Source organism: Brachyistius frenatus, unplaced genomic scaffold, assembly GCF_029030835.1.
Source record: "Brachyistius frenatus isolate BFR_SWC_R1_liver_20210118 unplaced genomic scaffold, ASM2903083v1 Contig_28, whole genome shotgun sequence".
NCBI classification, from domain to species: domain Eukaryota; kingdom Metazoa; phylum Chordata; class Actinopteri; family Embiotocidae; genus Brachyistius; species Brachyistius frenatus.
This window is the reverse complement of record NW_027210627.1, coordinates 1,639,312-1,742,589: the sequence shown is the minus strand read 5'-3', so window position 1 is coordinate 1,742,589 and position 103,278 is coordinate 1,639,312. Positions and strand designations below refer to the sequence as shown.

Genomic DNA, 103,278 nt, shown 5'->3' with positions numbered 1-103,278 from the left:
GCTGCAATTCCCCTTGAACGTGAGCGAAGTACCTCTTATCTAAGACGTAACTCGATAATGCTGATACTATAGGGCAGTGATGCAGAAATGTACTTAGAAACACATGCTGCCTCTGCTTTCTCAAAGCTAACTGAATTAGACATAAACAGAAGTTCAAATATGGATTCCATTGGGATATAAACAAGCATGAACCAACGATCAGCTTAACGACCGCATGAGTTAACAGGAAACTCCCTAAAACATCTTCAAACCACACGAGGAAGATAAACTGAAGACTGATTCAGCACATTCATTATTATCTAGTGTTATTATCGTATCAGTATTTAAGTGATCACTTAGCTGCAGTTGCCGGGCACCAATTCTTTTTTTTTTTTTTTGTATAGTATCCAGACTAATTAATACACAAATAAGTCACAAATTAATATACAGAGATTCAGCATCCCGCTAATTAAATCCCAAGAAATTGTAACGCGCACCAGGGCAACAAAGCTTACCGGCATTGCCAAGTAAACACGACATGTGCTGAGCGAACGCGTGCAATGTGAGCAGCGGAGAGCAGAAGCGGCAGAGTCGGTGACACTTTACTGCGTAAACGGCTGCCGCTGCGGAGAGCAGGCAGCGGAAGAACCGCGGCGTACTGCTGTGATCGTCTACTTTTTTAATGAAGTTGTCCAAAATAACACGATGGCCAACTGCGCTAGTGCGAGCGTGTCAGGTGCACGACGTCTGCATGCGCACCTGAGTGAATGTTATTGGATGCTACACGGCTGCAAACAAGCCGATCATTGTGATGCAAACTAAAAAAAAGAAAAATTTAAAAAAAATGGCTGATGCCAGTCCACCAATACAAGCAGGACTCGGCCAAAGGAAGAGTTTAAAACGAGGAGGACAGGACGGATGCGCAATATTAAGCATCGATGACGGCGGCACGCGGGTCGAAACAAAATGATTAGAATTAGCACGGACCGCGTGGATCGGTGAATTTGGGACTCAAGGGACCTGCGGAGGTCTGGGACTTTAACCTTTTATGTAAATCTTATCAACATACTTAATCTGAGACATGTGGCAATAATATCACTTGTCTCGAGCCTCAACAACAAAAGCTGCTGGCGATGAATTCATTTCCTTATTAAAACTTCATTTAGGCTTCATCCCTCTTTCTTTTTTTTATGATAATAATATGCGTAAATAATAATGAATGGATCGTTTAATAATACGTGCCTTTATTTATGAGTTCGTTTTTTTTTTCTTCAATGTATAGAAAATAGTCAAATATAATAGTCACATATTTTTTTATGTAATCATCCTGCTTTTTTTGTTGTGTGTGTGTGTGTGTGTGTGTGTGCGTGCGTGCGTGGACTACACCAATAAAAGGATAGGGCCAGTGTTAATAGCACATTAGTGTGTTTTTGAGTACGAGTTGTGCGGTCCGAGTTAGAGGATGTCGGTTGTCGCTTCAAGCCTTTTTTACCTGAGAAAACACGAACCTCCTCTCACGGCCTGTTATTGAAGTCGCACCCGTCAGTGACTTTCAGATGGGCAGGTTGTTCTCCACGGTCACGTGGTCGTGCCGAGCATCCTCGGCAGATCCAGCGCGCTGCGTGGCGCGTCTTCACTGGGTTACAAGGATGGATCATATCGACCGCTGCCTCGTGTAGTCGCAGCATCTCTTGCTCCTAGGTTTGTTTGTTGTTTTTGTTCTCCCCCCCCCCTCCTCCCCCCACCACCACTCCCACCCACACTCCCACCCTGCCGCTGGACTGCTCTCTGAAATCGCAGGTAGGTTCGTTGAACGCGGTGGTTAGGGAAACGCAAACGGTATGTAGCGTTGAGTTGTGAGTGGGCAAACTACGCACAGGCATTAAAAAAAAAAAAAAAAAAAAAAAAATGATGCCGAGTCTCCGCCTGCTGTGCAACAAAAGACGTGCATGTGCTTTCCGCAAAGTAAAACGTCTGTCTAACGTGGCAGATTTGAGGCGTTTTTTTGTTGTTGTTGTTGTTGTTGCTCCGACTGAGACGTGCAAACCTCGTAAACGGGAGCGCAGACCGAGCGAGTCCTTTGCGGGCACGGCGCTGCGTTCGGGTGCGGGAGAGACGTCTTCATTGTGTGCAAGGTGGAAGAGCAGCGCTGCTCCAGATCGGAGGCGGTGGCTTTTACTGAGTGTAGTACGTTGGCAGTCGTTGTTGTTGTTGTGCTGCAGTGTGTGTGTTTTTTTTAAAAAAATTTTTTATTTATTTATTTATTTTTTATCGTTGTTTTTATTTATTTATTATTTATTTTTTTTGCAGTAGAAAGTGCATTTTTTTTATCCTCTGGTCGCACAAGGCTGCGGGGGTAAACCGCGTGAAATAGCCCCCCGAGCTTCAAGTTCAAACAGAGGCTGGAGGTGGATAAGGTCACATAGTAAATGACTCAGCAACCATCGCGCTGAGCAGCACGTACGAACTGATGGTGCTACGGAGGATCGCACGGGGTTAAAAGAAGCTGGCTCTTTTTTCTTTTCTTTTTTTTTTTTTCTCGGCTCGTGGAAAACCAGATGGAGTTGAGGTAACCCGACACCTTTTCAGCATCTTATGTTTTTTATAAATAAGGAATCTCAGAATTGAGTGCAAATATTGATCGTTTCGACCACTTTGTGTGTGTGTGAGCCAGAGGCAGCAGAGTGGGATTTCAAAAAAAAAAAAGACAGAAAAGCTGTGCAAATGACAGCGTGTCCTCGAGAAGAGCTGTCGTTATAAATAAACTGAAGACTCCCCGTCTTTTCTTTTTTTTTTTTTTAGCTTAAAAGTGTCTCTTCAGAGATTTTGATCATCCCGTCTCTCTTCTGCATTTTAGGCTGTGTCAGTAAACATGAGTCATTTTACATGACAGGAACCAGCGATGAAAGGCTCAGTTCACCCTGATTACATAATACATTTGTTGAGATTTGTATTGAGAGTACACGTACATTTCAGTGATGGAAGTGCATTTAATATTCAAATGTAATATTCAAATTTTGTGAAGAACAGAGCTAAATGCTAATATCAGCATGCTGACATGCGCGCATGCTCTGTTCAAATGGGGTCGTATTACACAAAAAAGAGTCCATTTGAACCCCCCCCCACACACACACACACACACACATATACATCCATGCACATGTATTATTCACTATGTTGGAACCAAGCGGCAACCGGCAGTGACGTCACCCCGTTAGTTTTGTGAACTGAACTGTGTTTCTGAAGCCTTGAGTTCAGCGTTTCGTCCATCGCCATCTTAGGAGAAGTTGCAATATTTGGACGAGCTGGGGAGGATCTGAGGATCGATCGGATTTGGAACTTGAGGGCACCCATAGTGGAAACCTGACTGCACCCCGGGCTTGTCAATCAAATGGACACACCTCCTTAACATAACGCCTTTTGAGGCTTAGTTTTTAATTAACGATAGAAATATTTTCAAATGGACCACCACAAAACTAATAAGAAGCAGTGACTCAAGCGAATAACACCATTTTGACTGGCGGAAAAAAATGATTGACTTTGTTTTTCATGAGAGAAGTTGAATGGCGGTCTGTGTAGCCAAAGCCTTTTTGAAGCCAACCCCTAGTGGCCCTTGGTGGTATCGCAATTCATGACATTTCCACATTGGCCTTGTCAGACCCGGAAGCTACGTCCACTTTTATATATACAGTCTGTGAATGGAACTTGAAATTTTCTCTAATCCCCGAGTTCACGAGTTGTGACGTGTTTGCTGAACCCCCATGCATGTTCATTTTTAATGTGGTGTTAAGCTAATATTTTGTAATTGTAGTCATGTAGAACTTTTCTTCATAACTTAAATAATGCGTCTGAGGAAAGCGTTGATGTTCCCGACGGCCTCGTCTTTTCCCTCTGTTCTTATTATTCCTTTCCATTTCCTGCATCACGTAACCTGCCTGTTGGCAGCTTCAGTGTCTTAGATCCTGTCCACGTTGCCATTGCCAACGGTGTTCTCACGACTTTTACCACTTGAACGCCAAGGACACCGTGCACATGACTTCCCATGTCGTAAACACGAGCTGATGACAGCTAGCTTATGACTACACACAGCACTCCTCACTATAAAGTTGTGCGAAGAATTACGGCACTATATGGAAAGTTTCAATTCGACATTTAGAAGGTCCGAAAATGTTATTCTTCTGTGCTGCCAATGAACTTGCGCTCAGTTTTATTGTTTGGTATTGAAGCACAAATTTTACAGACCGCAATCCCAAAACCTTGGAAAACTATTGCATGGCCACAAATACCAGAGTTAATAGTTCTATTAACCTTTTCTATATGTGGTTTAAATGACATTGTGATTGTAGTACACAAGTATGACTGACTTTAGTTGATGAATAGCCTAAAAATAGATGTTCGAATTCCATCAATCATGCTAAATATTATATCACCTCTATTACAATCTCACCATGTGAATGTGCACTGTTGTTTAGTTTAGTTTATTTCATATTATTTTTTTATGTTATTGTGTAAAATGTGCATTTAAAAAAAAAAAATTATATTCCATATTTTTGCCCTGTACATGCTGCTGTAACATACAAATTTCCCTCTGAGGGATTAATAAAGTATCTATCTATCTATAACTGATTAATATAGTAGTACAAATACATTTGTTTACTACCCGTATTTGTCCTTGAAGCCATTTTTAATCATTGCACTCTCAGCGCCGAGCAAAGTGTTGAAGTTTGAGGCCTTTGTAGAACTATGAGCCACCGTGCCTCTGAGTTTGCTGCCCACTTGTCTCTAAATATAGATCTATACATCATGAAATAGCACGCTTGTGTGTCTGAAGTGGCTCGATCCGGCCTGGAAGTGGGGGCACCGGTTGTTACCGGGCAAAAACCTGTGAATGACGCCTCCGCTAGGGGGTTGCTGGTCCGACTTCCTGGAGGCTTCCTGACCAACTGGGAGAGCGTTTGTAGTGAGTTTCCCAGAGGACAGCAACGCTCTGCAGAGATGATATTTTGGAAGTGCTGCCTTAAGCACTGAGTAATCTTAGCAGGACTAAAGACTGATAAGTGCGATTTAACAGGTTAACACTGGTTGGCAGTAACTCGTGATCTCACACTCTCTGTCTGCACTGTATGTGAAGTCCTGTCCATGTTTGTCAGTGTGTACTGTGAAACTCTGCAAGATGTCCCTGTGCTGATGCCAAAATTAATAATTGCTCAGTGTTTGGTCAACGTTTATTTCTCTCTCTGTGGTTTCATTGTTTCCGTAACAATTCCCAGATAATGTGATTAGCGATTACAAACACAAGAAGCTGTCAGGCTGATTATCTGTTCCAAATTCAGGGGTGTTGGTGAAATATTGCATGTTTTAAGGGGTGTCTTCACTACCTGAGATATTTTTTTCCCCCTGACAGATTTTTGATGACATTAAGCACCAAAAAAAACCTGGTTGGGTGCAGCAAAAGATCATGGTTTTGGTTAAAATGAGTAAACAGTTTTACGTTGGTAACGTTGCGTGTGTCAAGTATATACGTTACGTGAGTGAAATATGTTACGTTTGTATGTAACTTACTTTAAAAAAGTCCACAATGACTTTTGCTTTATTGCGGACTTAAACACCAGACTCCTGGGTGAAATTTCTGTGTTTGTTCCATTTGGCCACCCCTGATGTCCTCCCTCGGCAGACTTTATCACACCTTCTTCCGTCATATGACCTCCTTCTTTGACCCTGCACATGTCTGTTCTTTTCATGTCTAGGCGAGGTAAAACGTGACTTTTGCTGCTCTTCTGCACTTTTGCGTTTGAATGGGGTCGTATTTACCGCGTACATGAGAAGAGTCCGTATGAACGCCTCCCTCTTGAGCTATTCACGACGACGGAGGTTGACATTTTCACGAGTTGTGACATGTTTGCTGACTTTGACGGAAATGGCAGAGGCCATGGAAGTTCATTGTTCCTTGGATGTTAAGCTAATACATTAAAAAAAAAAATTCAACTTTTTTCTTCATAACATTAATAGCTTACATCTGAGGAAAATGTTAATCTTTCCAACGGTGTCATCTTTTCCCTCTGTGCCTTTGCATTTCCTGCATTACGTTGTCCCCCTGTTAATTTTCTAAATTGTTAGCTTCTGTGGCTTCTAGACGCCATCCATGTTTCTGTTGCCTAGCAGCGGTGTTTTTACGACTTAACCATTGAAATGCCAAGCATACGGTGCACACGGCATCGCGTGTAACCACAAGCTCATGCGTTCCATTTCAACGCAGCAAGTGACACTCTAGTGGACTGATGGGTGGTTTACAATTTTTTTTTGCATGTAAACAGTAAAACCTAATTTAAATTTATAACATTTTAGTCATTTGTAAAAGAGAAAAACAATGTTGATGTGTTTGGTTTTAGTTTCAACTGAGTTTTACAGTAATAGTGCATCAGATAATTTGCTGTTTAACCATGAAAGTAAATCTTGCTTGTCAACCAGCAGATGCATCAGGATCAAAATGATAAATGCATGTTTTCAGAAAAGCAGTCAACAGAGGTGAATTCAACAGTCATACTGAGCATGATATTCTTTGTGATTCCCAGCTTCTTTCAGACTGCATTGTATGTGAGTTGATTGAATCCCTGCAGCCATCTGGAGGCCACACGGCACCAATCTGAGTTTGGCATCTGCAGCCTAATTGTTAAAGTGCTGGACCAAAGCATCTCATAGTGGCCACGAGACACAATGATCCACTGAATCATAACCTTGATTAAATCATTTGCAATAGACACCAGGCTGCTAAAAAATGACTACATAAACATTTGTGCATCTCTTCTTCCGTGCGCATTTTACTGTTAGTTATAATTATATATCTTTGGATAGGCATGTTAACATTATAATTTTGGATTATTGTTGTTAATTTGTGCAGTTGTATAGTCTAACTGGCTTGAAGAAATCATAGGGAGCTCTGTCAAATTTATTTTTTTATTTCTGTTTTTATCAAACGAAACATCCCTATTAGCAGATAAATTCTTCACTGGCTTTTTAAACCCCAATATATTGATGTCAGTATTATCTCGGTAAACATCAAGAAATAATTCAGTGACTAATCCTCAAATCACTTATTGTGGTGAATCATTCTGCTCCATTGCGGTTTTCGTCTACAACAGTTTGGAGAGGTTCCATCATTACTGTTGGCCATAACATTCTTAATGCAAAGCTCTTGAAATACATTTCTATCATTGTTGACATGTTCGCGGCAGCTCGTACGGCATTCTTCATGCAGAATGAGCCCTGACTGAGCGTTTGTTACAAAGTCAAGTACGAGGTGAAGTGCTCCGCTTTACACAGTGATCTAATCCAATGAAATGCCTTCCTATAAATGTACATCTTATCTACCAAACTGGTCAGTCACTAATTTTCTAATTTTCACCTAATCTAATATCTTAAGGGTTTCTTGGTTGTTGAAATTAATGATTGGGTGTTGTGTCCAATGGCCAAACATCCGGGCCATTGTTTCTTTTCTGCAGTGAAATACGTGGTTGAAATCTGGCCCGAGTCACCCCATCATTTCTATTGTAGACTGGTCATTCACCAGCGGTTTTGTTGTTCTTTTTTTGTTTTTAGCCTCTGTTGGCATTCCTCAGCTGCTCCCCCCACCCTCTTCCTTCACCCCATCACCACCACCACAACACCATCAGCATCTGTCACTTATGTCAGTCAGCGTTCCCTTCACACATTCAAAGCACTGGGCTATTCAGGGCTCTCTGATTACACGGGCGGTATGAAGGGGGGTGGGTCATTTGATATTAATTACTCCGGCAGTGAGTTGGGTGGTGGTGAGCGGCCTGGCAAGAGCTGGGTCAGCTTTGGCCGAGGTGACCACACACTCGAATGACACTCAGACACCATGCAAGGTAGGAAGGTGCTCGAGTTAGGAAGGTGCAGTCAGGTGCTCAAACATAGGGAATGCATATTTTTCCATGGCACATTTAAACATCACTGTTTACTGAGAGGTATGAGACACTGGGAGTTACTCAGCATGGATTAGTCTATTGTTATGCAGGGAGAGCTGCAGGTAGAAGATGTTTACTAAGCTGTCAATGCAATGCTCTGCAATCATAGACTGTATATAAAAGTGGACGCAGCTTCAGGGTCTGAAAAATGAGGCCAATGCGGACGTTTCTTAAGCTGCAATACCACCGAGTTTCGCTAGGGGATGGCTCCAAAAAGCCTCCGGCTCCACGGACTCCAATTCAACTTTTCTTATGAAATTCAAAGTCAATAACAATTTTTCCACACGTTTTTCAGTTGAAACTAAAATCCCTCCTTCTTATTAGTTTTCTGGCGGTCCATCTGTAAATAATCCCATCAATTAGAAACTAATCCTCATAAATCCGTGTCTGTTTGATTGGTAGGTAGGTAGGTAGGTATATACTTTATTAATCCCCGAGGGGAAATTTTTTCGCCACAGCAGCATGCATACAGGAGCAATAATAGAAACAATAGAATAAAATAATAATAGAATAGAATAATATAATAGAAAAGCAATAAAATAAAAAATATAAATATAAAATATAAAATGCACAGTACATACAGTATATATACAGTACATTAAATATCTATATATATTATATACAACAAACCAATAAACACAGTATATATATATATATATATATACATACGGTACAGTATATATCTATATATATAATATACATATAATATACAAGCAACCAAGAATTGACAGGCCTGTGGTGCAGTCTGTTTACGGCTATCAGTGGGCGGGACGTATTATCAATACTAATTTATATAATGTATCAATATCAATACATAGAAATACAAAGAAAGAACAATAAGGGTCAAAAAACATCTTTTTGTAAAGCTTTTTGACTGAACAGGTTTTGGTTTTGTGATGACGAAGAAAGGTCTGCTTGTATTTTGTCTTTGGAGATGGAGCGCAGCGTAATAACACCGTAGCGTGCACAATAATTACCAAGGTGTTACAGAGATAACCCAAAACTGTTCTGCATCTCAACGGCATACTTTTATTTGTGCAGTGCCTTGTGCATAATGTGAGCTTTGAGCCAAATGTAAATGTCTCAGAGGGAACGAATGAGTCAGCTGAATAAAAACTGAGGACAGATGTAGAGCCTCTAATTGTGACGGTGGGAAAAACAGCAGTGACAGAATGGGTCACCTGGGATTTATCAGCTCAATTGCATCATTTCCCATGACTTCTTTATGTCTGCAGAACCTACTCGGATATTATCGGCTCAATTCAGTCCAACATTTTCTCTTTTTTATTTACCCCTTTGCACGTATTGCTGCTAAACCTTTACAAAACATTTAGACACATGCCATTTTACCACAAGTAATAACTGAACAATTGAAAAATATGAATTGTACAAAGACAAAGTATTGCCTGCACATCGGAGAGGGATTCGTGGAATAGCAGTGGGGGCTGAACAGAGACTCATAAAGAGACAATCTTTGTTGGCGTTGGTGCATTTTAAATTGTTTCTGTTGGCCTGTCCCCTCCTGCACCGCCTAGAATAATTACAGACCAACAATCCTTGGCATGTTCGCGTTGATGAGAGGCATCTGTTTTCCCTTCACGTACCAATATAATCAGCAGCATCTATTTTGGCGTTGTCAGGATAATTAAGCAGTCAAAAGGTACCTTCTCCTGTTTGTTTACGTGCATGTGGGCTAGTGGTGTTCAAATTAGACTGATAAGTGATAAGTAATGCAAATGCAGCGTGTTACTGGAAACTATCTGAAGTAAAGACGTAGAATTTTACAATTAAATCATTTCCTGCCTGAAGCGCTTAGTTTAGGTCTGTTAAAACATATTAATAATTAGTCCATCTGAAGCTGGTAAGTTGCTATTGCTGTGTTCAAATGGAACTCGCGGGCTCGTGGTCGCAACATGGGAAGTTGTGCGCACCGTACGCTTGGCGTTCAAGAGGTTAAGTCCAAAAACACCGCTGCTAAGCAAGCTAAGAGGCGAATAATTCATTTTCCAAGACCTCTTCCATTTCCATGAACGTCAGCAAACACGTCACAACTCGTGAACTCTGGGTTTACATTAAATGTCGAGTCCTGGCGAAACTCTAGATTTCCCCAAAAATACAAGAGCATCTCTTACGTTATGTTTGTTCAATTTGTCATAGAACACGATCATCCCTGAGCGTTAGAGGTGCTGATAGGTTTGAACAGAGCCAAGTTATCTGTTCCTGCATTATTTGTGCTAAGTTAACTTCCTCCTGACTTAAATTACCATACAGATGTGAGAGTGGTATCTTCTTATCTCACTCTTGACAAAAGGCATGAAAGTGCATTTACGAACGTGTCACACCGTTGCCTTCAGATGCACAAGAGTACACCGAGGAGCCGCACAGCACGTGTCCTGATTGTTCTTGTTGTGTATAGATTCTACCAGGCACTGAATTCCAACAGTGGGTGTTGGTGTTGCACTGCATATTGGTGGACAGTGTTTGCGGTACATTATGTGTGCTTAGTTACTGGCCACGTATCTGCCTGGTGACATTGCCTGTCCTGTCCTTTCTGCTGCAGGTTATGCCACCCCAAAGGCTTCCTGGATCCCCAGCCGTGAAAGAGAAGGGCTGATCCCTGTCCTCCTCCAGGTTCCTGCTGCTTTGCACCCCGTCTCTCCCACCTTCCCTCTCCTGCTTATTCCCGTCTCCCAACAGCACTAACCCTACCCCGACACCTGACCCCTGGATCAACCCCACCTGCAAAATCCTCCCCCCGTAGCACCTCTCCTCCTACTTTTAGTCCAGCCGCACTAGCCGACATTCCCGCAGGCCGCTGCCCTCTTCAGACGGTCTACTCTTCACCCTCTGACTACTCCCTAGGCCCCATGGCTACAGGAGGTCATGCCCCTGACGTAGATGTGTTGATCAACCTGCAACAGGTAAGGATTATTCCGAGGTGTGTCTTCAATTTCTTAAACGCATTTTTGCACATTTATGGCTTCATCCCATTTGGAACAACCAGTTTGCAAAGAAGTCTCGTGCAGCCCAAATGTCACAATTTCACAAGTCTTTCATTTAATAAAGAGCTAATCACTCCCTCACTGAGGGAGAGTCTGATGCCTCAACCTCTCAGGAGCTTAACTGTACACGCCGGGCCTTTGCATAACATAACCTTGTATTAAAGCCAATAGCTTTGAGTTTGATTTAAATTACCCTAATCACACATGAGAGCTCCCCCAAGCAACTGTTTGATGAAGAACAGGGGCAGACTGCCGGAGGGGAAAGAAGGTAACGCGTGTTCTGAGTGTTGTACTCTTTGGGTTTTTATTCCATTCACAGATCTGCTGTAGACGCCCACTGCAATTTATTTTCCCATTAAATCTGCGAAATTGTTCTGCAGACATTTTTGGAAATATTTTTCTTGCCGTGTCTTTCCGAGAGTGGGATGAGATGTTTGGTTCCAGCCTTGTTTTTGTTCATTAAGTATACATCTACAGCCAGGAGGTGTTTAGCTTTGCTTAAAGACTGGAAACAGGGGTAAACAGCAAAACCGGCCCTCTTCAAAGGTAAAAAAAAATAAATAAAAATGGATCTGCAAGCACCACTAAAGCTCACTAATGAACACATTATATCTTGCTTGTTTAATCCCCTACAAAAGCACAAGAATTAAAGACATCAATTTGCCATTTTATAAGAGCAGGGCTTACTGGCTTTGAAATACCTACTAGCATCTCTGAACTGGGCTAATTAACACTGTAAGTCTAATGTGCTTATTAAACACAAAAACGGTACAAATGTACTTTTCCTAGTAAACTGTACTTAGTGCAGTGACTTTCCAGTATCTGTTGTTTACCAAAAATATAGATATAGCATGTGAAAGCCCCGTAAAAACAAGTTTTACATTTGCTCATTGTGCAATGTGTTTCTGCAAAAGCCAGGATACCTGTTCCCCCCTGCTGATACATATATTTTACAAAATGACCAACAATTCCTTGAAGAGAGAAATGCAAAAAGAATAGCAAAATCAACTTTATTGGTATTGAGAGCAATTAAAACTTTTGTAAGGACTGGATTCATTAAGCAAACATTTTTGCAGTGTGAACAATTGTTAGAAAAAATAAGATTTGCCCTTTTTAGACGTAAAGGAAGTCAACGAGGGGTGAGATTTAATTTCGCAAAGCACCGTGACTGCTGTCTTTAATGCAAATGTGGACTGCAGGGAGACTTGGGAAAACTACTGGAATCTTTGAAGTGAGAGAAGAAAGCTGGACATTGAGCGTGCAGCAGATGCTGCTATGGGAGCTTGTGCATTGGAGTCATGCTCAGCGAGCCGGTAAAAAAAAAAAGTCTTCTGGAGCTACAGCGGGTGGCCTTTTTTTTTTAAAAGAGACTTTAGCTACTGCCAGCCAGCGTGGCTGGAAGCTTGAGATGGAAAAGTGAAGTGAGAAAACAAGTTGTCCAATTTGTCAGATAGCTATGAATTAATTCTTTGATTTGGTGTTAACTCAGCTCTCAGCTGCAAAATCTGGAACAGTCATCTCACATTTTCACAGCTACCAGCTGCCAAATAGCAGGTTGATTACAGGCCAGAGAGCAGTGCCTGCAGATACTGTCTGTAAAATTTTGCTTTATGCATTAGTGTCAGCTGAAAAAAAAAAAATCACGATTGGTGTTGGTGGTGTGTTTTTGGTTTTATTTTTCCAGCAGGATGTGGAATGCATTGGCTGTAACTGTTGTGTAGCCCTACGGCAAAAACTGCCCTTTGCAAACACTGTGTGTGTGTGTCATGAATGTCAAAAACAAAGAGCCTGTTTCCCATCTTTCAAAAGGCATTTCTGATAGTGCTACAGTATGACGATAAAACAAATAAACAGTTTGAAGTTGAAGCAAGCTCTGCCTACTGATCTCAAAGGTTTTGTTGACCGCAGGCAATTCAGTTATTTCAGATTTTACTAAACTGTTTGATAAATGGAGAAGTTAAAAATCATTTCCATCATTTAGTAGTCATTCAATATTCTAGTTGCCAAAGCAAAATAAACCCTCGCATGTGCGTAAATGTGGAGACGTGGTTGCACCAACTCATTGGCTTACAATGGTCTACAAACTGAATTATTTGAGATGCAGGTCGTAGTTTGGATTTAGGTTTTGGATTGTGCAACACTGCTAATGAGCTAAAGAAGCGTTCACCTTCCCAGACTCCCGAGGTCTCTGTTGCCGTCAACGTCAACACTGAACGATGATTAAAGCAAATTTTGACCTCAGAGTTCATCAAAGTTGAGCAATTTGCATTCGTTCTTTGATTATTATTTTTTTTGCCATAAATTCTGCTGATTTAAACTCTACTGTGAACGTTTTTTTTTTTTTTTAATTCTTTTTTTTTTAATCCCCGCTACTAATTAGAGCAACAGGATTTCCTCACACAACAGCATGATGATTATCTAGAATGAAAAGAGCACTGAATTATCATCTGGACTGAATTGTTCCCTCCGGAGAGTCGACACACGTGTGTGAGTCACAGCCCGTCTGTGGGAAAACGCTCCTGTCCTTAGCAGAATGCTCTCTAGCTGCTCTTCAAGTGAGACAGATTAGCCGAAGTAGGTGATGTGTCATTATGCACAATGGGGACCGTGTCACTACCAGGTGGGCATAGCTTGTTGTGACACTGGTCTGAAGAAAGTAACCGACCGAATGCATGGCTATATAATTAGACCCTTCAATTTTCTCCCCTCACTTATTTTTGAACATACACAACATCCATAGTGAGAGACTTCCTGATTGATTTTTTTTTTTTTTTTGTGGTTTGGTATGAAATTTCAGATGTGAAAGAAAACTCCTCCAGTCCAGCTGAGCTGAAGAAATCAGCGGCTGCTGCTGTCACCTGCAATTTTTAAAGAGATCCGCTTGTGGGTGTTGGTGGTTTTGGTCATTACGCGTGTCTCGTAAGATTAGGATGTGTTTTTTTTTTTTGATTGATAGAATACAGAGTAGGTCCTGGGTTCAGACTGTAAACTGTGATGGTCAATGGAGCTCAGTGGAGTCCGATCTAAAGATACAGCGTGAAGGTTTTACCAGTCATCGCACCATGATGATGCACATGCATGTGGATGACTTTACACACATTGTGGCGCTAGTTTATCTTAACTTTATGATCTAAACGTGCTGGTATTGTACCAAGAAACATAGCACTTGAATTTGACTGTTTAAAAAAAACAAAAAACAAAAAAACATTTATGCTACACACTTGTTGTCAAATTGGCAATTTTGTTTCTTAGTTTTCTTCGGTTTTACTTATTTGCAGGATTTTTTTTTCCAAATGCTGCCTTTGTGTTGTCAAAGTGGTGAAAAGCTTTTCTTCAGTTGCGTGTGTCAGTTAGCAGTCGCAGTGCTTTGACTTCTGTCAGCTGCAGTAGTAAACCCTTTATGAAGGTTTCACAATAAAACGACCAAAGTAGCCCTTAAACCTTGAACTGATACGGTGGGCCCCGTTACAAACTGACTGTTCTGTCAAAAACCCACAAAACGTTTTATTAATGTGATGTTTAGGAGGCACAGGATACCTAGAATATTTGTGTTTATATTCCAGCTATAAAATGTATACCTTAGAATATTTCACGCAGCGACATAAATAACATGATGAACAACATAATAGAGCAGGGGTGGGGCAAACGTTTTGGCTCAGGGGCCACATTGACTTTTAAAATTTGACAGACGGGCCGGGCCAGCACCAGATGCATACGTACCAAACATAAACATAAAAAAGGCATTACAGTGTTAATACGTACATTCACTTTTAGTGGGAACAGTGTTGTTGATCACGCTTCTTTGCCAGTGCATCGAAGTCTGGTGTTAGTTTTGTTGTGTGTTCTCAGAACAGATCTGAGGTGTTCATCACTCAACTGGGATCTGTGAGGTGCTTTGTTGGTGTTCATCACACTAAAAGTCTGTTCACACACGTACGTAGAGATAAACAACACCAGCATCTTCTGTGCCATCTTCTGGATGTTTGGAAATTTGGCTGCGCTTAATGAAGCATAAAACTCATCCAGTTTGAGAGAGTTGAACTTCTCCTTGAAGACGGTGTCACATTGGAGATCAATCGGTTCCACCTGCAGCTCCTGTGGCGCCGTTTCAGGGTCTCCTGTGAAGGGACTTGTCAATTTTTCCAAAATCAGAGAACCGATGGCAGAATTCTCCGTGCAGGTTGTCCAGTGATTTCCTGTATTTTTTCCACATGTCCAGGGGCGTCTTTCAGCGTAGCCAGCGTGGGGAAATGAGCAAATGACTTGTTTGACATTTGCTTTGAGAATAAAGCAAGCTTGGTTTTTGAAGGCTCTGACGTTTGTGTACATTTCACGCACAAACTGGTCTTTCCCTCGTAGCTTCACGTTCAGCTCATTCATGTGTGTCAGTACGTCCACAGTAAAAGATAAATCACAAAGACGATCTGTGTCACTCAGCTCAGGAAAATCGTCAGCTTTCTCAAGTAGCTCCAAAAATGAGATAATCTCCCGTTTGAGCTCCAACACTCGTTGACGTACTTTCCCCAAACTTAACCAGCGGACGTTGGAGTGGTGAAGCAAGTCCTGGTGATCAGCGTCATTTTCTTCAAGAAACTTAATAAACCTGACGACGGTGAAGTCCCCTCGCTCCAATAAAGTTAACCACTTCTACAACTGGCTTCACTACGTGGTCGAGCTGCAGGACGGATTTACACAGTGTAAGAAAATGACCTCCTGCTCAGGGTTGTCCTCTTTCACCCTCTCCTGGATCCTTTTGAGCAACCCGACGTTTTTTCCAGTCAGATTTGGCGATCCGTCCGCGGTAACGTTGGGCGAGCGTACTCCGAGGTAGCCGGAGCCTCTCGATGACCCCCGACACGCCGTCATACGAGTCCTCTCCCCGCGTTTTTCCCTTCAGGGGTTCCGCGGCCAAAAACTCCTCCGTTATCTCAAAATTGTCATTAATCCCTCTGATAAAAACTAAAAGCTGAGCGGTGTCCTTTATACTTTCGTCCAGTGCCGAGGAATATAATGTAAATGACTCCGCTTTTTTTGTTTAGCTTGCCAGCCAAGTCTTCGTCAATCATCTCAACACGGCGAGTCACCGTCCTGCGTGATGAGCTCATTTTTTCTAATTTGTTCTTGCTCTCAGGACACAAGATACCTGCTGTCTCTACCACGCACTCTTTGAGAAACTCCCCTTCGGAGAAAGGCTCGCTGGTCTTTGCTAATTTGAATGCCAGCAAATAACTTGCCTTCGTGCTTGATTCTTGGACGACAGCTTGTTCAGATAAAGGTGTTTTGCTGAGCCTGCAAACTATCTGCCGACCTCCGAGCGGTCGCCGTCCGTTCCCGCGTTGACTGGTTGTTAGCGCAATGAGCATGGTTGGTGGAAAAGTGACGGCTGATGTTGTATTCCTTTAAAACCGCAACGGTTTCTTACCAAATAAGACACACGGCCTTCGACCGGACTTCAGTGAAAAAGTATTTAGTCGTCCGTTCCTTATTGAACACTCGGCGCTCGCTGTCGACTTTTCTTTTCTTTGGCCCGTTCATTGTTGCAGATGTGTTCGGAGCAGCAGCAGAGTAACAACAGAGAGCAGCCTGGCCTCCGCAAAATCAAGTCAATGTATCACTGCGCCTAGTGCGCCACCTGGTGGACCGCCAGGCATTACAGGACAAGGTCAAATGAATGCAGTCATAATTATGATATGATTTGATTTGGGCAATTCTGTACCAATCTTCGGCGGGCCGGATTAAAAAGACCAACGGGCCGGATGTGGCCCGCGGGCCGTAGTTTGCCCACCCCTGTAATAGAGAGTGGCATAGTGGAATAAGGTATTTTTTTAGACACCTGAAATGAAAACTAAATTCTATTTTCAGCATTTTTTATTGTTTCTACTGAAAGTCTGTTCATATAGATGACCTGGCACATTCACCTTTGTCTCCGGATTGCTTAGCATCCCTCGCCTGATCCACTTTTGGCAGCAAGCGGCAACACGCGGCGGAATGCGGCGCCCTCCATCGCTGCCACCGGGGCTTCGATGTAGATCGTTCTTGAATGTGAGGTTTTAAACGACTTTTACCGGTGGAAAGGGAAAAGAAATTCACACATTGTATATCTAATTGTTCCAGCATCCCATGGACGATATAATTTTTTTTTTTGTACGTAAATGTAAATATTTTTGACATCATGTGCGTGATTTCATAAACAATTTCCGCATAAATATTTGATAAAATAAGAATGTGATTTTGAATATTAAATTAGGGTTTTCTAGATACTTGTTCAGCATGTTCAGCATGTTGTACAGCATCATCAGAGGTGAGATGCACTGCAGGTTTACAGTCTAATATGTTATATTTGTGTTCAGCTACCAAGATTCAAAACATAACCAGAGACAAAGCTCTTAAAACTAAAACTATATTCTGACGTAAACCAAATCATTTTGCTGTAGTGGGTCTAAATTTGGGTTGATTAAACCTAAACTGTCCTAATTGTAGACCCTGTAGTAATCCTAACCCACCTTGTCACATTAGACATAAAGTGAAGGCACAAATGGCCCTCAGTTAGGAAGTGTTTCCTGATCACGAATGTGAGAGCACTTGATCCTGACAAACACACAACACCACAAATGCCCGCATGAATAGTTGTTCCTGAATAGTTAGCAGCTGATAAATATTTTAATGCACCTCTCTGGCTTAAATATGAAATATTAATGTGGTATTAGAAGTTGGGCAGTTCGTGAGATAAGGTTAAACAGCATATTCTGAGCTGAAGTGCAGCTCGGCTCGGGTTGATGAGGCTGTTTTTAATTGGAGCTCCCTCTCCTCATAATTCATTATAAGTGGCCAAACCAGCCGCTGAGAAGTTAGATTTCCATGCATGAAATATTAGCGTGTTTGATGTAGATGGAAACCCACAGAGATAATACTCACAGTAAACAGGCTGGGATTAGGTGATAGTTCCTATCCAGCATTCAATATCACAATATTTAGAAATGCTCTGTGCAGTAGTGGATTTATTAAACATGTCAAAGAATCCACTTTGTTGACTGCTGATTATTTATTTCTTATTTTCCTCATGGTCTATAAATATTAGCAAATGATGAAAAATGCATATCACTTTTTCTTGGAGTCCGAGTTGAATTTTATCTTTGGCCATTAATTCTGAAAATAATGATCTCCAGCAAGAACAGGCTGTTGTGTCTTTAAGGGGCATTAATGTCATTGGCCCTCTCGTCTGATTGGCTAACCCTTTTCTGAGTGACACACGCCTAGGCCAATCACAGGTTTTCTTTGGTTTTGCGTCTCGCTAGCTCTGTGATGAAATGACCGCTTGGTGTTTTCTTCTTCAAAATTAAAGGTTGAACTGTGGGCCGTGCTGAGGACGGGCATAAGACATAAGCATCAGCTTGTGACATCACAAATTTACAGAAGTCCAAACGGCACAGTTGCCTAATATAGACTGTGTGCACATGCACATGGAAATGCCTGATACACATTCCTGTTGATGATTTTAACTTTATTCTACAAAAAAAACAAGAATAATGTCAGTTCCAACATATATAAAATCTATTTCCCACATTTACAAGCTCAAATTATGTTTATCTTAAAAAACATTATTTCTTGCTACATGCCAAAGATCATAACACATTTTTGAGTAATTTTTAGGCCTCTCTTTTTCTCTTATTCTGACTCATCTTCAACTCACGGATGTGGACTTAAATTTATGCAGTCAAATGTGACTTGAAGCGACTTGTGACCGTGAGACAGTGAATTTGTTACATTCACTTTTAAGCTGGCCAGTCAAGTTTAACTCCTTGTCATAAGTAAACCCCGTCTACTTATTCCCTTGTGCACTATTCTATCTGTGATAACTGGAGTCAAAATGTCTCCATTAAAGGAATTTACACATTTTCGATGTATTATTTTGATTCCTTTTGGAGCTTATTGTCTTTAAAATCTATTGTATTTAAAAAGAACATTGAGTCCCTCCGTTGTCTATCACCCTATTCTGGTTCAGACCACCACCACCTGGACCTCCCGTGTCCTTCCACCCCAACTGACTTCAAAGCTGACATGAAAGAGTTTCGAGACATTTGCAACAACACAGCTTCAGCAGCAACAGAAGCCAGTTTAGAAGAAGCAATAAGCTCAGCCTAGAGTCTCATTCCCTTGTTGCATTACATCAGGACCATTAAATTCTGGGTTTTACACCGATCAACGGCACAGGAACACAGAGCACCTTAAATAACGAGCGAAAAAATGGAGCCGGGCCTCCAGTGAAAAAAAAAACAAGGGAGTTACTGCTCACTCAGTTTTAACTTTTTCTTTTTTATTCTGTCTGGCTTTGTCTGCCTTTGGCCCTCGCGTAGATAGGTAGCTCGGATCATTAAATGCATCCTGTCCCTTCATCCCGCCGGTAATTAGGAGGTAATGGAGCCCTGGCACAGAGAAATCCGAGACCACTGAGCGGTAGCCCAGAGTGCTTACCGTGCCAGCACCAATCTGAGGCGGACGCAGCAGCCTTGTCCCAGTGATTTGACCTATCAGACAACACCGGGCGGCCGAGGCGGGACACTCCCGTTGGCCCCCACTGTCTCCAGGGGCTGACTAGTGCATTAGTTCTTTGCTGCTTAGCACTTTGTTGTATCGATTTGATGTCCTCCCTACGTGTAGTGGCGGACACACAGACACCATGTGCCCATTTGTAACGATACAGTATTGTATTAGAATACATTTTGGTGTCCCTGCTGCGACACAGGTAAAATAAATACAAACGTTTTGGCCTAAAAGCTTTGTCAAAATACATGAAGTAGCGTGTTGAGCCAGGTTTTCTGTAACATCCCCACATGTATTTGTTTCTTTGGTTATCCCAGGTCAACATTTCCCTATCGTTTAGCATTAATATACTCCTTGTGCGACTTCTGTTTCTGATATCAGAGCCAAGCCGCGTCATGCTGAAGGAGTGACTGATTGGATGACACACTTGGCAAATTCATACAATATAGTAATCAGAGTAGAACAATTCTGTAATCACCTAGTTTCAAATTCACGGTGATGATGGTGGCTTTCTGCATGAATAGATGCCGTGTTTCCTCATCATTGTGTGGTCCCTTATAGATTTCATAACAAACTGTTTTTTTTTTTGTAGCCGTGGCTCACTGATTGGGACCGCACCGACCGTATGTGAAGATTTAAACATTTTGTGTCCCTCCTCCTGCAAGTTCTCCTATTTAAATAGGCCGTGACTCTTTATTCCTCTTCTTGCTTTCTTTTTTACATTTTTTTTTTTTTTTTATATTGAAATTATTTCCATTCTTCTCCAGGTGAAGGTGGAGGAGGAAGATGACGAGGGATCTGCGGAGGAAGAGGAGGAAGAGGAGGAGGGGGAGGAGGAGAACTGGGAGAAAGCCCTGTCGGTGGAGCGCTTCGGAGACATCATCAGTGACTCTGCTTCCACCAGTGGAGACAGGATGGGCCGGCACTACACCGAGAAGGACTTTGAGTGTGAGCAAAGCTGAACACGGGTCTTGTGCTACCGGAACGACGCAGCATTTGTAACTAAAGCGTTAAAGAGAAAGAGAGACTTGCTCTTAAAGTAAACTCGGGCTTAACAAATGCCATCAGGCTTCTAAAACCTTCGCCTTTCACAAAGCTGATGCGAAGCACATCTTCAGCTATCATCTTTGACATAAGGGTCGCTCTTCATGTCTTGTTTCATGACCAAGCTAGCCATTGTTGTTCAGTAGATGGACAGTCCACTCGCTGCTTCGCTCTCAAATAACTGGGGGTAGCTGTGGTAGACTTACGACATGCTGGCTTTACCTGGCACAGTTTATACTGTTTTTTTGTTTATTTTATGCAATTATTTTGAAGGGGTTGCATGCAGACATTTTTGACAGCTGTAGTTGTCTTTGCATGTTTCCGCTGTTTCTACGGTAGCATCTTGTCTTACAGCGCCGCCCACGTTTAACCACAACCTGGCCCTAACGCGTTCATATTCTCTTCTTTGGTTGTTTAATTGGCAAACCGCTTTTCAGGTGCATTACCGCCACCTACTGGCAGTAGTAAGACAGTACTATCTGGTGGTTAAAAGTAGGGAAAATAAGTATATGAGAAAAGACAAAAGTCGCATTAACTATTCAGTTTTTAAAATGTAAAAGTCCTGATCCATCCCTTAAATATTCATGCGTATTCATGTTAAATATCTCAACAACTATTAGACCAAGACGCAATAGTTTCGATTTGTCCAATACTTTGATTTGTGCTTCAATGCATGTGAAACGGATACATATTTATTTATATGATTTATACATATACCTTATAGTTAGTGCTACGAAGCGAATGTTAGCACGCTATCATGCAAAACTAAGATGGTTAAAAAATTGCTCACATTAAAACAACAAACTTGGCAAACAGTGGCACGTTACTGTACCTGGGCACAGTGACCATATTAGCACGCTAAGAGTACATATCTAAAGGCTGCAGGCTGTTAGTGTTGTTCAAAAATGATTCATATTAAATGTGTGTTTACACTGTCATAAAAAGACAAATATTACCCCGGTTAAATATGCGTGTATAAGTACAAATGTATACAAAGTGATCCCGACCTTGACTACGATGGAGGTTCCATGAAGAGATCAGATTCGGAGCAGGGCACCACATTGTGTATGTTGAGTGTGAGGGTGGATTAGTGTTGGAGAGATTAGCAGATGGATGCCACATGCTCTGACAGGAGATAATACGGGCTGAGATAAGATAGAGCTGCTTTTGGTGTTTATTAAACAGAGTGTTTCTCCATTATTGAATGTTAATTAAAACCTAAAGCTTTTATTTGTGTTGTGTCTTTCAACTGTTTAATTAGGGAATTGGAAGGAGAGAGAGAGAGAGAGAGAGAGAGACTCTCATCTGAGAATTGCAGCCATTTTTTCCCCCACTAAATGTTTTATGAAATGGAATTAATGGAACAGCCTGTGCACAAGAAACCATTATTTGTTTCCTTTACGGCGGTTTAAACGGAAAACCTGAAAACGTTGGTAATCACATAAGGTGCTGTAGCTTACCACATGATTTCATGTGATTTCTAAAACTTAAATTACTGGTGTGTTATGGCCAAGCGGTTTGATTGGAAACCCGACGATACCGCGTCCCGCCCACCGATAGCTGTAACCTGACTGCGCCACAGGCCTTTCAATCAAACAGACACCGTTTTTTTGAAGCTTATTTTATTACTAATGACGGGATTATTTTCAAATTCACAGAAAACTAATAAGGAGTGAATTTAGCTAACAACACCGAAATAAGTGACTTCGAATGTTTATGAGACCCGTTGAATGGGAGCCTATGGAGCCGGAGCCATTTTGGAGCCAACCTCTAGCGTCCCTCTGTGGTATTGCAGCTACGTCCACTTTTTATAAACACTGGTGATAAGTCCAGAAGTACACCAGACAGGCGGAAATCTGTGAAGTAGCTCAGAATAATAACCTCCCTTGAGGAGAACCTGTGACTTAACATTAACAGCCACAGTGTAGTCTCATTAAAAACACAACAGAACCTTAGCGTGCCACCTGTTCGCAGAAATTTCACTTCCATACTTCCCAAATGCTTTACAACAGTTTTCTATATTGTGTGACGGCGTCTTTTCAGTCAGAAGGTATAAATAGACGATTTGACGCTTACGATGCGTTTCTGACTCGATTCGTTCTTTTCACCGCAGATCACAGACACACATTTCACCACACGCACCACCCCTTGTCCACCCACCTGCCCGCGCCCCAGCGCCTGCGCAAGAGGGTGCACGGCGCGGACAGCAGGCGGCGCAAAAAGAAACGGAAGAAAAAAAAGACCTCGCTGCCCCCCTCCGACGTCACACCCACCATACACGAGGTAGACGAGGAGGAGGAGGCGGAGTCTGAGACCGAGGCGGCGCGCCGGGCGGCTGCCACGCCCACGGACCTACCTGATGTCCAGCCACAGGTAAAATAAAAGTCTGAAGAGCCATGGCGAAATGCATTCGCGTTGTTGACGCGGACTTCAGCTTGCCCCAGATCACGTCGTTAACCGGTGCAGCTGCGTCGACGGAGGCGCTATTAAAACTATTATCTCGGGGCGAGCCGGCGGTAGTTCTGATAGGTATATCCACACGTCGGCGTATTCCTCCCCCTCTCACCGATCTTCCTCTTCCTCTCAGTTTAGTTTGGGGTACCAAGAGGACTTGGAGGAACCTCTTCCGCTCAACACCGTCCACACGGAAAATGAAGAGCATCCGCTGTCGCGGAAAGACGCGCTCACCCTGACGAAGGAGGCCACTCAGAACGGGGGAATAACTGTAGCCGGACAGAACGACGAGGTGGACAGACAAGGGTCAGCTTGCAACAGGTGGGTTATTACGTCATCTCAGGTTATTCTGCTTGGACTGCGAAACATGCGACGGCGGTACGTCATTGAAACGATTTTTGCCACGGTGGAATGTTGTGGTGCCGTTGTCTTCGGCCGGACTGCAACGGTTTGGTTTATTCTCGCTGCTCCGTTCAATTCATAGGCGTAGCCGCCGTTTTTAGCACGCAGCTCGAATAAAACGATTGCTGCCGCAATCCACGAAGCATCAAACGGCAGATAGGTAGAGTTGGCCAACAGCCGACACGGTGAACAAAGCCAGATATGATCCGAGTCTAGTAGTTAGCAGCTATAGAGCTGGCGACTTTTTTTTTTATTATTATTAATTTTTTTTTAACCAAAACACACCTGAAAAGATCATGAACATTGGATTTGTACATTCATCAGAGCACTAGAATCATTATGTGTCTGCTGGATGCTAAGAACTAGACGACAGTGCATCGATGTTATGTTCACTCCTTTATCTGTTGCTTCCATGTGGGTGTCAAAAATAGAATATTATTAGTAACTTTTTAAAAAAAAAATTATTTCTAACTACAGCGAGACAATTTGTCTGCTGTGGGAAAAAAAAAAAGGCCTGTTGTTGCAGCCCAAAAGGGCGGAAATGATATAAGATCGTCAGTCACGAAACATTTTGATATAACATTATAACAATTTGGAATTTTAAAGCTGCATTAACATATTTTCTTTCCATTTTGGTCAGCGAGACAAGTTGTAAACGCCACAGTTACTCACTCACGTTATTAAGTGTTCTACTTTGAGCTTTTTAGCTCTGTTTTGGTCTCCACCAATCTTTATAGCTGCTCTTCTATGTTTACTAACTAGCTGCTAACCGTGCCTACGAGCTGCTTGATGCCGGTCAGGTAGCATGCCGGGTGTTTATTAAAGCCTTTGTTGCTGTAAACAGCTGCCCCGCCCAAGCTGAAAACAAAGCTGATTAAAGCAAGTGAGAGAGAATGAACATTGTGGGCCATAAAACCAGAACAACATGCTAAAAAAGCACTCTGCAGCAGGAAGGGCAGAGTGATTATCATCTGTAGGTTTGTCACAGCGAGCAACTCCTTTAACGTTACACATATTCTTTTGATCGACTGTGGTCCTCTCGTAAGAGAATACAGATTTTGCAGCTTTAAAGATGATTTGTTTTCAGTTTATCCTACCAATATTGGAGGTCCTTTACCTCACAGGGTTTACTGGTAATGCAGAGAGAAACAAAGCTCACACACAGCCTTAATGACTCATTTACCAAAAGACTTTGAATCCTCCCAAGAACGATCCTTCGTTTGTTTTAACACCTGCCAAACAGTTAGAAATCGTATTGTGTCGGGCGTGATGTGCATAAGAGAGAAATGCACAGATACCAATTGATCAGAGATGATTCAATCAATATTCAAAGGTTTATTTTGCTTTCTAGATTTAAAAAACAAAAGAAACCAAAAAACAGGTGCTTTTCTGCGATACAAAGATACAAAACAGGACAGACAAGACACTACCAGAGGATTGTTCCTTCTCTCATTGCATGTATACCTAGGCTGCATTTTTAGATGTGTGAATTTGTATTTAGCAACAATTTCATTTTTTCATTAGGAATGTAAACATCAAACAAATCACCATTAATCACCTGTACTTGCACTTCTTAACCAATTAGGATCCACTAATGGCTCCATCCAAGTCCCACACATTAGAAGACCCATCTGGCTAGCCAACATGCATAACCATCACAATATGAATTATTTGGTGATGCTTTGAATTATGCATGGGGTTTGTTGCCGGGAGGTCAGGGGCTCCATGGTGATTCTGGTTGGTTCTGGCGGGATAAAAACACAGGAACAACGGTCGTGCGATGACGTGTCGCCGTGTTGAGTGAACACAGCTGAGGATGACTCAGAGGCTGGGAGGGGAGATCCAGGCCTGTGTTGTGAAGCCCTCTGTTGGTAAAGTGACGGCAGTGCAGGCAAAAGCCAAGGCCTTGTTTAACAGAGGTGCAATGATCATTTATTAACTTATAACATTACAGATAATAAAAGAGGTGAAATGCGGAGGTCATTATGGCATCACGTAATCAACTTTTCTCACCAGCATCTTTGCCCTCTGTCAGTATTTCACCAGGATCAGATCCCTCGGCCTCGACTCGCGGCTGGTTCCGCAGGAAGCCCGTCCACCATCGCGTGCCGGGCGCCCAGCGCAGCAACTATGACCTGCGGGAGCGGATCTGCATCGGCAGCATGACCGCTCTGGAGACCGCCGTCTACCAGCAGGTGCCCACCGACGAGGCCGAGGCCCAGATGTTGGCCAGCGCCGATCTGGACGACATGAAAAGTAAGGAAGTGCCGGAGTGGTTTTTAGCTCTGATTTTATTTGTAGGCATACAACATGCACTATAACACGGTTAATGGGCACATTTTTACAGATATTGTTTGTTATTTTAGGTATTAAGAAAATCATTTCATCATTTCACAACAGATAAGATTCAATGAAGATTTTTTTTTTTGTATCCGAAAAATAATTCAGTAGGGAGCCTTGTATTCGTCTGATAATCACCATTAGTGGCCATCGCAAAATTCAGACTTTTTACTATTTTATGACATTTTAAGTCAGCTTTAAACAACCACTACAGTTGGGGTCGACCTCGTCCAACTTTAAGAACATTTTTCAGCTGTAATTTTTTTTTCACACAGACAGAGCTCTGATTTTCTCGGTTGAGTCTTCAGCCGTCAATTAGCGCAACGTTTTGGAAAAGTTGGAGAAAGAAACATGTGGGCTGCAATTCAGTCGCTTTTCCCTCATTGTGTGGATGTAAACACTCCAGATTAGTTTAAATAGTTAGCCCTCTTGCTAACATGGTTAAAAAAAAAAAAAATAAATCCTTTTTGTTTTTCAGTTTATTCATAGTTTATTTATAGTTTAAACTTGAAGTACAGTTTCCATGGTCACCTGCACTATAATACACAGAATCATGTGCACTGTCACAGCCTCAGTGTTTACAGGAAATTATATTTGAGGTATCTTCCTCTGCATCTGCCAGAATATGCACATTTTAAATCCCTGGTTTTACAATTTATACGGTACATTAGTAAGAAAGGATGTAAATTGCTGCAGTGGTGCTGCAAAGAGATCCTGAAATCAATCATCAATCCAAGTTAATTGGTGTTGATTTATCATTAAAATAATTTTTCAGGGTGTTGTATTGGACTGCATTTTACGGTCTGCTGCATGTGTATAAACTGCTTTTTAATATTTTGCACTTATTGTTTATGTAAAGGAAGGGTGGTGGTGGACAAAATAATGATGATGATAATAATAATAATAATAATAATACAGTTTTATTTGTTTGTTGTACCTTTCATACAAGAAATGCAGCTCAAAGTGCTTCACAGCAAGAAAATCACATACAGTGTTTCACATAAAAACAGATATAAAGGAACTTATATAGAAAAATAGAGAAAAGAAATGAAATGCATGATAACATAAAATGCATAACATCAAACACAAATAGAGTTTAAATATAAAATAAAGCAATATGCATTTTAAAGGCGTAATAGTTTAAATGCAGGCAAGTGCTAGAGAGCTTCAAGAGTAGCTAGTTAAAGGCTAAAGTAAAGAGATGTGTTTTGAGCTTTCTTTTAAAAATAAATACCTGATATCTGCAGGTAGTTTGTTCCACAGCTTTGGAGCGTAGCTGACAAAAGCTGAATCCCCAAATTTCTCGGCTGTCGCTGAGAACCTCCAATAAACCAGCAGCAGTGTCCTTGAAGGCACATAGTTAACCAGAGAGTTAGCGATGTAAAACAGTATGTAGTTCAATGCAGTGGAGGCAATCAAATATATGTTTGTCTAAGAAGGCGGGTGAATTGTAGAGTAAATGTTTACAAGATCCCGTGTGATATGCGACGTTGTTTCCAGTGATTTACGGTTATGTTTTTCCTTATATGAAAGTGTAATCTGAGTTTTTCTGCGATTCAGTTCCTCTGATGTGGTTCCCTACCGAGTGATGAGACTTTTACAGTAAAATAGAAACACTCCCTCTGCATCTGGTCATCGGTATTAAGAAATAAAGGTTTTGCAGCGGGGGAATGGGAGATGATTCTCTCCGTCTCTAAAAGGAACCTTCTTAGATGACTCAGTTTTACTTTTTCAACCTACGACTCAACCATGTTGTGGAGCGTGTCGTTTTCTGGTCGTGGTCGTCGGTGACTGTGCTTCACCCGTTCTCCATCAGACCTCCGTGATAGCGCCTGATGTGGTTGCTAGGATATCAGTGACGTAACAGTCTCCATAGCAGTTAATGTGGTCATGTGTGAACATTTTCTTAGAGGACGAGCTTCAGTTGCAGCAGCACGTTGATCTGGACACACACGGATGTGACTGAAAACTCTCTTCCAGAACAGATAGAAATGGAGAGTGACTATCAGCATCTATTCTACCTGACAGGGAGCTGGATTTCCTTGATTGTTGTTGAGAACATAATGAAGCCTGCTCCTTTGATTATAATATAAAAGTTTAACTCTAAGCCTGTTTTACTCTCATAGTCATAACATGTTGGGCTTGAATTTAGAATATGCATTTTAAGCTGCTGAATATAGCCACAAACAAGCGACATGTTTCGGACACATAGTTTCTTCATCTGCATTTAAGTTTTAAGTCTTGAATTATCATTTGTAGTTGATATTCAGCACCCTCTACTGGCAGCAGGAAGTGTTACTACACAGTTGCCTGCTTAAACTACATATGCATATGAAAAAGAATTAATATTACAAAGAAATGATTATTAGAATGTTACAGTTCAAACATTTAATATTTTTTTAAATCTTATTGTAAGTAAATTAATCTTGGATACATTGTCATGTTTAGTTTTAGATAATTGCTCATAATCAGTTTCCTTGAATGATGATGACACAGCAGCTTCTGTAAGCCTCCAAAACAGGAAAATAGCTTTCTATTTAAAGAAATCTTAAATATCATTAAAAAAAAATCTGTTGCATTATGTGTTAGATATGACAGAATCATCAAAACATTTTCTGCACATACATATTTCATAAATATCACAAGGATTATATTGTTGTTTATGCATCATTTCCGAAAATAATTTGTTTGACATTTAAAATCACAGCTGTGACCATTTGTATTACACTGCAGTCCTCCATCTGAAGTATAATAATGTAATACAGATAAGAAGAACAGATTGTACACAAATGCACGACTCAGGAGATTCAGGAGATAAAAGTCTTTACTCAAGTGTGAGTATGAAAAGGTCGAGGCAGAGACAATACCAGAAAAAACAGGCGAGGATTGAAAACAGGCAGGAAAAAACTGGTGAAAGTACAAAACGGCCACAAGTCAAAAACTTAAGTCAGGAGACAAGGAAGGATCAACAAACAGGAAAGACTTTCTCAGAGAGCACGAGGAAACACACTGGCTAAAATAAATAGCTGGAATGGAGAGAATGAAGTAGAAAAACAAACTGGCACAGACAGACAGGAATAGGTAGACTTTGTACACAGGAGGGCGGGAAGACAAGTGGACGCAGGTAGAAACCATCAGGGCAGGTGATCTCACACGAGGACAGCGAGGTCAGGACAGCTGAAAGCAAAATAAAACAGGAAATGAAATCCTAAATATGACCAAAACAGAAAACATAACATTGTGTGTTGTGACAAATAAGACCAAATAGCGTATTTTTACGTCAACGGTATCGGGTCAGTCGTTTCTCACAAACATTGCGACACAATCTCACTATTATTCCTGCTTCTTTCGAACAACTGGCCGGCCTGGAAAGTTTGTTGCAGCGTGCATCGACTCCCCCTCGCTGCACCGAGGCTCATCATTGACAAGTTTTGGCTCACCGCTTGCCTGTGGCTCGGCTCCACCAGTGGGCATCCCACACACTCTGTCTCATGAAAACAACCCACGCAGCTCCCGGCCCCCACATCCACTGTTTAAAGTCAGCCTCCGACAAAATACAACAAAAAGGAACGAGGGACAGAGCGATCATTACTCATCGTTTCTGCGCAGGATTATCACATGTAGGTTACTTCAGTAAGAAAGAGAAAACTCCAGGATTCTAGGGATCGTTAATTTAATGCACTAAATACTTTTTTTTTTTTTTTTTTTTTTTTAGATATTGCGTAATTAGATATTATAGTAAGCCCCACTGCAGTTGGGAATGTTAATGAGGAAATTAGTAGTACAATTCATTATTATTTTATTTTGTATTATTGTTCAGACCGAATTGTTTAAAATGAACAGAAAGGACAAAATACATCGTATAAATGCCATAAAAGGAGAGAATGATTGGGAGGCGAAAGCTTGTGCAGCCACAGGAAAACTCTCTCTCGTGGTATCAAGGGGCCATTAATTAACAGGCTGCAGTCGATTCCCCTTCAGCAGCGACCCTGCCTCTGGCTTTTCCTGCTTTACCAGAGCAGAGTGATCATTGACTGTTTAGAACCCTTCTGGACACAGAAAATAGGCCATCGAGAGGCACTTAAAATGAGCTATCGGATTTGTTTCACATCGACTGGTCATGTGTATAAGCAGTGTGTGTTCCTCTCTTCCATTACGGTGATTCGTTTTAGTCATATTATGAACTATGATTCATGTTTTAATCCAAATTTCAAAATCGCAAAAACTGTAAGTTAAAAGAGGTGAAGGTCGTACCCTCTAACCATCACTTTCACCAGGTGGTATGATAACAGTTTTATCAAAATAACGCCCATCACTCTGCAAAAGTATAAAGTTCAACTTTGAAGTAACATGTCTGTCAAAGATTGTTTCTTTTTAGAGAAACAACACTGTATCGTGGTGTTTGAAAAACAGAGTGCAGGATTTGGCCGTTAAAAGTACCAAAACAGTGTTGAGTCTCTTGGTAAACAATCTACTGGTTGCACTACGAAATTTGTAGGTTTTTGGTTAATTTTGTAGTTTTTTTTGGTCATTTTTAATTTTTTGTTAATTTAAAAAAAAAAAAAAAAAAAAAATTGGTGGGGGGTGTGTTTTTTTTTGTTTTTTTGTTTAGGTTTTTGGGTAATTTGTAGTTATTTGGTTAATTTTCTCGATTTTTGTTTTGTTTTTTGGTTAATGTTTGGTTTAGTTTTTTTGGTTCACGAGCTCGGTAGGAGTGTTAGTGACAGCTATGGAAAAGTTGAGCAAAATCCTCTGGGTTCATTTGTTAGCTTTTACTGTTTACCCAATCTCATGGTCTTCATCAACAGATCCAGTGTCAGTCGTCCCCACGAGTATCGGACCTCAGTCACGTCCATATTGTTGTTTCTAAATATAAATACTTTCAGCTTAAAATGTCTGAATCTGTACTTAAATGATTCAGAGGCAACTTGATAGAAATAAGCGTTACAATCCCAAAAAGGCCCTCAACAAGGCCCTTAACAAAAGAGGTTGAATATAACCAATACCCTAACCAATTGCTGCAAAATTATTAAATTTGTATTACTAAATAATCTTAAAATTAGTCATAGCCAACACCTGCAACAAACAGAAGGCTGACTGTCTGACCAAAATTAACAAAAACAAGGGAAGTCACTCAGACCAATCCAGAACGGGTTGTAGGATCTGGTGTCTTTGCTCTCACGCTAAACCAATATCAGAGCTGAAACTAACAGAAATAAAACTGCTAAAACAAAACTATCCACCAGAAATGATAAAAAAAAAAAAAAAAAAAAACCTCTGTTAGCGTTAAACTTCCTGTCCCTTCTTTATTTGATTTCACCCAATCAGACCAAACCAGATACACCTGAGGGAAGAAGCCACGAGTTGAGGATCAAGTAGCCCTCATAAGCGTCAGCAAGGACCCATGTCGACATTATGGCACATCAACGGTCTATCTCTTAAGGATGGAAATCTATCGAGTAATATTAGAGTTTAAACAAAAAGAAAGGAGTGTGTCGTTTTTGGTTTTTGTAGTGAAGTCAATGGAACGACTCTGCAGACGGGACTAAACGGTGGCACTCAGAGACTAATCTATGACGGCTGTCTCATATGGGTGGGTCCAATAGGTATTCAGCAGACCGGCGTCAAATGCGCCCGGGGAGAGATGGTGTCAAATCCTTCGAGTTAACAAACAGCTGCATCATTTCATCAGCATCGTTTCATGTAAAAATACTATATTTTTGAAGTTATTCTTGGAAGAAATCAAATGCTTTGAAGACCATCGTTTGGTCCAGAGTGTAGTGTTTAGTTACAGAGTAAACTACACTTTCAGTTAAAGCTGGAAAAATCGGATCTATTTATAGATTTACCATAACCTTTTTAGCCCTGTAAAGAACTAAATTCTGCAATTTATTTAAGAAGCGATCTTGAAGCGGTGACCACAACTGAAACACGGTTCCAATTTAGATTGTACTCCATCTTTAATCACACTTATGTCCCATTTATAAACTGAAAAGAATCTTGTACGGCATGTGCAGGCATGCATACAGATGCAGACAGTGAGTCACAAACACAAGGCTCAGGCACGCCGAGCTCGTTTATATAGAGGGTCCTATGGGTGCACCCGATGTAGACGAGTCATACCACGACAACCTAAGGGAGCGCAAGGTTTCCATGGAGACGCAGGGACAGGAATGATGCAGCTTCCTCTGGTAATTAGCCCTGTAATATCTCCACTAAGCAGAGTGCGGCGGCTGATGGCGTTGTTCTGTTATGCTCATCAGTGAGGTTTGATTTTGAGAGTTGTAATCCTAGACTTCTCAGTATTTAGTCTTTTTGTGCTTTTTCCAGTTTATATCTATTCGGAACTTCACCTTTGCCCTCCTAAACATCACACGGTTGGGAAGGGATGGCGGCACTATGGAAACAAATGGCTTCAACTGTGCTGCTTTTGCTGCAGCCGCGGCAATCAATAGGCTGTGGAAATCATTAAAAAGGGGCAGCATCAACAAAGTAGACCATCCCTTATCAATACTTCCTTTTGGAGTAACAGCCAAAGCGATTGCTGTTACCATTTACGAATCTCGCTGACTGAGGATTCAGCAAAGGGGGCCTCCTGCCTGAGGGTGCAACGGCAACTTTGCATTTTGTTTGGATTTAAGGCAAAAAAAATTAGTTTTTTTTGACAATTTTGTGTTTGTACGTGTGATTCGTAGTTTTGGACTGGAAGGAGAATATTTTCATTGACGAATTCTCAACGAATTCTCAAAGTTTCTGTGATTTTTTGTTGTTGCATACAGTTTCTTTTCCAGAAGTTGGTCATCCCTTACCACAAGGCTTTATGTCTTTATTATCTGGATAACCCACCTAAAAGTTTGGTTACTTTGGACACCGGTGCTATAGCACAAATACGAAGAGACAGGTGGATCCAGGCTCTTCAGAACGGTGACCCAGGGAGAGCAACGGCGTTCAAGAGTTGGAAGCCCTGGATGAGCAGTGCATCCGCTTGGAGAGAGGTGGATAGGTGGAGGTGCCGACTGTGGAGATGACAGACATTGAGGGACAGGAAAACCAAGGACATGGGACCTCTGATAAGAAGCACCACACAGACCTCCATGGACCGGAACATCGGTGCAGCGCCCTGAAAGGCATCGGCACCACGAACAAGCATGAGCACCACAGCTCGTTGTCAAATGTGGAGGGCATTGGGGACTTTGAAGAGTTTGTTTTGGATTTTGATGATTACGACTTGCTCGCGTCGATCCGCACCCAGCTGGGGTCGCCAATCGAGCCTATCCGTAAGTTCGCCTCTTGCTGGTTAGCATCTCATTAGTGTCCATTGAGTGAGGAGCTATATATGAAGCACATTTTACACCAGCGGCAGTTACGTCATGCTGTGATGGAATCACAACCCATTGGGAAATTCACATGATCGAGCATTTGATTCTATTTTTACATGAATAATCAATGGACGGGTGCACACTTGTTCCCATTGATCATGTGGCCGGCTGCTGGCTTAACAGATGGGAATGTATACTCTCATTCATGGCCACACACCGAGCAAAGCTGTCCACGGTATGGAGCGAATTGACACACTGCTCGACTGCTGCTGTTTCATGCTTTTCCATTAATCCAGTGGCACCCATTTGGCTTTGGTCTCCGCCACAGCCAGAGTGGAAAGACATTTTATCAACAAACCATGTGTGGCTCTGCTTTTTTATCCCTAATTAGATGTGGAAACATGTCATTAGCCCTGTTATTAAGCAAGGTTCCAACACATGGAAAAGAAACTAAAGTGGTGTGCCTTAAATACTGTGGCACATTTTAAACGCAGATAAGTACAGTTGTAGTGGAAACACTAATTGGGTATTAATGGGTAAATCGGCGACTTCTTTTTCTTTTACTGAGAAAGAGGGAATCAGTGGGATTTAACTTTTGTACGTTATGAAAATATGCTTGGTTTTCATTTCACCTGTCCTAGCATATGAAGCATATGGCGTGAAGTGATCGCTACCTAACGTCTACCTTATCCTCAATTGGTGACAGTTTTGAGAAGTTTTGTTATTGATCAACCACCTCAGTCAATACTGAAATGTTTTTTTGGATTCATGGTCCCCACAGGGTGAATCCTAATATCTACGAAAACCGTGTTTTTTTTCCCTCAGTGAGTTTGACATCTTTGGCTTTGTATGAAATGCCACAACAATTGTTGTGGTGGCAAAGGTTTGTGTCACATTGAGTTCTCAGTAAGAATCAAAACTTTCAGATACACTGATTGAATAAATTATCTGTAGCTTCCAAAAACTTAGTTCTGGTTGTGAAATTGTGACTTCTGTCTTGTGTTGTATTTTTCCTGTAAAGACAAATGCTTTCTATTGAGATATGTAATCAATCTATGCTTACATTAGGGAAATATTCCCAAAATTCATCATGTTTGTCCGTATATTTTTCATTAGGAGGCCAGGTCCCATCTAATTTTGCAAAGAAGTCTAGACATTTTTTAAGATTTAATTTCACCAAATCACCTAAATTATGGCAGTTTAAATTCTTGTAGATCACAGTAAGAGAATACAATTGGCGAAATGCCATAAAGGTATAAAATGGTTTGGATCTCATTTGTTTTGCATTGAAATAAAGCTACATTTAAAATGATCTGATTAGAAATAGGTTTCATATCAGATTTATAACAACTGGCTTTCACTCAGCCCAAGAACACAAAGAAATACACATGGCAAGCAAATAAATTGCCTGATGATTTTTGATATCTTTGGAATTATTTTCTCTGCATTTATTGAATTTTAAATGACCACATAAATCAGTATTATCAAATGGAATGGTGGGTTTGGGGTATAAAGACAGCCAGGCTGACTCGTTTTCCTCGGAATAACTATAATTCAGACCATGTGTGTCTTATCATTGACCCAAGTGAACAAGCGAGGCTCGCATCCCCATCACAGAGAAGAGCAAAAACCTCCATCTTCCCACTGTCCTCAAAGGAAACGTTAATAAATGGTCCATGACAAGGCTTTATAGGCAATGTCCAACATCTAAGAAAAATGATGTGTAACTTCTGGGTAGGACTTTTCTCCCACATCTAGACTCTATATAGAGTATCTGTATTTACATTTATTTAGGTGTGGCTTTTCCAGCAAGTGCAAGCGTAGCCAAGAAGGCATGGAAACTCCCAAATGAAAGCATGTAACATTTTGCTAACAAGGGTCACTGATCTGAAAGATTGAAATATATTGATGCCACAGAAACCTCATCGGGAATTCAACACATATTTGTGGTATTTCTGGATCACTGCTACAGAACTAGTCATCACAGTTACTGTAGATGGTTCAAATACTCTGGTATTTTACATACGGGGCACTTTGTGTCAAGGTTAAAGGACAAAGTTCAAGAAGAGGACAAAGAGGAAAAAAAGTATTACTACTACTCACCCCGTCTTTGCCCAGCCGTGTGGTGAGAAAAATCTGCTCATCCAAATCAGCGAGAACAGTTCGTACAAGGTCAACCTTGTTGTTCCCTCTGGGAGACTTTAGAAAAATTAAATACAGCCTAACTTCGTTTGGCTTTCCATTTCTCTCCGTTTTCCTGAGGAAGGCATGACGCAGCAGAATGGAACACTTCAGGCACACACACACACACACACACACACACACACACACACACACACACACACACACACACACACACACACACACACACACACACACACACACACACACACACACACACACACACACACACACAGAACCTCCAGCTGCTTATGTCGAAATTTAAAAAGATAGTGTTTATTTAGTAAAAGATTATGTTTAGCCATCAGCAAAACTGACTGGTCGGCAGCGGTACCCCATTGGAGGCAAACTGTCTCCCACGTCTTTACCATGACCTACACCAACCACATGCTCTGACTTAACCATGTGTACCTTCAGCACATAGATAGATAGATAGATAGATAGATAGATAGATAGATAGATAGATAGATAGATAGATAGATAGATAGATAGATAGATAGATAGATAGATAGATAGATAGATAGATAGATAGATAGATAGATACTTTATTAATACCTAGGTAGGTAGGTAGGTAGGTAGGTAGGTAGGTAGGTAGGTAGGTAGGTAGGTAGGTAGATACTTTATTAATACCTCAAAGGGAAATTTTGACACATTAGCATTTAACAGATAATTTAAAGTCATGTTTGGTTGTAGAAAGGCTGACTGGAAGTTAAATAAACCTAATTTTCTGTTAAAATATGCAAAACTACTTTCCCTTAACCAGCAAGTTATACCTAAATGTCCTCAAACACTTTCATTTTACCATTGATGTATAAAAACTGGGCTTTTGAATAATACATAAAATGATATTTTGCCAAATTATACTCCAATCATGCGCCGCTCTCTAAACACATTTCGACACACGTCATTTTCCTTTTCTTTACGTTTCCCAGTTCCATTATTCAAATCAAGTGACCACCCAAGATTCCTGCTCTTTCACAACACATAAATAGACTGACTCATTATCCTAAATTCAATAAAATATGATTTGCACGTTAAGGAAATCGAAAGTGAACTCGCTTTCTTTTTAACTGACAAATGTCTCTGGGTAAAACCGCTTCCTCTGTAGCAGTTTCCCACGGCACGGAAACTCCAGAAAATCTCTCACGTGTAGTCTTTTCCTTCTGTTACTGGATGCTCTTCCGTTGATTTCCGACTTTCCAGCGTGAAGCATGTTTTCTAACGCGGGAGGGATGTTTGGTCTGTTCGCAGTCCTAAAAAGACCTGTTATAGGCCGCTGCTTACAAAATGCACCTCGTTCGGTCGGTTTGCTGAATTAACCCAAACATCCTCACTCAGCAGTGTCGACCTTTCGCTATTTGACTTGAAATTCTCGTTGCGGTTCAGGTCACAGATTTGAGGACAACCCCGGCGTGCGACGCCACCTGGTGAAGAAGTCGTCCCGATGTCAGATGAGCCGGACCAGCAACAGCTCCACGCCGCTATCCAGCCTGAAGAAGAAGAGGAGGGTAGCAGACAAGAAAACTCATGAGGTGGCACATTTTATTCTTCAAATACTTTTTAACCAGCATATTGATCACTGGGTGAATAATTCAGTTTGCATCTTTGAGGCAGTATTAATGATTTTTTTTTTTGTGGCTACTTAGGGATTCATCTAAACATAAAACTGACATATTGTTATCTTATTAATTTGGTATGCTGAACATGTTAACACTTAGTCTATGTAATACAATCAAAAGTAATATTCATTTGGCATTTTGTCTCAGGCCAACCAGTTTAATGTAGGGTCAATATAATCAACTCCTCGGGGGAAATGTCCAGTTCTTTAGCAGCGAAATCCTCCAAAATGCTAGCTCGCTAGTTGCTAACTTTGTCTGTCAGCTACTTGTTAATATGCAGTAGTTGACCGTGGGTTTATCAGTCTTTTTTTTAAATGTTTTTATTTTACTGAATTCAGCTGCCTATTTCTGCTGGAAACAAGGTCGATGAGAGAACTGACAATGAACGAAAACGTAAAGTCGCGGGCGGTCAAACCAAAACAACAAGCTTAGAGAGACTAAAACTGGAAATGTAGAGTTGGGTGATCATTATCTGTGTGTTTATCATTACACATCAGTATGTCCATCGACCCCTTTCACACTGCACACAGCACTGGCCTCTGTCGTTATTAGAAAAATACTGAGTAGTGCAGCTTTACTTAAAACTAAGAGTGTAGTCTTAAAGCAGCTCGATTACAAAGAACAAAATTGCATCTAATGTTTAAACTCAGTTTGACAGCAAAAATGTGAAAAAAATAAATAAATAAAAATCAGATCAGTGTCACATTGTATTGCTTTCAAAATAAAATGTGACAAAATGTCCCTCAAAACCACTTTATTATCCAAAGTTCGGTCAAAACCACCAAGTTTTTCTGTCAGTCGGCCGAGTGTGCTGACTGGGTCACTGGATTCACAGTCTTCGATTCAAACTATTATTTTTTTTTTTTTTATTCTATCTGAATGGCACGTTTTCGTAAAAATAATAAGAGAGGAAATGGGAAAACGAGCTCAGGTTTTTCCCCCCGACCGAGAATGCAGCCTTTAAATGTATTACCAAAAGTATTCTTGAAAAGTTGCATGTGAAACGTGAAGCTTGTGCTCACGTTTTTTTTTTTTTGTCCCGCTTCGTCTCCAGTTGTTCGTGGAGCTGAACGAGCTGATTGTGGAGAAGGACCATGAAATGCGTTGGAAGGAGCGGGCTCGCTGGATCAAGTTTGAGGAGGATGTGGAGGAGGAGACGGACCGTTGGGGCAAACCTCATGTGGCCTCACTCTCCTTCCGCAGCCTCCTGGAGCTCCGCCGCACCATCACACACGGTAAAATCCTCCTGCAGCGCATGCAGCGGTGCAGATCCTCACAGGAGCAGTGGGGTTTACCTTTTTTCATGTGCAGCTGAAATAAAAGACACGAGGATAAGCATGGCACCTTTAAAGAAGCTGCGCTAGTTTGCTAGTTTGACAACAGTGAGAAAATGAAACATGCCAACATGACACCACTGAACCAAACACCGGACTACCAAGTACTGAACTTCTATAATAATAATCCAGTCTTGGCAGCCATTTTGGCTCATTATTTTCTTCTGCCTTCCTTCTACAGGTGCCATCCTGCTGGACCTCGAGCAGAACTCTCTGCCCGGCATCGCCCACCTGGTGGTGGAGACGATGATCATCTCTGATCAGATCAGAGCAGAGGACAGACCCAGCGTTCTTCGGGCTCTGCTTCTCAAACACAGGTCGGCAGCCAGACACTTGCATCGATATCTAAGAGACATCTTATACAGATGGTTTTATGCATTGACCGGTCAAATTATGAATATTTTTGACCAAATGATTTTTTTCCTCAGAACAGGTGAAAAATGAATGCAGTTCTAAGGTTTCCCCTCTAAAGTCCCTGGTTAATAACGGTGTGATTGTTGGCAAATATCTAAACGATCTGATGCTGTCTTAGCAAGAGATTCAGCTTAATCAGGCTCTTTTTTTGACTTAAGTGTGGCTGAAGTAAACTTCACGTACATGCATACAAATGTAAAGTGTTAAAGAAAAGAAGGTGCAGCTATATATGTATTTTTTCCAATACTGCACAAATAGCACATGAGTGTGTTCACAGTCTGATCCAATTGCTGTCTGAAATTCTGGGAAAACCTGAGCACAACTTCATGACTAATTCTGACAATGAGCTCTGATATTTGTCAGAAACCCTGTTTTCTAGAAAGAGGAGATCATATTTCTTGTATTTGATTTTAAAAAGTGATTATAGAAGGCGTTGTTTGATAGATCTACCATTTATTTTCTCATTTGATTACGATGAGCTGTGGCAGTCAGGGAACACCTTCAGCCACAGCCTCCTCCCTCCTCGGTAAAGAGCAGAGGATGTCCGGCGTTCCTTTGTGCCGACGGCAGTGCAGGCAGTACCACACCTTTTTGCACTACATGTCCATCTGTTTGTTCACTTGTTTATTTGTTATTATTTCATTATTACTTATTTTGTGTATCTTACTTTCATTGTACCTTGTTTCCTTATTATTATTTTTTTTTACATTTTATTTTTCTTGTCTTATTAGCTTGATATTATGGACCAATTATTTTTTCCATGAAAATGTATAAATATATTATTAAGAAATAAATTCCATTTGCAATGATAGAAGGAGCAAACCAGTAAATAATAACATTTGAAACATTTACAAATGTCAGATAGTTTGTTAGAATTACTAATTACTAATCAATTATTTGACTAATAGGTGAAGTTTTTGGCCTTAATCAGTCGTTAACTCAGTTGATTGATGAGTATGTGCTTGCTTTATGTATTCATTTTATCTTTTGATCTTTAAGCCTGAGAAGAAAAAAAGAACCGGCTTACAGTTTAGGTCTGGGGTGTTAGTTACCATGGCAACCTCCAGATGTTTTCTGTGAGACCAAAAGCCAGGATTAATGCCAACGTTACCTTACTATCCCTCAACTTCTGCTTCGTGAGATTCGAAAAGAGTGCGATCTCAGATTTCGTTGTTTCTTTACTCATGTCTTAACCAAACTGTCAGTTTAGGATTGTGTGGATGCAGCTTTGTTTACATTTTGATCCTGGATTGTTGGCTTGGTACCGTGAAGAACCAAATCCCAAGGCTTCCCTGCTCATTAATCATTATCCTACAGCGGAGGTTGTTAAAAAAAAAATAATAATAATAAAAAAGCTCTAACTGAGCAGGGACTTTCCATTAAGTGACATTTAACAACACTTGGCTCATCAACTGCAGTACTTCCCCGGAGTTGACTAAATTGCAAATGTCAAGACATTGCTGTAGCTGAGTCTTAAAGCCCGGACTGGACTGTTGGATTGTGTGAGCCATGCTCGACCTTTTTAATCTTATTTTGTCTCTCAGATTTTGTTTTATTCTTTTTACTACACATTGAAAAGAACAGTGTAAAAAAAATATATGACCTGGCGAGCGACCAGAATTTAAAAAAAAAAATCCACTGGTTTTATGTTTAAAATATTCAGTTTGAGACGGGACTGAAAGAATTTAAGAACAAAACTATTTGTGCGTCTTCGTTTGCTAACAGAGCCAGTTGTTATTTCAGCCTCTTAGTTCATGGTGTTTTTCTGTTTCTGCGTGAGCAGCCACTGCCGCTATCAGGGTCGATGACATCTGTTGGAAATTATCGACTGTGATGTCGTTAAATCAGCGGAGTAGATGTGGGAAGGGGACACCACAACCAGGCTTTTAGGTGACAGAGTCCCAGTTCATAGAGGCATCAGTAACCCTGACTTGAGCTGCTCCGCAAAAAGGTGTCGGTACAATTGTTCACAAAACACCTGAGGAGACATTTAATTAAGATCCTGTGCACTATTAAATGTAAAGTTAAATGAATACAGGCATGTTGGTGTGACTACAGCTCTCTCCAACAGTGCCCACGTATTGATTGGTCCTTACATGGCCATTGGAATAGTGCACTACAACATAGTGATTTACAGATTTATTTATTTTTTTCAGTTACATAACCCCAAAAATAACAGAGGTAACTAAATGTCACACTGAATTACCAGTGGGAAAAACAAGCCCTGCCTGTCACAAGTACAGTATATACTGCCATCCGACTTACTAATCCTCCGGTTAATGTTTTCTGACAGGTCCGGGATTATATGACTTCTTTTTTTTTTAATGGAAATTTCTCAACAACTATTGAATTGGATGGCAGTAAAGACCAGATGAATCATAGTGACTTTGGTGAGCCCGCGTCCCTCTCTGCCTCACGCCACCAGGAGGTCAAAACAGACACTTAGACTGTGAATTATTTGAACATCTACTTAGCAGATTAACTGAGAAATTGGTTAAATTAATTGTTGCTAGACGATGAATCACAATGACTCCGGTGATCCCCCAACTTTTCCTCTGGAGGAGTGGATTGCGATTAAACTTGAATATCATGAGGTAAAAAAGTTGAACAAGGCGAGTAAGAAGTGTCTTGCATAAAGCATAAAAGTTATCATGACAAAATGTAAAAGCAAGAGTTAAATAGAAAATAAAAGAAGGAAAATAAAAGGAAAAGTTACAGTTCTGGGTCAGAAATGAGTAAAAATGTGATTCAGTGAAAGTTATAATGAAATAATGATAAAATATCAAATGTAATACAGTGAACCCTCGCTATAACGCGGTTCACCTTTCACGGTCTCGCTGCTTCACGGATTTGCATCGTGCATTGAAATCACATTACGACTATATGTAACGTAGATATATTTAATGTCCAGTTCTATCTATTTCAATTGTAAAATAAAGGTTGCTACTTCACGGATTTCGCCTATCACGGTTTCTATTTGGAACGTAACCCCCGCGAAAAACGAGGGTTCACTGTATAGCCTAAATAATACTATTCCCAGCAGCACTCTTTTTTTTGTGCTTAATGCTAATTATCAATTATATTAATTGGATGCTAATCAGAATTAGCATGTTAGCATGAATTACTAAACTTAGTGAACATTATTATGAACATATTGCTAAATTAACATGAGCATTTTAAGCATGTTGACATTAGCGTGACTATTAACATTATAGACATATTTGCAAGGTACACTTATAAATATATGAATCGCCACCTGCTCAAAGTAGCTCCATTTATCAGCCGTTTTTGAGCTGTGGCTTGAATCTCATTTTTCCTTATCAGATGGTGTTTGCCAAGTTCTCACAGAGACGGCAGTCAAACGACTTTCCTTAATGTCAGCTTAAAAGTTCTCGCCTTTTATTGTGTGTTACAGTCAAAGGTTCCAGACCGGCGACTAACGTGGGAGTGAGTTCGTTTTGTACCACGTGCTGCCGAGGTCAAGAATAATTTGTGACTCAGACCTGTTTTCGTGATGTATTCATCTTCTTTTTTTTTATTTTTTTACTGCAAACAGCTCTCCAAAGGCATCGATCCAGCATTCCCTGCATTCGCCAGCATGGCTAATCTTGCATGGACAGACGGTGTGGCGTGTTGACGCCTTAAAAGTTTGGATAAAACCGGTGGATTATAGCAAATAATTACACCTTAATTTGGGACAAAACGTGCTGCGGTTCACTAAAACCCGGTGATGGATTTTGCACATTGTACTCGTAAAGCGACACAACAGATGCACGTGAACGAAGCAGGCCAGCGGACGTCGTTGACAGCAGGCCACCGAGCCTCCGTTCCACCTCGCGCTGCCTTTCCACATAAATTCCCAGCATGTCACTGGCTGCGTCCGCGGGGACAAACATATTCTGTCATTAGAGTCATCGCTGGCCTGAGATATCAGATTTACGACGTGGAAAGAAACACAGTTGAGGTGCTGCTAAGATTTAGCTCATCGCTTACTCAGGCCACTCAAAGGATCCTTTGGAAACGTCCCGAGCACAATTCACTTCAGGGTCACACCTCGTTCCTTTGTCTCGGGGCGCTGTTGCGTCCAATTTGCGCGCAGTCTTATTGGGCCATGTGGGCCTAACGAGCTAGGTGATGTCACCATGTGGACTGAACAGTGATGTAATGAGGCTGTGTTGAAAAACTTGGCTAGTGTGACACACTAAATACTTCTCTTTAAGAGGGGGTGAAATGTGCTTACGATCTCACGCACGACAGCACAGAAGAGAAGGCTGCACCGATTAGTCTCTGGCTGTTTTATTGTTCTTCTAATTCAGATATTAAAGTTTTAAATACTTGATGTGTCAACACAGGTTTTCTTGATATGGCGTTCCGATTAGCTTGACCCGTAAAGAGATTTAGTTCAGGAGGGACTTTGCTGATGGCTTTTCTAGATTTTTGGGCGACATTGCAGCTGCATGAGGTAAAGATCTTCAGCACGCTGCATTAACGAAAGGTGAATAAAACTCACAGTTGTGCATTTCTCAAATTCAAATGATTCTGCAGCCCACCTAAAAAACTTTTTTTTTTTTTTTTGTAAATAAAAACGACTGTTATTTTATTATAATTATAATTTCATTCGTTATTTGTGCTGCATGGGAAACAGAAACACTGTGAATTTTCTGACGTTTGTGAGAAAAATATACAAGCATTAGTTATTGACCTTGGAGATCGTATCTTAATATAAATTAGATTAATAACAGCTGAACTAACTGCTTTACCTTGAGTTATAAAGATTTTTTTTTTTTAAGTATAGATATTGACTTTTGCCAACCTGATGCAGAAACACATGCTGGAATCTCAGGCCATCATTAACAACCTCCCTTTAGCCACTGTGGTTGTTGCTCTTTGTGGATGCCAACAAAGATTGGTCCACCTTTTCGGTCCAGACAGAAATATCTAAAAAAAAAAAAACTGTTCGATGGATCGTCTAAAAGTTGATGCAGATATTTTTGAACCACCAGAAAAATAATTCTAATTACAGACTTTTCATCTCGAGCTATTTAGCAGATTAATAATCCATCGTGGAGTTGGATCCAAAATTGGTTCAGATTGAGGTGTACAATTATGTATCAGCATTTTCTGGAGCGCCACCACGAGGTTGAATTAGGTTCAAAATTAAATGACCTGATAATTACTGGGTGCCAAAACTTTGAATCTTGACCATCAGTTTATTTTATTACCAACACGTCTGACGTATCTTATTTGTTTTCTTGTTGCCTTGTATCTGCATGGTTTTTGTTTACCCTCCTTCTTTGTATCATTTTAACTGCTAGGTTTGATTTGCGTCAGTTTTGAAATGTTTTAATTTTGGTTCCTCCATGTTAATCACATTGTAACTTTGTTTTGAAAAGTGCTGTAAAAATACAGTTTATTATTATTATATATTATCATGAGGCTCAGTATTTTGGATTTGTACTCATACTCATAAATTGCAGTAACACTAATTATATTCCCATCAACTTCAGATTTATTTGCTTACTGCAAATTTTCAAATTCTAGCATGCTAACACTAAACTAGCAATCCAGGTGAATATCAACATTTGTTTACATTTCCACTGTGACATGCTACATGCTAAAAAAAAAAAAAATAGCATGCAGCTGCACGCACAGCGGCAATTTTTCGAACCTGCAAGCATGGCTGTAGATGCATGTGGATACACGTTTGCTTTGTTTTGCCTTATTTTTCTGCAGCCATCCGAGTGATCTGAAACATCGCTTTCACCGCCAACAAACCTCCACCAGCCTCCACGGCGGCTTCAACCACAACCACGTCCAGGACACCAGCCTGCCTCTGGTGGCCGAGGAGCACGAGGAGCACCCGGACAACAAGGGGCCGGTCTACGACCCCAAGCAAGACGTGTTCGTCAGCCTGTTCGTACGTTTCTTCGCTTTTCTTTGCTTGGCGTTTGTTTGTCCCCGAGCTACGTTGGTCACTTAACTTCCCGCACCTCATTTGATAAAATTTGAAAAGGTTCCTGACAGAGATCTGAGAAATATGGGGCTCAGGACGATGAAAGACTCTGACGTAGTTGAAGCAGAGCAGGCGGACAGCACGTTAAATATGTTTCTCCGAAGCCAAAGTAAGTGATTAACTAGTTTTGACAAGAATCCCCCAGCGTAATTGAACTCAGCTATCTAAATGGACAGAGATAAAAGCCACGCTGAGCTGTCTTGTTCCCGTTTATGGTTTGCATTAAGTTCTAAGAAGCACCAGTAAGCGTAGATTTAAGCAAGATTACACCAAAGTCCTAATGTGAGGCCCGTGGCTCTCGCATTGTTCTTTGAAACACCACTCTGTGAGGTCAGAAGTCGCTTAGGTAGTTCTTGAAGTCGGAGAACGAAAGCCCCTCTGCGCCATATGTCTCGAATTATGTTCTTTCTCAGCCAACAGGTGCTTCTAGTTAAAGCCTCTTGATATGTTAACTGTGAAAACTTAATGTTCCCCCATGGCTTAAAATGTTGGCAAATTTAAACCAGCCTATTAAAACAATTCTCTTCGCACATAAAGTACCAGTGACGGGGTTGGAAATGGGCTACACGAGGACATCAGAATCCAACTGTCAAAGCATGCATCCCCACGAATTCCCACAATAATTTCAACGTTATTGGTCCCAAGCACAGCGATAGTGTCACATCACGTTGGTCGGGGACGGTCGTGTGGGTAATCTTTTTTACTGTTCTTCCTCCAAGAAATCTCTCCACCCTCTGCCTCCGGAGAGCCATCCAGCTGCAGCTCGATCCATGAAACTCCTCGCCAAGATTCCCAAAGATGCCGAAGCTGTCATTGTTTTAGTTGGTAAGATTACTGAGAGGAATTGTCTTTTTTTGTTGTCTCTTTTATAAATCTTCTAATTGTAAATTCTCTATCAGGCAGTAACTCCAGGAAATGTTAAGCAAAAAAAAAAATTAACTCAAAACTCTGCAAATTACATCGCAATTTTTTTGAAAATCTGCCGCAGAATCAAGCATTTTTAATCGCAACAACCACAAAAAAAAACTCTGCCAAATCCTGGGGGGACTGATTGGGGAATCCTTTAAATAGAAAATCACGTCATACTCACCCCTAATGGACCCGTGTCTGTATCTTCCGATGAACCTTTCTTGTGCAAAATCTCAAATTACCGAACATGTTGTTGTTGTTTTTTTTATTTCTTCTCAGGCTGTGTTGAATTCCTGGAGCAGCCAGCCATGGCCTTCGTCAGGCTGAACGAGGCGGTCCTCCTGGAGTCGGTGCTCGAGGTCCCCGTCCCCGTTAGATTTCTTTTCGTCCTGCTCGGCCCCAGTCAGTCCAACGTGGATTACCACGAGATCGGACGCTCCTTCTCCACTCTCATGTCTGAGAAGGTAGAAATTACACAACGACCACTGAGCCCACGTGAGCCCTGAAAACAGATTAATGATGCCTTTCAGTGGCGCTGTCGCCTCACAGCGAGGAGGTTCTGGGTTCGAACCCTGGCCTGGAGCCTTTCTGTGCGGAGTTTGCATGTTCTCCGTGTGCCTGCGTGGGTTCTCTCCGGGTACTCCGGCTCCCTCCCACCGTCCAAAGACATGCGTGTCAGGTTAATTGATCTGTCTCTGTGTGTTGGCCCTATGATAGACTGGTGACCTGTCCAGGGTGTACTCTGCCTTCGCCCAAAGTGAGCTGGGATAGGCTCCAGCCCCCCCACCCCCACCCCCCGTGACCCCGTTCAGGATAAAGCAGTTGTAGATAATGGATGGATGATGCCTTTTATAGTCTCTAGGCAATTATGCTATTTGATACAGAAGCCTTTTAAAATCTCCAAACCTCAATCGAAGACGCTTTTTTTCTTTTCACAAAAATACACTCAACCAAAAAGGAAAGCCCAGAAAATGATTCCGGTTTTATGAAGCGGCGGATAAAGTTGGTGAAATCATGCAAATAAGTTCCTAATTACCCTCGTTTTTCATCTCGAATGGCCTCTCTTTTATCATCCTCGGTGCTGAAATCCGGCTCTGTTTGGTTACAGAACTTCCATGAGGTGGCCTACTTTGCTGACGACAGGCAAGACCTCCTGAACGGTATCAATGAATTCTTGGACTGCAGCATCGTCATTCCACCCTCTGACGTGGAGGGCAAAGACCTCCTGAAGACAGTGGCCGACTTCCAGAAGCAGATGCTGCGCAAGAGGAAGGAGAGAGAACTCAAGAAGCACCACTCCGTGGCTGGAATGGAGACGGACAGCAAAGGTACCCCGAACATTTTAATTTACAAAAATAAAAATCCATTAATGAAGTTTGAACAAAACACTTTTGATCCTGTAAATTGGCATTATTCCAGCAGTTCAAACACATATTTAATCCTTAAAGCTTCTTTTAAATCCTTGCATTTGAGGTTCCTAAAAAAATATCGCAGAGAGTGCTTTTTACAGCTAAAAAAAAATCAAAAAGAAAAATACATTTGTACCTGTAGTAGATTCACAATTCACATAGTACCGTGACTGGTGTAAGAAAGAAACTATTGTTATTCCCAGATTATGTGTTAGGTAAGAGATTGTGTTTAAAATTGATTAGCCCTTACATACGGAAAGAAGCTCTGACCCGAAAAGTATTCCTCTCCCGTAATTAAATACAGCCTCTTTGAAACAGATGTGTGCTTTAAAAGTTCAATTAAACTGCTTAAATCAGCATTTTTATTTTTTTTTTTTTTGCCATATAAATGTATTTAATCAATACATTTGAGGAAATAAAGAAGCTGTTATTCTAGATTTTTCTTATTGTTTACAAATTTGAAAAGTTATCTCATGAAAAGACCACCCTAGACAATACAATGATTCATCTCTAAATACTTTCTGACTTTCCTGCTCCGTCAGTGGTACTCAGGCCCAAATTCAGTTTCCTACTGAGTCTTTGAAAAAATACCACGAATATAAAGTTTTTTTTTAGTTTAAAGAACACATTAGTAAATTGCACAAATCACTCAGCAGTGTTCTTTTTCAAAATAAGTGATGCAACAAGAGAAATTAGTGCATACACAGGGGACTATTTTTAGAAGCGTACTAATACACCTTTGGTGTTTTAGTTTTCTTTTCAGAGTAATGGTGTGTGGCAAATCTTGGTTTAGGATTTGATTGATGTATAGACTATACAGAGTTCCCTTTTATTTTTTTATTTTAATATTTATTTGTGTAGTGACAAGTATGTAGCATAATATAGAAAACCCAACAACTCATAACACATATGCGAAAGATAGTTCAAAGTCATAAATTTAAAAAAATAAGTATGTACTTTGAAAACACAAAACTTAACAAGAAATACAGATAGATTAATGAGAAAAGATCATACAAAAACGCAGCATTAAAAATTAGCCCCGGATCATTCGAGGCTACGTAACTGATCCCTCTTTAAAAACGCTTTCAGTTTGAGTTTAAAATGTTGAAATGTTGAAGGTTTACCTGCTGTTGACTTGCATAATTCTTTTGTTTTAGTATTAGTATGATCAGTAGTAATTCCTTTTTGTAATGAAGCCTGTAATAAACCCCTCAGAGGTGAGTCCAGAGGAGGAGGAGGAGGGAGACCAGGAGGTGGACCCGTTGAAGCGCTCAGGGATCCCGTTCGGAGGCCTGATCCACGACATCCGCCGGCGCTACCCGTACTACGTCAGCGACTTAAAAGACTCCCTGGACATGCAGTGCGTCGCTGCCGTCATCTTCATCTACTTCGCCGCGCTGTCGCCCACCATCACCTTCGGAGGCCTGCTGGGTAAACAAAAGCAACGCAAAGAAATGTGGATTTCAAGTCATTTCGATACTTGTGCTCTTATTTACTTTGTGGGTTTTTTCACACGCAGGAGAGAAAACAGAAGGCATGATGGGAGTGACCGAGCTCATTGTTTCAACTGCAACTCTCGGAGTTATATTCTCGCTGCTCGCCGGTCAGCCTCTTCTTATCATCGGCTTCTCGGGACCCTTGCTGGTGTTCGAAGAAGCCTACTACAAGGTGCTTTAACAGAGCACAAAAAGAAAAAAAAAAAATCACAGTAGCTCCTAATAATATATCCTAACTAATATTTATTCTCTCAGTTCTGTCAGGCCCACAACTATGAGTACCTGACGGGTCGAGTGTGGATCGGTTTCTGGCTCATCTTCATCGTCCTGGTGATGGTGGCAGCGGAGGGCAGCTTCCTCGTCCGCTACATCTCACCTTTCACCCAGGAGATTTTTGCCTTCCTCATCTCCCTCATCTTCATCTATGAGACTTTCTCAAAGCTCTTCAAGGTAACCAACTAAAAGGATTATTTTTCTATTCTTTTTGCTTAGTTCAGTTAAAAATTGTAGTTTAAGCCTTCCTGGTCGTACGAAGACAACGCAACCAGTCAACTTGAATAAAGTGAGCCTCTCCGGTTGTTTCCAGGTGTTTAGGGAACATCCACTGATGGCGATGTACCCCACTCACTCCACCACAGGGGAAGAAGACTACCAAAACCCCGTCTTCAACCAGCCCAACACGGCTCTTCTGTCTCTGGTGCTCATGATGGGCACTTTCTTCGTCGCGTTCTTCCTCAGGAAGTTCCGAAACAGTCGGTTTTTAGGTGGCAAGGTAATCCTCCCTAAACCTTTCATTTCAAACAGTTGATATCAAGCATCTCGTGGGAGTTTTAAAGGGATCTGTGTAGCTCTTTTGTTGAAAGATTAGGTTTTAATCTTAAATTTATCTCTAAAATGTGTCATTTAAACTTTGTAAACAAATTCACTACGTTTCCTTTCACTTAAAGATTTTCTACATTTGAAACCTACAAAACTTTACGTTTTTTTTTTCTCCGACCTCTGTGAAATTTGTAACACCTCTTTGCATATTACTGCCACCAACTGCTCTGCGAAAGAGTAAAAGGTTCAGCAGGGATGTGTGTCCTTTCTTAGATACAAACAGAACAAGAACAGAACATGAAACGTTGCTCTTTAGCGCTACTACTGGTTAAAAAACTCCGCAGGTCACCTTTAAATCAGGTTTCAGTGAAAACAACAAAACGACAACATTTAAAATGATTACCTTAAACACACCTTTTATACAAATGTTCCTTTAGGTGTTGAGTTTTTTTCTCTTCCTAATGTAGACAGTTTGATCATCATCTTATATGTCCAGAAAAACTACAAAGAAGCTTGGAAAAAAGATGAAGATATTTGTCTACGCAGTGACAACAGTTACAGTATGTTGTTAAATTGTTACGTTACTGCAAATACTTTTTCAAGCTAAATTCAAATTTCAGGGTCAGCAACAAGTCAGGAACTCCAGATAACAAAGGCAGTTTGACGGAAAATGGACACGTGAATAATGTAGTTTATACTTTTTCATTAGAATTTCTAAACATTGCAGTGAACACAGTTTATATCAGCGATACTGATGCATCCAGCAGGGTGGGTTTCTTTTTAATTTGACTATTTTCTGGTTCTTGTACTGCTGTAAATTTGAAGAAATCTGATGTATTTTTGTTTTACTAAATATGTGGTCTCTCTATATCTCCAGGCCAGAAGAGTTATTGGTGACTTTGGCATCCCCATCTCGATCTTAGTTTCAGTATTGTTGGATTATTCCGTTACTGACACTTACACACAGGTAACTTCCCTCTTTCTCACCTCAGTCCCAGTTCAAGTGCATTTTATAACGGTTGTAATAAAGCAGTGTTTTTTGGGGGGGTTTTTTTTAGTACTTAAACGTGACTCCTTTTCCTTTTAGAAACTCAACGTGCCGTCGGGCTTTTCAGTCACATCCCCTGACAAGCGAGGTTGGTTCATCAGTCCTTTTGGTGACAAGCAGCCCTTTCCAACCTGGATGATGGGAGCGTCTGTCGTACCGGCTCTTCTTGTCTTCATTCTCATTTTCATGGAAACTCAAATCACGTCGTGCGTAAACTATGATTATCTCCAGCTGTAATGCACCGGGTTTAGATTCTGCGTGTTCAATAATAAGGTGTGTGTGCTTTTTTTTTTTTTTTATGTGTATTCATCGTTTTCCTGTTTTATTTCTCCGATCTGTCAGCCTGATAGTCAGTAAGAAGGAGCGTCGCCTGGTCAAAGGCTCGGGCTTCCACCTGGATCTCCTGCTCATCGTCATCCTGGGAGCCATCTGCCCCCTTTTCGGCCTGCCGTGGCTCACCGCGGCAACCGTGCGCTCCGTCACTCACGTCAACGCACTCACAGTCATGAGCAAGGCCACGGCTCCCGGCGAAAAGCCCATGATCCAGGAGGTGAAAGACCAGAGGCTGACCGGGCTCCTTGTGGCTGTGCTTGTTGGTAAGAGGAAAAGCAGGGAGGGGAGTGTGGAGTGCCAAATGACTGTTCGCCAAACCCCGTTCCTCAACGGCAAATGTCAAATCATAGCTTAGCAACTGTAGCGAGACTCATGGGCCTGTTGAGGTTTGTTTTTCTGCGCAGGCCAAAAACAGGACTATTAAAGAGCGATGCTCACAATCTCAAGAAGTCAGTTGTTAAAACCAAAAACAAGAATACATTTCTTCGGAATGTAAAAATAATCTGATTACCGGCTTGAATATATCATTACCAATTCTAGCTAACCAACTTAATACCAACTGTATGATAACTTTAATATATTCATTATATTAGTATTATTTTCAAAGCTTAATTCAGAAAAATAGTAAGTAAAGCATCGGCCACTAACGCTAAAAGTGGTGTCCCTAAAGTTATGGAAGACTTTTGTGCACCTATTTGTTGGGGGTTTCGGGGGGTCTTCCCTTATTATTACCATATTTGTATAAAAACAAAATTATTTAAATCCAAAATTTTTGAAAAACTGGAAAAATCTAACCAATTTAATGTAGTTGAATTATGATGAAATTTGTATCTATAATTCTCTATCTCATTACTAAAACCAACTAGCCCTACCTTGTGTAAAAAAATAAAAAATAAATAAAAAAAATAAAAACCTGCTCTTTTATATCCGTGTCTCATACGTAGATCATCAACTACTGAGGCGGCTAACTTTTTGTCTGCGACATGTTGGCTTCATTCTTTAAACACAATATCCTAACTGGGTAGGATATGGTAGCCTTTTATAACAAATCTGCTGGAAAGAAGATTAAAGCGTCAGCTGGGGACAGAGTTATGGACCAACTCACAGAGCTTTAACATCAGCATTGGCGTCATTTGCGAGCAGCAGCTTTTGATAGCAACAGCTGCAAAACTCAGCTGGACATGAAAAGCCTGCTTGTTTTCTTTCTGCGTGAAACCAGAGACCGATTGAATGTGTCTCAATTTTAAGCGTTCAATTCTGCCGCTGTTACCACGTTAAACGGCAAACGTGCAATCTCTGCCCACAGAAAGCTTGACAGGTGAAGGTATGCAAACAAAGGGGGACACGGCTTCGAGAGCAGTCCATTGGTTGGTGTAATGCTCCTTTTCAGAACTATTATTTAATCATTATGACTTTATGTAACCACGCTGTTCTGTAGTTAATCAAGAAAAACTTAAAACCAATGAAACGTGTGCTTTAAAGGTAGTTTACTCTTTGAAATGCACAACAGATAAAGTATATTAGTGCATCTTGGAACGAAATGGAGAGAGAAAAATACTCGCCAATTCCAGGACAATTGCTCTATTTTTGGGGTTGAGGGGGTTATATATATATATATATATATATATAGATATATATATATTTTTTATACACCATTAATTACAGTGTTGGAATTTCCAGGCGTGCAGTTGTTATGAGAGGCAAACATGAGCTGGGAGGTACCGAGTGGCACTTCTTCAGCTCCTGCATGTCTAGACATTCATGGATTATGACTCAGCCCTCTGCAACAGCTTAAAACCATTTTATATTTCTGTTTACAAATTGTCTTCAAAATGAACCGAAACAGCCGTTTTTCCAAATGAAAATTTGCTCAACTCGAGATGTAGCGTCTGTCAGAGTGGCGTTGTGTTTTTTTTTTTTTTTATCCACTGACTAGCCTTTAGATTGCCAGCTGAATGTCTTGTTTCGATTAAGTTACGGTTCCCAAAGCGGTCCTAAGTACAGTTTGATCCAGTTTGGGTATACAACCATAATGAGTCATCATGATTGTTGAGCTGTTGTTTGATTGAAATGCTGTTTGGATTAGGAATGAGACTTTTTTGGATTTGCCCAAAGAGCGTTTCAAACCGAGGCATCTGAACAGGGAGTATGTTTCAAATAAACGTCACGGACAGTGTGTTTGTTTTTTAAGGGCCGTTCCCTCGTCGGATAAATCATTTTCTCCACAGTTGCGAATAGTTGCGCACGTGTGCAAAAATACCAGGCGAAAAACGTGCCCTTTAACCTCCGTCTCCGCCCATCAGGTATGTCCATAGTGATGACAGATGTGCTGCGCCACATCCCTCTGGCCGTCCTCTTCGGTATCTTCCTTTACATGGGGGTAACCTCTCTGACGGGCATCCAGCTGTACGAACGCATCACGCTTATGGTCACGCCTGCCAAGCACCACCCGGACCACATCTACGTCACCAAGGTAATACACGCAGCGACAGTGTTTACACACCCTTGTCTCTTATTATCAGTGGTAAGATGGAGAAACCAAATCCACCAGAGTCAGAAACCAAACTACGTCCGTCCTCGAGTTTGGAGTTAATTCAGAACAGAAATAACAGAGAGGCTGGGATGTTGAACGATAACAGAACGTCACAGAAACCTGAATATTGACAAACTCCTATAAAAAATAAAAAAAATAACATTTGCACTAGTATTTTGGTTTTAACTCTCTGAACTCAAAGCAGCTTTTGGGTGGTTTTTTTTGTTGTTGCTCCTGTCACACTTGTACTCCCTGTTGGCTTCTTTTTCACTGCACCAGTAAGTCCTGCACCTCAATGTAAACAGCACCATCACGGCTAAAAGGAGGGAGAACTTAAACATGTCTTTTGTGGAGTACAACACAGTTTTAATGTCATAAATAAGAAAAGAAGAAGAAAACGTAAATTTAATTTCTTTGGGAATTTATTTTACAAAAGTTGAAAGAAGACGAAATCTGCAACAACTTTTTGTCCAAGTGTTCACAAGTGTTATCGATATATGAAAAAAAAAAAAAAGGGGGAGAGGGGCTCCATGTGCTATACATTTTGAGCTATTTCCATTTTTACGAGCTCTACAAACCTCTCCTTTGTGCTCCTACCTGTAGTTCAGTTGAACATTTGCTGAATGTTTGACTGTTAATCTCAGCCGAGTCATTCACGGCCTCCTAGTTTTACAGTGGAGCGCAGGATTGATCTATTTTTCACAGAATCTGTAGAATAAAGTGATTTTGACAATCCATAACTACTTTAGATTTGGTTATTTTTCCTGACGGAAGTGTTCAGTGCACGAGTAGTTCAAGAACCAGTGAAAGTTTGAAAACCTGACGACAATTTCTATTATTACAGTTCCTGGCTGTGATGAAAAGGTGTAATTCTTTGGCAATATTTTATGGATAACATGCCTCAAACCCGCTGGCAGCTTGTGGGGCTCAGAGAGCGAGGTCTTGGTTTTTAGCTTTGTTTTGAATTAGTGATATCAGCAGTTTTTCATCTGATCGTCACAATTTAATACGGTTTATGTATCCTCTGCATTCTTGGTGTCAAAGTTTACATTGTATACGTCCTCATTTCATGGTTCATCATTGTAGTATTGTTTTACTGACTAACTGCTAATTTGAGGTGATGATGCACCTGCACTCAGTGGAGAATCATCAGAAACCTGGATGCGGTGTTTGTGTTATGAGTCTGATCTTGCATTGTGTTATGTAAAGGCACCACGGATTCCCAGTTGAGTCGGTTTATTCTGATAACGGACAGCCAGCGCGGTCTCTGGACCGTTCTTATCTTCAAACATGATAAGGCTTGTACGGACAGGTTAAACTAAGAGGAACGGACTATGCGTCATTCCCCTAAAAGGCAACCGCAGAAGTGTTCCAAAGTGACAGAACACTGCCCTAAAATGAACACATACACCTGTGATACAATGGCAAGTGGAAGAAACATTAACCATGTTACATTTACATACTATGATATGCCAGTTTGGATTGGGAGGACAGCAGCTTTCATATTGTATTTGTGGTTTTTTTTTAAACTACAATGGGGCCTTACCTGTTAAATTACCGTGATATTTAAATATATATATATATAACTGGGATGTAGTGGAACCATAATTAGACTTAGTTCAGTCAGACACCAAAAAAAAAACCATTGTGTCAGAAAAAGTGTCCTATATTATTTTGAATAAGACGGCTGTATTTTACATAGTGGGGATGCTATGTTTGACCTGGCTACATATTTCAATGAAAGTTTTTATTGATTACTATTTTTTACTTACTATTATTTTTAATGAGTATTTTTTTTATTTATTTTTACATTTCAGACATGAAACAACCAATAAAAACAATAATATAAATGGCAATAAAAACAACTTTGTAATAAGTAGTCAATAAATATATGCACTCTAGATATAAATATAAATAAGTGTAAAGTAGGCAGTCAGCCAAATTGCCTGAACGTGACCTCAACGCGTTATTAAATTGATAAAAGATAAAGTTGTTGCGAGTGTGATAACTTTCCAGAGATGTTTTACACCCTGTGTCGTAGTATGATAAACAATCATTCAGTGTTTTGGTGTCCGATAAACCTTCACACTTCAGCATCTGTTACCCAAACAGGACTATATTTCCTGTCTCACCAGGACCTGAAACAATATGTCCCCACCTACGCAGACCCTTGGATTTGATATTTTTACACTTTAGATGCCGACTTAGAACAACCTACATGTTGTGATGTAAGACATCCAAAAAGGAACCCCACAAAAGTGTGAAACTGTAACTCGAGAAAGGGTGTCTTAAATTTCTCTGGAGTTTATTCATTGATCACAAACTCTCGTCGGGTGCTTTATAAAGCCATCCGCCCTTCATGATGGCTGAAACAAAGTCACACTTATTCCTTTGTTTTAAAAGCCAGTATTATGGTCTTTATAATTTAGATTTTTCGAGAGTTTATTCCTAAAAAAAGGACAAAGAAATCCAGCCTCTCTTTCTTATTTTACACAAATGATTGGACTCAGAATCGTCCACTAGATGGAGCCAAAAACATGTGAGATTTTCTTCATGTAGGAGAAGCGTTTGGTGGTTGAGTGTGTTTAATGTGTGTCTTTACATGCATCTTTGAGTATCTGTGTGTGTGTGTTGCTTCAGGTGAAGACGTGGCGTATGAACATGTTTACCATCATCCAGCTAGCCTGCATCGTGGCCCTGTGGGTCGTGAAGTCGACCGAGGCCTCGCTGGCGTTCCCCTTCGTCCTCATCATGACGGTGCCGCTGCGCCGCCTCATCCTCTCCAGGATCTTTGAGGAACGTGAGCTCCAAGCGGTATGTTTTTGGGTAGCGGAGCCACTCCAGGAATGTTTGAAAGTATGCCGCAATCATCTGATCCCACACTGCCTCGGGATACTTATTTTAACAGCAAATTTAACATGCGATGGATGTTGGCTTGTTTTTATATCGGTCTAATACTAACAACTCTTGAGAAAATGCTACAAACGAACTTCACCTCTGACATATCTGATGGTTTTCTCTGTTATTGTTGACAGCGTTCTTAGCCAAAACATTTTAAAATGACATTCAAATATTTCTTCTTGCTCTGTGTTCTGACCAGAATAATTCTCCCTCTCCATCCTGAAACTGGGATTTTAATGATTCCTTGGTTGGAGCCCCTGAACCCCGACATGTCATCAATGTCAGATTAAAACCTACCATTTCCAAAATGTCAGCTTTTTTTAGGAGCTAGAATAAACAGCTTTGTTCCTAAACAGACCGCCGCTGCTATCGTGTTCATCCAAAGGTCTCATGAAGCCTCTGCGATGTAGAACTGCCCCCAAAACCACCTTAAAATGAAGGCTTATTAAGATTTTAAATGATGTCGAATTCAGTCTTAGACCAACCAGATAATAAATGTAACTTTTCACAATTGTCATTCTTTTCTTTCCTGCTCTCTGTAAAAGATAATTGATCGAGAAGAACAAAGAAAAACTGGTCTGTCTCATGCTTACACTGGTATCATGAAGTAATATAAACTTACAGAAAACTGATTTATTGGACCGTTTTGATGATCTATACAGAACCACATGGAGGACCCATATTGAAGTCACGGTGCACTTTAGTCTACCTGATGTCTTTAATGACTTCTCTTGTCTTCACAAAGACCCCATGAGGACATCATTTAATTGGACAGCTACAGTATATCACAATATTGTACAATATGTACAATGTAGACAGACATAAATGCCGACATTTTTACCCAATTTTCCAATAATATCAGTGACACATTATTCAAGCTGTCAAGATCAAGAGATTTTGAAAAAAATCGGTTTGAATACTAAATATGAAGCTCCGGCCCAACTTAGCTTAAACAACAACCATACATTGAAAAAAAGTGGACGCAGCTTCTAGGTCTGAAAATTGAGGCAATTGTCTTAAGAGTGCAAAACCACCGAGGACCACTAGGACTTGGCTCCATGGACAGTCGAGTAAATGTCAGTACATTTTTTTTTCCACGAGTCGTGATGGTGTCATTTGCTAAAGACAATCCTTCTCATTAGTTTTCTGGCAGTCCATCTTCAAATTAGATATCAGGCTTGAAAAAGCAGTAAGTTTGGGGGCGTGTCGGTTTGATTGACAGGCGGGTGTAATGTGCTCGCTCCTCCCCAGCTCATATAAATATGGTCACTTTTGACTCCAAAATATCAAGATGCCGAAAGCCCAAACTTGGGGCTTTCAGGACGGCAGTTCACAAAACCAGCGGGTGACGTCACAGATGGTTGCCGCTTGAGAACAACTGAAAAGTGGGCTGGAGACATCGTACTCTGGCTTGTAGTCATTTTTAATTACTTTTGGACAAAGTCATGCTAGGTGTCCCCCCCCCCATATTTCCTTTCCCAATTAGCAGATTTCACAGTATTTTAGTTGTTGAATTCACGCTAAACTCAAATCCAAATGCGTGCAGAAGAACACCTGTTCACAATGTCTTTTTCTAACAATGTGTTCGGACCGAACGCAAATTGAATTTTCGCCTCGCGTTCCTTGCGCTAGTACGGCTGCGCAAGTTAAATATATAAATTTGAACCCTTTTGCGTCAGCCGGGCGGGTGTTTGCATACATTCGCGTCTTTGCATCGACTTCGTACGTAAACTCTCCGCGTGGATGATTCGCACCGTGTTCGGTCTAAACGCACCACCATATCTTAGCTCACGCCAGAGTTTGACTGACAGCTCTCAAACCAGCAAAAAGCTCGACGGGGTTTTGTTTCAACCGCGCGTGAAAGCACCCTGAACCTCCTGCAACACAAATGACCCAAGATTATTTCTTTTCTCAGCTGGATTGCGACGAGGACTCGCCCAACTTTGACGAAGACGGACGCGACGAGTACAACGAGATCCACATGCTTGTGTAAATGTAAACTGGAACCCGGGTTCGTAGGACTCCCTCCATCCTCCGGCTCTGACCGATCAGAGCTAGCGAGCCTCTTTGGAAACCTCGGCGTCTCCGGATGGAGGTGATGAAGCAGCGAGAGGCGCTACTGTAACGGTGTTTGTAAAATAAGCAAAAGCTATATCTGGATAAGCGCCTACCTTTGTTTCATCCAGTTTTTTTTTGTTTTTGTTTTTTTTTCAAACAGCACACCTAATGTTAGATCTTTGTGGTGGTCGGTGGTGTTGTGTTAACCTCCCTGAAGATATTATTCTGTCAGAGGCCAGAAAATTGCTCCGAGCACATTACCTGAAGCGGACACTGCAAATCGAGCAAAACACATGACTCACATGAACACTTTTGATCCTATGTATCCCTTTAATTACTCTGCAGGTTCTGGGCATAAGTGCAATGATACTGGTGACCTCTAGGACTACAGCAGGTTGGAGAATTGATGCTAGGAGAATTGATAAATTTCCTTTTTTTTTAATTTTTTTTTTTATGTTCGTCATTCAGAAAAGTGGATTTTCATTAAAACCTCAGTTGTTCAGATGAACTGACCCTAAATCTCAAATGCCCTGAATGAATTTCACTGCCTCTGTAGTTTAGCTGCCTTTCCCTCCCCCCCCTTTGTACTACTGCCATTGCCTATACGTTGCAATGATGTGCAAACAAGGAGTTATAAGTAGTCCCTTTTCCTTTCTGTACAGACTTTTAGAAATGAGCACTTTGATTGGGCAAAAGTTCGCTTTTGCCGCTGTCAACCGAGCTCCCTGGCACAAAACCTGCTCTCTAAATGTAGTCCCGACATGAAGCCAGAAGCCCTACAGACTGTGCAAGCCTCGTCCAGGGGCGTTACTGTACTTCATTAGGTGTTTAATGCCCCACATACCAGTCCACTGATCCCATTATTGTGACCTTGGATGTATAAGTAAATAGGTAACTTGGTCTCAACCTTATTTTTCTACAGTTGTATCTATTTATTTTGTGAAAATTTGGACTCTTAGTGTGAGTTTAGACTCCAAAGAGCCTAAACTGTAAGAGTTAGTGTAAAAATTTAAAAAAAGAACATTGTGTAGGTTTGACACGTTCAAAACAGAGAATATGTCATTATTCATCCATTCGTTCTTTCATCTTCTCTGTGAGATCTCCATAGCCTGGTGCATTTTTTTTTTTTTTTTTTTTATCACAGATGTCATGAATAATATTATAACACACTTGACTGGAAAAGCATAGAAACTGAGCAAACACACAAGCACTGAAAACGCTGGGGAGCAGTTGAGCGTTGGCAGGATACTATGAATGATGCATTGTACAGAAAGACTGTGAGCTTGGAATTATAATGTACCATCTGTGGTCAGGGTTTCTTTTTTTTTTTCTTTTTTTGTGAAATACCGAGAGATCTAGTTTTCACCTCTTATATTTCGAGCCCTTACAGGATTTTTAATCGCCATTCAGCCACGACACTTTTCAGAAACCTTACTTCTGCCGCGCAGAGACGCCTTTTCCTCGGAGCTACTATACACAGAAATGACACAAAATTTCACAGAAGGCTGAATTATTTAGTTAGTGGTGTAAAAAATGAATGCGATTTCACTGAGGCCTGTACAGTATGTTGGAGTATGTTCAGGCCCAACACTCAAATACTTGAAATGGTTTTCAATGAATGTTGACAGATTTAAGCCTGAGCTGGAAAATCATGAAGGAAAAGCCTCCATTGAAACTTGAAAAAAAAAAAATCATAAAATTTCTCTACAAGTTATGTTTGCAAAAGTCACTGCTTCTTATTAGTTTTCTGGCGTTCCACCTGAGAATAATCCCGTCATTAATTAGAAAATCACCTTCAAAAAGCTGTGTTTTTTTTTTGTTTTTTTTGTTTTTTTTGGGGGGGGGGGATGTCTGTTTGATTGACAGGCCTGTGGTGCAGTCAGGTCACGGCTATCGGTGAGCGGGATGTAGTATCGCTGGGTTTCCAATCAGATCCAGTCAGATCCACCTCTCGCGCCTCCCCAGTTCGCCCAAATATGGTCGCTTCCTGCTCCAAACCGCTTTGAACTAGCAAGATGGCGCCGGCCAAAACTCCAAACAAGAGGCTTCATAACATCCGGGCACAAACCAATGGGGGATGTCATTGTTGGTTGCCTCTTTCCTCTAACCCTGACTCCAATTCCACATTCTGAGAAATGCCAAATAAAAAGTTAACCAATTCAAAATGGAGGAAGGCTTTTATTCTATGATATTAACTCTGCTGTTTAGTTGGCAAAAATAACATTTACAGAAGAAATTGCATCGAAAAGTCAGTGAAGAGAGGACTGTGTGGCGGCCGATGAGGTTTCTGTAAGTCATTGCCAAATATACCTTAACCCCACCTAAAAATTTACTTTTTAAGGGTCATTAATGTACTATTATGTATGTATACAGAAAAATTCTCATTTCACATGACCGTGTCCTACATAATGAGCCATGCAAGAATTCTGTCTCAGGGGAAACTGACCTTCGATTTGTAAATATTTGCTTCCCAGCCTTTAGTCTGTTGCCTCTTTAAAGCGGTCAAGGCAATCCAACACTTGCAATGTTAAAATATATGTCTTACAGTCCAGGCTTTTATGTTATTCAATGGAGAGAAAGGAGGTCAAGCGAAGAGAATTATGTGTTTACTCCAGTCAAGTGACGTCGAAGTTTAACGGTAAATTAATCTTTTTTTTTTTTTTCTTTTCTTTTCGCCCCTGTTTGTTCCCTTTAGGCCGACACTTGAAGCTTCACTTTGATGTGAAGCGTACACCTGCTGTAGTCTGCGTTTAATTTTGCAGCTCCCCGAGTTAATGAGTCACAGAATGTGCTTCACATTAGCACTCTGTAGCAGCTTCGGTTCAAATGGGCTGCGTTATTAATGGACCTTTTCAACCATGTGTTTATATTTCAGGGTTTACAGGGAGTGGAATGGCATGCAAAGAAACTGAGAGGGTTTTTATTTTTCATTATATTTGCCGCACTGTATTCATGACATTATTGAATGTATGTGTTTCACTGACCTTGTTTTTTTAGGGTCCTAATTTTGATTTATGGATGTTCACAAATGACAAACCTATTGAGGATTTCAATGAGGCATGAACAAACTGGATTGGATAAAACTGGATCAAATTGATTTTAATTGGGTTTTTTTTTTTTGTTTTGTTTTGTTTTGAGCTTTTTTGTGGTTATTTTTGCTCATCGTTTTCTGTGAGTCTTCATTGACAATAGAAATTACAATTCAGGGCCCCAGATTTCCAGACTAAAATGAAAAAAAAATGTGTCCTAGCTCTGTAAGTTAGCAGGTAGTCTTCCTCTGCTCCTGTGTCTTCAAAGTCTTACACTGTGTTTTTTTTGGCCGTTTATGTTCCTCTTATTTAAAGTGCACCTGAAAGCAGAGCACCCCATTAGAAATGACCTGCACTATCGTTGTAATTGTGGCCCTAAAAGGTAGATGTCTGCATGTATTGTTGAAGCCTGTCGCTCAAAACATTTCTGGTCTGACACTCTGAAGATGTCGAATTCTGAGAAAATAAGAACAAATTTCAAACAGGGTTTTCCTCTTAAGTTTGTTTAAAGCTCCTAAATGTGTCCCTGCTTCTTGTTTATCAGCTTGATTTAAGCTTGAATTTCTTTTGTTTTTGTCATGAATACTTCTGTCAAGATTTAACTTCTGTACATAACCAGCACAGATAGTCAATTATACTCGCAACACTTTTAAGTGCAACGCTTTGAGAAACAAACATTATGGACACCATCTGTGATTGTCTGGCCAAAAAAAAAAAAAAAATAAGGATTAGAATAAATGTGCTGGCGTTTATCTTTTAGTTAAAACTATTCCTAAATTAACCTTTGAGCCAGTGTAAGCTTTGATGATTGATTTTTTTTTTTTTTTAGCCAAAGTAGTTGTCAGAAGGCATCCGCCACCTGAATCCAGTGGAGCTATATATTCTCTGCAATGACTGACCCGCAGCGGTTAAAGGAGTCACTGGGGTTTATGTCCTTTGTTGTCTGAGAACACAAGTCTGTTAGACCGTTTAACACGTCCACGTGCTTTTGTTATGAAAAGAAACGGCGTGTCGGAGTAGCCAAGACAGAGCCGGGCGAACGTGCGCTGAGCAAAAAACATCCTTCCAGTATTTACACAAGAGAGAAAAAGTTGAATTGCGAGTATTATTTGAGATAATAAAAGGTGTGGTGCTGCCACTCAGTCCTGTCGGGGCGTTAGATGTTGAAACACGCAGGATGAAGAGGAAAATAGTCTTTTTGACCCTTTGAAAAAACCTCTGCCACGTCAATGTTCTGAGTTCACCACATTTCATCACCTTGTACCTCCATGGTAGTAAAGGCAGACCACCCACCCAAATCTAAGACTTGGCTCTGTTATTTTAGAACCAAATCTAATTCAACATCATCGGTTTGAGTAAAGACGTCTGGAGTTTTAGCATATGGAATAGTGTTTTAGCTTCCACCATTATATAACTATAAATCAGATATGTGTGAAACGAGATCATCTATTAAAGGCAAAGTTGCTCACACTGATATTTCTTCAAGAGCAGCAGAATAATAGTGGATAGTATCTTTGGGATATTGTATGAATGCCGTTCATTTGTTTTTAATTGCACTGCCTACCAAAGGATTAATTCCTTCGCAGGATCAGTGTCCTAATTTTGGTTTATCATTGATCTCCTATGTTGTAAATTCAATACAATCCTTTTACATTTTTCCTTTTTTTGTTGTTGTTGTGCATAGTCCTTTTTTTATTCAAAAGGTTTCATTTCTATGTTGTGACAGACATGTTCAGTCAAGAAAAGATATGATTTCTTTTTTTTTTTTTTAAACCGTACCACTTATTTAAAGCCATGATGTTCCATAAAACCTAAATATGTTGCTCAAAGCACTGTCAAAGTGGCATGAAGCAAGTTTTTAAACCTCCAGAACACAGAATGAAACTCTACAACAAACAGAGCAACAAGCCAAGTCAAGATCTAATGGTTGATTTGTTAGCAATTAACCGTAGTTACACATATGTGCGCAGAGAAAAACTGAGAACCATAAGCGTCCCGTTGTACAATGTATCCGCGAGTTCTCGAGAAAACTGGAGCACTTTGGATTGCTTGATACTCAACTCTCTTCAATCCCATTTTGTTCACTACAGCTCTCTGCCATGCTGAAGCAGGTATGAGTGCAGCCACAGCCGGTGATTCTCAGTGAGATCAGCAGCGCTAACTTCCTTTTCACATTACAGGGACTCATTAGAAATGTTGAAGTGTAGAAATTCAAAACATTGCTTAATGGAGCTTTACATTGCTTTGTTGACACAGAAACTTCTTCACGAGGTCTGCACAACAATCCTTTTATGTATTCTCGTCGGAATTATAAATTATGAAATGCACTATGTTGGCATTTGCAACAGACTGACAGTTAGGTTGTGTGAATACTTAAATAGCAGGTCCATCTTGCTATGGCTGTAAAGAGGTTTTCAAACAACTGTAAAACATTATTTTTTTGTCTGAAATAAATATTTATTATGTGTTTCAAATACAAACAGAGTCATTCTTTTTTTTTTTTGTCAGTGTAGAAACATTTCAATACAAAACAGATGAACTAGGCTATCACTTTTCGTACATGCCTGGAAGGTGATATTATCCAGTACAGTACAGCACTCACATAAAAGGTCAGTTTGAATGTATGACACGGTAAATGTGTGCTCATTTAGCAACTGAACCTAAAAGTGCACCCAGTCATAAAGAAACACAGCATTTGTCATTTGAGGAGAAAAAAAAAAAAATACTCACTGTCAAAATGGCCAGTAATATGAGAGTGCTGGCAAGGCCATTGAAAAAAAAAACAGCTCCCCCTGGCGGTTGGTGGAGGACCTGCATCTCAAAAAATATAAATAAAGTTAAATGAAATAGAAAATATATATAAATAAGTTTTTGTTTTTGTTTTTTGTTGATTGTGTTCATACTCAAAACATATTCCGATTTCAGTAAATGGTTAATAATAGATCTCATGTTACGAACTTTCAGTCGGACCGGAAGTGACGTATGAGGTTCAGCCCATCGCAAACCGGCGGAACAGTTCAAGATGTTGACACAGCAGCAAACGTTTGGATATTTCTAAGGAGCCATTGTAAAGAAACAACCCTGGAGTGTCTATTTAAACGCCCAATAGCTGTGAGAACGGTGTGCTTGTAACGGAGCAGGGAGCTAACGTTTAACAAGCTGAAGGAACAAGCAGTTCAGATTTAAAGCTAAATGGAGCACGATGTGTTGTACCACATTTGTTTTGCCAGCGTCTTGGAAATCAGGCGATATAACTTTACAGATTGCTTAGCTGCCTCTCAAATTACCGTTGACCATCTTTCCCTCCTTTTAAAGACCCTCCGACCTTTCATGAAAAGAGATTGAAGATAGGTCAATTGTGGGTAAGCTGTGCGTATGATGACACCGTCACAGCTTTCCTAAATGCTCATTTGTCAAATATCAACTGTTGTTTTGATGCTCTTGCTTTTCCTGTGATTAATAACTATATTTAGTGGTTGACGCCCTTCTCAACAATATAGTTTGTAAATCTGGCTTTCATAACAGCCAGTGCGTAGTTGCTTGCTATCAGATCATAGCCTGCTTTGGGAGTAAATAACAGTCGTTGGTCGCCGTTTTATCATTGTCGTCCATTGTGTAAATCTGGCTTTCCTGTGAATCAGCACCCAGTGCTGTTAAATGTGTGTGTGTGTGTGTGTGTGTGTGTGTGTGTGTGTGCGTGCGTGCGTGCGTGCGTGTGCGTGTGTGCTTTTTACATGATTATTATTATTTCTTTCATAGACATCTATTGTGTTTTCATGAAAGTATAGATCTTTTTATTCTGAGTATTTTTGAAAACATGCACAACAAATGTACATTTTACAGCACATGAGTCATACAGATATTTTTCAAATAGGTGTTTAGGGTGGTATCCCAGCCCCCCCCCCCCCCACCAAAAAAAAAAATCCATTTCCCCCCCATTTGAAAAATGTTCCCACAGCTGTAAGTGCTGTCTGAAAAGGCACTGCAGGTTTTCCCTTTGCGGTCCCGCACATTTACAGCCCCAAAGAGTTGGACATCTCTGTGTTCCAGGTGGTGAGGTGAACACACAGAAGGGGCAGGAGGAGCGTGGTAATGACAATAGGTGCTATTAACATGATGACAGTGGAGAGCGAGGGGTCGTGGAGCTGTCCACAGAGCTGAAAGTACGTCTGGTGGACCTCCAGGAAGACCTCATTCACCAGAAACCCGCAACCCTTACACCAAGACGCGTTCGCCCAGTCGTCCACGCACCACTTCAGTTTGTCGTAGATGCTGCAGAGGAAGAAGACAGGGAGGCAGGAGAGGAAGTTAAGATGAGTCGGAATCATTCCGGCAGTCCCACCGAGTGGTTAAGGGAATTGATATTAATCTGCAGGGTTTTCCCTACCAGTAGAAATCAAAAAAAATATGTATTAATATTGCTCGTATCAAAAAAGTGAAGTTTGGAAAGAAAGAAAAACACAAACTTTGGTAAATATCCGTCATTCCAGTTGAAATTTCTCCGATTTGGCTGAGATTGTCACTAAAATAAGAATAGCTGGTCTGGTAAGGTTAGTTAGGTAAAGGCATTGTTGCTGACTTTGAAGCCAAGCCCCTTTTGCTTTGATCAGGAAGTTACTGTATATACACGGGAACTTGGCCTGGGTCTTTTAGGAGTTGTTTGACTTTATTCACTGGTTTGCAGCTTAATCTGTGCGCACACAACACTGCAACATTCACACAGGTCTGCTGCTAGTAACTCTGCTCGCGTGCCCCGTGGCCGTGCGTTCTCCCTCTTTTGATCGAAAACTCTTTAAGCCTCTTGAACCTATGCAATTAGCATGTTTTTTGTTGTTGTGTTTATTCAGCTTAGGCTCTTTAGAAAAACGCTTGAGTGCTGCTCTTAAGTCTTAATATCGTAGAGAAAACCCCTTTGAATATGCAGTAATGATTATGGCATGTTATTTTAAGGAGAACACGGTATTACAACACCTGTTCCCAGGTGCAGAAGTCCGAAACGGCTTCCGTGGAATTATTTCTCAAAGTATATGGTGCATTACAAATTCTGAAAGCTTGCATCTCAGCAGTCAGCAAAGTCAGAAGTGACCGAGCTTGAAGCAGAGTAAAAGTTCTTTACCACGTCAAAAAACGAAGAAAAAAACAACAACCCAAGTCTAAAAAAGTGAGCTAAGCAAGAGCACTGTTTGGAATGTGATTATTTGAAATATATATATAAATAAAATGAAACATTTCATTAACAGCGGTCAGCATTTCTTCAACTGAGGAATAAAAGTGAGAGAAGTGATGCCTTTGGAAGTATATATACATGATATGAAGATTACTTGCTAAAAATTGGCCTTTAAAAACTCCAACTTTAATATTTAAAACCACTACATTGAGATACTGTTGAGTGACATCAGCCAAACAAAAAAAAAATTGTGCCTTAGAGACTCCTAGATTTTTATAAATGGAGAAACAACCCGCCGATGTTTAGGAGGCAGCTTACATTTCACGATTCAGTATTAAATGGTCACGTCTTCAGGATGGAGAAGTTACCGTAACCTCGGTGAACCAGCATAAATCTGGCAACCAGTTGTCACTACAAGATTTTAGTGTGGAAAACATCCACCGAGATTCAATTGAGCCTGACAGCTGGAAGCCTGATCAACAGGCCGGACTCCTCGTGATGATGGACGCCCCACCCTAACACACCATTTCAGCTCTGCGAGACCTCAGCCTCAAACCGTGTTAACAGTCAAATATGGATTATTACAGCCATAATTAAAGTCTACTGCAGCCCACTGTAGGTAGCGTGGCAAAGGCTAACGTCTCCACAAACAACTGCTGTCTGGAAATATGAGCCCAGGAGCGGCGGTCTAGCACGTTTTCATTAAAATATGACTAATTAGCTGAAACTCCGAGCAGCAGCGAATGTAGCCAGGAAACAGGAAAGTATCTGACTTTCCCATGACTAAAGGTTATATATCTTTACTGAAAAGGCAATAAAAGAGTGTGTAATGTTCCACTTTATCCAGCCTTCCTGTGTTTTCACTCAGCGGGCTCCTACAACGTTGAGCTCATGCAACACATGCATACCAGGGCTCAAACAGCAACCGTAAACACGGACTTATGGATGCATTAATGTCAAGTGTTGTAAAGCAGTTCAAATTCATTTGTGTCTCATGTATAACAACAACAACAACAAAAAAAAAAGAAGCTTCGATTTACCGTTTGACAGTCGGCCACGGGCACTTGTGCTTGTAGCCACTTGTCTCCATGCTCTTGTTAAAGTCTGACAGGCAGTTGTCAACATTACTATCAAACATGTTCTGGTCGCATGGCGGAGCAACAAATTTCCCAGCCTTTCCTGGAGAAAATGACACTGCACAGCATGAGAGAGAGTTAGCAGCTCCGACCAAAGTAAACACAAAACTATAACATCATGTCTGTTTGATATGCTGCCAATAAAACAAACTGACTCGGCTCGAAGTCACTTCCAGTAGACGCTCTACTAGTGTTTCAAGTTTATTGATACACACACCTCAGTGTTTCAGAGCTGTTCTCTAAAGCTTTTTTTTTTTTTTTTTTTTTCTGCTATAATTCTAATACACATTTGTTGTTTTTTTTGTGTTTTTTTTTTGTTTTTTTTTGCCAGACTTCAGAAACAGTGCAGCTGAGCAGAGTTTCCCAAACTGATTTAACCCCTTTTTGGACAAAAAAAAAAAAAAAGACTTCAAGTTTGGAGGCATTTTGTTTATTGCACTCTCATAGTGATAAATATTGTGCAGCACCCAGTGATTCAACATGTGCCTCCATTGGTGACAAGAAAGTTTTGCTGTGGCTGCACCCTTAGTTCAAAGAAAATAACTTTTGTTGCTGCGGTATTTGTATTTTAAAATGGTTTCCGCTGTTTCCATTGTGAGACTTTGTGTTTTCTGATTATGTGCCGTCTGTTAAATTGGATTCAGAAACCAGGATCCGTTCAAAATGCAGCTGCAGAATTGTCACTGACTGTTAAAGGGTTAATGAGAGGTCATACCAGTGGTTTTCTTAACTGTTGGGTCATTACCCCCTCCATTTTGAGTGGATGTGCGCATGGGCAAAAAGTACAACTTTTATTTTGAAGTATATTGAATTTCTGATGCTGCACTGTTGTGTTGAAGCACATACGCTTCCCATGATGCTGTAGCTGTTTTCTGCCAGCGTTGTCACGACACTAGCAACGTCACATCAGCAGTTAGCTCTCGTTTGAGCATTTGTAAGCAGGGTTAAGATTAGATAAGTCTGCCTTTAAATTTAATATTTTGTACAGTTCAGTTTAAATCCCCGCAAGCACCGTCGGTTTAAACTTGTTTGAAAAGCATATGTGCCTGAAATTTAAGATACTTTTTTTGTTATTATTATTTCATGAAGGCATTGTAAGTTAATGTGGTTTTTTTTTTTTCTGTGAAATCACTTTAAGTGGCTCAAAAATGTGTGCCTTAATGATTCAGGAAAAATGGGGATTCTGAGGCTCAACCAGTTGAGAAACACTGATCCATACTAACTGGCTAAATCTGAAAATGTAAAGCGTAAGAAATGACGTGTCCCAATTGCATTTTCAGCTGTGCAAGATCTCCATGCACATAGACCAACTAATGTATGTTCGGCAAAAGTTTTAGGACAACTCGATATGTCTTTAAACTAACCACCACGAACACATAATTACCAACTTCCCATGTCAGACTTTTTAAAATGTTGCATGACACAATTTTATCTAATTTAAGCCTTTCAATAATAGTGATGTTACATAATCAAATGGGTCCCAATTATATGAATAATGTGGAGAACTAATGCGTTTGTATTGAAACTCTGGCTTACCTGTCCAGATGAAGAAGGGTGCTAGCAAGTGGGCAGTCCACACCATCTGTTAAGACAGTCACAGTATTAATGTTAATACATTTCTATCATAACTTTTATCGGTGTCCTGCTGGACAGATTTTTATTTTCAGTATCAGTCATTTCAGACACGCTGTTAAAACAAAATGCACATCAAATAATCGACTTCTTTACATGCGTACTGCACCACGTGTGTTTCCGTTGATGAACTGGTGGCTGTGCATTCGCCAGCTTCCTCTGCATGAAACTTAATTCTGCATAACATTTGTTGCTGTCCGTTTATGATATCGGTCATGTCGAGGCTAACGACCTGACACTTTCACCGCCCGGAAAATCCATTTATTTTCTCTGATGCCTCCCCAACGCTAGAGTGATAATGTGCAAGGCAGCGCTTTGATTAAATGCAGGACCAAGTCACAAAAGCAATGCAGCATTTCTACACCCAAGAATTACTGCGATAGAGATGTTACGGAGAAGAACAATAACAATCCCCCTCACTGGTACTACGTCTACCAGTGCTCAAATATAAAACGCACCCAAACATTTGCCGAGTTTTATGTCATCCAAAGTTAAATTTTTCAACTTTCACCTCAAAATGAAGCCACATACTTTCAAAAGGGGAAAAAAAAAAAAAAACGAGATGTGTAAGAAACAGACGTGATGTCCATCTGCTTCCTGAACATTCCCACAAACTAATGAATTTATCTCGTGGGAGGCAGACTGTGAAACAGATGTTAGCAGGGAATGTAGGGAGAGGAGGCATTTTCCTTTAAATATTTTAATAAGCACGCATGTGCGTGTATGAAACAAATATACCGTCAGTGATGTCAATTCCCAAATTGTCAAGGAAGCTGCAGGACAAACTAGTTAAAAAAAAAAAAAAAAGAAGAAGCACATAATCACCCATTCATCTGACCAGTATCAGTTTAACAAAACAAATGCATCAATTTTGTATATCGGGTGTAATGTTACAAAACCCCAAGATAAAAAAGTTCTATAAGAACATACCTCAGCTCTTATGTTGCTCCTATTTTTTCCCCCCTTTAGAGATCCTTAGTCAAAGAAGAACCTGTGCTGAAGATGCATTTACCAGCCAACTATTAGATGCACACCCGGTCACACAAAGCCTCTGTGGTGATCTGGTCCAGTTTCTTATCTGTGAAACTCGGAGCTAATTGGATTGCGCAACAGCAATGGACAATCTGCTTCCTTTCCCAGACTCAGCCTGGCTGTTCCCATGCTACCCAGAGGCATGTTCCCCTCACAACCCCCCACCCCCACCCCCCACCCCCCGAGACACTCGAACTAAAGTCCCAGCGTCAACAAGGCAGTGCGGCCATATTTCACAATTATATTTAGTGCAGTGTTTATGTTTTGTGGAGAATATTATTCCTGTACGGGGTCATGAGGTTGGAGGTTATGGCGTGGACGATAACGCGAGGTCAGCAGAGGCACAGAAAGACAAAAAAAAAATTCACAATGAGACGCAATTCACTGTCTCCAACTCACCTGTCTCGCAAGAGCGGAAACCTGCACATATTCAGATGTGATGATGTATGCAAAAAAAAAAAAAAAATTATTATTTTTTTTTTTTTTTGAATACTCTATGTATTTACAGCATTTCCTCAAGGAAAATCTTTGGGTTATTAGGATAGAGACTATTTAACAATGCTGAAAACCAAAGTGGGGACACAAACTCTGACATAGACTAAGATTACATTTACACATAAACACAAACACTTGTGCTGAATGACCTTTATCCATTGTAACATTACAAACACCATATTTGCCAATCCTCTGAGATTTTGCTGGAAGTAATAGACTGTCGGGGGGATTTCCACTTTATACTGCAGTGTGTCAAAGTCACTAGGAAACCTCTTCACCTAAAAAATGATCTGACTTTATACACCCCCATACAAAAGTGCATTGCATTTAAGTTCCACTCCTTGAATTGATTAAAGCCCGAAAAACTCTTTCCTCGTAAGAATAATGTCAATATTTATATTTATTTTTCCAAGAAAAAAAGTTCCTGAATGCCTCAAAGTGGCTTCGATATAACTCGACACCTTCATTTAGAACTAACTAAATATGCAAATAGTCGTCACCTCAATTTTGAAAGAGGAATTGTTCATAGATAATTCAGCGGGCTGCTTTTTCCAAATGCAAGCAAATATAAGCCAAAAAATGGGGCATATTTCAGCCCATTGTGTAACCGACTGTATCCACGGCAACGTTATACTTCCCGTTTCTTGTAATATCAGATTATGACATTTTTCCAAATATGTTGTTGAAAGACAACGAGCTAGTCATATTGACATGCAAAGCTCATTACTATTATTATAATAAATCAGGTAGTGCCATCAGTCCTGTCCTCTTAACTATAGATGATCAATAACCACTTAAACCTTTTCTCATGCAAGATCTTCTCTTGTAATTATGAGTTCCAGATCTTGTAATCTGATTGTTTGCTGTTTGCTGTAGCTGTTCCACACTGTGACATTTTGTTTTTTCTCCTTCTTTTTGTGAATGCAGTGTGTTTTCATGCAGTTTACGCTTAACTTAAAGCAGCCTCTTTGTTTGTTTTTTCTTGGCCAGTTGGGGTCAGCGGAACAAGCTGTAACAACACCGATCTATTATCTCCTTATGACTGCCGCTTTACACATCCATCAGATGGTGCTGGGGAGGTAGCACACAGTGGATTTGTAGAGCTTTTTCACAGAAAGCAACTACTTCCTGTGTCTGGAAATGAGGTTGACGCGAGCAGTGAGGCAAAATAGTCACAGTGAAAACCAATACAATCTGCTGAAAGATGCTACAACGCTCCATTGAACTAAGAAGGTTTTCAGATGCAGGTGAGGACTCCCTGCGGGTTTTGGACACTGATCACGTTGCATAGTTACCTCATCAATTCGTCACGTAAAAATGTTGATAACTGCCGGTTAAAACTTACATTTTTATCTTTGCATTTACAACGTGCAGTTTTTTTTTGTTTTTGTTTTTTTGTTAGCTGTGTGCCGAACTTTACATGTGTAAAAGAAATTCAAGCCACGGCTGAAGTTTAACAAAAAGTCAAAGTAGAACCAGGCTGTAATTGTATCACCACAGTGGACGAAGCCAGGTATGCACAGAGATTCGGGGACTTTGGTGCCAAACCTCTTATTACATACTGGTTAAGCTGACCGCTGGATACTGGATTCCCATTCGGTCCCGGATCTCCATGTACAGGCCCTTGTTGATAAAATGAAGGTTGGACTGGGTCCTGTTTCTTGCTACGGGGCTGTTTGGTGTTCTCTCGAGTAATTACATGATAATCTGCTCCACAGATCTGCTACCGAGTTTATTTCCCCAAGCACACAAAAACACTGCCGATAGTTCTGCTTTTACATTCGATGTGTGTGGAGACTATTAATACATACGGATTTTGTTCAGTTTTAATCTTTCTTCCTTTTTTTTTTTAATGGGTCGTAACCTCTTCTTGGAATAGCATTAGCAACATAACTAAATCGCCAGGAAAGTAAATAAAGTGCCTCCGCCATCCTAGAGATTAAGTCATATTGCACCAAAAAAACAACAACAACCCGGTACTAATCTTTCTATTTCTACATTAAGTCATTCTCAGTAATTCTTACTCCGGCGATCTCATCAGTCTCTTGTGTATTGCTTTATATCAGAATCCTCCTAAATATGGGCCTCCTTTTCGCTGCCCTCCTTTAACTTATACCCACGACGGAGGAAAATGACTGTGTGTGGAAAATGTGACCACCTTTCTGTGGTATTCCATTTGTCTCGACTAAATGACTCTTTGAGAGATGGATCTTTCAGGAGCCCAGTTAAAATATCTCTCAGCGCGGCACTATCAGGTTGTTCCGCTTAAGTGTAAAATTAAACGTTCCAACAATGTTCAGCCATCGCCCATTCATTCGGGGTTGCTAAGCAGCGCGTGTACACATAATACAACCGGTAAAGCCGTCGCGAGTGGGGACGTTGTTGAGGAGCGGTCGTAAGAAAACATGTCCATTTCCCTAAACTCCAGGCATGATGGCGTCAGCGAGCGAGCAAACAAGATTACACGGCAGATACGCGTGCAGGTTTGGGAAACGCACGTCTTTGTGCTGTTTGGACAGCGTCTGTCATTCACGGCGATGCGAAACGTTTTTCGCAGGTAGAAACACGAGTAGGATGAGGGAAGGGGTTGGGGCGTTGAGAGGGTGGGGGGGGGGCAGGACTCCTTGTTTAGGCCGACAAAGTCCTCCCAAGGCAGTTTAAACACATTTTCTGTGTGCATATGTAACCGGCGCCAGACCGAGGGGTACCTGGACCGGTAACATGGCCGAGCAGCACCGCGGACCGGTGGTTCACCGCGGATCAATGAAGAAACATACGATGAGGCGACGTCTCCGTCAAGCCAGCGCCATTTTATTCTTGCTCTATATCGAAATATTTTCCCATACTACACTCGCACATCGGTATTCAGAACAATAGGAAAATACGGAAAAGTGCGAATAAAATGTCAAGTCATTAGAAAAATAAATAATATTCTTTCTGTTACCCAAATAAAATGTGTGACTGTCAAAAATACCAGATTCACGACAACTTCGTACTCCGTTGGCAAACAGCACAACACGGCGGACGGTGGCGGCAACGGCTGAACAGCAATAGAAAAGTAACTCTAAACAACATTTCATGGTGAAACTCATTTCTAAACACTGAAAGCTGTAACCTTTTAAGTAACGTGAAAATACGTACATGCGTGTAAAATCATCTCTCAATGTTACACAAAATTACATTCACAACCCAGCTTTACTAAATGTAGCGGCTGACTGGCATCTTAACCGCGGCCGTTGCTCTCGGCAAATTCGCTCGGTTTGACTACGCACTCCGACGTCACATATCTATCACAGTCGTCTCAAAACACAGCAAAGTTGTTTCATGAATTATTCACCTTCAGCGTTGACAGTAAACTTAAAGAGTCGTAAACATATTTTACAGTACCTGTGGATCAATCAAGAAACATACGATGAAGGGAAACTTCACGATGCGTTCGAGTACACTCAGTTAGCGTAGTTTCTGGTGGTATCTCCAAAAAATAAGAGGGGTGTCTGTTTTATAATAAAAAAAACTTTGCTACAGCGTTTTCAAGCTATTACACATACCCACCAGCCTTGTACACGTTGGTAAGATGTTGGCATTAACTGGTACAAGGATTCCTTGCTTTGAAAGTTGGAGATGACGTGACAATTCAAATGTTATAGACGGGATACAATCGGCCAGACATTAGGCGGAAGCAAGGCCCGTTTTGGGTAGAAATGAAGGGACCGACTCGATATCAGTCAGGCGGTTTTAATGTTGTGGCTGATCGGCTGCATGTCTAATGGGAACACCGCCTTAGCAGCCTTTTAGGAACTGAAAAAAAAAAACCAAAACGCAATGTCTCGTGATATGCCAGTTGTTCAGTGGAACAAGTGTCTTCCATCGCCGTGCAGCTGCATACGTGGGCGGGGAGGAAATTGCAAGTGCCTTAAAATGCCAGTGGTGTGGAATTCTTCCCCTCCGCATTGGACTTTAGGCCAGAAAGTTGCGGCCGATGGTTTCCGAGCAATCACATGCATTTAGTTCGCCTTTTTTAGTCTACCTGTTAGGTGCGCCAAAGTAAAACAAACAAAAAATCAACACGTGCTGTCTTTTTATTGAAAACAAAATTCCTCACGTAGTTGATATGAATCTCATAACATGCTTCGCTTTTAAGCCAGTAATGATGTGGTGACATTCAAGTTTTCTAGCCAGGCATTTAGAGACTAAGATCCTATCTCTAATATTCGAACATTAAAAAGTTGTTTTGTTAGCAGGCCAGCCCCCCCCCCCCCCCAACCACCACCACCACTACCACCACCACCACAGTGCTCCTATAGCAGACCTTGTTTTCCAGCCCAGAAACCTTCTGCAAGTGGCAGAATCGGGCAAAGTGAGGATAGATGTCCCTGACAGACGTTACTTCATAGACCCGGAGCAGGGAAGCTGCAGCACGTTTCACAGGGAGCTACACTGACATCACACTGGAGCTGCACTGCAGGGCTGGAAAGCCTAGCGTGCATCCTCGGATCAATCAAAGAAGAGGAAATATCTTCCTCATGTAATAGGCGAGACATTTCCTGTTAGTGCTCGGTGTCCAAGAGCTGCAACTTCATCGTGTGACTGTGTGTTAATCCATCATTACATCACGCGTCACTACGTCATCATCATTCATGCACTCAGATAGAGGTGCACAGTATGTGTGTCCTTATCCACAAACAGAGTGTTAGTGTAAGACATAATCTACCACAGCAAAGTTGGTCTAATGTATATTTAAGATTTTTGTTGGGGCTATATATATACATAATGAATATAATCATTCTACCACCCTGAAAACAGGTAACATCCTTTAAAGTCTTGGCTATAAACAATAATATATAGATAGATAGATAGATAGATAGATAGATAGATAGATAGATAGATAGATAGATAGATAGATAGATAGATAGATAGATAGATAGATAGATATGTGTGTGTGTATATATATATATATATATATATATATACATATATATATATATATTACTGTTTATAGCCAAGACTTTAAAGGCTGTTACCTGTTTTCAGGGTGGTAGAAAGATTATATTCAGGTCGAGGGATTGTATTCGATCAATCCTCCTCCTCCTCCTCCTCGTGGCCACTTGGTGAAGTTGTTTTCTTGAGTTTGATCAAGATTGCTGCAAGGTTGTACGGAGTTGAAAGAGCTTAGGTGTACATTTTGATTTAGTTTTGTGCGCCTTGCCTTACCAATACGGATGAAGTAAAGATGGATCGAAGCCTGTTCCTCGTGTGCTTATTGCAAGTTGCAGCTGTTTTAGCAGGAGAACTGCTTGTTTTCTGTTCAAGGCTACTGGCATGATCAGTAGCAGAGCTGCTAACATTAGCATCCTCGCACAGTTCGCCAGATTCAGGTTGGTTTTGTTGAAAAGTAACTCATTCAAACTAGTATGTGTTCAGCTTAGGCGCTACTAAGTGTTTGTATGGTAGGGGAAACCGTGTGTATCGATCTTGCGATGTTGTGCCCACTTTTAATCTGATGGTGCTTTGGATACCATTGATCCAGTTTCCACAAGGTGATTTGTAAAGTCATGCGCTGCCCCTGGAAACTTCAGTTTAGCCCCGATTTGGTGCCGAGGAAAAAAAAATCGGATCTTTTGAATAAAGGAGTTACCGTGGTGAACGACACGATTTAGTTTACATTTGATTGTGGACATAGAGATAGTGTAGAAGCTCCAGTATGTCCGAACTTTTTTGTTGTTGTTGTTGTTGTTCCGATTACATGAAAATCACCAATTGTGGTATAAACGACAAAATTAAAAAAAAATTAAAAACCACCATTCCCGATGTCACAAGGGGTTAACTCAACAGTCACTTATATAGAGGTTAAGGGACAGACGGACCGTAGGCGTTCGAAATGTGCAGGTTCATTTGCTAACACAGCACATTATGTTGACTATGACATCAAGGCCAAATGGTTGCGCTCCGTAGAATAGAGAGGGCAGCTCACCTGTAACTGAGCGCTAACTGGCGCGCAACGACTGAATGGGCCACATCACGGACTCTCCACACAAACTTTAACATTCCTCACAGGAGAGATCTGGTTCTCCACGGTTTGTTCTGGGTTGAACTTGGTTTAGTAAGAGAGTGCAGATGCTGCAACTGGATCCACTTGCATTTGTGTTTGTCATTTAGCCGACTGTGATGAATTTCCCACAAAAAGAAAAAGAAATGCAGCGCACCTTCTTTCCCTCTGGTAATCTTCTATTGATGAAGAAAATAGGAAGGGGAATCATCTGCTGGTGTAACAAATCAACTTGAGCACAAATGATAATACCTGCTAACCTTTTGGATGCTTCTTGGGATTCCACTGCCGTAAATATCTCCGATGCACTTTTTAAGCTGCCGTGTTAACAAACAGAAGTCAATAATTCCAGGATGTGGATTTTGTTGGTTTGAGGAATTGGCTCTCCTCCTCCTGAGCCAGCCGGTAATATGAGAGCAGATAGGACCCTGTCACCGGCACCAGGATGTTTACCCAAACACAGTTGACTGTCAGAGGATCATGAGGTTCGTGCTGTTACCTTCCAAGGGTCATTTGTGCTGCAGTCGGCACTTAAATACCTAGAAAGCGTTATAATGATTGAATATTTAACATACGCGTTGTTGTTTGCATATTTCGCTTGGCCTGGATTCTCGCTGGGGGATTTAGCCTTTCGATGTCCAAGCTGCACCGCGGAGCGTCAGGCTGCGTGTCCCAAAGTGACGGCATTATGCATAGAAATAGTGAGGGAGCCCGGCTGCGGCTGCTGTCCGATGTGTTCCCGGCTGGAGGGTGAGCTCTGTGGGGTGTACACGCCGAGGTGCTCCAGCGGCCTGCGGTGCTACCCGAGCGTAGATTCTGAAATACCTTTGCAGCAGCTCATCCAAGGTTTGGGGCGATGTGGACAAAAAGTGGACCTCGATGTCACAACAAGTGCGGACCACCAGGCAACGAATGGTAATTTTGTTTTTGAAGAAAGCTACTGAAGTAGTAAAAGAAGGAATTTTGTGGAGCCTTTTTGTGATTGTGGCGATGAAAAAATGTTTTGATTTTGTGTTGTGGCTTTTCTGAAAATTGCCGTGACGTTTGCTCACTTTGATTAATTCATTATTCTATTTTGTTGTGGTAAAATTGGGCGAGTTGGCAAATACTGCAAGTTGAGGAATAAATATGCCTGTTTGTTCTTAACTACTGTCTAATGAAGAACGAGTCACGAGTAATAACTTTCTATGGTAATAATCATACTGCACGTCACAGAAATGCTGCAGATATTTTAGTTCTTCTTTTTATTTCTTAATTCTGAACTTAAAGAACCACATGGGCTCAAAGTCACAAAAATATCCTGAATCGTAAAAGTGACATAACTTTACAAAACACAGTCTTTGACTGCAATTTAGGATACAGAGGTGATATGCTCTGTAAAAATGAATCCTTTAAATTTGAATACACACTTACTGCATGCACAGAATACAATTGCAAGGCTGTACAAGACTCAACCTAATTGAATGCATACCATACAAGTAGACTGATGCAGGAAAGTGCAAAGACTGGTAGCCTAACTCTCCTGATTGTTGCCGGGGTTTTTCTGGCATGTGTTGTGTTTTGATGATGAGAGGAGAGATTGAAGAGCCCAGCTGACTGTAAACGAGGAGATATTTTGGGGGATGAAGTTAGTTTAGTTTTTAAAGGCTTACTTTGTGCTGTAATGCCTTCAGCAGAGCTTCTATCGAGTGTATTTATTGAGGAGAAATCGTGGGAATTTTGAGGTTGAATTTGTTTTAATTCTTGTGATTGCTAGATTGTGATTTACCGGATGGGTGCTGACCAATCCACGTTAACAATGGATGAAATTATCACGTGTAACAACAGAAAATAATCACCTAAAGCTGCCATTTCCCTTCAGCTCTACTATTTATATGCATTTCGGCCTCTTCTGCTTTTTGCTGCCGCAACGTACAGCTTCAAGCCTGTATAGCAGAGTGCTTGTTCGAAGTCACATGCGTACTTCCATCCCATGAAAGAGACCCACTCTTTTGGTACCTTGGCTCCATCAAACTGTTCAATTTTGCTTTTGCTGTTTGTTACATGATTCACAATTAGAGTGGTTGTGCCATCCTTCTCTGGGGACTTACTTTGTTGTTTTATCAACAAAGGAATTATCTAATTCCCAATAAATATCTTCTCATATGGTGCCAGTGACAAAAATCCTCTAGCAGTTTGGATCCTAATGCAAGTACGCCATTGTGGTGTTTCAAAGGATCTTTTGCCATGATAGAAAATTGCACACAGACAATAAACCGAGATGTTGCACAGAGATAAATCCAATTACCACTCAAAGGAGGTAATGACTAGCAGGTTCTGTAAGGCCGAAATCAAAGCCTTTTTCTTGGTTTTAATAATCTTGTACGGAAAGGATGAACACCAAAGGGACACTCACAAAACATCTACACAACTTTCTGTAGCTCTGTTTGGGAGTGCAAGCTACTGATACATAGCACATACGTACAGGATCGAAGCCCTTTTCCCTTGCGTGTTATTTTGTAGCGATATTTTATTGATTGCGATACACATACATTAACTATAACACACCTTAAAACGGACAGAACTGTATGTATAGGTTCTACATGAACTGGTTTTGTGGACTGAAAGACTTCCTCTGCCAGCTACCTTCCGTACCTTCCCAGTATTCATCAGGGGACATATTAATCAATTTTTACAAGTGGAGCCAACATCACCCTGCCAACTAGTTTTGACCTGCCATCGTACCTGGGCATGAAGTTATAAAACGGAGCCAGAAAGTTACACTGAGAAGTTGTACTGAGTCAACACTATATTTTCACTGCAGGGCTCTTTTAATGTCTGAAAAACCACCATCTACATCAAACGTATTGGGTCACAGTAACTACCCAAAATAAATAACCCAGAAATCCTGCAGGGACACAGAAATGTTAAGCTTTGCTCTCCCACATTACAGTTATTAGGGACAAAGGGTCACTATTGATTCCTGAAAATGAATGTTGACATATGCAATGCGTTTGGCAGGCCGTGGCAGATCCACATCTGTGAGCGCAAACAAGCAGTATCCCTCCAATGAACCCAGAACATGTCTCTAACCCACATATTCTCAAAGCTCTCGTATTGGGAACATCTTATTTTGATGTAGGCCATTGTTTAATACACATTTAAAAATTAAAGACTTACAGGCAGATATAACTGTGGGACTTTAACATGCAGAAAATATGGAGGATGCACGATACACGCGCTCAGTTTGTTGTTGGGAAAGATCTCCATGGCAACAGGTGCAATCTAATCACTCAAACCGGTAGTTTTTATATATACTTAAACACGGAAATATTTTTAGATAAGAAAAAACAGAGCAGATGTGATTTTTCTTCTGTAATAATCTTCTTTAGTTCTTTTTTTTTTTTTTTTTTTTTTTTTTGACTTGAAGGTTTCAATTGGAAACGGTAATAAAAACAAACCCAACTCCAGTCCCTGTAACTTTAGCTAAGCATGATCGGCTTGTCTGGGCTCTCTGCTGTGATTTACCATCTTTGGTGTTCAGACCAGTTAGCACACAAAGGAGAAGCTGAAAATGAGCATCATTTGAGACTGCGGTTTGCCCCTCGGTTCACTGTTAAGGTTGACTTTTCAAGCTTGAGTAACTGCCAGCTATCAGATGTCAACATCTGTCTCCTTCAAAAATGCACATTTCAGGGTCGTTTCCTGAAGTTGGTTGAAGTTACACTCGCTTCTAAATAACCACGCTGCTGTTGCTGGCTTAAAAGTGCGCAGACTTGCATTTTTAGGTGTTCTGTTGTGGTTATTTGGTGTGATCCTGAGTTCAAATGGCCACATTCGCACTGAAATGAGGTAAACAGCATGGCAGCCTGAATAAACAGTCCAGAGTTCATGTAATCAACTCCAGCTTTATCTATTAGGGACACACATCATATCCTCTTGCAATTTTGACACAACTTTTGTTTTTTATATTGCTGATATCTTAGAATGACATCCGTGCTCCTCCACACTTTGAGCTGCAGTGCAAATGTCAACATTGTCAAAGTTACAGAAAGCCGCCCTGGTTTTTTAAATATGGTTTAATTCCTCCAATCTGAAAACCGGGTTGTAGTAGAAATGGCACATCATCTTAAGTGTTTCCACTTGAACAATTTTTTTGGAACATGAATCAACTTGGAAATGTTCTCCCAGTCAACGGTTTTAGTCTGGAAAGGAGTCCAGGCTTCAGTCTCCAAATGAAACCAAACATTTCCTTCCTTTGAATTCCGGACAAAAGACGTGAGTTCACCATCTCTCAGGAGATGCTGAAGTCCATGGCAGGTGTAGAGCATTTGTCATGGTTGAGTCATGATAAAACAGTATTTGCATTAGCCACAAACATTTCAGCATGTACTGTTTCTGTGCGGGGAAGTTCTGTTGGGCAATGCGCGCTCTTTGTTCAACACCGTCTATTTGACTTACTTAAAAAGCTGAAACTCAATCCTCACAGTGTACCCCACGGCTGCCAGCAGCTCCGGCGTTTGTGAGGATGAGAATTTCTTTGGAGGCCAATCCGGGATTGTGCTTAACTTAATTGGTGCAAAATCATATCCAGCTACCGCTTGAAAAACAAGCCAAAAAAAAAAAAAGATTTAAGTCTGTATATTACTGTTTATATACTATGGTTTGTAAGAAAGGGGAAAGTAGAATTGCTCTTGTAGCAGTTTGAATGATAGATACTGGACTCTAATTATCAGTTTTACACTTCTTCCAGATATGTCTCTCTCTTATAGCATATGAGTCTGAAATTTGACATAATTCAAATCCGGTGCCAACTTTCATTAGTGATGGTGGTAGTGCTTGTAGCGTAGCACTGCAGAATGTTAGGATGTTGTGGTCTGGCTGCTGGATGGCAGTATAGACAGTTCAATTTTCATGCCGGAGTTTTCATGCTCGTGTCCTATCGAAGACCTGCAACGTTAACATTTCTGTTGACTAACCACATTCTTTCCTTCCGCCTCAACCGTAAATGAAGCATTATTTCTAACCTTAACGATGGGTCAGCCAAGCGAGAACATTGCTACTGAACATCGGAGTCGGTTGAGTCTTTTAGTGATGGTCTTAAACCTTGCAGACCACCAATGATGTAGGGAGTCGGAATTCGCTCTGAAATATTTGATTTAAAAATACATTTTTCAGAGCCTGGTAGCAACATGTTCTTCTTCCCCTCAAGTTGTTTAATTGAGGTTGGCAGACAGCTTTTAGGTGCATTACCGCCACCTTCTAACGGGAGTAATACATTACAAACAGGCGGCAGGTAAAAACGGGAAATCATCGTCGCACAAACTAATCGATTTAAAAACAAAATTGAATGACTATTCAAATAATCGAAGATCATGTCCCATCCCTACAAACCTCTTTTTGTGTTGGCTTTTCGGAAACCCGTGCACCGTGAAGTACAGTCCTTTTTTTTTTTTTGCCCTTTCCTTGTGCGTTCTCTGTCTGTTTTGGTAGTTTAAGACTGCCCTTGTTTCTTTGGAAGTGATCCTCTGCTGAGACTTGCTCTTTCTCCTTCACTTACACTCTCAAGTCTTTAATTATTCTATGTAGATGTGTGCTGTACACAGTACGTGTGAAAAGGTGAGGCTATAAGAGATCCCTTTGGGTGGGAATTGCATGTGGGTGCCTGCAATTCTGAGAAAACTCCCCCTGAGGTGTAAATAGTCCTCCCTCTTCCTTGTGATCTTAAAACAGGTCATGTTGAAAGTACTGTCTATGTTGCATAATATTATTGCAGGAATACTGGATCAGAATTTACCATGACAACAGGTTAAGCACATTTACTCATGTATTCTACTAAGATTCAAATGAAACACACGATCACTTTAGTAAACATAAACCACTGTTTGTAGATTTAGTTATGCAACATTACAGCAGCAAACATTACTCTAAAAATAAATTTCTGCATACAAGTTCATGCATGGTAAAAATCTTCATGTAAAAATAGAATATACTTCACTTTGAATTAAGATGAAAGTTGATGTTGCCCCAGTGTTTGCTTGCAGGCACACAAAGCATTTAGCTCTGTTTTGGTCTCCACCAGTTGTGTCGAGGTGTCTTGGTAAGTTGGCATGTTATGTGGTTTCAACCTAACAATCACAACAGTTCAGAGAAAAGTATGGACAATTATTTGACACTTTTAGTTACTGTTTTCTTGATAGATCATGATTTTACGTCCAAAAGTTATTATGAGCTGACAAAATTAGACTGTGAAAACTTGCCCCAGCTTGAACCAGCTGCAGCAGTAGTGATATTAATACCTGATGTTCTGTATATAAAATATACATGGTTCTCTGTACAACAATATAATAGAGGTCAGTTTACACTTCATATACTGCGTATCAGCGCTTAGGACATTGGATAAAAAAAAGTATATTTTCAACAACAACAAAAATCACTGACCTTTTTGCCTTTTAAGTCTGACAAACGCTGTCGAATCGCCAAAAGTTTCCCTCTAACAACTACAAAGGGAACTTCATTGGTTAAGATGACACACAGGGCCACATAGAAGCAGAGCAGCATCAGGAGTTGAAAGAGCGAGCTAACCGTAAAAGGTTTGAAGGGGATCTTCATTATTCTGTTTCTTTTTGTACATTTGCCAGCTGTAAAGTGTTTGAAGTGGTCGGGCCTCAAGAGGAACCATTTACGCAGACAATAGTTTGAAGCACTGCGAGGTCACTTTCTTAGCCGTCAAAGCCCAGTCAAGTATTTGAGACACGGCTCCACTGTATATGATAACAGGGCAAATACATTAATGCTAAGCAACTCTGGAAATACATTACTCATTCTGTGCTGTGAGAGTACTGTGAAAGCATTGCTTAAAGGCAATACCCAAAGCCAACACTGCCAACAGCTCGAGACAGGTAGTTTCTATGGTGCTGAGACGGGATCAACAACACAGTATTGAGATGACAGCTGTCGGCTAAACAAATTTTTTTTTTTTTTTTTTGTTACTCTTGGAAAAATGCTGTCATTGCTTTCTATAAGTGCCTATAGAAGAGAGGTTCTCCCCAGAAAAGCTGAACAACCTGTTTTTACACTTCACTTAACTCACAATATAGCATTCCTACTTCACTCAGGGTCGCCTTTGGAAACACACATAGCAACACTATTCAACTCTTATGAGAGGAAATGAAAACAATAGCAGTTTGAAAATGTTTTGTATATCTATGATCGCAATTGTAAATTATAAATGTCCAGCTCCGTCTTGATGTTTGACGACCTTGACGCTGATTCTCGGCTTGTCGGCTCAGCTGGACGTCGGAACTCCTGACGTTTAGGCATCGCTGACACACTGCAGTGAATATCATTTGACTTCTTGAAACTTAAGGTCTTGTTTGTGGCCACTCTTCCCAATCTGATGAAGTTGAAAGTACTTTGTCGGATTGGAAAGACTTCCCATGTGTGGCAAGCATTTTTATCCTCTTCACTCAATTTGAATTGGAGCCGAAGGAATAATAATGTTGGCCAGTCAGTCTGTCCACCGTTTCTTCAGAAAGAAATAGTCTATCGCATTAAATAATGGATGGATTGCCATGAATTACCAAACCAAATAAAATACAGAACAAGCCAAAATTACACAAAAAGAAATTGACAAAAGTAATTGGCATTGACTATTCTCTGTTTCATATTTAAATTAACAGACACCTTGCTTTTGATTTTATGAAAAGTCTTTTCAATCAAAATTCGCTTTATTAACACAAAAATGCTCCTCCTCATCTCCTCACCAAAACAAACTGCACCGGAGGAAACCGGAACAAGCGGAAAAAACAGGAGTGAAAAAAGATTAGAACTCAAATATTTCTGTGACGTGCAGCATGATTATTATCACAGGAAGTGATTACGTATTTATTACTTTATCGGGTCGTGCTTAAAAAAAAAAAAAAATTATTTCTGAACTCACACTTTTTTTTAAATCCTGCAATTTTACGCCAAAAAACGGACTTAAAAACGTCGCAAATTACATTGCAATTTTTTAGAAACTCCCCTGGAAAATCAAGCATTGTGGATCGCAACAGTCACAAAAACATCCAGCGAAATCGCGGAGGGACTGATAAGCATGACAGAGGACTCTTACACTGGACTGTATTTCACTGGTAAATGACTTCATATTCATCTGATTTGTATTGAGCCCTGCACAGATTCAAGGCACCCTGTGCCAGATGCAGCACATCAGCCCCAAAGCACAACTGAGCCTCCTCCATCTTTCACAATGAGGGTGGTGTTATTCATTATTCTTCTGTGACCATAGAGCTGATGTATCTTACCAATAAACTCCCTGAAGCATAGTGCACTTTATCAATCTTCAGGTATCCTTTTTTTTTTTTAATACATGTTTTTCTTTACAAAGTGGGTTCATCTTCCATGCGACCCACTTTCTTTCAGTAAGTGGTGTTTGGTGCAACCAGACCTCGTTGTTCCTTCACCTTTGCAGGTCATGTTGCGTGTTTTGAATTTTTCCTTGGTTCTTTTTTCACCCTTCGTACTCTCCTTCTGTTCAGTCTGGTGTTAGTTTTCTCGGGAGGTTGGCTGTGGTCGAATGGGGGTGGGGGGGAAGCCTTCCTAATAATACCCTCATCAGTTAATATGATTGTGCCCGTGCTAAAGTTTCCACCTCCTGTGGCCAAAATTCTTTTGGAAACAATTAAAACCTACATTTCGAAGGAAGCAAATTTTGTCAACACATCAGCAAGCTTGACACAAAAAGACAAAAGGCTCAACGAGACGTGTAAGACGAAGGTTTGATGCGTTATTTAAGCCGCAGTCACGCACTCTTCACACCTGGCGGAGTTTGCACCGGTACATGCGTGCACAGACACACATGAGCAGCCACGGAAACATTCAGTCCGCCATGGCATGTGTCGGGATTTGTGATGGCGAGGGGTGGGGGGAGGAGGGGGAGGGGTGATTTACAACCTCAGGAGTTCTGCCTCGGCACTAATTACAGACGCACACAAACACACACTCATACTGCACACCCAATGAGCCTCTGGCAGGGAGGTTATATAGTCCAAAAAAAAACCTTAGTCAGCACAAAAAGCCTTTATCAGATGTGCATCCTCACGAGTCTGGACTCACCTCCGATGACTGGCAGTCGGGTTCAGCTCTGTAATTGGCTGCGTTTGTCTCGAGTGAAATGTGTCATGACCGTGATGACTCCTATCCTGATAAATGTCTGCGAGGGTTTTCACTCTTCCACGTACTTTTGTTTTACCATTCCAGTCCTCAGTGCCGCAGCGTATGTCTCAGTTTCAGGCTTAATTTGCCATCAGCCTTTGTGTCTGGACTGAATTACGCTGTTTGCTTGCTGTTTGTGTTTTGTTTTTTTTGGTCTCTCCTGTCTCCACCGAATGATGAACATACTTTGGTTTAAATGGCAGCAGGAAACACTCTCACCGTGAGCCCACAGATCATGGGGCGCGCCGTCGTAAGCTCTGTGTTACAAACCTAAACGGGCTGGACGCAGCACTTCACCATTTCACAAAAAAAGATCTTAGCGCAGTCTGTCCACACTGTCGCCATTGTAATTACAGCCATTGCAACGCCTGACTGTCCAGCATAGAATTAGTAACATGAGGTATGAGGGACACAGGATGCCCGGAGGACACAAAACGACTTTGTCTTCTAATTCCAGGATTAAGACGACTTGTAAAAGGGCCTGTCATTAGAAAAATGGTGATTAAAGATGTAGATCAACGTGAGTGTACGTTTTTAAAAACAATTTTTTTTTTTCATAGCAAGCAGTGAGGCAGTTTGGTGTGCCATCTGTCTATTTACTCCATATCTAAAAACAAGAGAAAAGCACTTTCATGTTCAAAGAAGTGACTCAGAGGAGGGATTTCTACGAAGCTACCAAGTATTGGATGTTACACTGCAATCAAAACCAGACAGGTCCAGTGAGCTGCATTTGGACGAATATTTTCTCGACACATGTAACGCATTAACTGCACGTCTAAGTTGGTTTGTGTGTTTATTTGCTTGCAGAGGTGCAAGGGACTCAAAGTCCACTCACCAAGAGACCTGCCAACGACGCTCGGTTCTGGCAGGAGATGGCCAGGCAACAACACCAGAATCAGCGCAAAACCAAGATGAAGCAGAATCAGGTGGAGGACCCTCGAACCCAGAAAGAGCCTCAGGTCAGGACTAAACATCTCACCCATACCCGTTTAACAATTCAAGATTCATTTCCAAACAACTTTCACAACTTTGCACCAGTGGTACCATATATTAGCTCCGTGTTTTGAGACAGTTGGATCCACAAGTTATTATAAATCATACATGCCAAAGTGTTGCAACTTTGTTTGTGCTCCAACCTCCCCCTGCTGCTTTTTTTTTTTTTTTTTTTCTAAAGCGACACAATAGGAGATAAAAAATGAACTATTTTAACTTGACAAAATCTCCACAGAGTACTTTTACTTTTTTTTTTTTTTTTTTACTTTTTCCTCAGCATCACACGTTATATCATCTGTGTTGGCACATCGAAGGCCATCAATGACACGAGGTCAATAGTGTGCCATGTGAGCAGGAACGTCTGATACAGTGGTGCCCTCCTCTGGGCACTCGGTCACTCGAACAAACACACGCACACAATGTACACACACACACACACACACACACACACAAACACACACACACACACACACACACTTTTTAAGTACTCTCATACAGTATCTATTCATTCTGCATGCCCAACCCCAAACTCCTACCTGAACTTTACCCTGAAACTTGATGGCTCCCCTGGTGAGGACACAACGTGTTTAATCCAAGAACACACGTGTACGTGCTTTCATAGAACTCTTGGCTCCAGACTCAAGGATGTTGATCAATTTCCTGCATTTCTGCATTTCCAGGAAATCTTACAAAGTATAATCAGTGAAAATATGAGACTGATAAAACTTTTAATCACCTGCCTGCAGAGTATCATGAAAACAAGGTTACACCGTGTGTTCCCACTTAAATAAATTGTAGATTGTGCGTACATTTCTTTGGCGTGTCAAATAAATCGAGGGAGCACCTGCAAGAGTCACACCTTAGCTTACGAAAAACAGAGCAATGAGTCCCACTGCTGAGAGACCTGTGAATGTGAGCATTCGGGTGTTCAAAGCCCTCGATACGATTCATGTCAACTTAATCACATGTTAACGTAATGCCAAAAACTGGTTGACGTAACATGTTCATAAATGTAATTGTAGAGAAAACCGGCTGGTTGTAATCTGTAGCACCAGGAGAGATATTCCATCGTCACCCTAAAAAGATCCTGACAGCTAATAATATGTTGTCAGTGCAATATATCGATACTATTTCGATATCAGACTAACAAAAGAAATAGTAGCCTGAAAGTAGGGTGGATCTTGGACTCTCTATGCCAATACACACACACACACACACACACACACACACACACACACACACACACACACACACACACACACACACACACACACACACACACACTTACTTTTTAAGTACTCTCATACAGTGTCTATTCATTCTGCATTCCCAACCCCAAACTCCTACCTGAACTTTACCCTGAAACTTGATGGCTCCCCTGGTGAGGACACAACGTGTTTAATACAAGAACACGTGTACGTGCTTTCATAGAACTCTTGGCTCCAGACTCAAGGATGTTGATCAATTTCCTGCATTTCTGCATTTTATTACTGTATTTTATTTCTTAAACTGCACTGCAACTTTTATTCTATTTTTTTTTTTAGCTCGTTTCGTGTTTTAATGACTGTTTTTAATGTTTCGATCAATGTTCTTAATTGTTTTTAAATGTGCTTTTCCTTTGCCTGATGTTTTGATGCTTTTAAACGGTTTCATGTGAAGCACTTTGAATTGCCTTGTTGTTGAAATGTGCTATACAAACTTGCCTTGCCTTGCCTTCAGCGCTGTAAAAACTAAAATCACAAAACAAAATGCAATGAATCTGTTGTCAAGTAATGTGGTGACATTGAAGTCAGATTCTGAAATGCTGTGGTCATCAACTCATTCGCTGTATATCAACCTTAGCAAATGCAGGCCTTGAGTTTGAAACTCTTTTTGCTGTCGATAGACTAATACGACGATGTCTTTCGACTTCAACAATATTTTTAGTACAACTCCTGCGTATTGGTTGATTCATTTTCAATTTACTGCACAAAGTTGTAGAAGCACGTCAGCTGCGTGCCGACAAGAGTTGCTTAAACAACTGCTCATAATGACCATCTTTATAACGAAAATTGATTTTGTTTTGACCCCCACGGAGGAATGCGCTCTGGCAGTTTAATGCAATCTATAGACTACAACCCCTCCTCCCCCCTTCCTCCTCCCACCTCTCTCCCGCTCCCTCTATTCTTTAGCATACATATTCTGTTGTTTATGCAAATGAGCGTGGGGCCCCGGGAGGCTGCGCATGTGGAGGCCCTTATATGTCACAGTAAGGCAACTTGTTTTGCTCATTTTTCTCCCTCACTTTGGGCCAAACAAAGTGAAATAAAAACAGAGTAATAAGTGGGGCGGTGCAACACAATTGTCAGGTTCATTAGAAACAACAAAAGAGAGAAAGCAGTAAAAGGAGTGGTGCAGCTGGGCAGGGGGAGGGACTTCAGGCGGCCGGTGTCAAGCGCGGATGCACTTCGTTGTGGGTGGTCGTGTGAGGTCATAACAAAAGGCAGGCTTTACGGTCAGAGCTGGGGGTCACGGCAGGTTTCGGCACCTTGTAGCTGACCGACCGACAACCCCCCACCCCCTCCCGCCCGCCCCCGACAGATACAGAATATGAACGTACTCACAGAACTGCAGTTGCGTACAGTAACTACTATTTATTTACTTAATTCCCGTGCACCAGTTTCATTCCAGCTCGGCGTGAAAGTCGCTCATGCGGTTTTTTTTTCCTGTCACTGAAAGACGCGCCGGTTTGCCCTTTCGCTCTGCTCTGCGGCGGACATGCAGCGCAGCAAAACAGAAGGTGGACTCGGGTGAAAGTTACTGGAGTTGATGAATACTAAACTCGTTACGTGATTGTAAAAAAAAAAAAAAAAGTACAGTAAAACCTTGAAGTTAAGCTTATGAATGGACGAACCTCAACCTTAAACTTCTGAAAACCAGACCAGGATGTCGGCATTCTTTAAACGCACACAACCTGTACGTACTAAACGTGGAACCGACGACGCTTATGGTATCAGGCTAACGGTCCGACGCCGAGCTGAACCCCCCCCCCCCCCCCCTCCCCGACAAGCAGTGGAGGATCCACAGTCCAGGCTGGTGGTGGTGTAATGTTTTCTCAGCACACTTTTTTTTTGCCCCTCAGTAACAATCAATTCACTTTATGACCATCTTCTATTGGCTTACTTCCAACATCATAATGCACCAACGTCACAAAGCAAAAGCAGTCCGGTTTCATGAACCTGGCGATAAGTTCAGCGGCCTCCTCCCTTTGACCAGATCCAAATCCAGTAAAAGGTTTTTGGGGATTTTGTAGATTTGCAGCATGACTGAGCTGCTCATAAATCTGCACAAATGATGTGATAAACCGGCCGCAGGGAAGAAAACCGAGACAAGCAAGTGACAACAAACGTTTTGATGGGAAGCTGTGTAAATCGCGTGGAAGTTTGTTTTAACCCTGCGAGGTGGCGTCGGCCTCTGCAAGTTGCGCTCGCGGCCCTCTTTAAACGTACGTATGGCACGCGAGCGAGTAAACGTTCTCTTGAAACGATCCTTCGGAGGCGGGACTGAAACCGGTGGTGGCGCGTACCGACGTACGGCCTTACGTTTGTCTTTATTATGCGAGAGAGAAGGAGTTAAAGACTCTGAGAAAGAGAGAGAGAGAGAGAGAGAGAACTTTTCATCCATATGTTCAGATGTCTGATAAGGTTCGGGGCAGACTGTGCCTCCTACTGCCGCTCTCTCTCATCCTCAGCCAACTAATCATAAGACCGGACTCCTTTGATCCCACTGGCAGACTGACACACTCTCTACTGTGCGTGTGCGTTTACAGCGCACGCTTGAATACACGGTGTGTATTGTGTACGGGGACAGCGTGCACGGTATTTACGCGTGAACATGTGTCTGCGCAATTGTGTGTGTGTGTGTGTGTGTGTGTGTGTGTGTGTGTGTGTGTGTGTGTGTGTGTGTGCGCGCGCGTGTGGCCATGACCACCAGCTGAGTTAAGCAGTCTAGCCGCTCGTATTCCACTCCACCAGACTCGCATCAATAATATTGGCTGAACTCGCTGCTTGCCTAACTGCACCTCATAAAAAAAAATGCGAGCTATAAATGGGTATATTTGTGACATTTTTACAAGACACACAGAAGTATTTTATTTCTCCATTCCTTTTCTTGGACTGAACACGTTCCTCGGCCTCCAGCTTAAGTCAAACTTAACCAAACTCCAAATATATATATATATTTTTTTTTTGTCTCTTCAAGTATTTTTTTTGTTTTTTTGTTCTGTATGTATCTGTGCTTTTGATAATTGTCAGTGTTGTTGTATTCATATTTTCCGTATTCATCCTTTCAGAGCCCCTGTCAGCAGGAGCTGGACAAGGTTTTAGAGGAGATCTCCAAAATGACCTCTGAGGATAACAGGGGCCCGCTGGAGAACCTGTACGTGCTCAAATTTCCAAACTGTGACAGACATGGACTCTACAACCTCAAACAGGTGAGCCACGGCCCGAGCGCTGCTCTCACGTCACACTGTCTGACACTATCTGGGTGAGAACGTTGTGGCGAGGACGTTTCACAGGGTGCCTCATCCGTGACACACCGATGGTGGGTAAATTCATGTAAGTTTTGGTTATCGTCCAGAGCATAATACTCCAGTGACTAGAGGGTAGTCATAAAGGCAAGAAAAAAAAATCAAAAAAATCCCGGTTACAGAACGATCTGCCCAACAAGGCCTCGGGAAAAACGTGTTTACGTCCATGTTTACCGTGAGCAGTGACAACATTTGCGTTGTCTGAATGTTGTTACCAAATTTCTACCGCTACATATATGCAGTATACACCCTGCCTTCAGACCTGTGGGAACGGTGGGCAGCTTCCCCGGGACCCCGCAAACTTCAGGGGTCCAAAAAAAAAATCTCCTGATAGAGGCCCTGTCTTGAAGAGTAGTGATTCCCTCTTGCACCACCAGGCGGAACACGAGGCTCCACCCGGTGTGTCGCGCAGGAGCGCTGCAGAAAGGCCTAACAATGGCACTCCTACCCAAGTTGGAAAAAGAAAAAAAAGAAAAGAAAGAAAAGTCAATTCACTTTTTTGTAGACGACAAGTTCTTATATATACACATCTGATTTGAACGATGTAAATGTTTAAATATTTCAAAAATAAAATTAGCCTTTGCTTTGCCACGAATTGTGACGTCTCGTCTGACATAACATAAAGCAACATTCGCTTGACGCAGTCGGAGTCGGATGGAATGATATTTTGAAATGGTTAAAAGGTCAACAACAACAACAACAACAAAAAACGCTCGGAGGCTAATTGCAAAGCCAGACCTGACAGATCAGACGAACAGTTCAGTGCTGCAGAGGACACGAAGTCGGTAGTTGAGCCTCCAGGTGGTGTATTCTTTGATTTTGAAACCGTAGCCTCATAATGTTATTTAGTATTTGAGGCTGCTGCATGGTTAAATCAATGGATTTGATGTTTGAAAAAGATTGTTGGTATTTATACTGAAGTGGTCATTTTTGTTTTGGTACGTCGTGGTAGATGTTGTCAAAAGTTGGTGAACCCCTTTTCTAAAAGATACATTTACATTTTCATGCAGTTGAAACATTAGCTCCTGTTGGCACACTGTATCTGTGGATGCAAGTAGATGTCAACAAGTACAAACTAATAAGGTTTGCTATGAGGAGGTTTGTCAGTTACAAAGTTATTTGTTTTTTTTTAGGCTACGGCATTGTTAAATCAGTGAATTTCTTTTTTTTTTTTCTTTTTTAACGTCTCTTCAGTGAGGTGGTACTTGTAAAATTTGGTTTGGTACATGGTAGTACATGGTCTGAACAGAGCAAGGGCCTTTTATTTCATTGAATGGTAATGTCAGGGGTCAAAACATTCAGTTCAATAAGGTTCAGTAGCAACAATCCAGTGTGTGGTTAGTTTTTTTGTGGGTTAGGAGTATACAAAAAGTGGGTCATACAGTGCAGCCAATATATGTAAATTATTTTTTTAAAAGTGTGTTGCCATACTTCAGTAGCCTGGTGTTTCCAGACCTACATCCACTGCATGAATATATGGGTGTGGCCGCGCTCCATCTGTGATCGCTTCCGTTGCATCCTAATGGGCGTCGACCTCAGGTTGATTTTGAAACTATTGGAGCAGCCATTAACCAATCAGCATTTAACCGTTATATATCGTAAAGTCACTGTTGGAACTACTTCAATGTCATCGAACTTAGCCACGCCCACCGGTCGCTGATTGTTCCACCTTTGAGAGTGGCTGAGCAAACCTGAATGCAAACAGGGTTTCCAGACTGTAATCGCAGATAATTGTATTTGTATTATTGTACTATAAGCTGCTATATAAATACGTTTACCTGACCTTACAGCTGATACTGAAGCTGTGAGCAGTAGTCGGGCAGAGCCAGGCGGTTATTTCAGTCTTAGATTTGCAATAAATCGTTTAACTGAAAAATCAAATCAAAATTACTGCTGGTAAAGTCCTGAAAATATAAAGGGGGAAAAAAACAACAACAACAAACAACACTGATGTCCAGGGCCAATTTAAGAAACGGAACAACTTTTGTATGCCCGTGGTCATAAATATAAAACTATATTTTCCAAAGAGATACCCGAACACAGTTTGTCAGGCACAATTTTAGGAAAATGTTTATAAAATGACGCACATCCAAAGATCTATAAACAGTGTTTCAGTAAAAGAGTGTTGTTTGACTTGAGTCTGGCACCTCCGACTGCATTTTGTGCCACTGGAAATATATCTTTCCTCGTAACACTCATTTCTTCAAATTCCAGTTTTGGGATGATGGATAATTCCTATCACGTCCACTGTAAACTCATTTGTCATGTCTGTAAAAAATAAAGCGAGCACTGAATCACAGGGCAGAGAGCGCCCCGATCCCCGCGGGTGGAAACTTTCACGAATTGTCACAATACCGGGCCGCGCCCCGATCGGCCGTGTCACAGCAGGTGTTTTCCATCCGCCGTCGAAAAAAAAAAAAAAAAGGCAAAAACACCTGCTGTGACATCACTCATCCGAGGTTTTGTCCTCGGTCGTGGCGTGGTTGAAGGGTTCAGCCGCGAGAGAGCGGGGCAGCGGCAGCTTTTCTGCTCTGTGGGAATCACTCGCTGTTTCATGGTGAACGGTAACACGGAGAGCACAGAGAGACTCAAGTGGTTGCAGATGTCATCAGGTTTTTAAACTCTGCTGGTAGTTGTTGTACAGAAGTGACCGCTGACTTTGATGATGGAAAAAAAAAAAAAAAAAAAAAAAGGCTTCTGTGGCGATCGGTATCAATGGAGATTATTGTGCCGACATGTGTAACGCATTTAAGGTCGGTGCAGCTCCATCTTTAATTTCTCCTGCTTTGCTGCTCACCTTTTCCCCCCTTTTCATTTCTCGACTTTTCTCCGGAGACAAACATATTATTTTGTGTAGTTCTTCCCTGGATTTCCCCCCCCCCCCGCTTTTCTTTCATAGTCTGACTCACACACACACACACACACACACACACACACACACACACACACACACACACACACACACACACAATTCTCTTGTACCAGCCTGGCAAAATCACCCTGGCATAAAAAAATATAACCTCCCCTTTACTCCTGCCACCTGCCACCACTCTCCACACACTCCCCCCTGTTTTTATAAACTCACACACACCCTCCTCCTCTTCCTCAGCGCTCTGCTCTTAAACACACACACACACACACACACACACACACACACACACACACACACACACACACACACACACACACACAAATGCGTGGGGAGATGTTGTCATCGTGAATGAGGCAACAAGCTTCTGAGCTGAAGGTTACAAGGCAATAAAACTGTTTGGCGTACTTCATGGGAAGACTTTTGTTAAGCCGAGGAACGAACTGCGCTTCCGACTGGGGGGAATTCGAATCCTGCTCATCCATAGAAATCAGACAGAGGAGGACAAACAAGGTCACATATCCAGTGTTTTCTTACAAGGATAGTAGAGCAGAAAAGAAGATTTGAATAGGCGCCACAGTTTCCTAAAGCAGGGCTCTCAACCACTCAGCCAATTTTCATCACTGGTCACAAACAACAGCATTGTTTCGGACCAGAGTCCTCGGTTCCCAGGGAGGAACACTGTACCTCCTCAACACTCGGCTCCCTTTTGGAGTTGTCCCTCCTTGTCGCGCGGTAATTACTGTAACTGTCACTTTTTTTGTTCTTTCTCATCGAAGGAAGAAAATGGAAAGTCTTTTCTTTCCCCCCCAGCTCTTCATTCTTTTCGCCGTCCCCTACTCAGCCGCCCCGCGTGCGCGGCGTAAACTGTGTCCACTTCAATTACGACCTCATTTCTGAGGACAGGGGGGCTCCGCGGGGGGGGGGGGGTCTACTGGCATGCCTCTGTGTGTGTGTGTGTGTGTGTGTGTGTGTGTGTGTGTGTGTGTGTGTGTGTGTGTGTGTGTGCGTGCGTGCGTGCGTGCGTGCGTTTGTGATGACATGTGTTGCTGTGGAGGGGTTGTGGGTTGTGTGTAGGGGGCATGACCTGAGGACGGGCTGTTATTGGGTGAGTTTAGTCCCACCCGAAAACCATAGCCCTCGATTTCAACCAATCGCCCCCCCCTGTCACCAGAACATACAAACACACCATCTCAAGCCACCGTACGCTATGCTTCATTAACGCATCCCCTGCTTCCCACTGTGCATCCTCAACCCCCCTCCCCTCCCCTCCCCTCCTCCCCCCACCGACACCCTCCTCCTGTGTTTCTTTTTTGTTTTGTTTTGTTTTTTTCCAATGTTTTCCAACTCGTCTCGTTTGTGTTTTTCTTCTCTCTTTCCAGTGCAACATGTCCACGCACGGCCAGCGGGGCGAGTGTTGGTGCGTTGACCCCTTAACGGGGGTGCAGATACCAGCAACCCCCAAAGTCAGAGGGGATCCCAACTGTAACCAGTTTCAGGAGGAGCTCAGGACGATGCCCACCGCAGCGTCTCGCTAGCACACTTCAGCAACCTGCATTTTTTTTTTCCAATTAATTGTGTTTTTCTTTCCAAATGTGAAAAAGTCAGTACATTTAAGGGTTTTTTCTCATTTTAAACTGACACTAGGTTTGAGGTTGTATTATGAACTATACTAAGTAATGAATACATTTGGCATTTTACTATTTTTCTAACTGTCAATAAGCGCCACGAACAACTAAAAACAAATCGTCCATCTCTTTCCAACTTCCCCGCTCCGTCTGTGAGACACAGAACCAAGTCAATTTATTTCTACAAAAGTTTTTAGATTTTTTTAAATGGAGGTAAAAACATAGTTTAATTTCTTTAAAAAAAAAAAAAATGTCCTGAAAGAACTTGGCATTGTAGCTTTTAGCAAATGTTTATTCAAACTGAAGGCGATGGTATGATGGCAATAGTTAACATGGGACTAACTAAAACTGCACATTGTAACAAAGAAACATGTCAACCGTTGCAATAATGGAAAAATAATATATATATCATTCTTCACAAACAATACATGTCAGTAGGAGAATTAATTGTTTCTTTCTGTTACTTTAAAGCTTCATTAAGGATATTTTTGCCCGTTGAGGACAGCAACTCAAACTAAACACAACATTTGACATATTATTACACAATGGTCCATTCCTGCAAACGCAGCAAAATTGGCTTTAATTTCAAGTTGGTTTTGAGCCATTGATAAAACTCCAAGGTCCATTCATCACTGTCTTTTTTTTTTTTTTTTACTTTTTTGATCTCCACCAACTTCTGAGCATAATATTCAGGGCTCTTCAGCTGATAAATGTTTCACCATGCCTTGTTGCTAACTTTGTCAGGCTGACGTTTAGTGCTGTGCGGCTAATGTACAGCAGAACTATTTACCTGAAAACAGCCGCCTGCTGTGGCTGGAATCATAGTTAATGAAGATTTCAAGAACCAAAACAGTAAAGTGGCCGGTCAGAAAATCAAAACAATGAGCTAAAAGAGACCAAAATGCTCTGTGAAGAGTTGGGAGACCTGTTGCTTCAGGTGAGCGGCCACTTTGACATTACATTTGATCTGTTGTTACCATAAACATATTGACTGGAGCATCTTTAAAGCTATATTAAGGCTTTAATCTACATTCTGAGGATGTACACAATATAACACCGAGGATTTAAGACGATTTCTAGTCTGATATCGAAATAGTATCGATATATTGCACTGACAACATATTATTAACTGTCAGGATCTTTTTAGGGTGACGATGGAATATCTCTCCTGGTGCTACAGATTACAACCAGCCGGTTTTCTCTACAATTACATTTATGAACATGTTGCGTCAACCAGTTTTTGGCATTACGTTAACATGTGATTAAGTTGACATGAATCGTATCGAGGGCTTTGAACACCCGAATGCTCACATTCACAGGTCTCTCAGCAGTGGGACTCATTGCTCTGTTTTTCGTAAGCTAAGGTGTGACTCTTGCAGGTGCTCCCTCGATTTATTTGACATGCCAAAGAAATGTACGCACAATCTACAATTTATTTAAGTGGGAACACGGTGTAACCTTGTTTTCATGATACTCTGCAGGCAGGTGATTAAAAGTTTTATCAGTCTCATACTTTCACTGATTATACCTTGTAAGATTTCCTGGAAATGTGCCAACTTTGCTTCCTACATTGATAACTGTGAAATCATTAAATCCTCTAAAAAAAAAAAAAGGATGGGAAAGGAGTTTTTTTTTTAATCATCCTTTTTTTAAATTTTATTTTTATAACAATCTACGGTACAAATGTCCTGTTGATTTTAACCTAAATTTAAAATCTGACACCATTCCGAGTTTTTCTCGGAATCAACACCAATCAGTTTGATAAACTGCAGAAAGTTATTGTTGTTGTTGTTGTTGTTGTTGTTTACCAGCAGTTTTCGATCCTAAAAACACTCCAAATAAGTGCCACTCAAGAAAAATTGCACTTTCAGTAATAATGCAGGAAACCGCTGGATGCCATCATGATTCCTATCACTGCTGCCGTGTGTGTGTGTGTGTGTGTGTGTGCGTGCGTGCGTGCGTGTGTGTGTGTGTGTGCGTGCGTGCGTGCGTGTGCCCATGTGTTGCTGGGGTTACTAATGAAGTGTTGACATGAGAAAGGATTAGGATGGGGGTGGGGATGGGGGTGGGGGGAGGGGGAGGGTCTGACATTGACAAATGTGATACTAAGTGGATGGAGGTGTCTGTGAATAAACCAACCGAATCACACAAATACACAAACACGCACACATATTTGTGCTGCAGATCGTCACCTAAAGAGAGGAAACCGACATCGGGACTTAACGGAGGAATGTATGGCTACTGTTACTGACTCCGAAGGCCTCCTGGAGAAACATGTTGGGATACGTGTGATTTATTTTGTACGGTATTGTCTCACTGTCAGTCTGTGCTGGAACGATGTTGAAGGGCTGCGAGTGGTCCGCTCTTATTGCCCCTCATAGTCAGCTCAGCAGCTTCTTGTCATCGTCAGTGATGGGTGACATCAAAGGGTTTTTTAATCATTTCTTTTACAAAAGTAAACCGTAGATTCTTATCTGTAACGCATTCCCGACGTCGTTGAAATTGTTCAGCGGATGCAGCATTATTATAAAGTCGTGTTATGCCTGTTTATTTCCTCTGCAGTTATAGAAGTGTGGAATGACTGATTCCCAAACTGTTGGTTTGTCTTGCTGAAAGGCCAAACAGCTGAACTGCAACTGACTCGAGTCCAAAAAATTCTCATTGCGCTTCACTTTATAAAAAAAAAAAAAAAGAAGGTTATTACATATATACGTCACAATATGATTTAAAATTAAAAAAAAAGAAGTTGTTAATCATTGACACCTTTTATGTGCCATGCAGCGGGAATTCAAGTGCGACATAGTAAAACACGACGTAGTCGGACTCAAAGTCGTCAGTCATGGATCTCATCAAATGGAATGAGTGGAATTTATGAGATGACTTCAAGGTAAAAAAAAAAAAAAAAAGATGCAGCTTTCTCGTGCCTACCCCAGTTGATTGTGAGGGATTTTTGTGATGAATAAATGTACTGTGATATTTGAAAGAGCAGACTTTTGTTTGGCAGTATTGAGCTTATCTCAGGCTGTTGCGTGGTTAAATGGTGGTTGATTTTATTTTTCAAAATTAAATTGTGGTTGTCTGCAGCAGCGGTGCCGGTGCCGGGGAAATTTAGTTCGGTGTTTATAGGTACATGATCTGAAAAGTTTGGAGACCTCTCACTTGCATTTGATTTAGAATAATAATTTCACCACTTTCTACCAGGTCGGTAAATCATTAAGATGATGATGTGTGGCTGGAAAATCTAAATTAGTTTAGCCTTTTCATTTGTGTATCGGGTTCCCGGAATCTCAATCACTGACTACTGTGATAATTGTTTAAATTATAATTTTCAAGGGAAAACGGTCAAACGTTTGCTGAAAGCATTACAAATTTAATATTTTGTTTTGTGGGTCGATTGGTTGGAAAACTTAAATGGACATTTTGCACAATAATCTGAAATTGTTTTGGTAAATTCCCTCTTTGTGTCCCTATGGAAGCTCTTTCCCTGCTGATCTGTTTTGGAAAGACACATCCATGCTGTCACAGGAAGGTTTGTAGCCAAAGGGCAGTATGGAGGAACAAAATGATGAAAATGACCAAGAATAAATGTATAAAATCCCCTTTGTTATGTCCGTGTCAGTGTATAAAGTATTAGTTTTCATCAATGGTGCATCAACTGTTTGAGATTTCTCACAGCTTGGTTATAGGTTATGTTTTAATATGTTCAGCAGCCCGAGTACATTTCCCATAAAGTAGAAATAGCAAACACTGGCAAATGTCCCCGACAAAAGTCACCGATGATGTGCGATCAAAATGATTCAAGACTTGGGTGTAAAGGGGGACTTCTTTGTAGTTCTGGCCAAACGTGGATCACATGAGACCACTCCTGACTGGCTTTGGCCTTGTAACCTTATACATGTGCCAGTGTGCCAGCACCGGGCCAAGGCTGCATTTAATCAGGCTGTGCAGAATATGACAGCCACGGCGTCGCAGTTTTTTTTGTCGCATGATTTATTTTTATTTTTTTTTCTAATTTTGTTTTATTAATGCTTGTTTTTTTGGCAGAGGGTTTTACAATAAATATTTGACAGCTTGGCTTGGTGTCGCACACGGGCGTCCTCGGGTTGTTCGGCACATTTGATGGTAGTTTGAGGCCGGGCCTTTTCCTGAAAACAAATCAAAACAAGTGTCTTTTGTTTTGGGTTTAATAGGCACAATGGGCTAAGGAGGGTAGTTTAGCAGAGAGTGGGGGTGAGTATCTGTGCTCGCGTGATAATGTGTGTGTGTGTGTGTGTGTGTGTGTGTGTGTGTGTGTGTGTGTGTGTGTGTGTGTGTGTGTGTGTGTGTGTGTATTGGCATAGAGAGTCCAAGATCCGCCCTACTTTCAGGCTACTATTTCTTTTGTTAGCATTCAACAACATCCCTTGATATGTTGATGGTGGTTCTGTTTCTAAGACTCCCGGAAGCTGTACTTGTTGAATGTTAACAAAATAATTGTTGTTTTATGTTTGTTGAAATGACAAGGTGCTCCGATGCTCGCAGGAAGTGGAGATAGTTATCTTTGAATATGGACAAAAAAAACAACCCAAAAAAAGCCAATTATTATGTGTCAGCTCATCGGGAAAGATTTCAACTCTCCACAGTGTGTAACAGTGCTGGTAGTCTGTGGTTATGCACTTGCATATTTGTACTCTGCAAAAAGGGGAAGAACAGCGGAATAGACTGAAGTGACAAATATAATTCAGCTAATAGACAGATCTGAAGCTAAAAACTTTCATCTAAAACAAAAAGTACAGTTTATTGCAACTTTATTTCAATCCCATTTTACTGGCCGTCAGTTAACGTGGCATTGTTCTCACCGAAATCATTGCTGGGATCCCAGAAGGGTTTAACGTCGCAGGAAATCAACGTGGCAAGAAAGACCGTCCCCTTCAGGAAATCACGACCTGGTGATCACAATAATTATCGCCAGTTCAGCCAATCTCCACAATATTTGCCGAAGCTTGCGTCTTCTCAGTCGAAGCTCAGCGGAAGGTATTGCCTCTCGATGGTAAGTCTTTACCAACAAAACTTGCTTTATCAGCACAAAATGAATCATCTTTTTCAGTCTGTTCAACCTGTCCTCTCACCATCAAAACAAACCACGTGCTGGTTGACTGGAAGAGAACTGGCAAAACCAGAAGTGGCAAGGTTTATGGGAAATGTGTTGTTTTTTTTGTGTGTGTGTGAATTAGGTTTCTGGTATATTACAAGGTTTTATGCTCCCTGCCGCAGTTTTGTTTTTGTTTAATACAGTACGTGTTGAAATAACATCAATTTGAAAACACCGTAGCCTCTGTATTGTGTTTTGTAAAGTTGCCTTACTTAAATGACTCTGAAACTTTTTTGTAACTTTGAGCCCATTGTTCTTTATATCCAGAAAATAGAAAAAAAAATTAAAAAAAATTGTAGCAGTTGAACCAGGAAGTTGGCCTCTAAACTGGAAAGGTTGTATTTTTTTTTTTTTTTTTTTTTGAAAGTTTACCTGTGTGTGAGCTGACAGAAGAACGGCAGAAACGGTTCCTGTTTTCATCACCGCCGTTGATATGGAGCGTCGGCCAGATCGCAACCTGAGGCCGGGTGCCCGGTTAAAATGATGAGAGGCTGTTAAGGACTCAGCTGTAACCCAGGAGGGGCTTGTTCGTGGGTATACATTAGTGTGGCTTTCTGTCACTGACGCGCACCGTGTCAGCGGTTCATGATATGTACTGTACATCAAACAATCTTAACAGCGAGCACACAACATAAAGGGGCACAATGGGGGTTAATGACATAACTGCTGCAGTTGACCCGCGCGTCGCCAATTAAAGGCACATGCCGGCTATAATGTGGCCATTGTTTATAACCTGCTTGCACGCTAATTTAGTAATGGGACAAAGAAACGACTTTGCTCAGCGCAAAGTTAACACGACACGCGGTTAAAACTACAGCCCGAGGTATTAATAAATGTAAGGTGACTTTGTTAAACTAACGAAATCTCTCATGACGTGTGTTTTAGTCTCTATTTTTAATTCTCTTTTTGTCTCCATACAAAACTTTATCCCCCCCCCCCCCCCCCAGACGCCTGAAATACAGGACTACCAACCGAGCCCTCGCAATGCTTGCCAGCCTGAACGGCTACAAATAACTGCACCTTTTAAAATGCCCCTTCTACGGCTAGTGGGAGGTCAAATCTTAATCTCAGAGTTAGTTTACTTAACTTGCAGTTGTGGTTCTCACAGTCACATCCGATCCGCTCTGAAGAACCCTCCATTTGGGATTCCAGGTTTAAGTCCATCTGTGATGAAAGGGCTCGGATGAACAACGAGCAGACACTTGTCTGCCGTCTTTTACCACCAGCATCGGAGGATTCCACCGCTAAGTCATGTGATTTACTCCCAACCGCCGTACATTCTTTCAAATCTCCTTTCATCTCCCGTCTCGGTGATGACAAGAGCCACCATTACCTCCTTTAAGAGATGGCATTAAACAAGAGCACAAGCGGTGATTTGCAGAGATCCCAATTATGCAGTGTAAACATCTGCATGCCATTTGTAAGCTTATGTCCCGTTGTTGTTTCTAAAAGTCACATCTAATGATATGAGCCGCGGGGCAAAGCGACGCACGAGCGACTGGAAGCGTCTCCAAAGCTGTTGCTTGTGATTTTACAGCCCTGATCATTTGTTTAATTGCATTACTGGAGCGCGGAAAGGAAGATAATCCGCCGCTGCTGCGGGACTTTGAGGTCCGTGCGGCTTGAGAAATGCTCGGCACGGCAGTTTGACAGGGTTCGGGATGGAGCGAGGTGCGTGAGTTGTTGTTAGATGTAGACGTCCAAACGATGTCGGACTAATTATATAATAAAAGGGGCATAAATGCTTTGAAGTCCTAAGTGCAGTTGTCAGTTTCTTTGAAGGCAAATAGTAATTGTCATGTTCACTGCCTCACAAATCAAATCTTCTACACATGTTTCCTCCTCCCCGAAGTCAAAGTCTGTGCTGTCGCTGCCACACGCACACGCACACGCACACGCACACACGGAAACATACCACAACAACCTTTACGGTAGCCTTGATCTGTTATACAGGAACTGCTGGGACCTCCACCCTTTCATGCCCTGCCTCAGTCACCCACATCTGGACTTAGTCAAAGTCTTGAGGTCCCCAGGGAAAGATTTCAGCGGCCCCCCCCCCCCACCCTGAAAAAGAAAAGTCCCATTCTGTCACTTCCTGGAATCCACAGAGGGGATCAAAATGACCAGACACCCATCTGCAGAGATGAATGAACATATCCCTCCATCACTTTATTCCTTTCCACAGTTTATCCTTGGGTAATAGAAAGAATAACGTTATCATTGCT

General features: G+C 41.2%; 3 protein-coding genes across 7 annotated transcripts; 2 read left to right on the top strand and 1 right to left on the bottom strand.

The window, feature by feature from the left end:
* Window positions 1-1,461: 1,461 nt before the first annotated feature.
* Window positions 1,462-63,642, top strand: slc4a3 (solute carrier family 4 member 3). Of its 4 annotated transcripts, none has more exons than XM_069698835.1 (23): window positions 1,462-1,680; window positions 10,525-10,885; window positions 20,275-20,455; window positions 22,665-22,924; window positions 23,139-23,326; window positions 25,443-25,663; window positions 36,634-36,779; window positions 37,921-38,101; window positions 38,382-38,517; window positions 44,348-44,531; window positions 45,347-45,452; window positions 45,816-46,000; window positions 46,645-46,864; window positions 48,161-48,376; window positions 48,465-48,613; window positions 48,697-48,891; window positions 49,028-49,213; window positions 50,138-50,227; window positions 50,348-50,514; window positions 50,651-50,904; window positions 52,945-53,114; window positions 55,815-55,988; window positions 57,991-63,642. In XM_069698835.1, the coding sequence occupies exons 2-23, from the start codon at window positions 10,832-10,834 to the stop codon at window positions 58,066-58,068; spliced, it is 3,741 nt and encodes a 1,246-aa protein (XP_069554936.1). In that variant the 5' UTR covers window positions 1,462-1,680; window positions 10,525-10,831; the 3' UTR covers window positions 58,069-63,642. The 4 variants fall into 4 exon arrangements, with proteins under 4 accessions (XP_069554936.1, XP_069554934.1, XP_069554935.1 ...); XM_069698833.1 differs by having other exon boundaries at window positions 1,462-1,779; XM_069698834.1 differs by lacking the exon at window positions 1,462-1,680 and adding an exon at window positions 2,307-2,548.
* A 1,460-nt stretch (window positions 63,643-65,102) lies between these two features.
* On the bottom strand, window positions 65,103-77,264 carry LOC138621067 (receptor activity-modifying protein 1-like). Of its 2 annotated transcripts, none has more exons than XM_069698831.1 (4): window positions 77,246-77,264; window positions 69,002-69,047; window positions 67,370-67,523; window positions 65,103-65,434 (listed from the first exon to the last, which is right to left on the bottom strand). In XM_069698831.1, exons 2-4 carry the CDS (start codon window positions 69,045-69,047, stop codon window positions 65,176-65,178), a joined length of 459 nt encoding a protein of 152 aa, XP_069554932.1. In that variant the 5' UTR covers window positions 77,246-77,264; the 3' UTR covers window positions 65,103-65,175. The 2 variants fall into 2 exon arrangements, with proteins under 2 accessions (XP_069554932.1, XP_069554931.1); XM_069698830.1 differs by lacking the exon at window positions 77,246-77,264 and adding an exon at window positions 70,028-70,138.
* LOC138621066 (insulin-like growth factor-binding protein 2-B) lies at window positions 77,157-96,979 on the top strand. Its single transcript, XM_069698829.1, has 4 exons — window positions 77,157-77,585; window positions 86,673-86,824; window positions 91,189-91,329; window positions 95,677-96,979. The coding sequence occupies exons 1-4, from the start codon at window positions 77,225-77,227 to the stop codon at window positions 95,830-95,832; spliced, it is 810 nt and encodes a 269-aa protein (XP_069554930.1). The 5' UTR covers window positions 77,157-77,224; the 3' UTR covers window positions 95,833-96,979.
* The last annotated feature ends 6,299 nt before the right edge of the window (window positions 96,980-103,278 follow it).

Bases quoted from the DNA above. Each gene is read 5' to 3' on its own strand.
- LOC138621067 (XM_069698831.1), bottom strand. From the start codon at position 69,047: ATGGTGTGGACTGCCCACTTGCTAGCACCCTTCTTCATCTGGACAG. The intron at 67,524-69,001 runs GTAAGCCAGAGT...CATGCTGTGCAG, and splicing joins ACCCTTCTTCATCTGGACAG to TGTCATTTTCTCCAGGAAAG. The intron at 65,435-67,369 runs GTAAATCGAAGC...CTTCCTCTGCAG, and splicing joins CCGTGGCCGACTGTCAAACG to CATCTACGACAAACTGAAGT.
- LOC138621066 (XM_069698829.1), top strand. From the start codon at position 77,225: ATGATTGAATATTTAACATACGCGTTGTTGTTTGCATATTTCGCTTGG. The intron at 77,586-86,672 runs GTAATTTTGTTT...ATTTGCTTGCAG, and splicing joins GGACCACCAGGCAACGAATG to AGGTGCAAGGGACTCAAAGT. The intron at 86,825-91,188 runs GTCAGGACTAAA...TCATCCTTTCAG, and splicing joins GAACCCAGAAAGAGCCTCAG to AGCCCCTGTCAGCAGGAGCT.
- slc4a3 (XM_069698835.1), top strand. From the start codon at position 10,832: ATGGCTACAGGAGGTCATGCCCCTGACGTAGATGTGTTGATCAACCTG. The intron at 38,102-38,381 runs GTAAAATCCTCC...TTCCTTCTACAG, and splicing joins CCGCCGCACCATCACACACG to GTGCCATCCTGCTGGACCTC. The intron at 46,865-48,160 runs GTACCCCGAACA...TAAACCCCTCAG, and splicing joins AATGGAGACGGACAGCAAAG to AGGTGAGTCCAGAGGAGGAG.